This window comes from Nelumbo lutea, chromosome 8 (genome assembly GCF_056320005.1).
Source record: "Nelumbo lutea isolate HS-2025 chromosome 8, American lotus-T2T, whole genome shotgun sequence".
Taxonomy (NCBI): domain Eukaryota; kingdom Viridiplantae; phylum Streptophyta; class Magnoliopsida; order Proteales; family Nelumbonaceae; genus Nelumbo; species Nelumbo lutea.
This window is the reverse complement of record NC_142691.1, coordinates 31,067,269-31,185,939: the sequence shown is the minus strand read 5'-3', so window position 1 is coordinate 31,185,939 and position 118,671 is coordinate 31,067,269. Positions and strand designations below refer to the sequence as shown.

The 118,671-nt window shown below is 41.3% G+C and overlaps 3 protein-coding genes across 10 annotated transcripts; all 3 read left to right on the top strand.

The window, feature by feature from the left end:
* The first annotated feature begins 35,249 nt into the window (after positions 1-35,249).
* On the top strand, positions 35,250-62,389 carry LOC148843690 (exosome complex component RRP41 homolog). Of its 4 annotated transcripts, none has more exons than XM_088959287.1 (11): positions 35,297-35,547; positions 37,257-37,294; positions 37,397-37,477; positions 37,576-37,615; positions 37,709-37,755; positions 37,929-37,989; positions 47,775-47,813; positions 47,899-47,966; positions 61,269-61,347; positions 61,789-61,878; positions 62,092-62,389. In XM_088959287.1, the coding sequence occupies exons 1-11, from the start codon at positions 35,497-35,499 to the stop codon at positions 62,137-62,139; spliced, it is 642 nt and encodes a 213-aa protein (XP_088815413.1). In that variant the 5' UTR covers positions 35,297-35,496; the 3' UTR covers positions 62,140-62,389. The 4 variants fall into 4 exon arrangements, with proteins under 4 accessions (XP_088815415.1, XP_088815412.1, XP_088815413.1 ...); XM_088959285.1 differs by lacking the exon at positions 61,269-61,347 and adding an exon at positions 56,417-56,597 and having other exon boundaries at positions 35,362-35,547; XM_088959289.1 differs by lacking the exon at positions 37,257-37,294 and having other exon boundaries at positions 35,250-35,547.
* A 13,048-nt stretch (positions 62,390-75,437) lies between these two features.
* LOC148843689 (glutamate receptor 2.8-like) lies at positions 75,438-83,135 on the top strand. Its single transcript, XM_088959862.1, has 6 exons — positions 75,438-75,532; positions 75,611-76,264; positions 78,268-79,619; positions 80,148-80,460; positions 81,591-81,997; positions 82,505-83,135. The coding sequence occupies exons 2-6, from the start codon at positions 75,991-75,993 to the stop codon at positions 82,925-82,927; spliced, it is 2,769 nt and encodes a 922-aa protein (XP_088815988.1). The 5' UTR covers positions 75,438-75,532; positions 75,611-75,990; the 3' UTR covers positions 82,928-83,135.
* A 10,458-nt stretch (positions 83,136-93,593) lies between these two features.
* On the top strand, positions 93,594-95,865 carry LOC148843688 (protein LEAD-SENSITIVE 1-like). 5 transcript variants are annotated; one of them, XM_088958508.1, is made up of 5 exons: positions 93,594-93,783; positions 94,635-94,734; positions 94,867-94,997; positions 95,090-95,633; positions 95,724-95,865. In XM_088958508.1, the coding sequence occupies exons 3-5, from the start codon at positions 94,910-94,912 to the stop codon at positions 95,746-95,748; spliced, it is 657 nt and encodes a 218-aa protein (XP_088814634.1). In that variant the 5' UTR covers positions 93,594-93,783; positions 94,635-94,734; positions 94,867-94,909; the 3' UTR covers positions 95,749-95,865. The 5 variants fall into 5 exon arrangements, with proteins under 5 accessions (XP_088814634.1, XP_088814635.1, XP_088814633.1 ...); XM_088958509.1 differs by having other exon boundaries at positions 94,849-94,997; XM_088958511.1 differs by having other exon boundaries at positions 93,638-93,783; positions 94,614-94,734.
* The last annotated feature ends 22,806 nt before the right edge of the window (positions 95,866-118,671 follow it).

The window sequence follows — 118,671 nt, the reverse complement described above, 5'->3', positions numbered from 1 at the left end:
TTATGTGATGATAGGTCTCTCGTGGTAGGGGCGGATAGAATTTTGGTGGGTTGTGGTTGTGGGGATTTCCTCTAAGTTGTGATGGTTCTTTGCCTCTTGGATTCTTTGGTAGTGAGTTATGCATCTCATATTTTTCTGAGTTTAAATCTGTGTTATAGGCCCGTGCATAGGATCTCGTCACGGGGCGGTCTACGAGGAAAACTCCTAACCTTCCCTTGTCCTTCCCTTTGCGTGCTGACCCTATTATGGTGAACTAGGGGGTGATTTGTCCAAGAGATCACCCTAACTCTCCTAAGCTCTTCTCTTGATCGAAAATTCAATGCATTTTCTCCAATTCGTGGCTCCTTAAATAGAAAATTATAGAAGGAAATTCCTAATTAAACTCAAACTCCTAATGGTAACACAACTCCTACTTAAGATAATGATAAGATAAGGATAAGGGATGAGGAGTGGTGTAGGTGGCGGCAAATTGGCGAGAAGAGATAAGTGTGGATCCACCTTGATGAGATGTGGGTCCCGCTCTACTGCTGCTGCTGGGCGGCGTGCGCGTCTCACAATGCTGTTGCCGTGAGGCGCGTGCTGCTGTCGTGCGGTGCATGCTACGCGCTATCGAGCGGTGCGTGCTGCGCGCTGCCAGGTGGTGCGTGCTACTATGCGGCGCTGCCAAGTGGTGCATGCTGCTACGCGGCCTGCTATGTGTGCCGCTGCCTATGACTGCGCCACAATGTGCTGCCAGGCAGTGTGTCCATAACATCACACCCCTCTTGGACAACGAGCTTGTCTTCAAGCTTGAGAGCTGGGTAGGCGTTGTGAAGGTCAGTCCAGGGAATCTAGGTGGCCTCCACTAAGGGTATTCCTTCCCATTCTACAAGAACCTCAAAGGTGCCCTGATTGATGTGTGATCGGACAAGAGCTCGAGGGTGGAGGATGGGTCTGCCATCCTTTAGAGGGGGTAGAGAAGGCACATGCTCAGGGGGAGTCCCTGTAAAAGGCTTCAGTAGGGACACATGGAAGATGTCATGAATTCTGTTGTGCTCCGGTAACTCGAGTTGATAGGCAACCTTCCCGACCTACCAGAGAACCTTGAAGGGCCCGTAAAATTTGGGGGTCAGCTTGGGGGGGCCTCGCCGCCTGAGGAAGAGCTGTCGGTATGGCTGGAGCTTCAGCCAAACGAACTGACATGGCTCGAAGGTGACTTCGCGGCGGTGCTGATCGTAGGTTTGCTTCATACGCGCCTGTGCCTGTTACAAGCGTAGGGAGACTTCGACCAGGAGGGCGTCGCGGTCTTGGAGACTGCGATCTACTTCTTCCAACCATGTGGAACCTAGTTCATAAGATAAAAGATGGGGAGGGCCTCGGCTATGCACAACCCGGAAGGGAGTCATACCAAGGGAGGAGTGGTAGGACGTGTTGTAGCAATATTCGACCCAAGGAAGACAATCCACCCAGTGTCATGGTTGGTCCCCTACGAAACAACGGAGGTACATCTCTATGGTCCGGTTGACAACCTCCGTTTGCCCATTCGTTTGTGGATGGTAGGCGGATGAGAAAGCCAGGGTCGTGCCCTATAATTGGAACAACTCCTTCCAAAAGGTGCTGGTGAAGACTGCGTCCCTGTTGCTGATGATGGACTCTAGCAGCCCATTTAGGCAGAAGATGTGCGTGAAGAAGGCGTGGGCCACAAAGACTGCACTGTATGGGTGGGACAATGGAATGAATGGGCATACTTGGAGAAGCGGTCCACCACCACGAATAAGACTGATTTCTCTTCGACTTTAGGCAAGCCTTCAATGAAGTCCATGGAGATATCGGCTCAGATCTGTGTTGGCAGTGAGAGAGGCTGCAGGAGGCCAGCCGGGTGTAAATTCTCCCATTTCTGTATGAAGTCCCTAACTGAGCCACGCATACCATGCCAATGAAAAATGGCGCAGACGTGGTGCAATGTCTTTTGAACCCCTTCGTGGGTGGCGTTATGGATGCTGGCGATGATGGCTGGAATCAATGGGCAATATGTCGGGAGATATACCCTCCCTTTGTACAGCACAAGTCCCTCATGGATGGACCAGTTCGGGTTGGTTGTTCCTGACTGTAATTCTTGCACCCGATCCCTCCAAGTTGGTGATTGGGGCAGTATGTTCCTTAGGTTCTCCAATAGGGTAACGCGGGGCCAGGAGATCGCGCAAAGGTGGATCGTGTCTTCATCACACCTAGATAGTGCATCGGCGGCCCAGTTTGAAACCCCTGGCTTGTGGTTTACGTGGAAGTCAAACCCTAGCAATTTACTTGCCCAGTGCTGTTGGGGTGGGATAGTAAGCCGCTGCTTTAGAAGGTACTTGAGGCTATAATGGTCTGTCTTGACAACGAAAGGTCTGCCCCACAAATAAGGCCTCCAGTGTTAGACGGCCTTGGCAAGCCCAATTAATTCACGGTCATAGGTGTTGGACGGCCCAGTTTAAATAAATAGCTTTGGCTCAATGTACGACATGACTCGTCGGTCAGCCCAAAGCTTGGCCCGCCGGTCAGTCTGGCCCATGACACAACATGGCATGGCACGGGCCCATATAAACCTGGGCCATGGGCTGTGTAGGGCTAACCCCGCAAATTATCTCAGAGGAGGGCGGCACAACCCATTTTACACCTCTTGCCACATACAGAGAGAGAGAAAGAATCGTAGAAAACACGAGTAAAGATGTTTCCAAATAAAAAAGAAAGTAACTTATTGGGTACCCGTTTGATGCCCATGACCAAACCCTCTCAACCCAATCCAATAATTTTGTTAGGTTGACCCACCCGCTAAATACCCATGACTAACAAATACAACCCAACCGGCTAATAAACGGGTTCATCCGTTTGGGTTATAAATTGCCACCCTTAATCATATCTCTTTTTTTTTTTATTTGCTAAAAAACTAAATATGCTTTTATTAAGACGAATTTGGAAGGAGTAAAATGCAAATGACTTGCATCACTACATTGTGGTGTCTTTTCCAGAGTCGAAGGGTTGGCTTTTGGTGAATTCTGGGTCTTAATTCTAATGTCCCTGATGACTGGAAGTAAAGGATCGAAGCTTTGCACTTGCTCTTGGGGATGCTGCATCACCGCTTTTGCATTCGAAATGATGACTGAATTTCAGAACTCAAGTTTGCTCATCTGGCCAGATTGATGGCCCTTAATTCAGCTTCATGAGCCGAACCACAATGTAAAACCTCACCAGAGGCAGATAAGAAAGATCCCGAGCCACAAGCCAGTGATGATCACACAGGCAACGCCCGCTCTCAGAGAAGTTTTACCGAAAGCTGCATCACAAAGAATGTAGTTTTCGAATGTTGTGGAGGGCAAAATGTGCAAGTCATCCTGTGTCAGAGTAGTTGTATGGAACTCTCTAGGCTCTCTAGGCTCAGTTGACCAAACTTCCTTTAGGAGGCGATTGCATCGTTGAGACATGTAACTCTGGGGTCGGGACAGATGCCTTGGTAGACAATTTGGTTTCGTGCTATCTCTTCTGTTGAAAGGGATGCTGCAGGATGAGAGGATAGAAACCAAGAGTTTATCCAGTTGAGTGCTGAATCCTCTGCAATTTCCTCTATCCTAATTCCTAACGGACAGTGGAACCACGTAGCACGGGCCACATCACATCTAAGAAGCGTGTGGTCGATGCTTTCTTCCTCTTTCTCGTAGATCGGACACATAGAGGAGTCGTAAAGATTTTGATGAGTGGCTAGAGCCCCTACCCCAACTCTACACAGAAAATGTTTTATCTTTGTTGGACTTTTGATCTTCCATAACTTGGTTTCCTTCCAAAGCCGACTTGTAGCCAGATATCACTGTGGCGTATGTAACACTGATTAGTCAACAAGTGGAGATGCATGGGTAAGGGAAAAGATCAAACTTGTCTCGCCCGAGGACATCAACTTGGCATGTCGTGACTTTTGGTGGGGCCATACACAAAAAAACAATAAGGTTCGTCTCTTTGCATGGACAGCTATGCTTAGAGAGTGGCGGTTTGTATTTTTGTGCTTCTAAGATGAAAAATCTGGCCTTTCATTGCTAAATTAATAAGGGTGGTTTCTCAATAATAGGTTTTCTCTTTAGGCAAGAATTTTGGAGGCAAAATACTTAAAAGCACATATTTCATTATACATTTTCGGATATATAAATGTAATTTTTTAGTTAGATTCAGATGATAAAAAGCTTACATTTGGGTATAATTTTTTATTGGAATCTTATGTTATTAGTTGGAGAAGTAATAAATAGGGGTCCACAATAGATTCCATGATCAAAGATAAGTACATTGTTTGGTAAATTGACAAGAAAGCGGCTTAGAGGAAGAAATTTGTCCAAGAATTACGAGTTGAACCTTCCAACAAGTCACCAATTCCACTGTTGTGTGATAGTATTAGGGTCATTCTTCAATCTAAGGAGCCAAGGGCCAACTTGAAGTTTAAACACATCAAGAAGAAGTACCATATTCTATCGGTGGAAAATGTGGCAAACCCATTAATTAAAGTGCTAACACAAAAAATGTTTGGAGGACATGTGGATAGTATGAGACTACAAATTTTACCTAATTGGACCTAAGTGCAAGTGAGAATTGTTAATTAGTGTATTCCCTTAGCTCCAATCAGATTGATCTATACTAAATTCTATGAATTAATAAATTTAGATCATTATTATTTCATGTTTGTGTGCTTAGTATGTATCTTGTGTAGTACTCCTTAAAACTAGACATTATAAGGCTTATGATAGTTTAGAAAGTTCTTCACTTGGGGAGTCTACCCTTGCTTGTTGGAAGGGTTAGAAATAAGGTTTGATATGGTCGAATCAAGTTTAGTGGCTGGTCAAATTTATAAAATTTTTTTATCAATCTTACCCAAATTAAAACTAATCATACCTGATATAGAGTCCACAAAATACAACTCCCAAAGTGGTAGTTCATGCCCAATATTAGTCTCAAAATCGGCCACCAACTAAAGATAGAGCAATGTGTATGTGAAGCCAATTTAGTAACACGATTTCAGTAAAAACCGGTCTCCAACTTGCTTGGATCAAAGTGGGTATGTGAACCAATGTACCCTAATGTTTTTCTTGCAAAATGATAATGGAGGAATGATAAAATCAGTCCCTAACAATGCTAGGTTGAATTAAGGTTTCTAGGTGACAAGGGAGAAAATGAGAGAACAAGAGAGCGGAGAGAATAAGCTGAATTGGACTCTCCCCTCTTTCTCCTTTATATAGAGCACTCTCCTAATCTAATTAGGAGTTGATCCAAATCATATTTGGATCAAGACTCTATCTTTAATTGATAAGCATTATCCTCTTGAGAGAATAGGTTCTCCATACCTAGATCTACACTCATTTTTAAGAGTTTAAATCTGCACCCCATCACCTCTTGCCCCACACACTGAGTGTCCGCCACTTGTCCATTTGCATGTGGGAATGCTTCCAGCGTGCAGGGCTAACGGGATGGCAATTAGCTTGTCCCGTTAGCCCCAAAACTAGCCCAAAACCCTCATTTCTACATTCCCGCCCCCTCAACCGATACCTATGCTTGAACTGGTCATCCCCTGACCCCTGTTCTTCTCCCCTCCACCCGAGCTCTCCTTCTCTGGCGCTGGCGGCTGCTCCAGTGAGTTCACCTTGACCAAGTATTCTCCAACACTCATATTTTGTTTTGCTATTTTTTTTATTTCAAATCAGCTAAACTTTTGTTCTTTGATATTTTGTTTTCTGATTTCATATTAGAGAAACCATCAGCAATCGTCCAGCCATTTCACTGTCACAAATACTCTCCATCTCTCATATCATCACTCTTTCACACATTTTTCTTATTTTATTTTTTTTTTCTAATATTTTGTTTCTTTTATTTTAAATCAGAGAAAACACCAGCCATTTCACTGCCACCGGTGATCTTCCAACGAAGTAATAGATAACAGAATCTTCTTCTGATAATTTTAGTCTCAAGAAGATTTTCCACAATATTGCTAGAACTCAAGAGGATGCTTGTTACCAGAAAGGTAGATTACCAGAGGTAATGGCAAATAGGGATGCATGTTACCCAGATAGCCTGTTATAAACTACAAAGGATCTCCATCTTTTTGAAGGATGGTCAAAAAATCCAACCAAAAGCCACGTGCGAATGGACAGGTGGGAATGTAGAAACGAGGGGCGGGAATGTAGTTGGATCGTTTAAGGGGGTGAGAATGTAGAAACGAGGATTTCACACTAGTTTTAGGGCTAATAGGACAAATTAATGGTCGTCCCGTTAGCCCCACACCCGTGTGCGAATGGACAAGTGGCAAACGCTCGATGTTTGGGGCGTCTCTGGGGCGAAAGGCAGTGGGGCACAGATTTGAACTCCATTTTCAAGCCAAGTCATTGTCATGTGATCACTTAACTAATCATATTTGTAATGGACCTTAAGCCCATTTTTTCTATTGGCTCACATCCCAAGGTGTTGCATGGCCACATTAGGCCTCAATATTGTATGGTGTGAGACCCACGGGTCTCACACAAGTCCATAAGGGTTTGGCCCACTTTTAGAAGTGGTTAGGCCAAAATTCACTACTCAAGGTAGTGAACCACTGACACAATCAACTTGGGCTCAATTTGGGCCCAACATATACACCTAAGTAGATCTATTCATGGGTCGTGTAGCCTGGCGGGCCGGCCCAGCCCCCGGATAGGTTGTGCATGGACTTTAGCCTGCGGGCTTGACCTCGGGCCTATAATTCCAAGCTTAACTATTTTATGGGCCGGGCTTGAGATTTGTCACAAAAGCCTGACCCGACTTTTATATCCCCTTTAAACCCTAATAATCCTAAATTGACATACCCTTTTCAATTAACATTGATCTCATTCTCACCCTCAAGTTTCAGCCTCTTATGTCTTAACTCTCAGGAACTGGCGATTGGTGAATCCTCTCAGAAGCGAACTCATCACTGGCGCTACCAGTGAACTGAAGGGATAGGTTATCCATCACATGGACGCCCAAAGATTGCGGAATAAGGGGGCGAATTTCAAAAATTTTTCTCTCCCTTCAACTGGGAATCGAATTCCCTATTTAGAAAATCATATTTTCAATTATCATTCTTGAACAATAAACTAAACCAGATCTGAACCAAAAGGAGTAGGGAGAGATAATACCTGATACAGAGAAGCAGTATCTCCCAATGGCACAGTGCAGGGTGGAGCAGAATCAACAGTGTTCTTCCAAAAGAACTTGACCCTTCGCAAGAATCAACTGGATGGCTTGTGAATACAACTCCAAAAGATTGGTTATCAAAATCAAATCTTGATTTCTCACAAGAACTAGAGATCGAACTGCTGGAGGCGGCTGTAGGAAGGAGGCGGCAAAAAATTATTTGCAGGGTGCAGAATTCTCTCCTCTTGTGATTTCAACTCTGAAGACAAGAATGTGGATTGCATGTCTAAAGGCTGCCGCCCCCTTCTCCTTTTATAGACTTAAAGAGATCAGCTCCTAATCCAATTAGGAATTGCTAATCTAAATCATATTTGGATAAGAAGTCTCTTTAAGTGATAAGGGATAACCCTTATCTTATTTGCAAATCAGATCAGCCATCACCTAATCTAGTTACGAGGATTTCAAACCTAAATCTTATTTAGATCTTGGACTCTCTAAGTGGATAGGGTTTGGGCCCAATCCTATCAGTTGATCCATCTCAGAATTCACCCCTTTAAGTGACTAATCAAATTAGCCTAGTTTGAATGGGTTTAAGGCCCATTAAAGGTTATGTATTCACTTAGCCTTCCAAACTGCTGCCCAGTTGGGCTTCCTTATATGGCGTGGGACCCAAACATTGATCTACACATAAGCCACATGGGATCGGCCCAGCCTTTGTTACAAGGCCTGGCCGAATACACTGTTATGGACAGTGCACCCCCTGAAAACCATCACATGGTCTCTATGGGCCCAACACTTCCCCTAAGTGGTCCCTAAGCCAAGCCACCTTGTAACACCCAAGGACTGTGGGCAGATGCAAGATTAGCCCATCAGGTATTATCCTCAATGGTCTTACACTTAACCTCTCAGCCCATAATGATCATGCACTGCCCGACAAGAGATGACCTCTCCCTCGGCTGCAAAGAACAGTGTTGCACTCTCTGCTTATATGAATCCCGGGAATTAAAACCTTTTGCAAACCTTTTAGAAACCATAATATATATACTTTTATATCTCATATAAAATATATTTTGCAAAACAAATCTCAACGATTGAAATCGGCTGCCGGTAGTCTTAGTTTCCATCAGTGAGAGTGCATCCCCGATCATTACCTTTGTCTGACAAAGGGGTTGATCCTGTCACTATGATCACCCACTCAAATGAATTCTCAGACTTTCCCAACATACCCAGGTTTTGACCCCCGCTAAGGATCTCACTGATTGGTACATCAAAGACAGCCCAATCCGGCACCTAGTGTAGTATCATAATCGAGTCTAGGGGTCGGGTGTAACTTTCCAGTTTTGCCCATCAAATTCCAATCTGGTTCAGTTCAAAGATTCAATTAATCCTACACTGTATGTGCCTAGGGTCTCACCCTGGCAGCTGAGACAGGCCACCCCAACCGACTTGGTGGCACCACAGTGTCAGCCTTGTCAGGATAGGTCTCCCCAAACTGACCCACTGGCTATGAACGTTCTAAACTAACACGAGTCTCATTTAATGTTCAGTTTAAGGGTATTACATAGAAACATACCAATGGAACATCAATCAAATATGCACTTTTATTCATTTACAATAAACTCATAAAGTACATCATTCTGATTGAAGCTAAGGGCATAAAAAATGTCTAACATGAACTGCGGTGGTGAGTTCACTCACTCACTCACTCACTCACTCTCTCTCTCTCTCTCTCTCTCTCTCTCTCTCTCTCTCTCTCTCTCTCTCTCTCTCTCTCTCTCTCTCTCTCTCTCTCTCTCTTTCTCTGTGTGTGTGTGTGTGTTTTCCATCTTCTCACTTCTCAATATTCCCATTCTCGTCAGTGAACACCGGCGCCACTAGTGAACTCCAGCGAACTCATTCTCACTAGTGAACACCCGTGCCACTAGGGAACTCTAGAAAACTTAGGTGAACTCATTCTCACTAGCAAACTCATGATGCAATCTTTAATAAAAGTGAAAAAAAATCATTGTTAGGTCAGGCTTCGGGCTTTTTAAGAGGGTTGGGCTCAAGCCGAAGTTGTTGGCCCGTTGGTCGAACTAGGCTCAGGTCTGAAAAAATTCTATTAATGAGGAGTAAAAGCTCGACCCAGCCCGGCCCATGAATAGGTCTACCCCTAAGTGATTCTTGGATTCAGCCACTCTATGAAAAACCAATGATAATGGACTTATGTAAGATAAAGCTCGAGAGGTAATCAGCCCTTTAATGGTCTTTTACACTTAACCTCTTGTCCCAAAATCATTAAATAATACCCATTGGGAAGGACCTCTTCCCTAAGTGCAAAACACAATGTCACACTCTCTGCTTGAATCGATCCAAGGATTAAAATCTTTTGCAAACATTTTTTTATAAAAGTAATATAACGTATAAATTACATTTTGCAAATCAAATTCTACATATAGTTGAAATTCTCTATTGATAGTTTAGGTTTCCATCAAAGAGAGTGTAAAGCCCGATATTCACTTTATCTAACAAAGGGGTTGATCTTATTACTATGATCACCCACTCACGTACTTTCCAAAACTACCCCAACATGCCCATGTATTTGACCCTTGATGGATCTCACAAGTTGTAATTTATATTACTTTCTTCATTTTCTTTTTTTTTTTTCATAATTATTTTATGATTTTTATTTTTTTTCTTTAGTTTATGTTATTTTCTACATTTTCTATCTTTATTTACATATTATGAATTTTTTTATAGTTATATTTTTCTAGAATTTGTATTATGTAAAAAAAATAATGGGTTAGGCAAGTTGGGTTAGGTTATGGTGGGTTTGGGTTTAACCCAAAATGGGTCATTAGCGGGTTGATGGGTCAGGTGGGTTGGGTTGAAGCTCAACCCAAATAACCAAAACGCTAATGGGTAGAATTAGTATGAAAAATCAAGGTCTTTCAACCACACTAACTGAATCATTCTCATCTTTTATAGGAAATATTCCCGATTAGTGCCATGTACTAGGGTAGCAATCAAAACGAGCCCTTATCAAATAGTCTAGGCTCAAATTCGATTAAGCTCGATTTGAGTTTGATTATAATCAAGCTCGAGTCAAGTTCGAACCTTGAAGTAAGCTCGATTACTTATTCAAGCTCAAGCTCAACCAATAAAAAGTTTGGCTTGAAAGCTCGCAATCTTAGTTCGATTAACACATACATACACACATGCACACACATACATACATACATACATACATACATACATACATACATATTATAAAGGGGAATCTTCAGTCAACTCCCCCTCAAAAATCGAAATCTCGATTGGGGACATATGGAAATCAAAACCCATGCCACCCCCACCCAACAAATTCGAAATTTGTTTCGGCTCCCCCCCCCCCCACGTCAGTGTAACTTTAGTGCTATACCCATTATACCCCTTTATGAAATGTTAAACGTTAATCGTCTTCTTCCCCATTTCAAAGCTACAATGTCTTCTCCATTTTTTCAAAGTCGTTAATCACTAGATCACTGGAGCTAATTTCTCAGAGTCGTTTCATCGCTAGAGCTTCATCTCTCATCACCGGAGCTACAACATCTTCCCCATTTTGAAGCTACAGTGTCTTCCTCGTTTTTTAAGTTGTACCAGAGCTTCATCTCTCATCACCGGAGCTAATTTCTCATAGCCATTTCATCGTTGGATCTTAATCTCTCATCACAAGATCTACAACATTTTCCCCATTTCGAAATTTCTCAGAGTCATTAATCATTGGAGCTTCATCTCTTACTCATCATCGGAGCTTCATTTTTACTTGTGTTCGTCGTTTCATCACTACAACTTCATCTCTTCCTATGTTCTCCGTTTCATCACCAGTCTTCCTTATTTCGAATGTTGAAACATTCTCAGATCCCTTATGTTCACTGGTCATCGGCCGTGGACGACACTCAACATTCACCATTCGGAGGAAGATGGAGCATCAGTTTACTATTCACCGTCCATTGAAGGCACCCTGCGTTGACTGTTGAAAGGATGCTCGAAGCTGGTTTTAGCGGCCGTTGGAAGGTTTCTCAGGCTCCTACATTCAACCACCGTGGAGGTGGTTCCCCCGTGTTTCTGGTTCATTCTAGTGGTTTAGCATTCTGTTGGCCACCCATGCATTTGATGACGCTGCTCAACCACATGCAATTTACTTTGTTACATGTTTTTCCTTGGTTGATTACCATAAGGACATCTATAAATGAAGATTTGAATGTTCCTTAGTTCAGTGCTAATGAAAATGAAGTGTTTAATGTTGATTAAGATATGGATGTCCTTATTGTGTGTTATTGAACGTTTGTAGGTATGAATAGCCAACGAAGTATCGGAAATCAATCTCCGAGTAGTTTGCAGTATGATACTAAGTATTGCTATTGCAAACAGAAATGCATCCTTCGAATTTCAACAACTTAGAATAACCCGTAGAAGTTGTTTTATAGCTATCGATTAAAATCTGAGGTAATATTTTTAGTTGGACAATACTATTCATTAGCATTGATATAAGGCATTATATTGCTAGTGACATGTGTTACACTTGCAGGAGCAAGTGTTGGATAGCCCAACGACTGAAAGTGATTTAGTTGGCGGTTGAAAATTTTTTGAGTGGGCGATTCTTCGGGGTTGGTTGGATGAGGTTACATCTAGAAATAGTCATTGTGATATTCTAGAATGCGTTGGAAATGTGAAGAGAGCATTCGATGTTTGCATAAGACATATTGAGTCCATGAAATCAGTCCATGAGTTAGCTACTGAATGGATGGCTATAGTTAAGAGACTTGTTTTTCTTCTTTTTGTTATTATTCCCCTTATACTAGTCTTGTGGAAATAGTTTATCATTATTGGTGAATATGTAGGCTCAGTATTTTTATGATTGTATTAAAAGACTCCCCCCCCCCCTTTCGTTTTCACGCTGGTGAACATTTTGACATCTTATTGTAGTTATATTTGACTTTTAAATATAAGTATATAAGCATAAATTACTTAGAAGATAATTTTTTTTTGTTGACTAAAAAATATTTGTAAATTCATCAAAGATACCTTCCAACAAGAGGCAAGAAATCCCAGGCTCACGGGGAAGGCCGACGAATCAACCTCCGGGTGATGTTGCCATTTCCAAGAAGCAGCCTCAGAGGGAGGTGTGGGGGTAGACGGGTAGCGGAACCACCTCCACAAGGTGGGGAGAGGTCTCTTGGACATCCCTAGAGGAGGTGGAGATGCCCCGGGCCAACGAAGAAGACTAACGGTGGGAAATGGTGCTTTTGTAGAATCATCATTTCCCACCGTCGGCTCGAGCTGATGAGAGACTAGAAGGTGTCGAGATGCTCAGTGGGTGAGTGGTAGATGGAGGGAGTGTGTTTGGTGGTCATTGAACCCTTTCGCACCCATCAGAGCAACTTTCGAGTGATTCTGCCACTTTCGAGAAAAGGTCTTGAAGGGGGGCACGGGGGTAAACAGGCGGTGGAACCACCTCTACAGGGTGAGGAGAGTCTTTTAGACGTCCTTAGACCAAGCGGAGACACCCTAGGCAAACGAGGAAGGCTGACGGTGGGAAATAGTGGTTTTGCATAACCACCATTTCCCACTGTCAGGACAATGGGCGACCGAAAGGTGTTGGGATGCTCGGTCGGTGAGTGGAAGTTGGAGGGAGTGGGTTTGGTGGCCATAAAACCCCTCTACACCCATCGGATCGGCCTCCAGGTGATTCTTCCATTTCCAAGAAGTGGTCCCGAAGGGCGCGCGGGGTAGACAGGTGGCAAAACCACCTCTACGAGGTGAGGAGAGTCTCCTGGACAACCCTAGAAGAGGCGGAGACACCCCGTTTCCCACTGTCGATCTGGGCCGATGGGCGACTATAAGGTGTCAAGATGGTCCTTGGATCATTTGGTGTAGACTGTCCATTGACTCGTGAACCAATAGATAAATGTATTTAGTGTCATTCGACACCCTTGTCAAACCATCAACCCAAGTGTACATGTAGTTAAGCCATTAGGGCATGATACAGGCTTAACAGAGCTCCATAAAAACCTAAAAAAAGCAATGATTAAGGGAAATTTCCAACACTCTAACCTTTCAACTTTGTTGGACCTACCCCTACTCAATGGATTCCTTGCACGTGCTTCTATAGTGTCCCATGTTACCACATCACCCACAATGAACCTCCCTTCTCTCAATAGGTTGGGATTCAATTCATTTGGTCTAGGGTCAGTCCAGTGGTCATTTGGTCTTCGACGGGTGAAGTATAGCAGATGATGAAGTATTTATGTCCACATTCATAGACGATATCATGGTTGTTGAAGGCAACTCATTGAATGACATAGGGTGTATCAACTGGAGTATATGACCCTCTATTTTTCAGTCAAGTAGTAAGGGTCAACAAATTCATACACATTCCACCCTACATACGATATGGTCGTGCATGCATGTGCACATGGGAGGCCATTCATTTGCTACTCCTTGCACTAGCACATCTGCTGGTCCAATCGGACGGTATTCTGCCTTTCCCCCTTCTTAACCTCAAACTCATGAATAGACGCATGGACAACCTGGAACTAGATGCTATTGCAAATTGTCACATGCAACTTCTCTTTGATCCTTCTCTCGACTGGTGTTCTGCAATTTGGGATTTGCAATGTCACTTCCAAAGGACTTCCATCAATGTCAACCAAAATGTGTTCAGTATGGTCATTATAGGCTGATCACGAATGTCTGACACCCATCCATTGAACGTCTCCACAATATTGGATGACATTTGGTCATACTACATTTTGGGAACTTGGAGTTCGCCCAATGCTCAGGTTTAATGGTCTTTACCCAACTGCCAACGCATTCATTCATTATGAAAAGCCTCCCCATTAGTGACTCATAGTTATTAGTAGATCTCGCATGCATGATTTTAAACATTATAGTCTTTATTGCATCACGCAACTCTTTCGATAAATGAAACCATGTCATGTACGATTTTAGATTTTCCACGAGGTGTCGACAATAGAAGTGTTAGACAATTTTTGTATGCCCTTAGCTTCAATCCATTTTGATGTACTTTTAATATTTAGTGTAAATAAATAAAGTACATGTTTGATTTATGTTGTTTGGTATAATTCTATGTAAAACCCTAAAACTGGACACTTATAGAAACTTGTGTTAGTTTTAAATGTTCACAGCCATTGGATAAGTCTGGGGAGATTTATCCTGCCAAGGCTGATACTGATGTGCCACCAAATGTTGGGATGGCTTGTTTCGGCCATCAAGGTAAGACCCAAGGCACATGCAGTATGGGATTGCTTGAACCCTTGAACCGGACTAGATTTCCAATATTGCCCTAGACCTTGGAGACAAATGGACAAAACTGGAAAGTTACACCTGACCCCTAGACTCGATTATGACACATTACTAGGTGTCGGATCGGACTGTCTTTGATGTGTCAATTAGTGAGATCCTTAGTGGGGGTCAAAACCTAGACATGTTGGGGTAGTCTGAGAATTCATCTGAGTGAGTGATCATAGTGATAGGATCAGCCCCTTTGTCGGACAATGGTAATGATCGGGAATGCATTCTCTCTGATGGAAACCAAACTTCCGGTAGTTGATTTCAATCGTTGGAATTTTGTTTTGCAAAATTAATATATATATATATATATATATATATATATATATGTTATATATATATATGTATGTATATGTACGATTTCAAAAGATCTGCATATAGGATTAAGATTATCCCCTATCCAAATACTGATTTGGATTGGGATAACTCCCAAAAAAAAAACAATTTGGGAGGCTTCTTAATCAAGAAGAAAGAGGAGAAAACCCGAACAGAAATATCAGATTTCGAACTAGGGTTTTGCATGCAAGAGATATCTCCTACGAATTGAGATTTTGATCTCTCACAGACTCTAAAGAGAAGAAACACAGTTCAGCCCTCTTCATCCCTGGATTTCTCCTCCTCCAGTAGCCACCATTCCCTATTGCAAGATTGGTTCTTTGCAGCATTAGGAAGTCAAGAAATTAGTTCTTGACAACAGTCTTGCAAGAAAGACCAAAAGGTTCAGTGTTCAAGGTTTCCAGAGGATTCTTGCGAAGAATCCAGTGTGTAGGACGCACCCTGCTGGTTCTGTTCCATCCACAGCTATGTCATCTTCAGCAAGAGCGGATCTTGGTTTCTTCTTTGGGCGTGAACACCAACTTTGGGAGATATTGTTTCCCTGGATCAGGTATAATCCTTACTGTTTCCTTTTGGTTTAGATCTGGTTTGTTTATGGTTCAAGTAGAATCCTTGAATATTATATTCTAAATTTAGGAAATATGATTCTTAGTTGGAAGAAGGTAGGAAATTTTTGAAATTCGCCCACCCATTCCACACCCTTCATGGCGTCCATTAGATGGATCCTACCATTCTTTCAAGAAGGCATGCAGATATGGTCAAAAAATCCATTGGATAACATCCACCTAGCTATTACCCCTCTCCGAAACAATCACAACATCTCTATCATCACTGATTGTTGTTTTAAGATGCCCCATAAACCAAGTGCAATCCTTAAGGCACTATGCGGGGACAATGGCAAATGCCACGGGGAACATCCCATTATTGGCATCTATCATGGTGTCGGCTAGTAGCTTCCCTTGGTATTTCCCGTTTAAGTGTGCCCCATCTACAAATAGTAGTGGCTGACACCCATAACGAAATCCATGGAGATATGCATGGAATGCTAAGAAGAGCCACTTGAAATGGCCATCTTCATCGATACTATAAGTGATGTACGCACCTAGATTGGACTCGACAATCTTCTCATAGAACCATGGAATACATGAGTAAGAGTCATCATCGCTACCATTAATTAGAACCTTGGTGGCCTCTTTCCCCCAACAAGATACCCGTTGATATGTTAACCGCAAGGTGTAGTTACGTTTGATGTCCTTCACGATATCAATTGCTCTGTACGATGGACTGTCTCATACCTTCTCAACAAGAAGATTTCCTACAAACTTATTTGACATGAGAAGACTTACAGAGGATGATGCACCTGCGGTGTGGGAGTGTTGAGGTTGGTACTTATGCACTCGATCCATATGCCCTCCTCCCAGTGCACTAGCTCGAATTTCTCACCAACAATTGTCCATACTACATTGTGCATGAATGTGTGTATTGTCATTCCAGTTATATGTATAGAAAAATTATGGGCTACGGAGTATTTAGATAGGGCAATTCGAAATGCAACTGTATCTTCGAATACTTGGTTGACTCTGGTTATGAGGCCATGCCACATTGTTGATGTCGTACTACCGCTTTCAGATATACCATTTGAGCCAACACGCATATGCATGCTTTGGTCATCGTCGAAGTCAGGTTCTCCGCAATCATTCAAGCAATCCACATCCCTCGTTGGTCCATTCAATGAGGTTGTGATGTCCGAGGATATGGTGTTTTACTAAATAATTTGTATGTCACTTTGGTGCTGAAGTCTTAGGGTGCGTCTCTCCTCGCATTGGATTGTATAATCTATCTTCACAACGCGTGAGTCGACCACAAAACGCAGATAGATGTTCTACATGAATGAATTTAATTATATACTATGGTTTATAACAATGCCAATTGATTCGCCATTAAAGTTGCAAATGCATAAGATTGACTTATCCACCCTGGGGTCCGTATGTGTTTGTTAATGGAAGGCACACCTACAAAAAAAATATAGATATCATTAGTCATAACTATTGACGCGAAGATTAAATGGGGGAAGAAAAAATTTAGACGAAAGAACACAATATTGTGTTTTAGCCGAATGATATGTGGACCGCCAACAACCTTGGGGGTGGGGATGGTGCTTATGAGGTCGCTTCTCAAAAATGGCAGAATCACCTAGTTCTACAAAGGCATTCTTCCCACTATTGGCCTTCCCCGTTGGAATGGGGCATCTCCACCTCCTCTTGGGACGTGCAGGAAACCTCTCCTCACTCCATGGAGATGGTTCTGCCCCCCCCCCCCATCTACCCCCGGACCCCCTTCAGGACCACTTCTCAACAATTCCAGAATCACCCCGAGGCCACTCTGGCGGGTGCGGAGGGGGTCGATGGCCAGCAAAACCACTCCCTCCTACTACCACTCACCCACCAAGCATCTCGGCACCTTTTTTATTGCCCATCGGCCCGACGGCCCAGGCCAACGATGGGAAAAGGTGGTTCTGCAAAAGCATCATTTCCCACCGTCAAGCTTCCTTTTTGGCCCAAGGCATCTCCACCTCCTCTTGAGACGTCCAGGAGACTTCTCCCCCCCCCCCCCGGTCTAGCCCCGCACCCCCCCTCTGTGACTGCTTCTCGGAAATGGCAGCGTCACCTAGAGGCCACTCGTAATTCTTACTTTATATTGTTTTGTGCCACTACATGTTGAGCAAAAATTTGATTACAAGTCACACCGCACACACAATGGGACAACATCACTATGGAGATAAGGTTTCACCAGGCAATATAAAAAAAGAAATTCTTTTTGCATTAGGTTAAGCCATTCATCTATAAATTTACATAGTTAGAGCTGCTTAATCGTTAGCTCTATACAAAATTTTAAATTGTTAATATATTCTCACACTGGTAAGATGAGAGAAAGCAAAAAATAAAAAGGTTTTCAATCATCCTCATCACATGTGCAATTCATGGGATATGGTTCCGAATGAATTGAGCCCCTATTCGATGATGAGAGATGAAGAACCGATGATGAAACGGCTCTAAGAAATTACCTCTAGTGATTAACAGCTCGAAAAATGGGGAAGACAATGTAGCTTTGAAATGGTGAAGACGTTGTAGCTCCGGTAATGAGAGATGAAGCTCCGAAGCTTTGATGATTAATGGCTTTGAAAAATGGGGAAGACATTGTAGCTTCGGTGATGAGAGACGTTGTAGCTTCGGTGATTAACGACCCTAAGAAATAGAGAAGAGGTTGTAGCTTTGAAATGAGGAAGAATACGATGAGAAGATGTTGTATCTATTCATAAAGGGGTATAATGGGTATAACAATAAAGTTATGCTGATGAGGGGGGAGGAGCCGAAACAAATTTTGAATTTATTGGGTGGGGGTGGCATGGGTTTCAATTTTCGTACATCCCCAATCGAGATTTCAATTTCTGAAGGGGATCTAATTGAAGAAACCCCTATTATAAAATATATTTTTATATTCTATATAATATAAGAATATATTATATATTATAAAAAATATCATTTATAAAATACACAAATATATTTATTTTCAAACTTTCAAGCCGAACTCGAGCTCATTGAATATTTAATGAAATCAAGCTCAAGCTCGAAAATATAGTTTGAGTAGAACTCGAGCTCGAACTCGAACCCAATAGTATTTTAGTTGAATCGAGCCAAGACATGCCAAAGTTCGGCTCAATTGCACCCTTACCCTGTACTTTGGGCCTAGTGCCACTTTGGTCCCCTAAACTTTTAAAACGTGTCAACCCAGTACCTTTCGTTAACCAACCATTAAGTGGTATTTGAAAAAGACACAAATCCCCCTCTAGTGTCTACAGCTTTCTTGAATAGAAGAGGCAAGGATTTGAAACTATTAATTTTTTGTTAACGTTTCGATGGTTGATAAAGAAAATTAGATGACACTAGAAGGGCATTTGTGTCCTTTTCAAAAACCACCTAACGGTTGGTTAACGAAAGGTACTCGATTGACACAATTTAAAAGTTGAGGTACTAATTTGTTGCATTTTAAAGTTTAGGGACCAAAGTGACACTAAGCCCAAAGTATAGGGAATTAATCGGGAATTTTCCCTTTTTATATGTGGTAGTAACTGTAAATTTTTATTTTATTCTACAACTTTTGTTCATTTTTTCTGTAATTTATGTTTTTTCTTGTTTTTTTGTAATTTATGTTTTTTCTTTAATTTTTATGATTTTCAATTTTTTTTGTAAATTTTCTTTGCATTTCTTTGTTTTTTGTAATTTATATTATTTTATTCATTTTATGTGTTTTTCACAATTATTTTGCAATGAAAAATTATACAATGGGAAAAAATAGAAAGTTGAAGGTAAAGTTGGAAAGTAAAATTGGGGTCTTCTAGCCAAACCAATTGCAACATTCTCATTTTTCAATATGGTACAAATTTGTAATTTATGTTATTTTTCTTCAATTTTTATGATTTTCTATATTTTTTTGTAAACTTTTTATGTATTTCTTTGTTTCTTGTAATTTATATTATTTTCTCCGGTTTATGTGTTTTTTCATAATTATTTTGCAATGACATATATATAGTAAGAAAAAATAGAAAGTTGAGGGTAAAGTTGAAAAGTAAAATAAGGTGTTTTGACCATACTAATTGCAACACTCTCATTCTTTTAGTATGGTATATAGAAATTTTTATGATTTTCTATATTTTTTTGTAAATTTTCTTTGTATTTCTTGGTTTTCTTGTAATTTCTATTGTTTTCTTCATTTTGAGGAGAAAGGTGCTAGGATAAGAGAAATGTCATTTTTACTTTCTCCTTCCTACTATGAAGTAGGGGAGAATGGATAAGATATATACCATACAAAGAGGGTGATGAAGGGGAATTTGGCCCGACCTCATAATCAGGAGACACATGGACATGACTCGGCATATGTGACAGCTCAGCATAAATCAACTCGCTACAAAGCGACCTCGAGTATGATAGTACCCCGAACTAAAGTTACTTCGGGCTAAGATCATCCCAGTACCAGTTCGCGACAAGGATAGCAATGCCAAGCCCGCTATAGGTCGAGCTCGGACAGATGAGCCACCTTAGAACAGGCCCACCTTAGTGCAAGATCACCTCGGTACTAAAGCATTTCGGAATTCAGGGCAAATCAAGTCTGTGGAACGCGAGCTCAAGCAACTCGCCACCAAGCAGCCTGGCACTTCACAAGCAACCCGCTGCCTAGACCTCCACATGGCAACCTCAAGGAACACACCTCCGTACTCTACATCTCACGGGACCGTACTTTGTAACGGCTACATTAGTTCACCCACGCCCCGATTCAAATGGGGATGGCCAACCTCACAATGGGAGACGTTACTCACAACTAACACGGTAACGGACCTGACGCAGCGGAAATTCAGGGACCTATTCCACCAAGCCCGTCAGGACCGTAGTATATAAAGATCTCAACCCCCAGGGGCAAAGGTAATGCGTAATCTTGCTCTCTAGCTCTCTAATTCACTGTCATCATCTTCAAGCTCTCTACTACCAAAGTGCTACCTTAGCCATCGGAATGTCCCCGCCAAGTAGGCATCCCCAGGATCTCTGGCTCACCTCTTTCAGGAACCTCAGTCCTCGTCTTTGCTAGCAGCCAGATCGTGTCCAGCAGGGAGCAGTCGGATTATGCCACATCAATTGGCGTTGTCTGTGGGAAACCGTTACTAAAAGCCTCTTATCTTCATTTGAAAAACCTCAAGCTCATCCATGGCTGCCTCCAGCAACGTCGGACAACACAATGAAGTTAACATCTCCGGGGGCAACCCTAGTATCCGTCTGTTTGCATAGGTCAGTTTACCATTCCACTCTCTGCGGGTGGGATCCCAACACTGACTGTGCCCCAGCCAACTGTGCCCATGAACGCCCCACTTCCTTCTATCAAGGGTGCAACTTCCATTGAACCCTCCGTGCTTCCCCCCGAAGTCGGGCAGAACCAACTAAGCGACCTGGTGCACTGTGTGCGGGCTATTCAAGCCCACCACTACAACAGAACCAGCAGCAGCTCAACCACCGCCAAAGCAACCGCCCTCCATGCCGAGGAGAGACTTCCCAGGTATCATCCCGCAGCAGAAGGGGAAAACAAGTAGCCCTTCCCACCTCGCAACAACAGGACAGGTTAAGAGATACTCGGCCCACCAAAGCCAATCCGCCCTAGCGCGCAAAACTGGAAGCTTCACTCACAAGAAACCAGTTCGAAGCCTTGGTCACGGACTCTACGCGAGACCCCTCTGCTCGAGAAAGCCAGTATCAACAGTCTGATTCTCTTCAAGCCAAGACACGGCTTGACAGCACCGAAGCAAGCAGCACCAATGCGGACCCAGTCAAGAAGCAACAAAGACGACGTCCAAAGGTGTGTCGGGCAATAGTTCCAGATCAGCTCGCAGAACCAAGCCAACCCAAGCAGCACAAAGGTAAGGCAGGGGCGAGCTCGGAAGTTGAAAAGTCACCCCGCTCCTCTCTGTGTCGTCTCCTTTGTCCTCCAAGCTCTTGGCCACTCCAATGCTGAAGGACTTCAAAGTGCCCTCGCTGGACAAATATGGTGGGTGTTTCAATCCGAATGATCATGTGGACTCTTTCCAGTCCCAGATGCACCTCACTGGGACTGATGAAGCTTGTATGTGCGTGGCCTTTTCTACAACCTTCAGGGGAGTAGCACACACATGGTACAAAAACCTCCCATCTAGAGTTGTCAAGAGTTGGGCGCAATTTGCGCAAATGTTCACCTCGCATTTCATCACTAGTAAGAAGTGCCCGAGGTCACAAGAAAGCCTCCTTAGCATAGTCCAGAGGGAGGAAGAATCCATTCAAAGCTATATCAAGCGCTTTAATGACCCCTGTTTGCTGATCCCAGACTTAGACCCCGTTGTAAGACTCATGGCAGCGAAGAAAGGAATCACTCACAGAGAGTTCAAGTGGCATGTGGTGGCGAACAAGCCCAAAGACATCACTGCATTCCTCAAGCTCATTGATCAATTCATCGAGACTGAAGAAGAAATGAACCAAAAAACTGAAGCTCTAGCGGAGAAGAGGAGGAGGGAAGATGACAGGTCGCACAATGGTGGCGGCAAAAGAAAGAAAAGCAAGTCCCCAACCAGGGGAGGGAACAGGTCAAATTTTCATCCCCGAGCTCCCCCGGTTGAAAGAACGAACTTCACCCCTCAATGCAAAGTGAAGGGAAATTCTTATGGCAATTAGAGACGCCCCTTTTGTAAAGTGACCACCCCAGTTGAAAGGGAACCCAGCCACTAGAAATAAAAATGTATATTGTCACTTTCATAGAGACCACGGTCATAGCACCGAAAACTGTAAAAACCTCTGCGACGATATTGAAGAGCTCATCCGTCATGGATACCTGAGAAACTTTGTACAAAAGAATAATAAAGGCCAGACAGATCAACGAGGGGAGCAAAAGAGAGATGCTCTCGAGCCTAGCAACAGGCCGAGCGAACAGAGGTAGCTGCATGAAGAAAGACCAGTCCGCAGGGTAATCAATACGATTATCGGCAGGTCAGTTGTCCCAAGTTGTTCCACAGCAGCAGGAAAGACTTCAGTCCATGAACTAGAGTGCAAAGAGCAGAACCCTCCAAAGAGGTCGCGGCCTGAGGACTCTATATTCTTTATCGAGGACAATGCACGCGGGATTCAGTACCCCCATGATGACGCGCTGGTCATAAGAATGAAGATCAACAACTTCGAAGTCAGGCGCATCCTGGTAGATTTGGGGAGTTTGGTCGATATCCTATTCAAAGGCACCTTCGACAAGCTACAGTTCCATGAAAGCGACCTCCAGCCTGCAAGTACTCCTTTAGTGGGCTTCAGCGGAGAAGAAGTCAGGCCCCTCGGGCGAATTTCATTGCCCATAGAGGTCGGAACATGGCCCAACATCGTGAGGTTTGACCATGCCTTCCTAGTAGCCACAACGCCTTCCCTGTACAATGCCATTATAGGACGACCCATCACCCATGCACTTCACGCGGTGGTATCTACCTACTACCTGTCCATGAAGTTCCCCACGGACTTCGGGGTAGGGGTAGCTCGAGGCAACCAACTCGAGTCTTGGAAGTGTTACGTTGTGGCACTCAAGGGGAAAGCCAAGTTGGCGGAAGGCATCAAGCTCGAACGGCCCATAGAATATCCTGAGGAGCAAGCTACACCAATCGAAGGAACAGTCCTCATCCCAACCTCAGAAGAAGATCTAGCCAAGACTCTCCAGATCGGGGCAGCAATCAAAGAACCTCTTTGAGCTCAACTGGTAAGTTTTCTACTCAAAAATTTAGATGTATTTGCATGGTCCACGGTAGAAATGCCCGACATAGACTCAAAGATAATAACTCACAAATTAAATATTGATCCCATAGTCAGGCCTGTTAGACAAAAGAAACGCAACCTCGCCCCAGAACGCTAGAGGATAGTCGATGAGGAGGTCAGGAAACTTCTTGCAGCTAATTTCATCAGGGAGGTCCATTACCCGAGCTGGGTAGCCAACCCTGTTCTAGTAAAGAAGGCCAATGGTAAAATGGTGCATGTGCATCGACTATACCGACCTGAATCGAGCCTTCCCGAAGGATTTTTTCCTGTTCCCCAAGATCGACCATCTAGTGGATGCGACCTTAGGGCACAAATTGCTAAGTTTTCTGGATGCGTACTCGGGCTACAATCAAATCAAGATGGACCCCGCTGACAAAGAAAAAATGGCTTTTATTACCGAACTGGGCCTGTACTGCTACAAGGTCATGCCTTTTGGGCTGAAAAATGCCAGGGTAACCTACCAAAGACTTGTGAACCGAATTTTTAAGTCATTGAGCAGCGACAAGGTTGAATGCTATGTAGACGACATGGCTATCAAAACCCAATTTTCAAACTATTTAATAAGTGACTTGTAATGTGTTTTTGAATCCTAACAAATGTGTCTTTGGTGTCACCTCGGGTAAATTCTTAGGCTACATAGTTAGCCGACGTGGCATCGAAGCAAACCCCGATAAGATAAAGGCTATCCTGGATATGAAGCCACCTCGCAAGTTGAAAGAGGTTCAGAGGCTGAATGGCCACATGGCTGCTCTAAGCCGCTTCACGTCCTAGTCAACAGATCGTTGCCTGCCTTTTTTTCAAGTTAATTAAGAAAAATAAAGACTTTGAATGGACTGAAGAAGGTCAGCTCGCCTTCGATGAGCTGAAGAATTACCTGATAAGCATCCCGATTTTGACATGACCCGAGGAGGGAGATGTTTTAAAGTTGTACCTCTCTGCGAGTGATGAGGTGGTCAGCTCGGTACTAATAAAGAAAGTAGATCGGGTCCAATGACCTATCTACTATGTGAGTAGAGTTTTGCAGGGCACCGAAACCAAGTACTCGGAGATCGAGAAATTGGAGTACGTGCTGGTCATAGCAGTTCAGAAGCTTCGACCATACTTTCAAGCCCACACAATCGTCGTTCTTACCAAGCAACCTCTGAGACAAGTCTTACTCAAGTCTGAGTTATCTGAAAGATTGACGAAGTGGGTTATAGAGTTCAGCGAATACGACATCCGGTACAAGACCCGAACAACAATTAAGGCCCAAGCCTTGGCCGACTTTGTAGCAGAATGCACTTTCAGCACTTCAGTCCCCGAATTGATAGAGACCGAGCACGGGGAGAAAGTTTCAACCAGTGCGGAACCAGTCCCGGTTAGGACGAAGTCAACCTAGGACGAGGAGCCCTGGATCCTTCATGTAGATCAGCAAGGAAGCGAAGCCGGAGTCATTCTGTACAGGCCAAGGGGGGCAAAACTAGAATCCACACTTTGGGAGTTCGCAACATCTAACAATGAAGCGGAATACGAAGCACTGATAGCCGGGCTCATGCCAGTGAACAAAGTACAACCGAAGCACCTCGTCATCTGCAATGACTCCCAGCTCGTGGTCAACCAGGCAATCGGTGATTACGAAGCTCACGACCCCACCACGAATTCTTATCTAGCCAAGGCTAGGGAAGTTCTATGTGGCTTCCAGTCATACTTCATCAAGCAGATTCCAAGGTCCAAGAATGATGAGCCGATGCACTATCCCGATTAGCTAGCACAAGTAGTAACTCCATGAGGACCATGTTTATAGAGAGCCTACTCGGCCTAGCATTCTCGGGGGGGCAGAAGAGGTCACTCTTGTTGCACAAGCAAAGCCGAGCTAGATTGACCCACTTGCGAAATACCTGCTTCATGAAACCCTCCCTGCAGATCCCAACACAGCCAGAAGGGTAGAGTGACAAGCAGCCAAGTACGTCATTATAGACGAACGACTGTACCGAAGATCCTACACGCTCCCCTACTTGCGCTGCTTGCGACCCAACAGAGGCCGAGCTCGTTCTCCGCGACACTCATGAAGGGCTATGTGACGGACACTTAGGGGGCAGGGCTCTCGCCCAGAAAACACTATGGCAAGGATATTACTAGTCCACGATGAAGGCAGATGCACTCGAGCTCGTCAAGAAATGTGATAAATGCCAAAGGCACGCCAACTTCCATCATCGACCCGCTGCCAAACTGAAGTACCTAACCAACCATGGCCCTTCGCACAGTGGGGGATAGACATTCTTGGACCATTCCCGCCAGCAACAGGACAGAGGAAATTCCTGGTGGTAGTAGTGGACTACTTTACAAAATGGGTAGAGGCAGAACCCTTTGCAATAATCACAGCTTGAACTATGCAAAACTTCTTCTGGAAAAGCATAGTATGCCGCTTCAGACTACCTTGAGTACTTATCTCTGACAACGGCAAGTAGTTCAAAGATATCAAGTTTCAAAACTGGTGTGCCGAGATGGGGATACAACAAAATTTCACTTCGGTAGCACACCCTCAAGCAAATGGGCAAGCAGAAGTCACGAACAGAGCTATACTCCATGGATTAAAAGCCTGCTTAGCCCGAGCTAAAGGACTATGGGTGGATGAACTGTCTAGCGTACTATGGGCCTATCAAACTACCAACAAGATCGCCACAGGTGAAACCCCCTTTAACCTCACCTACGGCACGGAAGCGGTAATCCCAACCGAGATCGAGGTACCTACACTACGTCTTGAGGCTTACAATGATGAAGAAAATGGTAACGAGCTCCGTACCAACCTCGACCTGGTGGAAGAAGTACGGGACATCACATACATCCGGACCACAACCTACCAGCAAAGAGTAGCTCGGTACTATAACGCCCAATTCAGGAAGTGGCACTTCCGTGTCAATGACCTGGTCCTTCGAAAAGTTATGGTGCCCGAGCCCGGCGTAGGTAAGCTCGGACCAAACTGGGAAGGTCCTTACCGAGTAAAGCGGGTACTCGGGGAAGGTATGTACGAGCTCAAAACGTTAGAAGGAAAGCAAGTACCTCGAGCTTGGAACATCAACAATTTAAGACGATACTACCTGTAATTGTTAAACTAGGGTAGTGGACTGAGAGTCACTCCTAGAAAATCAAGAAGAGTGGACTTCGAGTGGCTCTCAAAGGCCTATGGGCTAAGTTACTGCTTAAGACCCAGTTGCCTCTTCGGCATGGGCAAAACCCAGGAGTGGACCTTAAGTCGCTCCCAGAGCCTAAGGGCTAAAATACTACAAGACCTAGTCACCTTTTCAGCATGGGAAAACCCAAGGAGATGGACCTTAAGTCGCTCCCAGAGCCTAAGGGCTATAAACACCGAACTGACGAAGACCTCGGCAGGTCAGGCCTGAAAAGGACAAACCAGCATTCAAGCAAGTAGCCCGTGCGCAGAGTGCATTGCGTGATGTTACCCCTACTATTAGCCCTAGCAGGCAGCTCAGGGTGACAAACACTTGGAAAAATTCCACTTTGGTTACCTTTACTTGTTACCAAGCTCGGTAAGTCGACAGTTCGGGGTAACCCACATAGATTGGAGTAACAAATACTTGGGCAAATTTTATTTTGGTTATCCTTACTGGTTATCCTACTCGGTAGCTCGACAATTCAGGTAACCTACACATTAAATTGCCCAGTTCGGGGCTCACTCACACTTAGAATCATTTTGCACTCAGGTTACTCAGAAACGGTATATTTCATTAATAAAAAAGTTCAAGTACAAGAATTTTACTATGACCCGAGCTCAATGGCTTCGGGGTGTACATCCACAATTCAAAAAGAAGAGAAAGAACAATAAGCTATCACGCAGAGGGGTCCACCACTTCAACCTCGTCATCGCTCTCCTCCCCTGATGAGTCGGGCTCCTCGTCCGCTGCTTGGGCCACTACGAAGGCTAAGCCTGACATCGTGATGCCACCAAGGTCGAGATCGGGGAATTTCTGCCGGACCAGGTACCTGCCCAACTTGAACTCGGAGCGGTAGGAGCTCGAGCTATATTCAACCTGTAGGGCCTCGAATTCCGGGGACTCTTTGAAGCTCTCGATGGCCTTTTCCCTTCCTTCTGCGATGGCGGTCTCGAAGATTTTAGTGCGTTCGTTGACCGTGGCCTCGAGGTTTTTGACCTCTCGCTGAAGTTGCGCCTTCTGCCTTGGCATCCCGAGCTTCCTTCAAACGAATCACAATTTGGCAGTCTAGTGCATGAACAGCAGAGTTGGCCCAGCAAAAGAAGACCAAGGTCAGAAAAAAAGAAAGAAAGAAAGAAACACAGAATTGAAGGCGGGATACTTACCACCACACCATGGCTAGTGGGAAGTCCCAAAAGCCGAGTTGTAGGCATTTCCGCCCATTTCGCGACCTCGTCTTGGAAGACGGCATCCCGGCTCTTATGCACCGCAAGCATGTGGTCTAGTATACTTTCTTGCGCACTTGCGGGAGTGCTCCCTAGATCGGTGTCTGCCTCCTCAGGTGCAAACGAGCCTCTCGGCTCCTGGCAACGAGCTCCCCCCTCGCGGTCCTCGCCCACTACCACTTCGGGAGGTGCTGATCGTGCCTTCTCCCTGGGGGGCTGAATGGAGATCGGCTCCACGGCCAAGACTTCAATTGAAGGCACCTCGGTTGAAAGCCTGGCCTCCTGACGGAGTTTCTTTGCAGCCCTCCGCTTCTTCCCCTTCTAGGAACTACTCAAGAGACTTTCTGCATTGATCGGAATCGTAACTGCACAAATAAAAAGGTCAGTCAAAGAACTTAAAATACTTTTTCAAAATAAATACTTGAAAAGAAGCCTACCACTTTTCATCTCAAGGCCAAGGTCCCTCCAAGAGTTAATCACTGCCCTGGTCTTTGCATCCAAGCTCACCCCGGGGTCCTGAGTAGCCACCCTCTAGTGGGTTGGAAAAGACCACCCTTCCGGGTTACGAATGATGAGATACCATCTTTTCCAGGCCGGAACCTTGTTCGGGCAGCCGAACAGGATTTTTAATCCGGGCCCGGGAGAGATGTAGTAGCTCTGTCTTACGTCCCTGTACAGACAGGTGATGAACTTACAATTTATCTATATTTTATGAGGTTTTTGCATGAAATTTTATAATGGTTTAATTAAATTTTTGCCGTATTTTAGCTTGATTGCAAGAAAGATTTCAGGGGAGCCAAATCAACAAAAAGAAGGCAAAAGCAAGAAAAGAAAACCCAAAAATTTATCAAGTTCAGCCCGGCCCAGCCATGAGAGCAAGAGAATTTCATTCGGCCCAAGAAGAGCAAGTGAAACTCTTTGGAAAATCCAAGGGAAGAAGCCTAGCTATGAGGAGAATTCGGCCCAGCAAGGAAGGCCCATTTTTAGCCCAAATAACAGCCTAGAGTGTAGCCCACATGAGCTCAAAAGCAAGCTAAGTTGTAGCCCAAATAGCAGCCCAAAGGGAGCTAGGGGCGGCAACTTCTAGGAGTTTCTTGAAGAGAAGGAGGGAGCACTCTAGAAGGTTCATGAGGGGTGTAATACACCCCATTCTAGAGGCTTCAAGAAGGGGCAAGAGCCCCCTTGAAAAACTATATAAGGAGGCCTCTAGGAGGGGAGAAAGTTGTTCAATTGCTTGAGAGAAAGGCTCTCCCACTCTTAGAGGTTCAAACCACCTTGAGAGAAGAGAAGAGAAGAAGGCTAGGCGCAAGGAAGAAGAAGAAGAAGGGCTGAAGGAAGTTCAAGACAAGCAAGCTAGAAGAAGAAGGTGAGTTCGAATTGAGGGATTGTGATTCAAAGATTTTTTGTAATAAATCATTTGTAGTTTCATTCTCTTTTGATTTGAATTCAGTTTCTTAGTTATATGTTCTTTCTTCTTTCTCCTTGTTTCCATTCTTCCTTGATGTATTTCAGCTTGTAAAATTTCAGTTCAGCAATCTAATTCTTTTTGATTCATTCAAATACAGGCTGAGTTTCGCTTGATCGAGTAGATCGAGCTGAAGATGTTAAGGGTTAGAGGTCGGTTATAGGCGTGGAACAAAAAAATAGTACCAACGATGTTCTGAATAGAGTTCAGATGAAGCTAGTCAATAGTAATGTTGTAGAACCTAACTAGTTCTATCAGAAAGGGGTAAGCACAGCCCCACCACGAGCTGCTCCTCAAGGATGGCGAGCTCATGGTGATCATGAGCCCAAGGGAATTGACCTAAAGGAAGACTAAAAACTAAGTTGCCGGGAAGGCGGTAACGGGACACTAAGTATAACAATCTGTCCGAAGACAGCTTAGAAGGACCGAAGTCATCAAGATCCTGACCTCGGGAAGAAGATGGGGCCTTCGACCTGGAGAACGGACCCTCTTCCTGAGCTTCAGTCTCCCCGAGCCGAGATGGCTCGACTTCAAGGTTAGAGGTTCCCTCTAAAGACCGAAGAGGGGAGGCACTCTACCGGGAGCTGACCTCTTCAGTAGGGATAGCGACACCCTCCACCTCACTAGAGCTATCTAACAGTCTCCCTACGTTAGAGCTAGACATAATTAAAGAACAGAAAAAAGACTAAAGAACGAAGACTCACCAAAGGAAAAGAAGACTCTGGCAACAAAGGGAAGACTGAGCTAAGGATCTGACGCGACCTCGGGAGAGCTCAATCTTAGAGTATACACCCCCTATTTATAGCCATTGTACTAAAGAAGCAAAGGTCAAGATCAGAGCAATGCGACGACTCCTAAGAACACCGGCTACATGACCCTCGAGATTGAAAACCGTTTAGCGCATTTTTTGGCATCCGCGGAATTCATAGATCGTGTGACGTCCGCGCATAAACTGCACACAACCTATCTGACAGGGTGCCCTTGATTTCGATCCAAATCCACTTGTCACATCGTGAACTCCCCATACTAGGTCAAAACCCCTAGCTCGGGGAGTGGGGGCAATTGATGAAGGGGAATTTGGCCCGACCTCATAATCAGGAGACACGTGGACGTGACTCGGCATAAGTGATAGCTCAGCATAAATCAACTCACTATAAAGCAACCTCGGGTACGATAGTACCCTGAACTAAAGTTACTTCGGGCTAAGATCGTCCCAGTACCAGTTCGCGACCAGGACAGCAGTGCCAAGTCCGTTACATGTCGAGGTTGGACAGACGAGCCACCTCGGAGCAGGCCCACCTCAGTGCAAGATCACCTCGCTTCTAAAGCATTTCGGCATTCGGGGCAGGTTTGATCTGTGGAACGCGAGCTCAAGCAGCTCGCCACCAAGCAACCCGACACTTCACAAGCAGCCCGCTGCCTAGACCTCCGCATGGAAACCTCAAGGAACACACCTCCGTACTCTGCATCCCACGGGACCATATTTTGTAATGGCTACATTAGTTCACCCACTCTCCGATTCAAACGGGGATGGCCAACCTCACAGCGGGAGACGTTACTCCCAACTAACATGGTAACGGACTTGACGCAGCGGAAATTCAGGACCTACTCCACCAAACCCATCAGGACCCCAGTATATAAAGATCTCACCCCCCAAGGGCAAAGGTAATGCGTAATCTTGCTCTCTAGCTCTCTAATTCACTATCATCATCTTCAAGCTCTCTACTACCAAAATGCTAACTTAGCCATCGAAGTGTCCCCATCGGGTAAGCCACCCCGGGATCTCTGACTCACCTCTTTCAGGAACCTCAGTCCCCGTCGTTGCTGGCAGACAGATTGTGTCCAGCAAGGAGTAGCCGGATTACGCCACATCAGAGGAGTTTAAAGGAGAGAACTAGGGTTTTAGAATTTGTCTTCGATTCATGTGTGAATGATGACATTTGGCCTTTTTCTTCCTACCGTTCTACTCATCAATGGTGGGGCTGTTATTTGCATATCTAACAGCTAGAATCTAGGTATAGGTTGGTCCTATTTTGTTTATATTTGGATTCTAAACGAACATCCGTTTGATTTACATAGAAGAGTTCGGACTCCAGATCTCCTACCATCAAAATACATTCCATACCCTTATGGTTCTACCAAGTATTAAACCCCTATGGTATTACGTTGGTAGGGTGTTAGACTACTAGACCAGCCCAATGATCGTTGAGAAAAAACACCCTAAAACAAATTAACATAATGAACTAAATGCATTTCTCGATCAAATACAACTTATTACATTAATGGAGACAATTGAAATAGAGGGGAAATGGGAAGAATACCTACCAAAATAGGGAGGAAACAAAGCAAAGCTTCATCTAATCATCTAATTGGTTGTTTGATGATGAAAACAGGGAGGTCGAAAAATCCACTCCTCCCTTCAATTTGAATTCGTGGTTTGGGCAAACAATCTGATACTTGGCGCGTGTTGGCTCTAATTAGTGAAGAGGTTTGTCAAGTAGGTGCTTCGGGAGAAGATCATATAAGGCCTAAGGGGAGGGAGGAGTAGGTTCCACAACGGTTTCATTATTATTTTATTTGCTTTATCCAATTACAAGTGTTAACTGTTAATTAAATAAAATTGTAAAAAATAAAAAAAAAACATAATAAAGGATAAAAATAGAAAGTGAAAATCAGACTTTTTAACGAAACATTGTCACCACCCTCATTTTTACATATATAATATATAAAGAATAAATAATTAAATTGAATCAAGTCCTATTTGAATTCTATCTAATAAATTAATCAGTAAAAATGTCTTATTCATATACGACCATTTATGGTATTTGAATAATTTGAATTGAGTTCGATTACGTCAATTCTCAAATTTGAACTCACAATTTTGAAAAGAATTTACACCCATAGGCGCACACCCATACATTATTCAATTAAATGCTTCTTCTCAAAAAAGAAAACTTACAGAAAAGCACGGACATGCCCAATGTAGATTTCTGATTTCTACTACAGAGCTATAAACATTTAAAATGTTAGAAACCCACACTTATACACCAATGTTAGAAACCCACACTTTATTAAATTTTTTTCATTTTAAACACAATAAAATGGTTGCAGATTAAATGCGAAGATGATCCAAAACCCAACATAATACTCATATGTGAATGTAGATCTAGATTTCATAATTGAATGTAGACACGGATTCAATTGGTTTTGATCTAAATCCAAACCATTTACATGAGTTTGAAATTTTGTTGCTTGAGTTTGAAATTTTGTTGGTTTAACCGAGTTTATGCTAAGTTATAAATGAGCATCCCTAAGTAGTAGTCTTAAGACATTTATAATTAAGTCATTATTAGGTTTAATATTTTAATTAAATTTTATAGTTTACATGGAATGCAAGTGGTTTATATGATGATGATGATGGTGATGATGATTATTATTATTATTATTATTATTATTATTATTATTATTGTTGTTGTTGTTGTTGTTGTTGTTGTTGTTGTTGTTGTTGTTGTTGTTGTTGTTATTATTATTGTTATTGTTGTTGTTGTTGTTGTTGTTGTTGTTGTTGTTGTTGTTGTTATTGTTACTATTATTATTATTATTATTATTGTTGTTGTTGATGATTCAAATATGAATAGGTATGGCAATGTTCCCCATTCCATGAGGTACTCAACTTCCCTAACCCAATGGGGCTGGGGATGAAAATTGACTTGGCAGGGATGGAGATTGATAATGATGCCCAACTAAAGATGGGAACAAGGATTTGTTTCATAGTTAAGACTCTGGATTTCTTGCCCATGTCCACCCACAATACATAAGCATTGGGAACATCTCTCCATGCATAATATTATGTAGGAGGATGAGATGTTCTCCATGTGTGGCTTGAGAGTTATGTGGGTATACATGGGCAAAAGAGTTCTTGTGGGTAGGAGATTTGAACTTATGTCTTAAACCTTAAGCTTGGACTTAGATTAATTTAATTATGACTAAAAATGTTAATCTATAGATTACATTAATTAGAACATTTAATGATTGATAAAATAAAACACTAATTAATAATATGAAAAAATAATTATTTATTACTAAATTTATTAATATAATTATTAGTTTCCATTGGTTTACTTATCCTTGATAAATCCTGTGCAACACATAGGTCCCCGCTAGTTTACAATAAGATCGGATCATCCTGACCTTAGCTATTCATGAACCTAAACAGCTAAACCTAACATATGAGGATAAAATTGGTAATTTTGACCCCAACCCACTTGAATTGGATCTCATGCCAACAAAACACGTTTCAATACCTACTAGCATGATCTAATAGCACACATCTCACCATGAAAAGTGACTCGCATAAAAATGGGACCCATTATATATGAAATGTGTGATGTCACATCAGGCTCTGTTTTTTTGTGGGAAGATTTGAATGGGATGGGATGGGAAAGTGTAAAAATTTAACTTTCCATTGTTTGGTTTTATATATGGTAAAATAATAGGAAAAGCATTATCACAACCTAGTTTTTTGCCGGAAGAAGAAGAAGAAGAAGGTGAGGGAGGAAGACAAGAAGAATATCGTCGTTGCCTGGTTCTCTTGCCACCACCACCTCCTCTGTTGTTGCCTCTTTTGTTCGATGGTAGCAGACCGTCGCTACCTAGTTCTCTTGCCACCGTCACCTCCTCTTTTCGAACGGGGAAGGCAATGAATAGTGGTTCCTTGCCAGTATCTAGAGAATAAAACAGTGGACAATAGATCGGGTCACACTATTCGTTGTCGTTTGCCTTCATCGCTGGAAGGCAATGAATAATGGTTTCTCGAGTTTTTCTACTAGGGTCTCACTGTTTTGGTGCGACCCCGATTCCACGATTTTGGGATCTCACATCCCACCTTTTCTGCATCCTCATTCCACAAACCAAGCGGAGGCTAAGGTGTTGGAATGTGTTTTTTTTGGCAAGATATCCATATTCAATCCACCCACCCACTTGAAAACCCATCCATACCTAGAGGTGTAAATAGGGCCATGCCGGCACGATCCAACACAATCATGTGGGCCGTGCTGGGCCTAGAGTTTTAGGTCCATGGGCCGACACGACACGACACGACCGAGCGGGGCATGCCACCCGTGGCCTAGCACGGCCTAACATGGTCCATATATGTTATATATCTAGTTATACATATTATATATATATATATTTATATAATATTAGATAAAATATAATTATATAATAATATATAGTATATAATATATTAATAAAATAAATATATATTTTTTAATTTTATTATTGTATATATAAGCAATTGTATATACAAAATTAAAATTTAATTTTTTGTCAATTTTTTAAATAAATAGTTGTGGCCCGATGCATGGCCCAACCTAGCCTAATGCTTGGCCCATGGGCTAGCCTGCCCTGCGGCTTGGCACGGGGCCTGCATGGGCCTAGGCCGTGGGTCGTGCCAGGCCAACCCCCAAAAATTTCACCGGGAAGGGCGACACGACCTGTAATGGTCCGCGGGCCAGGCACCACCCACTTTACACCTCTATCCATACCCATCAATTTTAGTGGCATGCCAATATGAATCGAGTGACCCATTTAAGGGTTGGGAAAAGGAGACCGGATATGCTACTCACACAGGGTGTTTCACACCAACCTCACACGCACATCCTACTATGCATTGGGAACATCTCCCGTACTTATAAATTAATATTCACGAGAGATGTTCCCAATGCATGATGGATGTTCCTGTGAAGTGCCCATGTGTGTGAAGTAGATCCCATTCCGGGGAGAAGGGTCAAGGTGGGGTTAGGATGGCCAATTAGGTTGAAGGTTCATTGGTTTGTTTTGCTTTTGAATAGGGGTGGCAACAAGTCAAGCTCTTCACAAGTTGCTTCAACTCGGCTCGGCTCAGCTCAGTTTCAACCAAACTTTTAGATGAACTTGAACCCAATTTAAAGGCTTGATTAATAAAATAAAATTATAGAAAATAATATATATAATAAAAATATTATAATTCTTAATTTTTTAAATATCAAATAAAAAATATTTCTTATATATAATTTTATTTTTATAAAATATTTTTCTTTAAATAGAACTCGACCCGAGCCGAAATCGAGCTTACGAATTTTTGACTCCAGCCGAGCTCGAAGTTAATATTCTACCTCGAACTGAGCTCGAACTCGAGCCTTATACAACCTCGGCGAGTCGAGATCGAGACTCATACTATTCGGCTCGGCTCGAATCCACCCGTAGTTTCGAAAGTCGGAAGTCGGAACTTCGAACTTCGAAGGTTTCCCCGCCATACTCAGTGACAGTAAGTTAGACGTAGGGTTTGAAGGTTTCTCTCCAATCTTTCACCTCCGCCGTTCTTAGCGAAGGTAGCTGCCCAAAGCCGAAGGTTCATTCTCTGCAAACGTTTGGTGTTTCTCTATTAGAAGGTTTCACCCCAGACGTCGCTCCGTCGTGTCAGACATCGCTCCGCCTCTCCGTCGCTTCAGATGTCGTTTGATGTTGCTCTGTTCATTCTCCCTTTTGGATCAACAGAAGAGGTAATCCAGAGTTCTTCTGTCTGGTTCAGATTCTTTAATCTATTCTTTTTAAAAATTAAGAACCTCAGACATTATACTGTAGATTGTTTCTACTGGTGATTCCTTATTTCTTTTCCTTTTCCACTGGAGTTTCATATATTCGTATTCCACTTCAAAAGATGGATTCATGTTCCATAACTTATCAAGATAAGCAAAAATTGTCCCAATTTTGTTGTTAAACTTTTCCAATTTCTTCTGTTCTTTCTGAATTTAATTTTTTGTTATTCACTGTGCTCTGTTTTATATTTATTCAAATATGTTTTCATTTGCATAAAAAATAAGGAAAACAGTATCATTTGGTCTGAACTTTGAGCTCTTCTCTGTAAATAGATGGCAAAGGGATGTAACATCATCCAGGTAAAAGAAAGGTAATTGTTCTTTGCGTAATTACTGTAACTTGTCGATTCCTTCCGAAATATGTAGTGTTAGTCCTAGGGAACCTTTAATTGGTTTTACCAATTGTGATGCACTAGGGCCTTCTAGCATCGGAATTTCTGATTGCCTTATTTAATTTTCTGGTAACCTATTTTGATGTAAATGCAATTTGAATTGAACTTATACATGCATTTTAAATTGTTTATGCATCAAAAGTCAGTTAAAAGACTCAAAGCTTGTTGATGATTTCTTTGTCATCCCCTTATAGGTTTCCACTGAATCTTCCTGATGCTCCTCTGCCATTCTACAATCACCTAGGTGTAACAAAAAACATCTCTTTTTTTTTTGATAAGTAGGTGTTATATCACAGAACACAACCCTAGGATATAATATTATCTACTAATAATGCTTGATTTAAAGTGGTATTGACAGTGCAACGTGGTGAACTACTACCTTGAAACTCTATATTAAGGAAAAGATGAAGGTCATATTTTGTCTAAAATTTTTGCATTTTCTCCAATCTTTCTTTATTTTTGTGTAATTTTCTGCATTTTTGCAGTTTTCTACAAAATTTCTGCATTTTTCAGAAAATTTGCAAATTTTTCTATAAAATTTCTGCATCTTTCTGCAAAATTATTGCATTTTCTACAAGATTTCTGCATTTTCTGCAACTTCTGGGCATATGGTTTGACCTGACCTGTATCTGCCACATGTAGTCATGAAAGAGAATGAATAATTCATTTTTGGGTATATGGGTTGACCTGACCCGGTTGTGGCATTTGATGGAGAAGCATATTAAAAATAAACAAGCATTTATACTCGATGAGGGTGAATACTGGTGGGTGAAGGTGAGGGTGAGGGTGGGTTGTGACCCACTAACATGCATTTATAATGGGTCATGGTAGGTTAGTGGGTCAATATGGGTGCACACCCACACCCAACCCAACCCACCCATTTGCCACCCCTAATTTGACCATTGCTGCATGAAACCCTCATTCGACCATTAGTGGTGCCGCATCACTGCAATCATTAGAGAACCAGAAGAGCACAAGATAGAGGGAGGCATACTAGAACATCCACGTTATCTCCATTCTTTGCTTTACCATCAGCGATCTACTCTATTCTTTAATTTACTGTTGGGAAGGAAGCACACATAGAGGAAAACACCGGTATATCTCCATTCTTGCTCATTCTCACTCAATTCTTGTCTTGGTTTTTGGCAAAGTGATTGGTTTGCAGCAAACTTTGTTCATTCTACCACTTCTTGCTTATTCTATAATTTCATTCTTTTCCAGAGCAAGAGTGAACAAGACCAAATATGCTTGTTGTCAGGGTTTGGTTTTTGCCCAAAATATAATCTCTGTTGAATTGATCTTTATCTTATTTTCTGTTTTCAGGAAACCTGTGTTACTAGTTAGGGTTTTCTTATTGACAGGTGCTCCACTAATTATTTCTGGGTGGCTTGGTGTATTTGCTGCTTGGTCTCTTCTCTGTTTCATGCTAAAACATTGAGCAAGTGAGGAAGCCAGTTTGAAAAAAGGACTTGAATACTTTTGTAAACAACCCCCTCCTGCTTTCTCTCTCTAACACATTTTTGATAATGGAATTCTTAAGCCCTGAAGGTCTTCGCTTAGATGGCCGTCGTCCTATGGAAGTAAGTCTGTGTGTGTGTGTGTGTGTGTTTGTAGATAAATATAGTTTTTCTTGTTTCTCTGTTCAAAATTTAAGTTTCAATTTGAAATTGCAGATGAGGCAGATCCGTGCACAGATTGGTGTTGTGGCTAAGGCAGATGGGTATTTTGTCATTACCTAATTATTCTTTTCTTTGGAAGATACAGATCTTTTCTCTTGAATCTACTGACTATTAAATATAATTTAAGATGTATATTATATATATATTTATTGTTTATCTATTCTGAGAGTTGAGAAACTAAGTAGGTGTGAATAATGCCTGTCTTTTTTTGCAGTTCTGCTTCATTTGAGATGGGGAATACTAAAGTTATAGCTGCAGTATATGGCCCTAGAGAGGTACAACTCTTTATTTTTTCTTTAATTTTCTTTGTAAATGATGTGAGGAACTGTTGAGGATTTATGTTATGTTCTCTTGTTCGAATTTTATCAAGATTTTATGAATTGTCCATGCCCCACGGATGCAAGGGAAGGAATTTGAAAAATGACATTTAATTATCACATGCTAGATGTTATTCATATGGTAGAGCATAGAAGAGAAATATTTAAAAGTAAAATAACTTAATGAAGCTATCATAATTCCCAATACCATATGAAGTAGAAAAATGAGTTTTAATGTTTTGGTTAAGTCATTTCCATGAGCTTTAATTGTTTGCAGTTGGTAGTAAGTAGTAACCTTTATTGAAACTCAGCAGCAACTTGACTAAGGAATATTACTTTTCAATTTTGTTGAGTTTCACATAGTGAAGTGAAGCTTTCCATCTTTGATACAATTCTATTTGCACTGTTACAGTGCTTGATCCATAAACTATGTTTTAACTGTTTGAATTACATATAATTCAACATGATATGCTCAACTTAGTATTTCTGTTGTGTAAAAGAAATGGTATGACTTGTATACCATTTGATGAGCATGAGAATACATTTCATTAGCTGGTGATTAGGGCAAAAAGGAGACCCTTAACCTGGTCCATAAGTCGACAAGGTTTTAAGCGAACTATTTCTCAAAGGCATGCCTTGGTCTTTTAGGCAAATGGTTTTAGGAGTTTGGCACCAAGGGAGTAGCCTGTGGAAGAGAGTCATTCAAGCAAATTATATCATAAGAAATGAGGACTGGGATCTTGGAGAAGCAAATCAATCTTATGGCTGCTTGGTGTGGAAGGGAATTGAAAAAAGCTACAGATTTTTTTAGCAAAGGAGTTAAGATTGAAATGGGAAGGGGAGCCAAAGTCAAGTTCTGGAAAGATATGTGGTGTGGCCATCATTGCCTAATGAGTGATTTCCCAGAGCTTTTTGCAATTGCAGCTGATAAAGATGCAGAAGTAGCCACTATCTGCAGTCCTCAAATGGTGAGTGTGTATGGATTCCTCTTTTTAGAAGAGATTTGAATGATTGGGAGTTAGAACCTTTCAGAGGTCTGCTTCAGAGATTCTAGAGCTTGCAAATTGACACAACATTAGAAGATAGAAGACTGGCTGGAGGAAAAATCTGGGCAATTTACTGTAAAATCCTTATACAACAAATTAACCTAGGAAAAGGAGCAGGATTTTCCTATGGTCATAATCTGGTGCAAATATATTCCCTCAAAGGTGGCTTTCTTTGACTGGTCTTCTTATCTGAATAAGTTCCTGACTAAGGACAACCTGTTAATTATAGGAATGACATTTGATTCAGGCAGAATGTGTCCTATGCACCAGGGTGGAAGGGTCTGTCAATCATTTTCTATAGCATTGTAATTTCACTTCATACACTTGGGTGAGAGTTTTTGAGATCTTTGTTCTTAAGAGATCCTTTCCAGCATCTATTGAAGACTTTTTGAAAGGTTGCAGACCAAAGGTCTGAGTAAGAAAGGAAAAGGAATTTGGCAAATGATTCCAGGAACAGTGTTCTGGGTTGTATGGCCGGAAAGGAACTCAAGGGTTTTTCAGAACGAAGTTTGTCAATCTGAGACAGTGTGGCAGAAAGTATTGAGCAATCTGTTCTCTTGGTCAATGGCTCAATTTCTTTTGGATAGATAAAACTATTACTCTCATTTTTGATTTTGAAAATCCTTTTGTAAACACAAAAGGGATAGTGGTCTGATTTTCTTTTTGTTTTCTCTCCGCTGTACATCCTCTGGTTGTAGTTTTTTTTTCTCTAATGAAATCATACTTTGTCTCTTCTCAAAAATATTTCAAATATGCTGCTTTGATGAACTTTTTCTTGTTACATGCTATGAGCCTATTATATAGTCCAAGTGTGTTCCTGCAACTTCAAGAACTTCTATAAACTGACAAAGAATAATGGAGTCAAATAGTAAAAGTTGGATTTTGTTTTTGAATTTTTATGTATTTTTTTAGATGATAGGGTATTTCTATGATTTTTTATGTTGTAATAGTTCAGTTATATTTAAAATGTCAAAGTCATTGGTTAAGCGCTTTAGTAGTTATTTAGTTTTCTTTGTATTAGAGTATGAGAGGCAAAATCATAATTTTGGGATTTCTTAATATAGGAGGGATTTTGTCTAGTCATGTGTTTTCTCTCTTCTTTCTCATCATCTTCTCCCTGGTTCTGGAAACAGTATTGCAACTATCAACAGCTTATAAAAATTCTTCCTCTAACATTCTACATCATTAAAGGACTGAAGTTGATCCATATTACATTTTTCTTTAATTTACGTTTGAAACTGAAAATTTGCCAAAAGCCCCTAGTAGATCATTATTGCTTTTAATCTTACTAAATTTATTGCCAAAACTCCATTTAAAGCCCTAGTTTCCAGAATTTGGGCATTTTCTGTTATGGGCCCGGGTGTAGGATCTCGTCACGGGTCAGTCCACGGGGAGAACCTCTTGCTTCCCCTTGCACCTTCCCTTGTGTGCAGACCCTATTGTGGAAAAACCGAATGGGTGATTTGTCCAAGAGACCACCCGAACTCTCCTCACTCTTCTCTTAACTGGAAAGTGAATGCTTTATTCCCAATTTACAGCTCCTTAATAGGAGATTACAAGAGGAGACTCCTTATTCCATTCGACTAAGCTAGGACAATCCAACTTTAAATCAAACTCCTAGTTCTAACAAACTTCTAACAGAACTTAGTTCCTATCTCTAATAGATAAGTAAGAACAAAACTGGATAATAGATAAGTAAGAACAGAATTGGATAAAGTAAACTAATGGCAAGCTGGCAAGATGAGCTGACATGGCAAGATAAGCTGCACTGTGGGCCCCCCTCACTGCTGTTGCTGGCGGCGGTATGTCCTTCCCACGAATGCATCCATAACATCACACCCCTCCTGGGCAACGAGCTTGTCCTCAAGCTCGAGATTTGGATAGGCGTTGTGAAGATCAGACCAGGGAATCCAGGTGGCCTCAGTTGATGGTAGTTCGTCCCACTCCACTAGCACTTCTAAGGTCCCCCGATTGACGCGGGACTGGACAAGAGCCCGAGGTTGGAGAATGGGTCTACCGTCCTTTAAGGGTGGCAGGGGAGGTATCTTCTCCGGAGGCGTCCCTGTAAATGGCTTGAGTAAGGAAACGTGGAAGGTGTCATGGAGTCTACTGTGGTCTGGTAGCTCGAGTTGATATGCAACCTTCCCGATCCTCCGTAAAATCTTGAAGGGCCCATAGAATTTGGGGGCCAGTTTAGGGAAAGCTCTGCGCCCGAGGGAGTGCTACCGATAGGGTTGGAGCTTCAACCATATGAACTGTTCGGGTTCAAAGGTTACTTCTCTGTGGTGCTGATCGTAGGTGTTCTTCATGCGTGCCTGGGCCTGTTGTAGGCGTAAGGAGACTTTCGCGAGGAGAGCATCGCGGTCCTGCAGGCCTTGATCCACTTCTTCCAACCGTGTTGAACCCGGTTTGTAAGACAATAGACTGGGAGGGTCCCGACCATAAACAACCCGGAAGGGAGTCATGCCAAGAGAGGAGTAATAAGATGTGTTGTAACAGTATTCAGCCTACGGGAGGTACTCCACCCAACACCGTGGCTGGTCTCCCACAAAACAGCGGAGGTACATCTCTATTGTTCGATTCACCACCTCCGTTTGGCCGTCAGTCTGCGGATGGTAGGCGGAGGAGAAGGCTAGGGCCGTTCCCTGCAGTCGAAATAGCTCCTTCCAGAGGGTGCTGGTAAAAACCGGGTCCCTGTCACTGACGATGGATTCGGGTAACCCATGCAGTCGGAAAATATGGGTGAAGAATGCGTGGGTGACTGAGACTGTGCTATATGGGTGGGATAAGGGAAGTAAATGAGCATACTTGGAAAAGCGGTCCACCACCACCAATAAGACTGATTTCCCACCAACCTTGGGTAGGCCCTCGATGAAATCCATGGAAGTATCGGCCCAGATCTGAGTTGGAAGTGAAAGCGGTTGGAGAAGGCCTGCTGGGTGCAAGTTTTCCCACTTTTGTTGCTGGCACATCGAGCAATTCTGAATGAAGTCCCGCACCAAAGCCCTCATGCCCTGCCAGTGGGAGTTGGCGTGGATGCGGTGTAATGTTTTCTGGACACCTTCATGCGTGGAGTTGTGTATGCTAGAGATGACGGAGGGAATTAAGGGACAATTGGCTGGGAGATATATCCGTCCCTTGTAGAGTGCTAACCCGTCGTGCATGGACCAGTTTGGGTTGGTCATGCCGGACTGTATCTTCTGGACAAGATTATTCCATTCTGGTGATTGAGGCAACGTGTTCCGGATGTCTTCCAGCAGGGTGGCTCGGGGTTGGGAGATCGCATGGAGGAGCATACTGTCTTCTTCTGCTCGGTGAGACAAGGCATCTGCTGCACAGTTCAAGGTTCCTACCTTGCAATCTACCCGTAAATCGAAACCCAATAGTTTGCTGACCCAATGCTGTTGCGGTGAAGTGGTAAGCCGTTGTTCCAACAGATGTTTGAGGCTGTAGTGGTCCGTCTTGACGACGAAGGACCTCCCCCATAAGTATGGCCTCTAGTGCTATACTGCCTTAGCCAGCCCAATCAGTTCCCGTTCGTAGGCGGGCAATTTAAGATGGCGGTCAGCTAGCTTGCGGCTGAAGAAGGCGACCGGATGTCCTAGCTGCTGTAGTATGGCGCCGATGCCGGTGCCGGATGCATCGCATTCGACTGTGAACTCGAGCTCAAAGTTTGGCAACTGTAGAACCGGGGGTGGAGGAGAGGGCTTCTCTTAAACTTGCAAAGGCTGCATCGGCTGTATGATCCCAGTGGAAGGCATTCTTCTTGAGCAGATTGGTTAGTGGTGCTGCCAAAAGTCCGTAATTTTGTACGAACTTGCGGTAGTAACCCATCAACCCTAGGAATCTGCGAAGAGCTTTGGCGGATTGTGGCCTGGGCCATTCTTTGATCGCCTGAATCTTGGACTCATCCATAATGACCCCTTGCCCGCTGATCACATGTCCTAAGTAAAGGACCCGGTGTTCCCCAAAGGAGCATTTGGATCGCTTAAGGAAGAGTTGGTGTTGTCGCAGGAGTTCAAAAACGATCTGTAGATGCTGCACATGTTTCACCCACGACTTGCTATAGACTAGGATGTCGTTGAAGAATACCAAGACAAATCTGCGGAGGTGGGCGTGGAACACCTCGTTCATCAGGGATTGGAATGTGGAAGGAGCGTTGCTGAGGTCGAATGGCATAACTAGGAATTTGAAATGGCCATGGTGTGTTCTGAAGGCCGTTTTCTCTATATCTTCTAGAGTCATCCGGACCTGGAAGTAACCTGACCAGAGGTTTAGTTTTGAGAAGTATTGGGCACCATTGGAGTTCGTACAACAGCTCATTTACGATGGGGATCGGAAATTTATCCTTGACCGTCTTGCTGTTAAGTTCTCTATAGTCCACACAAAACCTCCAAGTCACATCCTGCTTGGGTACCCACAGAACCAGAGAGGAAAAAAGGGAGCGGCTGGGACGGATGTGAGGGATATGATATCCATCACATGGACGCCCAAAGATTGCGGAATAAGGGGGTGAATTTCAAAAAATTTTCTCTCCCTTCAATTGGGAATCGCATTCCCTATTTAGAAAATCATATTTTCAATGATCATTCTTGAACCATAAACTGAACCAGATCTGAACCAAAAGGAGTAGGAAGGGATTATACCTGATACGGAGAAACCGTATCTCCCAATGGAGGTGTTCACGCCCAAGAAAGGATCCAAAATCTGCTCCCACTGAAGATGGCGCAGTGCAGGATGGAGCAGAATCAACAGTGTTCTTCCAAAAGAACTTGACCCTTCGCAAGAATCAACAGGATGGCTTGTGAATACAGCTCCAATCAATCTTTTCTCCAAAAGATTGATATCAAGATCAAATCTTGATTACTCCTGTAGAGAGTAGGAGATCGAACTGCTGGAGGCGGCGGCTGCAGGAAGGAGGCGGCAAGAGAGTATTCACAGGGTGCAAAATTCTCTTTTCTTGTGATTTCAGCTCTGAAGACAAGAATGTGTTGGTTGCATATCTAAAGGCTGCCGCCCCCTCCTCCTTTTGTAATCTTAAAGGTATCAGCTCCTAATCCCATTAGGAGTTGCTAATCCAAATCATATTTGGATTAGAAGTTCCTTTAAGTGATAGGGGATAACTCTTATCTTATCTGCAGATTAGATCAGCCATCTCCTAATCTAATTAGGAGGCTTCCAGATCTAAATCTTATTTAGATCAGCCCAGTTCGAAATGGGCTTAAGGCCCATTTAAGGTTACGTATTCACTTAGCCTTCCAAACTGCTGCCCAGTTGGGCTTCCTTGTATGGCGTGGAACCCAAACGTTGATCTACACATCAGCCACATGGGTTCAGCCTAGCATTTATTACAAGGCCTGGCCGAATACACTGTTTATGGACAGTGCACCCCCTGAAACCCATCTTATGGGCTTGGTATATCAAAGACAACCCAATCCGACACCTAGTGCAGTATCATAATCGAGTCTAGGGGTCAGGTGTAACTTTCCAGTTTTGCCCATCAATCTCCAAGGTCTAGGGCATTACTAGAAATCTGGTTTAGTTCAAAGATTCAATTAATCCTACACTGTATGTGCTTAGGGTCTCACCCTGGCAGCTGAGACAGGCCACCCCAACCGACTTGGTGGCACCTCAGTGTCAGCCTAGTTAGGATAGGTCTCTCCAGACCGACCCACTGGCTGTGAACGTTCTAAACTAACACGAGTCTCATTAAGTGTCCAGTTTAAGGGTATTACACAGAAACATACCAAGGGAACATGAATCAAATATGCACTTTATTCATTTACAATAAACTCATAAAGTACATCATCTTGATTGAAGCTAAGGGCATACAAAACTATCTAACAGGATGATCCCTTGCTGTAACATATCCGCACACTGCCTCTCTATTTCATCCTTTTGTCGGTGTGGGTAGCGGTTGGGTCAGACGACGAAGGGATCCGATCCGACAATCAGAGGGATCCGATGATCGCAGGCTCTGGAAGGTGGAAGCCCCTTGGGTTCTTCGAATACTGTAGAAAAATCCGTGAGGAGCCTCTCCATATCTGTGGTGCGCAAGTTCTCACCTTGAAGTGTATTCAACTGTCTTTGCTCTTATCCTGGTTCCCTTCCATGTAATTGGTTTTTCGTCCAGCTGGAATGTCATTGTCAGGGCGCTGAAATCCCATAGGATGGGCCCAAGAGTGATCAACCATTTGACTCCCAAGACGATGTCGAATTCATTCAAGGAGAGCACGAATAAATCAGCAAGGAAAGATTCTGATCCGACCTGAATCTTGGTGTCCTTGTAGATTCCGTGGCTGTGAACTCTTTCTCCATTTGCCACGGCTACCTGTAACTGCGGCCTGATTTCCATCGGTAGTTCTAACTGGTGGGCAGCCTGTTCACTGAAAAAGTTGTGAGTGCTGCCGGAGTCTACAAGAATGCGTACTGGTTTCCCTGCTACCAATGCTCTTAGTTGCATGGTTTGTGAGGTTTTGATCCTCGTGATTGCATGGAGGGAGATCTCTGGGTTTGATGCTGCAGGTTCCTCCTCGTCCTCTTCGGGTTTGTCTACTAGAAGACATAATAGCTTCTTGCACATGTGCCTGGAGGAGTACAGATCATCGCAGTTGAAACACTGCCCTCTTGCGCGCCGTTCTGCCATCTTGGCTCGGGATAGTCGTCTAATAGGGGGTGCTGTCCTGCTACTCCCTATACTTAATGCCGATCTGGAAGGATTACCGGTGGGAAGCCTCGGTTCCTTGCTGGCAGTTGAAGAAGGGGGCACTCCTGCTGCCTTCGAAGGAGTCCAAGTCGTTGTTGGCGGACCTGCACTGAGGGTTCCATGGGTGAGCTATAGCTTCCGTTCGAAGGCGTGTGCGAGGTTCATTGCTGTGACCGGGTTGGGAGGGTGTTGCATCTCCACATCCACCCTTAGGGGTTCTGCTAGCCCCGCGGTGAACATATCGACTTGCTGATCTGCGTGAACCGAGGTTGCTCTGGCGAGAAGGGTTTGGAACTGGCGTTGGTATTCTGCTACGTTCCAGTTTGCTTGAGGTTGATTAACTCGCCCAATGGGTTGCTTGTCAACGGGGGTCCAAACCTGAGGAGGCAATATGATTTAAATTGCCCCCAACTGAGCCCGGGTTCTTCTTGCTCCAGTCGATAGAACCAGAGCTGTGCCTCTTCCGATAGGTGGAAGACGGCCAGACTGACCTTATCTTTGTCATCAGTGCGCTGATTACGGAAGAACTGTTCGCAGCGATACAACCATCCTAACGGGTCTCCGGTGCCGTTGTAAGACGGGAATTCCAGCCGGCTATACTTGGGAATAACTGCGGCTGTCGGGGCAGCGATCTGCTGTTCGTTGGACGTCTCTGCCCAGTTCGGACGGCGACTATTGGTGGTGGTGGTTCCCTTAGAACTTCTTTCTTTGTTGGAGAGGAATGCTTCCAGTAGGCGTCACAACTCCCGGACATCATCCTTGACTTCACGAACCTGCATGTTGGTTTCTGTGAGCCTATGCTCCAGTTCGTGGACCCTAGAAGACAGCGGCTCCTGTTCCCCCATGACGGTAGGCTCTGATACCAGAATGTTATGGGCCCGAGCGTAGGATCTCGTCACGGGTCGGTCCACGGGGAGAACCTCTTGCTTCCCCTTGCGCCTTCCCTGCGTGCAGACCCTATTGTGGAAAAACCGAATGGGTGATTTGTCCAAGAGACCACCCGAACTCTCCTCACTCTTCTCTTAACTGGAAAGTGAATGCTTTATTCCCAATTTACAGCTCCTTAAATAGGAGATTACAAGAGGAGACTCCTTATTCCATTCGACTAAGCTAGGACAATCCAACTTTAAATCAAACTCCTAGTTCTAACAGACTTCTAACAGAACTTAGTTCCTATCTCTAATAGATAAGTAAGAACAAAACTGGATAATAGATAAGTAAGAACAGAATTGGATAAAGTAAACTAATGGTGAGCTGGCAAGATGAGCTGATGTGGCAAGATAAGCTGCTGTGTGGGCCCCCCTCACTGCTGCTGCCGGTGGCGGTATTCCCTTCCCACGAATGCATCCATAACATTTTCCTTATTAGGGATATTTTTATTCATTTATGACAAATGTCCCCAATGCTGATAGTTGGGGAGATTCTTTTCTTATGCTTAATTTTCAAATTTTTGCAGTCCCTGATAATTTAGCTTAGAACCTTTTTAACTATAACAGTTCCCTATATATTTTTCTTGAAGTCATCCATAAATCCTATGCTAACCAATCAATACCTTCTTGGAATAATGCTTGGGTTATACTCAATCCTGCATCAGAATTATTGAGAATAATCATGAAGGTTAGATTATAGATCACTTCAGGTACAGGAAGAGTGTCAATTAAGAACTAAGGTATGTGAATGAAAGGTATATGAGGGTTTTTTAGGAACAAGTCATCTAATAAGTTGACAAATAAGTCAAAGTTAGAATTAATGACTTGCTACTTTTATAGAATGTGGTATAGATAATTATATATGTATTTGTTGGGGTGGGGGTGAAGGTTGTAGACTATAGTATCTTTACAGAATACATGTTTATACAATGATACATTCTTTTTTCCACTTGTTTTTCAACAGCCATAAAATATTTTGGGTCTTTCTTTTCCTAATTGTATCATATCTATGTATTAAAAAACTTGTACCATATTAAATCAAACACCTATTCTGCTCACCAGGTTCAAAACAGGAGCCAACAAATTAGTGATCAAGCACTGGTAATATTTTTTCCCTTGCCTTTTATCATTTCATTTGTTCAGTATTCATGCCTTGGAACTTATTAGGCGTGCTAATTTTGTACAGGTTTGCTGTGAATATAGCATGGCTAACTTTAGCACTGGAGATCGCATGAGGAAACCAAAGGGTGACAGGTCAACCCCTCTCTTTGTATAGTTAGAGTATTCAATATGTCCTCCATTCCTTGTTAGAAGAATATTTGTTTGTATGTTCCAACAACTCTTTTAATTGACTTAAGATGCTTCGGAGGGTCAAGATTAATGATATGGAGTCTAGCAAGCAGGCCCAAGTCCATACTTCTCAGTCTGCATAGACTAGAGATTTTCCCCACCCATCAAATACATTTATATTCAGAAGACATGTAGGCCAAGTTAGTTTGGCCTCATGCTTGTATTGTGTGTTTCATGATGAAAACCATATATAAGCAAGTTCAAATGAAGAAAAGGAGAAATCTCTTCTTCCCTCACAATTTCTTTCCCCTCTCTTCTCTCTTCTTCAATCTTCTAGAGGTAGGGTTCCCTCAAAAATCTTAACCGGTGAGAGATGTAGGTCTGACGAGAATGTAGGTTTTGCTACAACTGTGACAAGTTCTCCCTTGGTCATAGATGTAAGAAGCATCAACTGTTCTTGTTGGAAATTGAGGATGATGTCAAGGGAGTGACTCCAAAAGAGTGCCATGAATTGGAGCGACAAGAGGAGGTGCCAGAGATCTCATTATAGGTCTTCACTGGTCTGCCCACCCTTCAAACAATGAGAATCGAAGGTATACAAAAAGTCACCCAGTTTCTATTTTGGTAGATAGTGGGAGTACTTTAAATTTCATTGCCAAGTTGATGGTTCAAACAGCTAGAGTTGAGGGTTTTACTACTTGACCCATTTTCAGTCCTTGTGGTAAATGGTAGTTAGTTGGGGTTGAGGGTTTAACTATTGACACTATTGTGGAATCAACCTCTCTCTGCTGCCCTAGGCACTGCCATGTAAAAAATTGAGAAGCAGGACATAATCGAGCAGGCAAAGTAGGTGGAACAAGTCGGTTAGACACTTGAGTAGGCAATGGAGTTGGAACAAGAAGTGGTATGGATTGCTCTTTTCCTCCTCCAAAACACTACCCTTGAGAAAGACTCCCTGAAAAGAAAGGTGTGGGCTCAAAGAAAGTGACTGTAGTTATGGTTCCTGCCCCAAAAGAGTCACTAGCACCTACTCCACCTAGTCCCATTTCACCTGTGGACTTGTATTCAACTCCACTGCCCTCCATAATTCCCAGAATGGCTTAGGAAATCAACTGTAGATGAGGGAAAATAGATTTACCCCATTTAGAGGTTCAACCATCCTTCTGGTACCCAAAAACTTCACCTACAAAGATTCCTTTCTCTGTGGAGTAGGTAGAAAAAGGAGAAAAGGCTTCTGCTCCCTCCAAAGACCTCAGAAAACTCTAGAATTTGAACTGTCCTCTTCAGAAGTCACCAAGAAATCCAAAAAATCTAGAGCACCCCTTCCTAGGTCAAAATTGAAGAGTCCTACTGCAATCAATACTCTTCCTCTAGTTCCTAATTTTGATGATCAACCCAAGATCTGACATAAAGGGTTCTGGATCCACCAAAAAATTCAAGAACTGGGCACTTTTGGAGTCTTTGATCAGTTCTCTAACTCACCATGTAGTTGGCTGGTTTAGGGCTGCATGATGGAAGACTCAAAAAATCCCAAAAAAACTGCTCCGATATGAAGTAGAAAAGAAAAAAAAACTAGTCTGATTTGATAACAATGAGAAAGAAGAGAGAAAGAGAGAGTTCTTAGTGAGAAGAGAAGAATAGAAAGAAAAGAAGAGATAGATAGATATGGATAATAAAATCCGAAGAAGAGAAAGCAATTTAATTTTTTTTTGTATTTTAAAAAATTAAAGCAAGGTTGGATAAAATCCAGATCTTTTTTTTTTTTTAAAGTAAGAATTAAAGCAGGGTTGGATTAAATCCGAATCTGATCCTAGTCTGTTAGAATCCGAATTTGAAACCAATAATCGGATTGGATTTGGATTTACTGAACATAGATATGGATATAAGGAATACACAACTTTTTCATCATGATTCACATGGCGAGTTCATGGACACATCTGAAATTCTGATGACTTTGTTTTTGGGAAATTCCGAGGCACTCGGGATTTGCTACCCACACCGATGCATATGGCTCCAGTCTCCCAAATTTTGGTAAAAAAACTGGGGCCCGCATGATTCAATAGATCGACAGCAGTCAAATCACCAGTTTCAAATACAGGTTTGCTCAATCTGCATTTATCGGTTCTGTCCACCTCTAACTCATGCACCAGAAAAGTCGACTGGTTCACCTAGAGGAGTCTGGAGTCATGGTGTCATTTAACTGGTTCAACCACCCGATCTATCTAATTTTTTTTTGATAAATGACCACCCGATCCATCTAATTTGATAGAAAACCAATCAAACATCTCTTTGTATGAGAGGTGATCCTCACTTTTCATGGTGTTCGTACATAGAGCTGTTGTATCCACTGATTTTGATACATTCATCATCCATAATTATAAACTAATCAAACATCTTTGGGCATGTACATAGAAATTTACAGTTCTTTTGTATTTCACTCTACGGATCTCTGAATCCAAATAAAATACTAATAGAAAGTTTTTTTTTGGTAAATAAATAAATAATTGGAGATGAAAACACCGAGATTGATACATGGCAGTTCCCTATTTAATGCACATCGTTTCATTTCTTCTCTGGTGCATTTTGAAATTTAAATGATTTATTTGGGAGAACTGTCATTATACCATTAATAGGGGTAAAGAATGGAAAAGAAAAAATCGATTATGGACGAAAAGCCTAAGAGTGTGAAACTGTTATTTTTATTATAGGTATATGGATAAGCAATAAACAAGTAAAATAGTGAAGAAACATGAGAATTTCCAATTACTTGATTAAAACATGTTAAACACATAAACTATCAATTATCCTTCACATAAAATTTGAAATATTATTACATTGAACACCTAATACATAAGTGCCTTCCAATAATATGCAGGTTGGGGAGGGTCAGGTTTAGCCTAATACCATACCCTACTCGTACTTGTACGGGTTGTGAAATCCTAAAACCCATCCACACCCCAAAATCCATTTCCAATGGAAAAAACCCTCTCTCCATTGCGGCAGTTACCCATCGGCTAGGGTAGAAATTGCCATTCCTAATAGGAAGACATGTAGGCCAAGTAGTTATGACCTCCTGCTTGTATTGTGTGTTCCATGATGTAAACCATATATAATCAAGTTCAAATGAGCAAAAGGAGAGATTTGTTTTTCCCTCCCAATTTCTCTCCACTCTCTTGCCCTCTCTTCTTCCATCTTTAGGAGGTTGGTTTTCCTCAAAGTAACCCTAGGTAAGTAGGTTCTCACCATAGACCTTCTATAACCAGAGAGGAGGAAAATCAATAGGCAAGTAGGAGAGATCCATTATTAGTTAATATTTGTTTGTTAACCTAGGAAATGGATGTTTCTATTTTGGTTTTCTCAATTACAGTGAAGCTTCTATGGCTGTAAATGGATGTTTCTATTTTGGTTACCACTGTGTATGGGCCCACTGAGTCCTCTCTGAAACCTTTGTTGTGGGAGGAGTTAAATGAGCTAAGAAGCAGATGGTCTGGACCTTGGCCAATTAGGGGAGACTCTAATGTAACTTCAAAACCTGAAGACAGACAGGGGGAATGCAGGTATGATAGATGATGGAGATCGGTTCAGGCATTATAAGACCTGTTCCTATAAGAAGGCGATGAACAAACAGGTTCTGATTTGGCATGGGGAAGACTCTTGGGACTTGGACTGATCTGATCAGGGGTATTTTTGTTATTTTGACCAATCCCATGTGGGCTTGGGCTATAGCACCTCGTTCCTCTAGTTTAGTAGTGCTTCTCTTTCAATTTTTTAGTTTATTTGCATTACTAGGTAGACAATTATTATGCTGCTTGATGCACAAGACAAAGAATGGTTTTTTTGTAATCATGGTGAACAGTATTCTGGGCCACACAAGTCACTCTATAAATAGATATATTCTCTTCCTTTTGAAGGTAATAAAGTTTTCTTTAGATCTCTTTGGAACTTTTCTGTATGGAGTGATTCCTTTAAACCCTAGAGTGATTCTAGGACCCTCGTAGTGGTTCCTTGGGATTTCTCTCTTTTCTCTTCCTCTATCCTTTCTCCGCCTCCTCCGCCTCCTCCTCCTCCTCCTCCTCCTCCTCTCTCTCTCTCTCTCTCTCTCTCTCTTTCTCTCTCTCTTCCTCTCTCTCTCTTCCTCTCTCTTTCTATGTTGTGATGGTTTGTTCTGGCCCTACTACATCAGTTTTGGTATTAGAGCATCAGGTTTCAAATGGCTCATTACCATAATAGAAACATGAGAGGAAGATTAGGTGAACAAGCTAAAGAAGAGTTGTTGCTTGCACTTATTAATGGAGTAGACATCCTAGAAGTTCAAGTTAAATTGTTGATGGAAGACCAATCGAAGAAAAACAGCACTGGTGTTCCACATGGAGGAGCTGAAGTAGAGTGTTCTAACACCAATATACTTGCTTGTCCACAAGTGAACCACCAAGGACTGCCATCAAGCCCCTAAGGGCTCGAACTCTACAAACTCAAGGTACTTTAAATGATTTATATGACAAATTGGTGGAGCCTTCTAAGACTAATATAGATGACTATTGGGATGATATTACTAGTAAAGTGAAGATAGAAATTCCTAGTTTTAAAGGTGATATCAATCCATGAGCTTTCTCTAATTGGTTGGTAGAATTAAAGGAATACTTTGATTGGTTCGACATGTTAGATGAGAGACAAGTTAGATTTGCTAAACTTAAAATGTAGAAAATGCAAAAGTATGGTGGAGTGTAGAGAAAAAGATTACAGAATATGGGTAAGCATCCTATCACTCGTTAGGAAGGTATGAAGCATTAATTAGAGGAGAAATATTTGCCTAATGACTTCCAAGATGCTCTTCATGATGAGATGATTCCATTGAGGCATGACAACTTATCTGTGTCTGAGTACATTTAAAAGTTTGACATGCTTACTATTAGATGTCAGTCTATAGAAAGTGAAGCAAAAAATTAACCCAATTTTGGAATGGTTTAGAGGCTGATATTCAAAGGGAAATGATGATTACACGAGTTTATGATGTAGATGATGCTTTTCAGATGGCTCTTAAAATAGAGAAGAGCTTGAAGCAAGTTAATAGTAGGAGGTTTGGCATTCAAGCTGGGGAGGCAGCAGCACATAAGAGTTTAGATGAGGATAAAGCCACTAGGCCTACATCTCATAATTTTGTTCCAATATGGTCTAATGGTTTCAAGTACCAGGGAACTAACAATAAGGGGAAGAATATCATGATTGATGCTAATAAAAGGGGAATGACAAAAAATATTTGTTTCAAGTGTTGTGGAAAGGGCCACTATGCATTTCAATACCCTAATAAAAATCTACACAGGGTGTGAGGAGGGATAAGTGGAAGATGATGAAGGCGGCCTGGTGAAGAAGAGTGCATTGGATTTGAACATGAAGAAGATGACAACAATCTTGTTGGAGTTGTTAGACATATTTTAGCATCCTCTAAAGAAGAAAAGAACGAAGATTGTCTTCGTATAGTGATTTTCCTCACCTTTGTTAAGAGTGGAGACAAACTTTGCAAGCTACTAATTGATGGTGGTAGTAGCATGAATGTGGTTTTTTTACAGCAATTGTTGAAAGGCTCAATCTAGTTGTGCAACCTCATCCTCATCCATACAAGATTGCCTAGTAAAACAAGATGACTCTTCAGGTAGAAGAAAGAGCTCTTGTTTCTATTTTCTATGGGTCTTATGTTGATGATATTTGGTGTAATGTTGTTCCTATGAATGTTACACATATTCTGTTAGGCTGACCATGGCTTTATGATAGTAAACCATTGTGGGAAAGAAAATACATATTACATTCTATTTAATGGAAAGAGAGTTGTTATGAAACCTATGTCACCTGATGAGATCAAGAAGTGTGCTAAGACCCCTCAACAGGCAGCTCTACCCCAAAAACAAGTAGTTGAACAAAAGAAGCAACCTCTCTTTTTTCCAAGAAGCAATGTGAGGAGAGAAAAGAGTCGGGCCTTGTTTATTCCCTAATAGTGAAAGAAGTAAATAAACCAACACATGCCCCTATTCCAGAGGTGCCTAAGAAAGTTGGAGACTTGCTGGCTGATTTTTCAGATTTGATCTCAAAAGAGTTGCTTGTCGAATTACCACCTTTACGTGATGTCCAACATTCAATAGACTTGATTCTCGGGTCCCAACTACCTAATTTGCCTTCATATCGAATGAATCCCATAGAACATGCTGAGTTGAAGAGGCAAGTGGATGATCTATTTAAGAAGGCTTCATTAGAGAAAGTCTCAACTCATGTGCTGTACCGGTTCTACTCACTCCCAAGAAGGATGACTCATGGAGGATGTGTGTTGATAGCTGAGCAGTCGACAAGATTACCGTCAAGTACCAATTCCCTATTCCCTATTCCACACTTAATTAGATGACATGTTGGATATGATGATTGGAGCTACTATTTTCTCTAAGATTGATCTTAGAAGTGGATATCACCAAATTAGGATTTGACTTAGAGATGAATGGAAAACTACTTTTAAGAGAAGGGTGGCCTCTGTCAGTGGCTGGTTATGACTTTTCGCTTAACTAATTCATGAGAGTTATGACTCTGGTACTTCGTCCTTTTATTGGTCATTTCTTGGTTGTTTATTTTAATGACATTATTATATATAACCATATGCCTGATGATTATCCTAACCATTTACGTCAAGTAATGAGTTTTACGCCAAGAAAATCTCTACATCAACTTAATGATGCGAAGCGTTCCACTACCTAGAGGCGTGAGGCATAGTTCAGAGCATAAGGAGCGTAAGCCTCCTGAACACAAGGAGGTGTAAGCCTTTTTAAGAGGAGGGGGATGAGGAGGAAGGAGGAGGAAGAAAAGGAGCATCTCATTTTTCTTTATGTAAGGTTGATGTGGGAGGTAGAGGTCCAACAGTCCAACTCCTTTCAGATTTGAGAATATGTGGTTAAGTTCTAATGGATTTATTGAGAAAGTCAAGGAATGGTGGGAGGGAAGTAATGTTAGACGATGTATGCCCCTAGTTCCAATCAGATTGATGTACACAAACATTTATGAATAATATAAGTACATTTTTGTTTCATGTTCACATTTGGTATGTTTCCATGATTTTCTCCTTAAACTGGGCAATTATGAGACTCGTGTTAGTTAGAATGTTCTCATCCATTGGATAAACTTGGGGGGCTTATGCTAACAAGGCTGGTATTGTTGTGTTGCCGAATTGGTGGAGCGGCTTGTCTCAACTGACAAGGTTAGACCCTAAGCACAATTAATGGGTGTTTCGAAAAAACACTGAACCCAGACCAATTTCTAGTTATGCCTCAGACCTTAGAGATGGATGGGAAAAACTGGAAAGTTGTACTTAACCCCAAACTTGATTATGATACTGCACTAGGTTTTGGACTGAACTATCTTTGATGTGCCAATCAGTGAGATCTATTAAGGGTTAAATATCTGAGCATGTAGAGACAGTTTAGGAATTACATAAATGGGTGATCATAGTGATAGGATTGACCCCTTTGCTAGACAGAGTGAATATCAAGGTTTACACTCTCTCTGATGGAAACCTAAATTGCCAAATGTGGATTTCCACTATATTTGAAAAATGATATGCAAAATGTATTTATATGTTATATTTCTATTTTATGAAAAAGGTTTGCAAAAGGTTTCAATCCGAGATCTATGTAATTAGAGATTGTGACGCTGCATTTTGTTGTAAGGGAAGAGGTTCTTCCCTCTGAGCAGTGTTTTGATGATTATGGGTCGATAGGTTAGGTGTAAGAGACCATTACAAGGCTGATTACTTAATGGGCTTCATCTTATATAAGTTCATTGTCCTTTGGTCTTCATAGGGTGGTTGAATCCAAGGATCATTTAAATGTAAATGTCGGGATTAATTGAACCCAAGTTGATTGGCTAGGGGTTCATTGCCCTTGGGTAGTGAATTCGGCCTAACCTCTTCCAGAGGTGGGGCTGAATCCTTATGAACTTGTGTGAGACATTTGTGGGTCCCACACAATACAATGTTCAGGACATCGCCTTGCAAATTGCAACACATAACAAAGTAAGCCATTAAACAAAATTGGCCTAAGGCTCATTACTATATGATTAGTTAAGTATGCAAATGCCAACTTAAGTTATCATGTGACATGGGGTGAATTTGGGTTATGGGTATGGGTATGGAGCATTCATTCTTCTAATAAGAATAAGATAGAGTTTATCTATAAGGATGAACCCTAATCCAAATTTGATTTGAATTTAATGTTCCTAGTAGACTATGAGAGTGCTTTATATAAGGGAAGAGAGGGATGGGAAAAGCATTCTATCCTAAGCTCTCTCTCTCACCTCCCTTGCTCCCATAAAATCCCTAGTTCAGCCCTAGTAGGGACATTTTTCCTTCAATTACTAACTATGTGTTTTGGGAAAAACATCAGTCCTAAGAAGGCTCACATTATTGCATCGATCCCAAGAATATCGGAGGTTCGAAGTGCAGAAACTGCGTTGTTGAATTGGCTTCACTTCACTATTGCACCATCTTCAGCAGGATGCCAGTTCGGGTTTGACATTGGGCATGGACTACCATTTTGGGAGCTGCATTTATGGACTCTGTATCAGGTACGATCAGAAATTAACTTGGGTTTCAAATCTGGTCTGGTTTAGTACGAGATTGATCTCGACATTTAAGATTTCAAAATCACCGGAAAACTGGTTATTGGGATGTGTTAGAAAATTTTTACAATTTGGCCAGCCACTAGATCTGGTTCGTCCATGTCTTTAAAGAGTGGAATGTCCAACATTTTGGAAGACTAGAAGAAAATAATTAAGAATTAATCAATAAAATTGAGGACTTGGATGCAAAAGAAGGTATAGATTCTTTTGAGGAAGGAGATAAGGTTGAGAGGTGGGCTTTGAGGAAGCAACTAGAGGATATATTCCTCAAGGAAGAGATTAGCTGGAGAGAGAAATCTAGGAGCAAATGGTTACAAGAGGCGGATAGGAACACTAAATTCTTTCATGCACTGAAAAATGGGAGAAGGAAAAACTTTATATCAAAATTGGCGGTAAATGGTAACATAATCACTCAACATTCTAATATTGCTAGAGCTTTTGTGAACCATTTCAAATTAATCTTTAGAAATCCATTAGAAGGGAGAATCTGGCTTGATGGTTTAGAATGGCTTACCCTCTTTGAAGAACATAAAAACTGGTTGGGAAGAAGCTTTGATTTGGAGGAGATAAAGGATGCAATATTCTCTATGGATAAATCTAAAGTTCTTGGTCTTGATGGTTTTGCAATGGCTTTTTTACCAAGATTGTTGGGAGATTTTGAAAGCTGATATTCAAAATGCGTTCTTTGAATTTTTTGATAGGGGAGTGATCAATTTGAGGCTTAATTCTACATTCGTTGTGTTGGCACCAAAAAAGAATGATGTGCACCCGAAAGAGTTTAGACCAATCAACTTGATTAATAGTCTATACAAGATCATTGTTAAGGTGCTTTCTTTAAGTGTGAGGGAGGTCCTTCCAACTATAAATTCTCATGAACGAGGGGCCTTTGTTCAAATCAGGCAAATCATTAATCAAATTTTAATTGCAAATGAGAGTGTCTAGGAGCTGAAGAGGGTTGGAAGGAAAGGGTTTGTTTATAAATTGGATCTGGAAAAGAACTATGCTTTGGTTGATTGGGGATTCCATAGTTTTCAAGGTGCCAAGGTGAGGCTAGGCGACCATGGGGTGCCCAGGCAGCTAGGCAGCTAGGCACCTAGGCGGGCGCTTAGCCCTTACCTAGGCAATGGAGTTTAAAAATAAGAAGCCGATGAATTTCTACCTCTTATGAACTAGTTTTTTTGGTTTTATGTATTATGCACTTGCTTTTGTGCTTGTATTTCTTGCAGTGTTGCTTGATGAGAACAAGTGCTAAAATAAAAGAAGGAAATGAAGAAGAAAAGAAGGGGTGGAGCCCCTATTCTAGACCTAGAAAAGATGGTGAAAAAAATACTAAAATAAAAGAAGAATATGAAGAATAAAAGAGGGCGGAGCTCCTGTTTTAGTCCCTGTTTAAGAACAAAAGAAGGGGGTGGAGCCTCTGTTTTAGTCCAATAAAATGATTAAAAAAACTTGGGAAGAAAATACAAAAAGGAAGAGAAAAATGGGGCGTAACCATTATTTTAAACTGGGAAACAGAGATTTGAATGAAGAGGGGCTGAGTTAATCAGGAAACTGATTAACTCACCTTGACTTAGAGGACTGTCTGGGAATGATGGTGTGATGTTGTTCTCTCATCTTCCTCGGTTCGATTCTTTTGTCAAAGTTAAACCCTCGAAGATTATTTTGCTTTTACTTTCCTCACAACAAAAACATGATAACATGCAACGAATTCTATTATAAAAACTAAAACGAACCAATAAAATTTTATATATTTTATATCTATTTTCATTTAATAAATATTATATATTATGTATGTGTTTCAGTCCCCTAAGCATGCGCCTAACATATATTTTCTTGGTATTTGGGTGAGGTGCTCTTTGAAAAGCACCTAGTCACCTAGGGCGTCGCCCCCTATTGGAGGTTATGAAGAATTGTGGATTCGAGGTTAGATGGTGTAAATGGATCGTAGGGTTTGTTAGGACCTTCCATTATTCAATTTTGGTGAATGGAGCATTTATGGACCACTTTCCTGCATTAAGAGGGCTTAGATAAGTAGATCCACTATCTCCCTTTCTCTTCACTATTATAGTAGATGTTCTGGGTAGATTGATTGCTGGAGCAGATGGCAGATCTTTGACTAGGGGTTCGAGGATAGGAAGAAATGAGATACCACTTACTCGCCTATAATTTGTTGATGATACAATCCTTTTTGCGAAGGGGGTGACATTAGATGGGTGAGAAATATAAAATGGATTGTGAAATTTTTGGGTTTAAATATGGAGGAGAGGGTGATTTTAGAGAGAGATCAGAAATTCTGGGTTGTTCGGTCACACGATTGCCAATGAACTACTTGGGTTTACCCTTGGGGTGGGAGCCTTAGAGGGAGTAATTTTTGGAGGCCTGTGATTGAAAGACTTGCGAAAATATTGGCTTCCTTGGAAGAAGTGCTATTTGTCTTTGGTGGAGAATTACTTTAGTTAGATCCACATTAGCTAATTTGCCTGTGTACTTTCTATCTATGTTCTGGATTCCTGTGGTAGTAACTAAAAGGGTTGAGAAACTGGTGAGGGATTTCTTGTGGGAGCCAGGGGAGGAGAGGGACTATAGAGTTAAATGGGAAGTATTGTGTAGAAGCAAGAAACATATTGGCTTAGATCTTGGGAGCATTCAAGAAAGAAACACTGCCTTGTTAGGGAAATGGCTTTGCAGTTTGCCTTTGGAAAGAGATAAATTGTGAGCAAAAGTAAGTTGTTAGTATCCATGGGCTTGCGGAAAATGGGTGGGAATATGGAATCTTGGCTAGAGCTACAAGAGCCTCTTTGTGGAAATCCATTCATGCCATCCTTGCCCTTTCTACTTGGAGGGGGTAGTCCATCTCATCTTATTTGATTCCTTCTAGCTCTACTGTTACATTTGGCTGGGATTTAGGTTTTAGAGGTTTTCGGGAGAATGAATTTTGCAGTGTCTCAAACTTGTTTTTCAAAATCTTGAGAAAGTAGTGTCAAATCATTCAAAAAGTGACTGCAGAATTTGGACCCTTTCTCCCTATGGTTCCTTTACCTGTGCCTTCTTTTTCTTGAATTTGATACAATCTAGGGTTAGTTTGGGGAGCCCTTTCCTGTTAAAGCGGTATGGATCACACCTATTCCACCTAGGATTGGTGGTTTTTGCCGGAAGTGTATTTGGAAAGAATTAACACAATTGACTTGCTTCAAAGAAAAAGACTTGGCTGGTGTCTTTCACCCTCCTGGTGCCCCTCTTTGTAAGGCTAACAGTGAGTCCTGCTATTATTTATTAATCTCCTGCCCTTTTTATTCTTCAATCTGGGAATGGTTTCTCTTTGATTGGGTGCAGATGGAATCCCCCACCTACTGTTCAAAGTCTATTCTCCTCTACCTTTGTTAGATGGCTGAAGAAGAGAGGTAGAATTCTATGGCAATGCACAAGGGTGGCAGTTTGTTGGACTTTTTGGGAAGAAAGGAATCAAAGAATAATGATGGAAAAAGAAAGGAGTAGGGAAGCGATGATAGAAGCCATATCCATCAGAGTGGTTCATTGGGTGAAAACCTTGAAGCTGTTTGAGGACATTCCAGCAGGTGAGTTGATAATGAAGTGGAAGGAAATTGCTGTTTCTTCTCTTAAGGTGACTTATAGGCTTCAATTGTCCCCACCTTTAAGAGGTCTCATTAAGTCGAACTTTGATGGTAGCAGTGAAGGCAACCCAGGACCATCTGGTATTGGAGGTGTGTTCAGAACTGAGGAAGGAAAAATTATTGCTCTATTCTCCGGTCCAATATGGATAGGTGATTTTCTAAGAGCTGAAATACTTACTATCATGGAAGGAATACAGAAAGCAAAGGACTTGAATATCCACAAGCTTTCAATTGAGGGTGATTCAAAGTTGGTGATTAGATGGCTGCAAAAGGAAGAGGATGAGGGATGGTGGGAATATATTCACGAGAGGAAGAGGATTAGAAGGCTGCTCCAAGGGCTAGAGGTCACTTTGCATTGTGTGAAAAGAGATGCTAATTCTTTGGCAAAACAAGGGGTGGGAAGAAATCAATTACTTTAGGCTTGTTCGTAACCTGCTCATCTTTTGGGAGAGATACGAGAGTTGACCATCCATCTTTCTTAATGCTTTCAATGAATACAATTTCTGTTATTGATCAAAGTAAAAGAAATCTGGAGATGCCATTATTTTTTCTAGACCCCTTTTCAAATCTATGTCCTGGGGTAGAAGCAATATGCTAATGATCTTCACAAAGTAATAAGAGTATATACACAACCTGAAAAATATCTTTATTCTATAATTTTCTATAATCACCAAAATCCCTTGGATGTTTTGTCTAGAAACTATCATGATAAAATATTCTTGCTCTGGCTGGAGGCTTAACCACTTTCTTTTGGAACAGGTATCTTTGGCACTAGTTTTGAAATTTAGTATACTATTTTGCACTATTTGTACTATATGATGTTTCTTACAAGATGAAATTTGTCATATTGTTAGAAAGCCAATGTTGCAATAGTTTACCAGATCAAAGGTGGATCTATTGCTTGTTATCTTGTAAATAGATTTACTCCATAAACAAAAGGCTCTTTTTCTTGTTGTTTCACAAATGATTCTTTTATCATGTATAGGCGATCAATGGAGATATCCCTTGTCATTTTCCAAACCATGGGAGCATGCATATTGACACACCTAATGCCTCGTTCTCAGGTTTTTTTACATCTCTGTATGCCTAGCTGTCTGTTCTGCATGGGGACATTCTCCACATTTATTTGGGGTCTCAATCTTCTGTCCTTAATTTTCAAACATGATATTTGACTACGGTATAATTCCTTTTGAAAATGACATAGTATGTGTACTGTCATTTTGGTTACTGGTAAGAGATGGTTATACTTTTTATTCTGAAATTTTCAGTTAAAAGGACCCCAGATTTGTATGCAGGTTTACTTATTAGATTTAATTCACTGTGGTCTTATTTTGACTTAACCAACACATCAGATCTGGAATGTTTTGGATGCGTCAACATTTTGAAGTTGCCAACTTTTATCATGCACTCTGTCCTTGATTAAATCAAGATTTTCTGTTTTGAATTTGACTATTGCTTTTTTGAATTTTGCATAGAATTTTAACTTCTAGAACAATCTATTACAGATGGATGCTAAACTACCCATGGACATCTTTGAAAATGTCATGCAACTTGCAATAGAAGGGTGCAAAGCAGTTGCAAACTACATACGAAAGGTGAGGTTTTTGCTAGGTTGACCATGTGCAAGATTTACATACATGCTCTTTGCTATTTGAATGTATTTGCTTCCATAAACTTTATATTTCATTGCAGTTAAATTACATTTTCTTTTAATATGTTTAATAAAACTGCGATTCTTGAGGAAATATAAATTGATACATTCCACAAGCCCAGTGGGTGCTATTGATATTTACCTTTGTTCTTGACAGATACTGCTGGAGAATACCAAGCAACTGAAATACCGCCGGGGCGGATAATCTTTCATCATCTAAGGAGCTTGAGTCCGTCCTGCAAATGTAATGATTTGATATTACTTTCATAATTAAAATTGATTTAATTATTGCAACATGTACTTGTAATGCCAGATCGATGGATCTTTAGTCCAAATGTGGCACAAATTGCCAGTTAGGTTTTTCTTATTTGTATTCCATAGACCAGCATAGACTCAATCTATGAAATGGTGTTCTATTCCTTGTTCAGTAAAATATGGTGGATGGGACCCAGAAATTTATTTGGCTTGACATTTTTGAATTCTTTTTGAAACAACAATTTCTTGAGCCCAAGGTGATTTCTGACAAGGCAGCTGTAAACTTCATCATCATGCTACTCTAACTGGTTTTTAAATTCCCAGCGCATAGGATTCTCCATCAATTTACCCCAATTTGATGTCAAATTGGGGTATAATAATTTATCAGTGGTGTAACATGTCCTGCCGAAAATGTAATATGTATTGACAATATTTTATCAATATTTTAACCCTCTCAGGAATGAAAACAGTTCGGATCAAATTTTGTCAATGGCACAAGAGCAGCAAGTATTGCTTCGCTGGTAATAATCCTATTTTCTTACAATACCCCCAAACCCAACATAATGGTGTCAAGTGTGTATGGATTTTGATGGAACATTAACAATGCTAACGGTAGGGGTACAACTAGTCAATTGTCAGAAATAGTAGGAATGGTTTAAGACAATAGTTAAACAGTAAAGATATGATTTATCAATTAGCTAAACAGTAGGGATAATTTAAGAAATTGTCCCTTGATATTATATTCATATCCAAATAAGCGTGAGAAGCATAATTGTTGGATACAGAGGAAAAAGCCTGTACAAACATTTCCTTCTTTTCCCTATCCTTTCATCTAAACCAAACATAGCCTTTGGATAAAGTGGAAAAATTAAGATTTACATGCATACACTATGAAAACTTAAATGAATGCCAAAAATACATCATTAAAAATAATTAGGGCTGTCAACCAATTGGGTCTGGGCCGGGACTAGCTAGAACCGGAAACGATCCGATAGGAAATATTGAGGACCTGAAACTGAACTGGACCTTATAGAGTTTGTAATTTTCAGACCTAGAACTGAACCGATCGATTCTTGGGATAATCGGGTCTGACCCAATGGACTTGACTATAATAAATAGGGTAAAATATAAAAACCTCTCCTAAAGTTTCTAACAATCATAAAAACCTCCCCTATAGTTTCATTTTAACATATTCCTCCTCTGAACTTTTGAGAAACTCAACAAAAACCTCCCTTTTGTCATCTTCCCAGATGGAAAACATTAAATTGGTGCACCAGTTATTTCTAAATACCCATTGTAGTATTATACCCTTTTATAAATTATTTTTCATACAAATTTACTGAAATAACCTTGTTTTAACTCGACAAAAACATTAAAAGATGACTGTTAAAGGAGGTTTCTACCAAGTTAAAACATGGTCATTTCAGTAATTTTGTATGTAAAATAATTTATAAAAGGGTAAAATGGGTATTTAAAAAAATTGGTGCATTAGTGTAATGTTTTCTGTCTGGAAAGGTGATGGAAGGGAGACTTTTGTTGAATTTCTCAAAAGTTCAAGGGAGGTATTTATTAAAACGAAGCTATAAGGGAGGTTTTTATTATTGTCAAAAACTTGAAGGGGAGGTTTTTGTATTTTACCCTAATAAATAAATAAATAAATATGCTTAATATAAAAAACTTAGCATTAAACAAAACTTCAAGATGATGCTTGAAGCAAAGAAAAAATATCAAAAACATATGATTTGTGGGCCACGAAAAAAATTCAGGAAAACTTAAAATAATCATCAATAAATAGGACATAATAACTATATCCTTTGTTTGACTTAAAAAGAGAAGTTCCCCAAACATCGGAAAAGACTAATTCAATGACTTAACAAGAGAAGTTCCCCAAGCATCGGAAAAGACTAATTCAAATGGATTCTTTAACTGAAAACTAGAAGACTGCAAAGTCAACTTACGAATCTTGTCCATCTGACATGCTTCACAAATACTAGAATTAAATGACCCACTCCTATATGGTAAACCAAATCTAGAAATTACTTGCTGAAACATACAATTAATTGCATGACCTAATCGTTGATGACATGCTTCAATTGTTCTTTCTCCAACATGTGCAGGACTACAAGAAGATGCTTGCATCACTTTAGCTGTTGAAGTGAAACAATATAGCCCTCAATCATACTGATCCCTCGTAGTAGTATTCTTCATAAAACCATTGTTATAATGAAATTCCAGGAATAGATTATTATCCTTAGGCTCAGTTTGGAAGAATATAAATGCAAATATGTATAACGTAAATGTTAGGGAAGATGGGGTCACTGTAACTTTGGAGGAGAAGCTCTGAGGTACGTCTGAAGACACTGTCTTTAGAATCTATTTGCCCCCACTCAGTTTTACTGAGTTTGCTGTTGGGTTACAAGCAAATTCATTCCCAGGATACAACAGAGCCTTGGGCGAGAATCTGCAACCAACAAAGTTGAAGAATCTCCAAAGAAACCTTCTGTGAGACTGTAGCAGACCGGACTGAGAAAGAGAGAGATAGTGAATTTCGAAATTGTGTGTTTTGGAGTCTGATTCATGCTCCTTAAATAATTTGTGAAGAGGTATGAGGAAAAGGTAGGTACTGGTTTAAAGAAGGCACCTTGAACAGTCCCAATGAAATTGTGACTGTTTAAAAAGTTGTTAACAGTTGGTGACTGTTAACGAGTGCGAGCAAAGTGCGCCTCTAAAGCGCCTTATTGCGCCACACACACGCATGCACACGCGTGCGTGTGCGTTGCGCGGTATCGAATCCCCATACTCTCCTCTACTAATTGTAAGGAGTGCAAATTAGCTCCTATTGAAATACTGAAAACAAACCTTGTAATTATCCAATGTGGGACAAGTTCAAAACTGGTTTTTTTTTTTTTTTGTAAGAGAAAAACTGGTTTTTCAACCAAATGTGCAGGTGCAATTTCTCATGTAATTGACCAATCAAACCATTGGATTTAATATCTTATGAGATTAAAATCCAACAATCCCCCACATTGATTAATCAATTACATAGTTCTCTCTCAATCCAAACTACTATGACACAGTTATGCATACAAAATATGTTTATCAACTTAAACTTCTTGTTAGTATAGTTATCTCAGAGCCTTGTCAAAGTTATTGGTGGTAAGACCTTAAACCAACTACTCTCAAGACAGACCGGAGACACCTATACACATAAAAATGTTCAATCTCTGCAAGAGTTTCAAATTTTTCTCATCACTGTTATGGCCATGTGCTTCTTTCCTGATTTCATGAACAATACCGAGAGCAAGCCCAAACCCTCATGAGAAGCGGCACCACTTCTATGTTCACATAGGTGAACTTCCACTATGTGCTCCATTATTTGACACATTTCAGAACTTCATTAAGAGTTTATCTCAACCTCTCATCATAACGGACATCACTATTTATGTTGTGATGGGAAATTTCTCAATGTCAGTGCTAACAGTCACAATGTTGTAACTTGTTGTTACCCATTAAACCCAATACCGATGGCTTTTTAGTTTAGGTTGGGTTACCATTACAGGTAACTAAGTAAAGGGTTTTAATCCCATCTCTTTGGTTGTCATTCTTACCAATTCTCTGGCTAAACCCTTGGTAAGAGGATCAACCAAGTTTTTACTTGACCTCACATACGTTATAGTGATGACTCCATCTTGAATCAGTTGCCTAACAAATTCATGTCTCAGACTTATATGTCTAGACTTACCATTGTAGGTACCACTGTAGGCCCTTGACAGAGTTGCCTCACTATCACAGTAAATGGAAATTGGAGGCATAGGACTAGGCCAAAGTTTTATATCCAATAATAAATTCCTAATCCATTCAGCCTCTTTTTCAGTAGCTACTAAGGCTATGAATTCGGATTCCATGGTCGAGTGAGATATATAAGTTTGTCTCTTGGATGCCCAAGAGATCACACCCCCACCAAAGACAAAAATCCATCCAGATGTGGACTTGTTATCTCCATTTTCGATAATCCAACTTGCATCAGTATACCCTTCTAGTACAACTGGATAATCACAATAAAAGAAGCCAAGTTCCAAGGTTCTCTTGAGATACCCAAGAACTCTCCCAATTGCCTTCCAGTGCTCTGCACCGAGATTGCTTGTACACCGACTGAGTTTACTTACTGCAAATGCAATATCAGGTCTGGTACAAAGCATAACATACATCAAGCCCCCTACTGCACTAACATACTCAAGTTGTGCAATTGTTCTACCAGTATTTTCTACTAGCTTTATACTAGAATCATATGGCGTGCTATATTCTTTAAATCCTAAATGCTTAGATTTCTCAAGTACTTTCTCAATACAATGTGATTGGCTTAATGCATAGCCCCTACTATGCTTTTTAACTTTTATTCCCAAGATGGTATATACTTCTCTTAAATCTTTCATATTGAAAATAAAGGATAAGTAGTTTTTAGTTTCATTTATGCCAATCATATTTGTACCCATAATAAGCATATCATCCACATAAAGACACACAATTACTGCATAATTTTCAGTGAATTTTGAGTAGATGCATCTATCAGCACAATTATGTTTAAAACCAAAATCTAGAATGCAAGAATCAAATTTCCCATGCCATTGTTTAGGTGCTTGTTTTAATCCATATAGTGATTTAACCAGTTTACAGACTTTCTTCTCGTTTCCAAGAAGAAAAAATCCTTCTGGTTGTTCCATGTAAATCTCTTCATTTAAATCACCATTTAAGAAAGCAGTTTTAACATCCATTTGGTGAACAAATAAGTGATAAATGGATGCTAATGATATAAGTGTTTTAATAGAAGTTTATTTAGCCACTGGTGCATAGGTGTCAAAGTAATCAATCATTTCCTTTTGACTATATCCTTTGGCTACCAATCTAGCCTTAAAAGTTTGCACAATTTCATCAGTGTTGTATTTTCTTCTAAACACTCATTTACGTTTTATTGGTTTTGATCATGGAGGCAGATCTATTAGTACCCATGTGTTATTTGACATTATTGAATCAATTTAATCATTTATAGCTTCATTCCAAAATGCATCATCTCTAGAGGTCATGGCTTTACTATAGGTTTTTGGATCATTTTCAATGTTTAGGACAATGGGTATTTTATTTAAAATCTTCTCTCTATCAGCCTCAACCAAAAATACAATTGATTGAGTAGAGATAAAATCTGAACCTAAGTGTTTCTCTGTTCTTTGTCTTTGACTTCTTCTAAGTCCTATTGTAGGTGTTATAGTTGTCATTTTTTTTTTCAGTCTCATTATTATCAACAGGTATTGAGATTTGAGTTTCTCTGTCATTTTCTGTGGATTCATTTTCTGTAGGTTCAGAACACAATTTATTTTCAAAGAATTCAACATCTCTAGTTTCAATTATTATGTTGGACTCTAAGTCTAGAAGCCTATAGGCCTTGCTATGTTCTGCATATCCAACAAACATACATTTCTTAGCTCTGAGTCATAATTTGGTTTTTTTAGGATCTGGAACTCTATAATATGCTAAGCACCCCCACACATTTAGATATGCTAAATTAGATTTTCTTCCTGTCCATAATTCATATGGGCATTTGTTATTAACTCTAGAAACAATTTTGTTATGTAAATGGTAGGTTGTTAGGAGTGCTTCCCCCCATAGGTTTAAGGGTGCATTAGCTTTTAATAATATGTAGTTTATCATTTCTGTAAGTGTTCTATTTTTCATTTCAGTTAGGCCATTCTGCTGAGGGGTATAGGGAGCAGAACACTGATGTATTATTCCAAATTCTTCACAGAAAGAATTAAACTCATTTTTAAAGTATTCAACATCTCTATCACTTCTAAGGATTTTAATTTTCTTTTCTAGTTGATTTTCAACTTCAGTCTTATATAGTTTAAACATGTCAAATGCTTCATGCTTAGTTCTCAAAAAGTAGACATAGGTGTACATAGAAAAGTCATCTATAAATGTTATGAAGTATCTCTTGCCTCCTCTAGTTAATACACCATTGAGTTCACAAATGTCAGAATGGATTAGTTCTAGAAGTTGAGAATTTCTCTCAACACTAGGGAAAGGTTTCTTAGCCATTTTAGATTTTACACATATTTCACAGTTTTTAGTTCATTCATTACTATAAGCAATTATACCTAGTTTGCTCATGTTCTTTATGGATTTAAAATTCAAGTGTGTTAATCTACCATGCCATAAAGAGAAAGAATCAACAATATAAGCAGAAACTTTTCATTCATCAATACTTAATTTGAACATACCATTACAATCATATCCCTTTCCAACAAACATCTCATTCTTGGATATGATTAGTTTGTCGGAATCAAAGACAACTTTGAATCCCCTCTTACAAACAAGATTTATTGAGACCAAGTTCTTTCTAATGTCAGGAACATGGAGAACATTCAGGAGAGTCAGTGTCTTTCCGGAGGTGAAGTTCAACTCTACGCTGCCTCTTCCAATAACTTTGGCACATGTTTGATTTCCCATCTGTACCTCCTGGCCATCAGTCACTTCTTCATATGTCTTGAATAAGGACTTGTCCTTACAAATATGGACTGTGGCGCCTGAATCAAACCACCATCCAGAAGATGATTTTGCCATGTTGACTTCAGTAATCATGTCCACAGACTTGGGCATAATGCCCCTTCTTTCCACAAACATAGCATGATCCTTTCTTATTGTTGCTCTTTTTGAAGTTCCCATCATTCTTCTTTACTTGTAATACAGGGGTTAGTCTTCTTCGATCCATTTTCCACAAAATTTACCTTAGAGTTCAGCATACCGGTCAAGGTCTTATCCCTACTGTCTCTTATTTGAGACTCTTCTTCAATACGAAGGTGCTGCTGAATTTGCTCCAAGGCAAGTTCTTCAGCCTTGTGCAGAAGCTTCTTCTTGTAATCCTTCCAAGAGGGTGGAAGTTTGGCAATAATTGTTCCCACTTGGAAAGATTTAGGAAGGATGATGTTAAGGGATTGAATTTTATTGACTATCACCCGTACTTCATGAACTTGCTCCAGTATAGGTTTATGGTCGTTCATGGTGAAGTCAAAGTATTCTGCAATAAGATATTTATTCGTACCTGCTTCTTGCACATTGTATTTGAATTCCAGGGCCTTCTGGATTTCTTTTGTAGAGCCGGTCTGATAAGGCATTCAGTATGTGTCCTCGGCATAGAAGTGAGTCCTCTTCCTGTTTTGTTTTTTCCTTTTTTAGTTTCTCAGAGTCTTTGTCAATGGGTTTAGGAAGTGATTGCAGATTCGGGTCCAACAGATAGTATAGCTTTAGTGTGGTCAGAAATAAGATTATCTTGTCTTGCCATCGGCTGAAATTTGCTCCATCGAACTGGTCTAGTCGAACAAGATCTTGGTTCATCATCTTGATCGAAGTCATGCTTGCTTCCGCCTCCATTGCAGAATAACATTCTAAAGTTGTTGGGGAAGATGGGGTCACTGTAACATTGGAGGAGAAGCTCTGAGGAGCGTCTGAAGACATTGTCTTTAGAACGTTATTTGCCCCCACTCAGTTTTACTGAGTTTGTTGTTGGGTTACAGGAAAATTCGTTCCCAGGATACAACAGAGCCTTGGGCGAGAATCTGCAACCTGCAAAGTTGAAGAGTCTTGAAAGAAACCTTCTGTGAGACTGTAGCAGACCGGATTGAGAAAGAGAGAGATAATGAATTTCGAAATTGTGTGTTTTGGAGTCTGATTCATGCTCCTTAAATAATTTGTGAAGAGTATGAGGAAAAGGTAGGTGTTGGTTTAGAAAAGGCACATTGAACAGTCACAATTCCAAATATTGTGACTGTTTAAAAAGTTGTTAATAGTTGGTGACTGTTAACAAGTGCGAGCAAAGTGCGCCTCTAAAGCGTCTCATTGCGCCACACACACGTGCGCACACGTGTGTGCGCGCGTTGCATGGTATCGAATCCCCATACTCTCCTCTACTAATTCTAAGGAGTGTAAATCAGCTCCTATTGAAATACTAAAAACAAACCTTGTAGTTATCCAATGTGGGACAAGTTCAAAATTGGGTTTTTTTTTTTGTAAGAGAAAAACTGATTTTTCAACCAATTGTGCAGGTGCAATTTCTCATGTAATTGACCAATCAAACCCATTGAATTTAATCTCTTATGAGATTAAAATCCAAGAGTAAATACATACAAAATATAAGATTTTGCACTCTGGAAGAAATACTGAGGGTTGCAACATCAAGATTGAGCAAAGCTCTCAAAGAGATTGCAATTTGATGGCGCTCTTCTTGAACAACTAGAGCATAGATCCTATTGAAACTTAGAAGAGGATCAGTTCTTTCAAGAATGTTGGAACGGATCATCTTGAAAGAATCTCCTAGTCCCATGAGGAACCGGTGGATTTTTTCTTTCTCTCGTTCAACCAAAAAGTGTTTCATCGCACCGCCACAATTGCAGTTAGGTAAATCGGTGTCAGAGGCAAGCTCATCCCAAAGGCTTTTCAGTCGTGTGAAATACACTGCTATAGATAGGTTTCCTTGTTGAAGCAAGGCGAGATCACGCTTGATTTGGTATATACATGGAATATCGCCTTGTCCAAACCTTTCTTGGAGCTCATACCAAATCTCGGAGGCATATTCAGTGAAAGAAATACTGTGATGAAGCTCCTTTGCCAAAAAATTAAAAATCCAAGCAACCACCGTTGAACTACATTTGATCCAGATGCTCGTTGCCAAGTGATGAAGCTATCACCATTGAGAAGGCAAGAAACGAGAACCAGCCCTGGATTGTCTAAAGGATGAAGGTAAAATGACGAATCCGTTGGATCAGAGCTGATATCCATAGTGGAGTTTGCACGTAGCGAACTAGAAATCTGTTCTTCCGTCATTGATACAGACCAAAACAGAACAACTGTTTGAATAGAAAATAGAAGAAAGAAAGAGATGACGAAGGAAGAAGAAAGAGACAGGTCAGAGTCTGTCAGGCTCTGATACCATGAAAATTGACATTGAAGAATGGGAAAAAACTGATAAATTATTCTATTCTCCTGAGAGTATTTATAGATTTACAAGTGGACAACTGCCTTTGCCAAGTGTGGCGACGTGGCCTAAGTTATTACAACAAATTCTGTTTTGTATAACCAAGAGATTGTTTTTGTTACGAGTTCTTTACTTCTTGACAAACTCTGGAATGGAAAATCCCATGACCACCCCATATGGAGAAATCCCATTTCTATAGAAATAGTAGGAATCGGAATGGGCCAGTTCAATTCCGATTGGAAGCTATTAGGAAAGTGAATAATATCCTCTGATTTAGGAAGGTGTATAATTAGGAAAGTGTATAATATCCTCTGAATTAGGGAGGTGTACAATATCTTGTTAGACTTTCCTTTTCCTTTACTTACTATTGTTAGACTTTCTTTTTTCTTTTACTTACTATTTTTCTGCCCCAAACTTGTATATATATTGTAACCTTTGGCCCCTCTCGTATATGTTTTTTATGAGAAAGAATTTCTCCCACTAAAAGTTCTTCTCCTTCTCTGAGTTTTGCTGTTTTCAGTTATCCCTTTCTTATGGTTTTTATAATTTTGTCTTAACTATTATTCTCTTCGTAGTTTTCTCATTGGACTGGGCGATCTCAAGGATGACCTGTACTATTTGCGAAACACACATAGTGTTCATGCAATGGCCGCCAAGAAGAATACAGAGGAATTGTGGCACAAGCGTCTAGGACATCTTTCTGAGAAAAACTTATCGTACTTATCTGGAGTATGTGGTTTTGACCGTAATAGTAATTATGTTGAGTACTGTGATATATGTCATCGTGCGAAATAGACACGATTTCCACTTCCTTTAAGCGACAATAAAACTTCACGTGCATTTGAATTAGTACATTGTGACTTATGGGGATGGTATCATACTCCATCTCTCTCAGGAGCCCATTATTTCTTAACCATTGTGGACGATTTTACACGTACTACATGGGTATATCTTTTGCATGATAAATCGGAAACTCAAAAGGTCTTCATGTTCTTTTGTATTATGGTTAGGAAACAATTTGGGGTCGATATTAAGATGGTTCGTAGTGACAATGAAACATAATTCTTAGGGACTCTCAACGAATTTTTCCTCAGCCAAGGAATCATTCATCAAACCTCCTATGTTGGGACACCGCAACAAAACGGGAGAGTGGAAAGGAAGCACCAACACATCCTCAATGTGGCAAGAGCTTTACACTTTCAAGCCAATTTACCTTTGAAGTTTTGGGGGGAGTGTGTTATGGCAGCAGTTCATCTAATTAACTACACTCCAAGCAGTGTACTAGGAGGCCGCACACCATTTGAAGTATTGTTTGGAAAAACACCCAATTACTCTCACATTAAAGTTTTTGGGTGCCTTGCGTATGCCAAAAGGCAAGGCATTGGAAAGGATAAGTTTGGAGAACGTGCCGAGAAGTGTGTTTTCGTTGGTTTCCCATATAGAAAGAAAGGATGGAAAATGTGTAATTTGGAGAAGGGAGATATCTTTACATCCCGAGATGTACATTTTTATGAGGAAGTCTTTCCTTTCAACAACAATGAGGCACTTAGAGGAGAACGACTTCCAAGTGAGGGGGAGCACGTGATTGTGGAAGATGAAAACGAGCCATTTAGGGATAATGATGACCAGCATATAGGTACAAATGAGGAAGGCATCCACACAACTGATGAGATAACAAATTTGGAAGAACATCAAGGAACAAGTGTGCCTGACCAAGCTGCCGTGAGCACACCACAAAGAAACGAAAATGAGCAATCTGTTCGGTGACAGGAGCGACCTCAACGAGAAAGAAAACGCCCTAGATATTTAAGAGACTGTGTGACGCATTGCTACCACCATCCAACGTGAACTCAGTCCGAAAGGCGGCCGCAGGTAAGGCCCATTCTCTAACACACTACATTTGCTATAGTAAATTTAGTCCAACTCATAAAGCTTTCTTAGCGGCCATCGATTCTCCTGATGAGCCAACCAGTTATACACAGGCAGTCAAAGATGAACGATGGATTGAGGCAATGGACAAAGAAGTTAAGGCCCTGGAAGAAAACAAAACATGGGAAATTGTGAGTTTACCTCCAGGGAAGAAAGTGGTTGGATGCAAATGGGTCTACAAAATTAAGTACAAATTGGATGGAAGCGTTGAACGTTTCAAGGCAAGGTTGGTTGTACAAGGTTTCACTCAAAGATGGGGAGAGGATTATACAGAGACTTTCGCTCCAATAACAAAGCATGTATCTGTTCATGTCTTTTTAGCAATGGCAGTAGCAAAGGGATGGGAACTTCATCAAATGGATGTAAACAATGCGTTTCTGCATGGTGACCTCAAAGAAGAAATTTACATGAAGCTCCCACCAGGCTTTAGCTCCAAAAAGCCAAATGCAGTATGCAGGTTACAAAAGTCTCTATACGGCCTAAAACAACCTCTAGAAACTGGTTCGCAAAGTTGACAGATTCCTTGCGTGAGTATGGTTTCAAGCAATCCACTGCGGAAAGCACTCTCTTCATATACAGAAAGGGAAACATCTTTCTTGGTCTCTTGGTGTATGTTGATGACATTATACTAGCTGGAAACAGTTCAGAAATGTGTGCAGAGTTCAAGGCGTATTTCAACAGTTGTTTCAAGATAAAGGACTTAGGAAATTTGAAATATTTCCTTGGAATAGAAGTAGCTCGGTCCACTACTGGGTTGTTTCTGAATCAACGCAAGTTTGTTCTGGACATTTTGAAAGAAACAGGACTAACTGGATGCAATCCCATAGACACCCCAATTGAGCAAAATCATCATTTGTGGTACGACAATGGGGATTTTCATTCTGATCCAAATCAGTACCAAAGATTGGTGGGATGACTATTGTACCTGACAATCACGAGGCCCGACATTACTTATGCTGTGCATGTGCTTAGCCAATTCGTCCAACAACCCCGAGTTGAACATTGGAACGACCTGATGCGCGTTTTGAGATATCTCAAGGAATGCCTAGGGCAAGGTATATTGCTAAATAGTGAGAAGGATATGGTATTGCGAGGATACTGCGGTGCAGATTGGGCAAGTTGCCCTTTGACTAGAAAATCAGTAACGGGTTTGTACTTCCAACTTGGTTTTTCTCCTATTCTTTGGAGGAGGAAGAAATAGCCCACAATGTCTAGATCCTCGGCAGAAGCAGAATATAGAGCCATGGCCATGGCTACTAGTGAAGTAGTCTGGTTGCGGAGACTATTGAGTGAATTATTAACATCGCAATCAAGAGCCACTAGTCTTTTCTGTGACAACAATGCAGCTTTACACATTGCAAGCAATCCCGTTTTCCATGAGAGGACTAAACATATCGAAGTAGATTGCCATTTTGTACGTGAGAAGCTGCTTTCTGGCAAAATTTTACCACGCTACCTTCCATCACATTTACAGTTAGCGGATTTGTTCACTAAAGGTCTTGGCAAGCGACAATTTCAATTTCTCCTATGCAAGTTGGGCATTTCAGACCTTCATGCTCCAACTTGAGGGGGAGTATTAGGAAAGTGAATAATATCCTCTGATTTAGGAAGGTGTATAATTAGGAAAGTGTATAATATCCTCTGAATTATGGAGGTGTACAATATCTTGTTAGACTTTCCTTTTCCTTTACTTACTATTGTTAGACTTTCTTTTTTCTTTTACTTACTATTTTTCTGTCCCAAACTTGTATATATATTGTAACCTTTGGCCCCTCTCGTATATGTTTTTTATGAGAAAGAATTTCTCCCACTAAAAGTTCTTCTCCTTCTCTGAGTTCTGCTGTTTTCATTTATCCCTTTCTTATGGTTTTTATAATTTTGTCTTAATTATTATTCTCTTCGTAGTTTTCTCAGAAGCACATATTCCTTAAAACCAAACAGACTCTAAATTCTATAATGGTTTAAAATGCCGTTAAGGGCAAATTATTAACCATTCAGGGGTCCGGTTTTCAGGTCGACCACCTTAGTCAGCAAACGGTTTTTGGCCAAAAAGTGGTTTTGGAGTAAAACGGACCGTTTGGTCCAATCCCGTTTTAAAAACAATGGATAGATCTATAAGAAGATGAACACAGTTTTTGGAATCCTACGTATATAACAACTTTCAACTTTTTAACCTTAGATCATCATGTAATAAGTTTTCAAGAGCAAACAAAAGGTAAACTAGCTAGACAAGTTACAGTATTAAGATGTAGAAAAGAAAACAAGAATCAGTCCAACCAAATAGATCCCGCGTATATCTAGAATTCATCGGTAAAAGTCAGATCACCCTCCACGGTCTATGGGAGAAATGGAAAACCCACCAAATACTGCTCACTCTCCTACGGTTTACCAGGTAAATGAACAAAGAAAAATATAGCATCAGTATTAAAAAAAGTGTTGTCTAATATCTATATGTCTTCTTCTATTGTAGTTTCTGCAGGCTAATAAGCACCGACAATTCCACATCTTCTGAATTCAATCTTCATTGACAGAGGAATTGTCTTACGTGTGGGCACACAGACCCCCGACTCCAGCTCTGGTTCTCCATAAATCATCAGAATTAATTCGTAGAGAAAGGTCAAGATTTGACATGTATCCAATGGTTGTGGAAAATGGAGTTCCCCATTTCACGAAAGACGGTGCCTGTTCAAAGTTTGAATCAACATTCATGTTCGATCGGTCTCCTTGGCGTATTAGACGGTGTTTAATTTACTCTGCCGTATATATAAAAGACAAGGATTAATATGAAGCTTTGAGCTAGCTTGACCTCTTTAACATCAACCCAATTGATAATGGTCTCAGAGCTCCAGAATGGAGAAGGAAAACACAATCTTCCTCCATCTTCTACTCCTCTTCATTCTCTCTCTGAAGCTGTGTGCAGAAGAGTTTGTCGTTCCAAATAATACAATGGAAACCATCGATGTAGGGGTTATTCTAGATTTGGATACATGGACTGGGAAGGTGGGCTTAAGCTGCATCGAGATGGCGATATCTGATTTCTATGCCACTTATCATAATCATAAGACAAGGCTAAAGCTTCATGTAAGGGATTCAAAAAATGACATAGTGGAAGCTGCATCTGAAGGTTCTTCTTCTTCTTCTTCTTCTTCTTCTTCTTCTTGTATTAGTATTGTTGTGTGAAAGCCCATTTACGTCTTCTTGTTGTATTAGTCTTTTGATCCTTTCCTTGTCTCACAAAAGGATCTCTACAATCAAGAACCTATAGACATGATATAAATCTCTGTACAACCTCAAACTAGATCTTAATATAAATTGAGAAAACCTAGTATATTGACGACCTACAATATATTTCAGTCCAAAGTCCAAAAGTCTTTCAGTACTAAGTACTAACAAGTGTAGTACAATATTATTTCAATTTATGTAGTTTATATAAGAGAACAGTGAATATAGTTCATCAAACTAAGAAGCTATAACCAAGGTATTACATTAATGGGTAAATGAACTTATGACTAACTTAAAGTATTACATTAATGCTTTTGATGCTTATAAATCCTTTCCTGTTAAGTATGCCCATCAGTACTAAGAGGGTTCGACTGATATGGAAAAGATATAAAATCTGAAAAAACAATTGACAAATAAACAATAATCCGTCTAACTTTTCCCTTCAATTTTCCAAGCCCATCCTGTCCCAAACCCGTTAAATCCACCCTTTGACCAGATGTTTTCTACTAAAAAAGAGTTTCTTAATGCTTATAATGTGACTTGAACCCATATTAATTAATGATAGCGGCAAATCTCTTAACACTAGTCATCTTTTGTGTTATTTAATGAAATAAAATAAAATTTATTAACTTTTGTATTCATCAAAACAGTCAATACATGTATATGATTAACAATTCCAACTATAAATTAAAAGGAATAATATTTAAAATTAGAATTTTATAACTAAATGAAATAAACAATCTATCAAATTCAAATTTACATCAAATGATGATATTAGTCACAAAAAATTTATACAAATAAAATATTAATAATAGAATAATTATCTTAGTACTTAGAATTTATAAATTTGTGCATGTTATATAATATAGTAGGTTCATATTTATTCATCCTGGGTATCGGGTATTGGATACCCTAAAATCAAAGCCCAAATCCTACAAGGTTTTGATAAACGGATTCTATTAAGGTCGGAACGGGTCAGATACCAAAAAATTCCCACAAAATTCCCATCCCTATATGTCTTTTATACGAAGACTACAACAAAAAACTAGATCATAAAACCCCTAAATCGACCCCTTAAACCAAAAAGTTGTAGTAGTAACTAGATATAGGGCCCACATGAACAGATTTAGGAGGTCAAAAAACCACCCGATGCCAAATTTCATCAAAAAACGAGCATTATAGACCCCACCAGTCAACTCGGCATACTTTGACCTTAAATACTAATCCAAAAATTGCAGAAAAATTAAAGCATCCTCAGTAAACTCTTTCTTTTAAGTATGTGGATTTGTACTACAAATATATATTTTTTTCATTCTTGAGCAAGTCTTGTTCAACAACACCATTTTCATAAAATACAGAAAACAAAAACACGCAAACTTAGGACATCAGATCCTCTTCAAGAGTAGAAAACACTTTATAAGTTTTCAAACTCGAGTTCAAAAACCAGCTAGGCTTAATCGGATCATGATAAAGCCCAACCCCATCTCACTTGACATACTCATGGTCTAGATCAGGCTAGCTTGTCATCCATGTCAATTATTATATTTCCACAAGGCCAAGTTCATTTGAAGTTTTATGGCCTCCATGAGGAAAGCTGCTTTAACTTCTTGATCAATATCCAATGGTTGAAAATTTATCTAGGTAGAAACTTTTTGCTTATGAAATTAACTATAATAAGATGATGCATAATGAAAGTGCTTAGAATTCTATAAATGATTGATGTTGAAGATAAATTGATTAAGGTTTATTACAAACAAATTATGGCATTATTGTCTCTTTCAGATTGTTACAGATTTAGAAAGCAAATTTCATGATACACGCTTAGAAAGCAAACTTCAATTCCCTGATCATGATACACGCTTAGAAAGCAAACTTCATTTTCATTCTCTTTCTATTCCTTTGCAGCTATAGAATTGTTGAAAACTGTTCGAGTGCAAGCTATATTAGGGCCACAGACATCTGCACAGGCTGATTTTGTAGCAGATATTGGAAACAAAACTCATGTGCCAGTAATCTCATTCTCTGCCACAAGCCCTTTCCTTTCCTCCACCCAAACTCCTTATTTTGTTAGAACAGCCCCAAGTGACTCTTCTCAAGTTCAACCCATCTTAGCAATTATCCGACACTTCGGATGGAGAGAAGTGGTGCCCATTTATGAAGACACAGATTATGGAAGGGGGATTGTGCCATTTCTGACTGATGCCCTACAAGATATCAATGTAAAGGTCCCATACCAATCTGTGATCTCTCCTTTGGCCTCGGATGATCAAATTCTGAGAGAACTTCATAATCTAATGACCAAACAAACCAGAGTATATGTGGTGCATATGAGCCTCTCTCTTGCCTCTCGTGTATTTTTGAAGGCAAGAGAAGTGGGAATGATGAGCAAAGGGAATAGTTGGATTACCACATCTGGGCTTACAAATTTCTTGTTTTCCCTTGATTCTTCTGTCATTGACTCAATGCAAGGAGTTTTGGGTGTGAAGCCTTATGTTCCAAGATCCAGGGATCTCAAGAACTTCAGAAAAAGATGGAGAAGGAAATTCCACAAGGAAAATCCTGAAATTCATTTAGATAGAGTTCAGTTAGATGCTTTTGGCTTATGGGCATATGATAGCTTTGGGGCACTGGCAATGGCAGTGGAGCAAGTTAGTCTTCATTCAGAAGGATTCAAAAAGTTTGACACAAGGAAGAATTCAAGTGGTTTGACAGCTATTGGGGTCTCCCAAGTAGGCCACAAACTAATTAAAGAACTTGAGAGGACTAGATTTAAGGGTTTAAGTGGAGAATTTCACCTAATTGATGGAGAGAAACCATCTCCAGGCTTTGAAATAGTAAATGTGGTAGAAAAAGGGGAGAGAAGAATAGGATTCTGGACTCCAAGGAATGGGCTCTCTAAGGAATTAAATCCAAATGATCAGAAGAAGAATTTCTCAACTTGTAAGAAGAATATTCTTGGAGATATCACATGGCCAGGAGAAGGAAAAGAGGTGCCAAAGGGTTGGGAAATACCAACAAATGGAAATAAAATGAGAATTGGGGTTCCCATCAAAGAAGGTTTCCTTGAATTTGTAAAAGTGAAGCAAAATCTTTCTAGCAATACTCCACCAAATGTCACTGGCTTCTGCATAAGTGTATTTGAGGCTGTAATGAAGCAGTTGCCATATTCCATTGACTATGAGTATTTTCCCTTCGAGTTGACTTGTGGTCCGGGCTCACTGAGTTACAACGACCTAGTCTATAAAGTACATCTCAAGGTTAGTGAGTGCTTAGAATTAAAAACAGGCATTTTTTTTTTCTGTTTTCTTCTTCTTCTTCAGCCCCGTTTGCTTTTGGGAAGTTATTTATCCAGGTAAGTATTTCCCAGAAAATACTTGCGCACAAGTATTTCCTAGGAAACACTTACTCGGGTAAGTTCATTTACCCATGTTCTTTTATTTTTCACGTAAATAAGATGATGACCATTTTAGCTATAAAATCTGTTATTAAAAAGGACAAATTTTCCCATCTAAGTGTTGGTAATTTCCCCCAGGTGGGAAAATTACTTACCCACATGGGAGATGAGTTACATGACTATCACTTACTTGGGATAAGCGATACATAGGGAAAATAAATTTTTCATGGACGCCACATATATCTGAAAAAAGAACATGGATATCTTAATCAATGGGAACCAAAATCCCATTGACCAACTTCCCCCCTCTCAAAATCCAGAAAAACAAACGGGGCCTTCTACTTCTCATAATATCTGTATTACTAATAGTAATTAAGTTGTTGAAACACAGGAAATTGATGCTGTAGTTGGAGATCTAACAATTCTAGGAAACCGATCATTATACGTGGACTTCACCTTGCCTTATACAGAATCTGTGGTGTCAATGGTTGTGCCAATCAAAGGTGATGAGAGGAAGAACGCGTGGATTTTCTTGAAGCCTCTGAAAATGGACCTTTGGCTTACAATTGGAGCTCTTCTCATCTTCACGGGCTTCGTTGTGTGGGTTCTTGAGCACCGTATTAATGCAGATTTCAGGGGTCCACCTCAGAGACAAGTTGGGATGATCTTCTGGTTCTCTTTCTCAACGCTTGTGTTTGCTCACAGTAATACATTCTTCTCCACTTCTTTATACAAAACATGCCATATAGGAATATAAGGTCTTCCTATAAGTTGCCTGATTTGCTAGGTTGTGGGCCAAGTCAAACTTTGCTTGGGCAGAAGATGGGCTTAAGGAAGGTTATAGCCCAATCTATTCCCAAAATGCATTGGGCCCAACTCAGGAGTCATCCCAGGTCAAGTCATTCAAGTTTTGAATATGAGTCATTTTAATGGAAGGACTACTTAGTGCTTATTAGTATTAATTTGACCATCTCATAGCTATTAAAAAGGGTAAATTACCTCCCAGGACTTCCTGATGTTTGGTAAAACATCCCATGAAGTTTGGTAATTGTATTGTAATCACCTCCCTTGAACTTTTGGACACATTTGGAAAAAGACCTTTGACCATCTCATAGCTATTAAAAAGGGTAAATTACCTCCCTGGACTTTCTGATGTTTGCTAAAACATCCCCTGAAGTTTGGTAATTGTAATCGTCTCTCTTGAACTTTTGGACACATTTGGAAGAGACCCCTTCTCTTAGAATCCACTAACAAGAAGCACAAAAAGTGTCCAAAATACCCATGCAATTATTTTTGACCAAAATGTTTATTTTCCACACTTTCTCTTCACATCAATCTTTGCTACTCCAAACCTTTTAATCTCTTTTTCCCAAAATCGATTTATTTTCCAAATTTGCCCTTCATTTTTTTTATTATTGAGAAGGTAGAGTAAAGTATTATATTTTCCAAATTTTCCTTTCATATCAATCATCAAAAGGTAAATGCTACAACTTTAAATTCTCTTTTTTTTTGTTGTTTATAAAGTTTGATTTGTTTCTTCTTTAGAAATCAACCTCAATAGTAACTGCACGGGTATTTTGGATATTTTCATGTCTCTTGTTAGAGGATTCTAACAGAGGGGGTCTACTTGCAACTGTGTCAAAAGTTCAGGGGAGATTATTGCAATCACCATACTTCAGGGGAGGGTCAGCAGTTTGCCCTAAATAAAAAAAAAAAGAACATTTAGAGTAATGGGGTAGAAGTTGAACTAGTTTAACTATGCATTTATACGAAGGAACCAATTTAGTACACTGGATTTAGATAGATGGTAATTAACCTGGTTTATTATTTGCAGAAGAGAAGATTCTGAGCAATCTATCAAGGTTTGTGATGATCATATGGGTATTTGTTGTTCTTGTTCTGACATCTAGTTACACAGCCAGTTTGACATCAATGTTGACTGTGGAACAACTGCAACCTACCATCACAGACATCAAAGATATAATAAAGAATGGAGAATATATTGGCTTCCAGGAGGGGTCTTTTGTTGCAGGGCTTATGGAGAGCTTGAATGTTGATAAATCCAAGCTAAGGGCCTATGGCTCTATTGAAGAGTACCATGAGGCCCTCAGCAAAGGGAGCAGGTGTGGAGGTGTTTCTGCAATTGTGGATGAGATGCCTTATATTAAGCTCTTCCTTGCCAAATATTGCAATAAGTACACCATGGCAGGACGGACTTATAAGATTGCTGGCTTTGGATTTGTAAGTCTCTCCCTCTCTGATTTTTTTCTTTCTTTCTTTCTTTTGGTTAAAGAGTTAAATGGGTACCCTTCAAATTAGTTTTACGGTACTCGTTTGTTGAAAATTGACACTTCTCACAACTAGCAATAGCATATCTGAAAAGCTTTTAGGTAGAAGATTCTTGGGTCATTATTGATATGTTAACAGGTGATCTAGATCACTTTTATTTCTAGTCAGACTTACCCAGTTGGGAGTTGGGATGTTTAATGGTGATTTGGTGGCATAGCTAATCTAAAGCACTTGATAAGATGTAGTAGAGGGACTCTTGTGAAAGGTCTAAAATCAGTGCTCCTGCTCTTGGAATTGCTGGAAGAAGGATTCTATTACAGTTCTGCTTTAGAGAATATTTTTCCCATCTACATCAAAACAAAATCTTTTCAGAGACTAGTAACTAACAAATTTCAAAGGCTTCTGTTAATGCAATTCTGTACATAAATTTTAATCTCTTTCCCTCACTACCTCTTGTAGGCCTTTCCTAAGGGATCTCCACTAGTTGCTGATATGTCACAGGCGATCTTAAACATAACTGAGGGGGCTAAAATATCAGAGATTGAGCATGAATCGTTTGGGCAGCAAGTAGATTGTCTAGAGCAAAGAGAAAGCACTGTAAGTTCTGATAGTCTCACTATGGAAAGCTTCAGGGGGCTCTTTCTCATTGCTGGAGTCTCTTCCAGTTTCGCCCTCTTCATATTCTTCTTTATATTCCTTCATGAGCAAAGAGACATTATAAAATCCGAAGGATCAGTGAGGCAAAAAGTGGCATCCATGATCAAACAATTTGATCAAAAGAAAGACATCTCGGCTCATGCATCCCACAAGAAGAAATCTCCAGATGAAGGGCATGTAAGAGATGTAAGGAATGGTGAAGTTACATCTAATATGAGTAATTAAATAAGTCCTAGAACAATTTTCTCAGAATATGAGTTTGGGATCAATGCTGAACAAGGTTTCTCATCTGCAGAACCCAGTACGCCTAGTCACGATGTTTTTGCTCATAAAGAAGATGAGTTTAGGTGTTGAGATATAGTTACAAAAGGAAATGCTGTGTATAGATGTTTTCTTGAGTTTTTGTTAATACACTTGCAATTTATGGGATTAAACCCACAAAACTGCAAAGTTCTCCATGGTATGACCAATGCGCCTCACATAAAAAAAGATAGCACATGGCAGATCATCATGTAATAGCATCAAGAAGAGCACAAAGGATATGTACTAACATGTGGATGTAGGCATGGTCTAATAATTTGGACATCATTTGGCCACATGGCAGATCGAAACCATTGCCTTGAAACTTGAAAGTCCAGGTGGCAAATATATATTTTCCTATTATTTAGAAAAATTCGCCCTTTTAGCTTACCATGTGCCACTTAATAATTTTCGTCCTTCAAAATTCCCAAAAAGTCACATATGAAGTTTGCAATGTACCAAGCTCCAAAAGCCCAAATTTTGCAGTTGGCCTATTCAATTCGCACAAATATACAATGTGCTTCAATATGAATGCATGGTTTTGATTTGCCATCTGGCAATAAATTTTGCCATGTCAGACCAGGGGTGACTCACTTGCAGGTCATCCAAAAGTATTCGATTTTAATCATGCTTGCAAAGAAACACACATCGAAGGTGCCAGCTAGCTTGTTGACAAAGTCTCGGAGACTTGAGCTATTATTTTCCTACAAAAAGGATCAGAATGAAGTTTGGCCACCACACTTCTTCTGTTTGTTTTGCAACTCAACTAAGGTGATCCACCTCTCTCTCTCTCTCTCTCTCTCTCTCTTTCTCTTTCTCTCTCTATTTATCTATCTATCTATCTATCTATCTCTTCTAACCCCAACCACATCACAAGAAGTGTTATGGGGGTTTCAATTGCAAAATAATCTTATGTAATCACTATAAAAATCAATAATGGAAGAAGAAAAAACACAAGAAAGAAGAAAATAATTGAATTACCAAAGAATAATGGTGAGTATAGCTTTGGAACAATCAATGGTGACTCTTTTGCGCAATAAACTCTAGACAGGGTTTTGATGATGAGAGTAAGAACTAATCACAGATTAGGGTGCTTTAATATATTAGTAAACATGTACGTGCATTTGCACATGGCACACTAACTCTTAAACAAAATTATTTATAATTGGTTGACAGTTATAAGTGGGTAGTTTCTAAAATGAGAGTAAATGACATATATGCCCTGTTTATGCCCATTGTATATTTGGACAAGAAGGATAAAAAGCATTCAATGAAAATTCTAAAAAGAAGAGGCATTCACTCTTTTATAAATAATGTTGCAAAATATCATTTCCACCCCAATTTTTATATGTGCCCATTAACAAACATGTTCATTTTATTTAGAATGATAATGTGAGAATTAATGTGTAAGGCAGTGGATTTATATAAATACATCAACCCAACTGACCCGGCACAAACCCGAGTCAGATTAGACTGTTCTAGACCAATTATTCCTTTAATCAAAGCTACTCTGTTATAGTATAATAAGAAAAGGAAAATTTGAAGAAAATCCTAGAAATCAAGAAGACGAAAATCATTATAAATAGGGTCTTAGACCCTATGGAGACCCATGAAGAAGATATTTATAGAAACCATTAACAACATAACTATGAAACTCTTATTCTCTATGGGCTCCCTAAACAACTGACATGCATTTGATTCAATTGGTTGAATCGATGACACATGAAATTAAGAGGTGAACAATACCATCTTTCTTTTATCAAATTTAATAGTCTCAACAACATTATATTATGTTTCTAGAACTGAAGTTCATTAAATAGTTACGTTGTTGACTTACCACCTTTCACCAAATCCCTTGCCTGTGTTTATCAAAAAACGGAATCGTTCGGGCCATTGGTTTTCGGGTTAATGATTTGATTATCTGATTTAAATGATGGTCCGTTTTGATGAAAAATTAAAGAACAATTAAAATAAAAAACAGTTGAATAGATTGAACGGTTCAACAGTTCAGATCAATGGATCATTGACCAGTTCAAAGATTTTTTATCAAAAATTGGATTTGGAGTAAAACGGAACTAATTGCCTGAATGATTTCTGGGTTAAACAGGTCCAACTGTCCAGATCAACGCCGATTCAACTGTCTAGATCACTCCCAAATTTCTTCTTGCAAATGCCTTGCGTGTGAGCATGTCTACCTAAACCACATGAATCATTAATAGTTGTCATCATCATGTTTGTTTGTTTAAGTCTTGTAGTCCCCCAAAATCAACCTTGCAGATCTTCTTGTTATTTTGTAGTATTCATAATTGTGAAGGTGGACAATGCCGACCGTAGAAATCCACTTGAGTAGTTTTTCTGAAGTCATGATTGGACCGTTTGTCCTAAAAATCATCAAGACTTTAATTAGTAGGTTCTGTTTTACTCTTAACCTGTTCTTTGGCCAAAAGCAGTTGACTTTAATTAATAATCCACTATTCAAGCAATCAAATACTCGACTTGTTTGACCCCAAACAACAGCTTTTGACTATTTTTATTTTTTATTTCTTTTTAAATTAAAACGAGTTATTCATTCAAATCAGACGGTCGAACCACTGACCCATTTTTTATTACTAGACGTTTATTCTTATTAGGGGGTCAGTTGCAATCCCGTATAAAAGTCCATAGTTCTTCAATCTTGGTCCCACAGTGCCTTTGCGATCCCACATAACTTCTTCATGATTCTTAAATATCGGTCTTTCAATCTCGCGATCCCACGACCTCGTAGCCCGCCTGTTAAGCAACCCTGTGATCTAGCAAATCCTATAAATTAAAGCATGTAATTTACTTGCAATCCCCAACCCAACTTATGAGGCCCAATTTGACTACTATCCCAATGTGTGAGATCCTAGATGGAAAAATATAAATAAGTAGAAAGATTTCGGAGCCGAGGCCTTCAATCCATTGGAAATCTTTCATTTCCTCGTTTCCTGTAACCAAAGATGCTCTGGAAATCTTTGGTAATGAAGAAATGAACAACGAGGATCTATGACCGAGCTCGATTTATTGGAAGAAGTTTGAGATTGAACACACATCAGGATGGAAGTACATCAGCAAAAGATGACCAAGTATTACGATGCTACGGCCCATCGAAGAGAGTTCAAAATAGGAGACCTTGTTCTTCACAAGGTCATTGTAACCCGATGAAGACAAGCTTGAACCCAACTAAGAGTGGCTAAATAAGGTAACTAGAGTACTTAGTCTGAGCTCATATAAGTTGGAAGACCTCGATGGTAGGTTGATACTGAGGAGACGGAACACCAAGAACTTAAGAATGTACATGTACATTATTAATCGTCGTCGAATTCTAATGGCGGATGAACCTCCTTTGTACTATGCAATATGAATTGAGAGAAATAAAGGATCTCTTCCTCCTAAACCAATTGGGCAGATACCATTACCACATACCACACAGACTTAATCGATCTCTAATGGTTGAGGCCCAAGGACCACGACACACATAAAGGCATGGCCGAGTCAACCGACCCTTAACAACCAAGGTCTAGCGATAACAATACTAACAATGACCGCTAACGACCAACCACCAACAATGACCTAGCCCTAGCCGAGCATAGCGGGCACGACACCCCTACCATTTATGAATATAAAGCATCTATCAAACTCTGTGCTCGGAGTCAACTTCGCCGAAGGCTCCTAGACACCTATCCGACTTGAGGTTGGAACAGAGCCAACTGAAGTTCATGGCTGGCTCGGCTGAAGAGCATGAGCTCTATGAGACCAGGTGCCACTGAGCTCTTCAAGACCTCTGAGAGCTTAGAAGCACCTCAGTTAGCATGACCCAAAGTGGTCTAATAGGGACTTTTGCTAAACGATCATGACTAAGGGTCGAGGTCGGTCAAAAACAAGGAAAATGCACAACAGAATATTAGCTTAAAATAGATACCTAAAAAATTTGGTAACATTTGAATAAGAGAGTGAATACAATTCAACCAAGATACCTAAAAAATAACATGAAGATTAATATTCCAGGAAGCTTCGAATAAAACCGATTGGTCCAGGGGGCAATAAAATAATAGATGGTTAATAGAATCAATTGTGTGATTACACAACAACACACATTGGGTGTCAAAATGAGTTTCAAAAAGTTTTTATTTAATAGGTATAAACTCATTCATTAATCCCCACACAAATAATTGAAATCTTTTTTTATATCTTCTGAAGGGCTACATAATCGGGATAGCATCTTCTGAAGGATTATACAATGGGGATAGTCCATCCTCCAACCCAGGTGCAGGCAGAATTTGATTTCAAATTTCCGTTACAACCAGCAAGTGACCTTACCAACCAGCTGGTTACTACATTGCATAAACAACTGATATCGTGGAGAAAGAGGTAACTTCCCAATCCATTTAAAACAAAATTTTTTGGTAGGAGAAAGACCCTAAAAACGTATGATGTTGAGATCCATATAAACATGTTTAGATAAAATATTCTAGTAGAATGCTTTAGGAGTTTGACAAATATTTGATATCTCATGGGGGCTAAAATCATCTTACACTAAGACTTCATTCTGGCTTTGTGCAATGAAATAGGATATCAGGGGGTGTACCGAATGTGATGGGAAATGGGTTGGGGAACCTTAGCAAAACTATTAGAGGTCTGAATCCATATGGCCTTCATATGATGAGTTACTAGAGCGCAGTTTGGATGGAATACAAATACAAATATGTAGAGTGTAAATCCTCTTTATATTTTATATTATTTTATATACATTTGAACTGTACCCAAACTGAGCCTAGAAAACCAACTTCTTGAAGCAGTTTTCACATCGATAGTAGGGGCAATAGACTTCCAAAACAAAGAGCCACTGAATTTGATATGATAGGGGAAAGGAGCTTTGTTCTTCAAATATTTAGACTTTCAAACTTGAGCCCAAAGTTTATGTTGCTCATTAATGAAATGTCAAGTTAATTTCTTAAATAGGACTAAGTTAATCGTTTTAGTGACTCAAAGGCCAAATTCATCAAAAGCTTTGGGTGATTTTGTTTGAAGAACAAATTGAATTAGGCCAAGCTCACCAAAAGCTTTTCATTGATTTAATTTGACATTGATATTTCCTAATAAAAAGCTATGGCTGTGTTTGGAAACAATGCAAATAAGTGTAAATACAAATATGTAGAATGTAAAACAGTTCATATAAGGCTGAGTTTGGAAGGAGTACAAATGCAAATATGTAGAGTGCAGAGTGCAAAACCTTATATTTTATATTATTTTGTATGCATTTATGCTATACATATTTGCATTCGTACTGCCTCCAAATTGAGTCTAAATTGCAAAATTGGGTTAGTTTTGCACTAACAAATTTACACTCTTAACAAACAGACTTTTATCTGTAATGGATGCAAACATGAATTCCAATAAAACATATGTTTTTTTTTTATAATCAAAAACCCACTTGAATGCAAATTTACTTCTTTTTTATTGATGTACTTTTACATCTTATTATCAATGTAAATATGCATTGGTCTGTCATTTGTCAATGCATAAATGTAATGTTGCCAAACATAGGCAAAAGTGAACTAGAGTGTTCAAAATTTACACTCCGTTTGTATCCTCTTCAAAAGCAACCTAAAGGAATTGTGTTTGTTCCTTTCCCAAACAAGAGGGACCCTAAGGGTCTGTTTGATTGTTGAGAAAATTGGACTGAGAAAGGATGGGATGAAAAATGCTGGGATGAGAAGAGGAAAATTTATTTTCTCAGTTAGTTATAATGTGTTTGTTTGCTGAGAAAAATTTTGTGAGAAAATCCACTTTCTAGTGTTTGTTTTGCAATAAAATTTATAGGAGAAAAATCATGCTAAACTATAAAAATGCATATAATTTACTTTTATAACAACCTGCACCCCCCAAATGTTGGGATGACAAAATATAAGGTTTTGCACTCTACATATTTACATTTGTACTCCTTCCAAATTAAGCCTTGGGCTCAGTTTGTTTGCAGTGGTGTAAATGCAAACGAGTGTAAATGGTGAATGCAAATTCTGGTTTATTTTGCTTTTATTTTATTTGTTTGTGGGAAATAAAATAGGAAATGGAGGTCAGGAGGATGACATCAAATAAAAAAAGAAAGAATGGAGGTAAGAGGGCTATTTGTTTGAGAATTAGGTAAGTAGCAGGATGATATGCCCCCACTACATGAGAGTGGGGACAAATTTTGCATTAATTCTTGAGATACAAAATTTGTATTACCAATGAATTTAAATAAAACAAATTTTGTATTCATTATATGGTAATATGGTATAGACCGCTAAAATGGACCGAACCATATATGATACTTTATTTGGGCTTACACGGCCCATCTGGACCGGACCGGAACAAAAACACCCTATTAGGTATTAGCATCTACACCAAACAAAGAATGATAGGCGGCAAATTTGGGCCCAGAAGCCCAAACCCATCTCTCCTCATTATGCATTAGACCCAGATTTACTTGAAATTCATAATCAATCGAAGCCGTCCAATCAATTGAATTTCTGTGGTTGACCAAAACCTAATAGTCCAGATTGATGACAAGTAAAACGTAACCCCTGTGAAGGCACCGCTTAGGTGTTTATCGCCTATAAATACGGAAGGCATCCGTTCAAGGAGAGAGACAGAGGGCGAAAGCGAAAGCGAAAGCGAAACCTGGAGAGAAGAAAAAAAAGTTGAGTGTAAAAGGATAGAAAGAATAATTCGAGAATATTCTATTTTCTCGTTCCTTTTCCGGCAATCAACCATACCTATCTAGTGCTTAGAATGAAGTTTCATATTCTTGACACGTAATTGACGGAATCATTCCCCAAACAAGTAAGATATAGATGACTCTTATCAAGGTATTTTAGTTAGTGTGAAACCACATATTTTGATCTTGACATTTAAAAATATTGAGATGATAGACATAAGAAATTTTGATTAACATTCTAAGGATGAGTTTATTGGGTTTTAATCATAAGAGATTAAATCTAATGGGTTTGATTGGTCAATTATATGAGAAATTGCACTTGTACATTTGGTTGAAAAATCAGTTTTTCTCTTACAAAAAAAAAAAAAAACTCAGTTTTGAACTTGTCTCACATTGGATAATTACAAGGTTTGTTTCTAGTATTTCAAGATGGGCGGAGCAATGAGGCGCTTTAGAGGCGCACTTTCACGATGGGCGGTTCTGATTTTGGTGCGTTGATGACCATTGATTACCATTGGTGAGATCAACGGTCACAATTCGATCAGGTGTGATCAACAGACACAATGGTTGAAATTGTGACTGTTCAAGGTGCATTCTCTAAACCAACACCTACCTTTTCCTTATACCTCTTCACAAATTATTTAAGGAGCATGAATCAGACTCCAAAACACACAATTTCGAAATTCACTATCTCTCTCTCTCTGTCCGATTTGCTACAGTCTCACAGAATGTTTCTTTGGAGAGACTTCAACTTTGCTAGTTGTAGATTCTCGCCCAAGGCTCTGTTGTATCCTAGAAACAAATTTGCCTATAACCCAATAGCAAACTCAGTAAAACTGAGTGGGGGCAAATAACGTTCTAAAGACAGTGTCTTCAGACGCGCCTCAGAGCTTCTCCTCCAAAGTTACACCGCTTAAGTGGTGATTTAAATGAAGAGGTTTACATGGAACAACTAGAAGGATTTGTTCTTCTTGGAAACGAGAAGAAAGTCTATAAACTGGTTAAATCATTATATGGATTAAAACAAGCACCTAAACAATGGCATGTGAAATTTGATTATTGCATTCTAGATTTTGGTTTTAAACATAATTGTGCTGATAGATGCATCTACTCAAAATTCGCTGAAAATTATGGAGTAATTGTGTGTCTTTATGTGGATGATATGCTTATTGTGGATACAAATATTGTTGGCATAAATGAAACTAAAAACTACTTATCCTCTATTTTCAAGATGAAAGATTTAGGAGAAGTAGATGCCATCTTGGGAATAAAAGTTAAAAAGCATAGTAGGGGCTATGCATTAAGCCAATCACATTGTATTGAGAAAGTACTTGAGAAATCTAAGCATTTAGGATTTAAAGAATATAGCACGCCATATGATTCTAGTATAAAGCTAGTAGAAAATACTGGTAGAGCAATTGCACAACTTGAGTATGTTAGTGCAGTAGGGAGCTTGATGTATGTTATGCTTTGTACCTGACCTGATATTGCATTTGCAGTAAGTAAACTCAGTCGGTGTACAAGCAATTTCGGTGCAGAGCACTGGAAGGCAATTGGGAGAGTTCTTGGGTATCTCAAGAGAACCTTGGAACTTGGCTTCTTTTATTGTGATTATCCAGTTGTACTAGAAGGGTATACTGATGCAAGTTGGATTATCAAAAATGGAGATAACAAGTCTACATCTGGATGGATTTTTGTCTTTGGTGGGGGTGTGATCTCTTGGGCATCCAAGAGACAAACTTGTATATCTCACTCGACCATGGAATCCGAATTCATAGCCTTAGCAGCTGCTGAAAAAGAGGCTGAATGGATTAGGAATTTATTATTGGATATAAAACTTTGGCCTAGTCCTATGCCTCCAATTTCCATTTACTGTGATAGTGAGGCAACTCTGTCAAGGGCCTACAGTTGTACCTACAATGGTAAGTCCAGACATATAAGTCTGAGACATGAATTTGTTAGGCAACTGATTCAAGATGGAGTCATCACTATAACCTATGTGAGGTCAAGTAAAAACTTGGTTGATCCTCTTACCAAGGGTTTAGCCAGAGAATTGGTAAGAATGACAACCAAAGAGATGAGATTAAAACCCTTTACTTAGTTACCTGTAATGGTAACCCAACCTAAACTAAAAAGCCATCGGTATTGGGTTTAATGGGTAACAACAAGTTACAACATTGTGACTGTTAGCACTGACATTGAGAAATTTCCCATCACAACATAAACAGTGATGTCCGTTATGATGAGAGGTTGAGATAAACTCTTAATGAAGTTCTGAAATGTGTCAAATAACGGAACACATAGTGGAACTTCACCTATGTGAACATAAAAATGGTGCCGCTTCTCATGAGGGTTTGGGTTTGCTCTCGGTATTGTTCATGAAATCATGAAAGAAGCACATGGCCATAACAGTGCTGAGCAAAATTTGAAACTCTTGCAGAGACTGAACATTTTTATGTGTATAGGTGTCTTCGGTTTGTCTTGAGAGTAGTTGGTTTAAGGTCTTACCACCATAACTGTGTCATAATAGTTTGGATTGAGAGAGAACTATGTAATTGATCAATCAATGTGGGGGATTGTTGGGTTTTAATCTCATAAGAGATTAAATCCAATGGGTTTGATTGGTCAATTACATGAGAAATTGCACTTGCACACTTGGTTGGAAAATCAATTTTTCTTTTACAAAATAAAAAAAAAATCCCAGTTTTGAACTTGTCCCACATTGGATAATTATAAGGTTTGTTTTCAGTATTTCAATAGGAGCTGATTTGCACTTCTTAGAATTAGTAGAGGAGAGTATGGGGATTCGATACCGCGCAACGTGTGCGCATGTGTGTGCGTGCGTGTGTGTGGTGCAATGAGGCGCTTTAGAGGTGCATTTTCGCAATGGGCGGCTTTGGTTTTGGTGCGTTGATGACCATTGATCACTGTTGGTGAGATCAACGGTCATGATTCGATCGGGTGCTATCAAGAGGCACAATTCAAAGTTAACAGTCACCAACTGTTAATAACTTTTTAAATAGTCACAATGGTTGAAATTGTGACTATTCAAGGTGCCTTTTTCTAAACCAGCACCTACCTTTTCCTTATACCTCTTCACAAATTATTTAAGGAGCATGAATCAGACTCCCAAATACACAATTTCGAAATTCACTCTCTCTCTCTCTTAGTCCGGTCTGCTATAGTCTCACAGAAGGTTTCTTTGGAGAGACTTCAACTTTGTTGGTTGCAGATTCTCGCCCAAGGTTCTGTTGTATCCTGTGAACAAATTTGCGTGTAACCCAATAGCAAAGTCAGTAAAACTGAGTGGAGGCAAATAACGTTCTAAAGACAATGTCTTCAGACGCGCCTCAGAGTTTCTCCTCCAAAGTTATAGTGACCCCATCTTCCCCAACAGAGTTAATGGAGGGGGTATAAAGTTTAGGGGAGAAAGTGCTATTATAATAAACGGAACCACAACTGTCACAACGTAAAAATCTCTCCATAAGTTTCATTTTAACAAAAATCGCCATTGTAATTCGGAAAAAAACCTATAGTTATCTCCCTTTAATCAAATCTCCAAATTTATAAAATTACCCTTATTATTCCTTAGGACATTTAAAATGTCAAATATGCCCTTCTAGACTAAGTTAAAAGTTTTTCGGAGGTAATTTAGTAAATGTTCATATGAATTGCATTTTAAAAAAATTAATGCATTAAGATAATGTTTTTCATGTGGGACAATGATAAAAGAGAGGTAATCCAATTTTAGGTTTTTTTGAAAGCTACGGGGGAGGTTTTTGTTAAAATAAAACCCAACGAGACTTTAGGGGATATTTTAATATTTTACCCAAAAAGGTACAAAGAAATAGATTTTTCTCCTTCAACCTTTTCTTTTTCTCTTTCAATTGTCCTTTGAAATTTCGCGAGCCCATTTCGTAGTGATTTTTTACTTTACTTCGGCGATCTGCTGGTAAACAGAGTTTGTATTTGCAGAGAAAAATATATACTGTTTTTCCCTTCTCTCTCCGGTCTCCACTCAAACTCCATTGGCCTGATACGGTCAGAGCGGAACGAGTTTCTGGTATGGTTTCCTCGTATCCCTCTCTTTGTTATTGTTTTCTTATTTTGTTGCGTTCTTACTGTAATTTTAAGTATTTGATTTTCTTGTATTCATGAATGCCCTCCGGTTCCCCAATCTATTCTCCAATCAATGGCTATTGAACAGTTTAACCTTAGATCTAGTTCTCTGTTTTTCTTGTTCTGAAGTTTTTCCATTTAACTTGTTGGATCACTTGCTGATCTACGTTTTGATACATGTATTTTTCTCAATCTCTTCTTTGCCTTAAATCCAATGGTGCATTTATAGATAAAACGTATTGCCGGTGTCATTGCAATCCTTTGTTTTAAATCTGAAGCTGTCACACCTTAGTTTCTCCGGTTTCATCACTTCTCTACTACCTGTTTTCCCCCGCTCTTCGGATTTTGCGTCCTTTTCACTGATTTCGTCGTTATCGGACTCTCTCCCTTTCTCTTTCTCCTCTTGATTTGATCTCCTCTTAGGATTTAGCATTTACAGATCATCGTTCGATCTTGTTCTGAAGTTTTTCCATTTAACTTGTTGGATCACCTGCTGACCTACGTTTTGATACATGTATTTTTCTCAATCTCTTCTTTGCCTTAAATCCAATGGTGCATTTATAGATAAAACGTATAGCCGGTGTCATTGCAATCCTTTGTTTTAAATCTGAAGCTGTCACACCTTAGTTTCTCCGGTTTCATCACTTCTCTACTACCTGTTTTCCCCCGCTCTTCGGATTTTGCGTCCTTTTCACTGATTTCGTCGTTATCGGACTCTCTTCCGCTCTCTTTCTCCTCTTGATTTGATCTCCTCTTAGGATTTAGCATTTACAGATCATCGTTCGATGATGTTAGATCGAAGAAACGCGGAAGACCGAACATGATCAATCGCTCATGGACCCCGCACGCTGAAGGGACACCTGTTGATTTTTTATTGGGAATCCAGCAATAATCCGCACGTCACTCTATCTAGACTCTCGAGCTTTTACTTCTATTTTTTTTTCGCATCATGCGTTTACTTCCCACTTAAGTAATAAAGATGAAGAACCTCTTCAATTGAGGTGTTCAGTGTTCTCTCCCTTTGCAGAGAGAAGAGAAGAGGGGAGAGAAAGAGAGATCAGAGTTCAGAGATGTCTTCCAACACCATCAACAGGAGCGAGCTCAAGCCGGGCGATCACATCTATTCCTACAGACAAGCATACACCTACTCTCACCATGGTATCCATTGATTGCTTCAATTTCTTTACTCTCTTCATATCTTCCTGCGCATTAATTTACCGTAATTGCTAGTTTCTGGTCTGGTATAACAGGGATCTACGTGGGTAACGAATATGTCATTCACTTCACTTCAAACAAAGCTCTGCTTTTCTCCTCCTCCGGCTCCGGCACTCCCTGCCCAAACTGCGGCTACGATGGGAAGGCGCATTTCGGAGTGATCAAGAGCTGCCTCGACTGTTTCGTCGACGGCGGCAAGCTTTACCGCTACCAGTATGGAGTCAATGTGGTCAAGTTCATGACCCAAATCCGAGGGGGGACGTGCAGCAGCCATGCTTCGGACGAGGCTTCAAAAGTCATCAGACGTGCAAATACGCTGTACGAGGGGAACAGTTTTGGGGACTATAATCTGTTCAATAACAACTGCGAGGACTTCGCCGTCTACTGCAAGACAGAGAGGTTGATCAGTGGGCAGGCAGTTGGGTTTACGGCTTTTACCACTGCTTTGGTAGTTGGAGGATTTGTTTATAATTTGGGTAGGTATGTATACGACAAAACTAGAGATCGTAAGAAAGCTCTCAAGGAGAGAGCAGGCACTGGATCAGTTTGTTCGGATGATGATGCAGATGGACACCAGAAGTGAGCCCCTGTATCCTTGTTGAAATGTTTCTCTGTTATCTGGTGTGAAACTGTTTCAAAATTGACTAATTGGGGTTCTAGCTGTTGTAGGGGTGATCAAGGTTGGGGCCTGTGACAAGGGACATAGCGTGGGACACGCCTTGATGCTAGGAGTGAGGTGTAGTTTGGGGCGTAAGTTTTAAGTATTAACAGTGACTTGGTGATTTAATGAAAAAAATATATATTTTATGCATCTTTAATAATTCAAAATATATGGAAGAATCATTTCAATAGTTATGGGTCAAATGAATAAGAAGATTAAAAATGAAAAATTAATAGGTGAAATCAAGTTCTATTAGTTTTTCCTTCTCTTGTAGGAGAGTTCAATGGAAAAAAGGACTAGTGAGATTTTTTTTTTTTAATTAACTAAGCTGTTTTCTTTCTTCTAAATTGAGTGATTTTTCATATGTTTCTTTTCTTCTAAATTGATCATTTTAATTATTTGAGAACTTTGCATTTTGAAACATGAAGTGTAAAATATTTATAATTGTTAATTGATTAGTTATTATTTTATTTATTGTTTAAATACTGAAATTTATTGGTTATAAACTTTTATTTTACATTTTTTGTATATTATATGTTATTTTTTAGCAATATATAAGCATTGACTAATTTTATTCTTAAGCTTTGAGACTTATGTCTCGCAACACTTTGAGGCTTAAGATTCACCTTTTAGGACTATTAGGCTTCTCCTATGCTTTTAGCCTTTTAAAACCTTGGCCTACGCCCAAAGCCTCAAGGGCCTAAAATCGGATACATGCTATATGCACATAATATAAATACATATAATATGTGTATAAAATTTATGTCATACATTATATAATAGGGTTCATGCTATTTGCACATGTTGCGGTAAAGATGAAAGAGTAAAAGGAAACCTCTTATTTTCTCTTATAAAATAAGATCTTTTCAAAAAATTAATCAAGTTTTATCAAATGATAAATTCAAATATATTTTAAAAATAATAACCAAAACAATGAGCGGGAGATTTTTGGTTTTTTCTAGACCAAAATACCTTTAAGGGGGTGATCTTTTTCTGGACTTTGAGAGGGGGGAAAGTTGGTCAATGGGATTTTGATTCCCATTGATCAAGAATCTCATATTCTTTTTTTCAAATTTATGTGGGGAGTTGAGAAAGTTTATTTTCCTGGGTATCATTTACCTTAGGTAAATAACTTTCCCACTTGGGGGAAAGTTGCCAATATTTGAATGGGACAAAAATACCCCTTTTAATAATGAATATTTATGAATGGTCATTTTTTTATTTATATGGGAAATAAAAGAACATGGGTAAATACAGTTACTCGGGTAAGTCTTTCCTACGAAACAGTTACCCGGGTAAATAACTTGCCAAAAAACAAACAAGACCTAAATTATAAACCTTTGTTATTTTGGATTTACCATCTCTCATTATCCCAAGTTCGTTAGCCCCCTTCTCTCTCTCTCTCTCTCTAATATTCTATTTGGCATATATGAAAAAGCTTAATTCAATGCCACCAAATAAACTAAGTACAACAAACAAGGTTTCCCAATTGCTCCAAATGGCCAATAATGTTTATGACCAAGACTATAGGATTGTGGCATCAACATCAACAAACATGGTCGCCCGATACGCCAGGTAGGGCGTATTGGCCTGCATCAGTGTTTTCTTGTGTTTTGTATTTTTTCAAAATTGGTTCAGAGGTATTAGTTTAAGTCCCAACTATTCTCTCTGAACCATGACCTGACTTGATGGGCATATTGGGAAGGCCCTAATACGATATGTATCGACTGATACAGGCCAATATGGACTGATACGGTCAGTGATAAATCATGGTTGAATGGGATTATCCAACTACAAGATACAATATCCAAATTGAGAGACCATTGATTTATCATTGGCCATTTAGTAAGTCATGATTAACATCGTTTGTCTTTCAGGGATAGATGGACAAAAAGATTTATAACCAAAATCAATGGAAGATGAACTTGAATTAACATTTGATAGTATTTAGCCTATCGTAGTTCCCAAATCAAATGTGTTAATCTGCAAAACCATTATCGAAGACCTTTATTCTACATTGTCCTTACTATTCAAAGATAGACTTTGCTTTTATATTCCAAGGGAAAAATAATTCAGACAATCGTTGCCGTAGAAGTCTACAAAATTTCATATCCATGTAGGATCTCTTTGGAATCCAATACAACTTTAAAGAAATAATAAAAGATTTGGTTAAGACGTTTGTTGGTGAAATGATGGCAATTCTCAATGGCATCAAACTCTTCTCTGATCCGAGTGGATCATCTCTTCCGTTATTGCGGAATGGTGCCCGGTAGCACCACCACATAGAGATTGAAGAAGATATTAGGGTTTCTTAGCTGAAATTCTCGATACCTTTATTTCATATATGATGATATTAATAGAAGTGAGCCATAATGGCCATTACAGTGTTAGAAATGATAGCTGATGATCGGTAATGATTAGATGAATCGGTTACACTAATGCGACAGGCTGCAGCAACTACAGCTTGGCTAACCTACAATGGGTCGGGTCCCATATTAAATTTGGTCCCATATTAAATTTGGTCCCTTGCAATTGGTAAAGCTCCCTCCAGAAGACACTTCTTGCGTCGTGGTGAGCTGTTTTAGGGGCCCGTTACTTAGCTGTACTGGGCCACAATGTTGAGCTGTCACTTACGTCGGGTCAGTGTCCACGTGTCGTTTCATAGATCGGGTCAAATCACCCTTCATCAATTGCCCCCCACTCCTCGGGCTAAGGGTATCGCCTTAGCATGGGGAGTTTATGAAGCGCGATGGGCTGATTTGACCGAAATTCAAACTTGATTGACTATCCTCATTAAATGCGTTCGCGAGAATCAAGAGATCTTCTGTCTTCCCCGACTTTTCGGATTCTGAACACGTGCTAAGGTGGCCTTTAATTCCGAACGTCGTGCGGCTGTGACTACCTCAATCGTGGAAGACGTGTCGCCAATCGCCTTCGGTTTTCAGAAGGTGTGCGGTCAGGAAATTTACAGACCGTTGGATCTGTTTTGATCCGGGCCGTCAGTTTGAAAGGGCGGGTAGGGGCCCCCCTCAAGCCCTACCTTCCTCCACGCCATCCTTTGGATTCTGAGGCCGCATACTTCGCCTAGCTTACTCGAGTTCCTCAGTCTGCTTCTTTCCGTCTTACTCTGGTGAGTCCCAATCGCCGTCAGCCATGTCTGGGTACCCACGTCATGCCTATCACAGGGGCGATAGTTAGGATGATGATGCTCCCTCGAGCTTAGGGGGAGCCTGGGAGCGTATCCCGGAGGCTCGGGAAGCCTCTGGCGATACGACATCTACTTCTAGGGGAAAGGAGCCTGATACCTTTGACCCTTCCTTAATGATAGTGGAGAGACTCAGGTGTCTGATCTGCTACTTTCGTTTCCCTGGGGACCTGGTTTACAGCCTCCCTACTGGCAACTTCCCTTGGGAGAATGGTCCCAATGACATAGTAATCTTTCAGGAACAGCTCGAGGCTGGCTTGCGTCTCCCCCTGCACCCCTTGATAGTGGAGGTGCTAAATCATTTTAACGTCACCATTGACCAACTTCATCCCAACGCCATTCGAAACATGGTTGGGACTATATCTTTGTGTTACGAGTATTGTCTCCCTTTAGATCTTGATATTTTTGTTTCTATCCTTTGTATAAAGAATGCTGCTCCTAGGGTTCCTCCGGAGAGGTGCTTTTATTACCTCTCCCCCCGTTGCGGCTATAAGCTCTTATACGAGCTGCCGAATAAGATTCCCGCATGGAAGCAGGACTACTTTGTGGTCCGTAACCTCGAGGGGTGGCCCTTTCCAACTGCTTGGAGGGGTGCTATCCAGGACCCCAGGGCCGAGCTAGACCTTGAGACTCAGAAAACGATGCTGTCCTAGACGTCAGTAGGCTTCCATTGCTCAGACTACTTAGCCGAGGAGAAGCTCGTGCAAGCAGGCTTGAGCCCGGGTAGGTCGGTCTTTTAGGTCACGTAGTGCCTTGCGATTTGTGTACACATGCATTTTGTTTATTATCGGACTAATACCTTGTGGTCTTGTGGCAGCCATCATGTCTAGTGCTGATTCGCACCGCCTTCTCTCGGGCAGCCAGAGACGCCAAGCGAAGAGGATGCGCCCCGACTGAACCCCGCCTTTGGGAAGCATTGAGTTCAGGTCTGCTGAGTCGGTCCTTCCCTCTCCTTCGCCCGAGGTTCCGATGCCCCCCCCCCCCCTAAGGGGACTAGTGGGACTAACCCTGGGGGAAGCGAACTTCCCCAGTCAGGGGAGGAATCCTTCAACCCCCTTTAGCCCCGTCCTTACCCCCGATTCCCAGTGGGAAACTAGGAAGGGGTAAACGATTATCTGGTAGCCCGCCGGAGGAGCAGGAAAGCAGTTACCAATGATGAAATCGCTTCGTGGGGAAACATGGAGCCTGGGGATTTATCCACGTTCGCCTCTGCTCACTATATGGTGGTAAGTGACATTTTTCCCTCTTCTCTTGTTTTGCCCTTTCCCGCTATCTTCTGATCTTTCTTTTTGGCCAATAGGTAAATTCTTCCATTCATGCCATGGCTCTCCAGACGCACATCCATCGCGTCAACGCTCTCGACCAGTGTGCTACCAACCAGAAGCTCCAGGTCAAGCTCGACCGGATCCGGGGCGAGCTCCATCACACCCACAAGGGGAGCGAGTCTCAGGAGTTGCTCGTCCATGACCAGGAAGCTCAAATCGCTCGGCTTACTGAAGAGAGCGCACACTACAGGGAGGAGTCGTCGATGATGGCGGGGGAGAGGGAGCTTCTCAGGCAGCAGGTGCGGGACTTGGAGTCCACTCTTCTGAACCGGACCTAAAACTTCGATCAGATGGTGGAGGCTGAGTGAGAAAAAGCGGTCTGGGATTTTAAAGACTCCTAGGAATTTCATGACCTCCAAGCAGAGTATGGTTCGGGGTCATACCGCTCAGGGTTTAAGCTCTGCTGGTGGCTGGTTCAGAAGTTCTCCGGGCTCAACCTCGACGGCATTACTATGAAGGGTCTATCTCCTGAGATAGCGGACCGGGCGGATGAAGAGGAGTCTGATTCTCCGGAGGATGAGGAGGCGAATTCTTGAGGTGGCGTTTCTCTAGGCTTTTGTGGCTTCCGGGTGCCGTAAAACCGGTCTTTCACAAGTTTTCAATTGGGCGATTGTGCCCTATGATGATGGAACCTTTCCTGAGCTGTTTAGCGCAGTTATTGCGCTTATCATTCAAATTTTTTTTTTGAATGAAAGTTTCTCCCTTCTTCTCAGTATGATGGACTTCCTTTATTTTTAATAAAGCAATCTCATCACTTGAGTTGTTAAAGTTACATACTTGAAGTAGGGCTCTTTGGTAGGCGTTATCCCGATTTGTCACGTTTAAGGCCTCTGTGTATATCACAGAGTGATTATAACGTATGCCCGAGCTAAGCATTAGTTGGCTATTTCTCAGTTCGACCAACGTATCGGGATGAACTATGCTTCGCGGGGTTTAAACCCGAGCTACTTATGCTTTTAATATTTCATACCTTGCCTTTGCCACTAAAGTTTCTTTTCTTCACACTGAGGTCTTTGTTAGCTCGGTGTTTTGGCCCTTAGGCTTTGGGAGGGACCCATAGTCCACTCTTGGATTTCTCCCAGGCCGAAGTGGCTACTGGGGTCTTCTTGTGCCGAGGTCATGTTAGCTCGGTATTCTGGCCCTTAGGCTTTGGAAGGGACTTGTAGTTCGCTTGATTTTTAGAGGTAATATTGCCTCAGGTTGACAATATTCCATGCTCGAGGTACTTGTTTCCCTTCGAGGGTCTCAATCTCATATGTTCCTTCCCCAAGCACTCGTTTCACTCGGTAAGGACCTTTCTAGTTGGACCCGAGCTTGACAGCACCGGGCTCAGGCACCATAACTTTACGAAGGGCCAGGTCGCCAACACGGAGGTTTCGCCTCTTGACCCTGGCGTTATAGTACCGAGCTACCCTCTGCTGGTAGGCTGCGGTACTAATGTACGCGAGGTCCCTCACTTTGTCGAGTAAGTTGAGGTTGGTATGTAGCTCATTTTCGTTTGTTTGATCGCTGTATGCTTCCAGGCGCAACGTAGGTACTTCGATCTCTGTGGGAATCACTACTTCCGTGCCGTAGGTGAGATTGAAGGGTGTTTCTCCCGTGGCGGTCTTCTCCGAGGTTCGGTAGACCCATAAGACACTGGGTAGTTCATCTGCCCACAATCCTTTAGCTCAGTCCAGCCCGTGGCCCTTTGCGCAGTGGGGCATCGATCTACTCGGGCCATTCCCGCCAGCATCAGGTGGAAGAAAGTTCTTAGTGGTGATGGTGGACTATTTTACCAAGTGGGTAGAAGCCGAGCCCCTCGTGATGCGCCAAATGATGTAGAGCGATCCGAGCACTCCTAGATGACCGCTGACTGGCTCCTTGTTGGCAACGAGCGGGACCTGAGAAGATGAAAGGAAGAACGAAGGCTAAGAGTGGAGGTCGCGCAGTTTTCCTGTACTCAAGAGATATTTTTGGTCCTCTTTTCCAGAAGAAGTTTCTCCTCTGCCCTGAGGGCTTTTATAGGGGCACTCCTTGGGAGATTGGACATAACTGCCACTGGGCCCCCTGCTACAGTTGTTACTTGCCAGGGCTGCACAAGTGGCCATTATGAAGTACTCCTTACCCGGGCGAGTGACACGTCTCCAAAGTGATAGGCATGCCTCCACCTTCTGAGAGACGTGGGTGCAGACTGCCAAAAGGACAGGGACTGTGCCGTCAGTAGGGGATATGGCGCAGTCTGATTGGTACGGCCTGCCAAATAGAAGCTTCCTACGGAATGCTCGTGCGACTCATTCACGAGCTACTTTGTAGCGAGCTAGGAATACTTCAGGAGTACCCTTAGTAGAATTAGTCTTTAGGATGACTTGTCTGCTTGGGAGTTCGGGCGAGCTGGTTTTCTTATCTTGCGAGCTGAAGTTGCCTCGGAATATCCCTTTGGGGGTAGCTTGGGGAACCCAGAGCTTGCATCGTGGTGAGCTGCTTTAGGGGCCCATTACTTAGTTGTATCGGGTCACAATGCTGAGCTATCGCTTACATCGGGTCAGTGTCCACGTGTTGCTGTTTCATAGATCGGGTCAAATTACCCATCATCAGTTTCTATCTATATAATTTGGTTCACAGTTCAGAACAGTTGTAAACAATAGTGTGGTGTGGACTGGTCCCTAGCATAGAGTGTGGTGTGGACTGGTCCCTACCATAGAGTGTGGTGTGGACTAGTCCACACTCACCAATTTCTCATCCACGTTACAGAACACCCCCCTTGAAAACTCCTTCTAACAATACTTGTGCTACTTCCTTGGCTATGTATGGATGGCTCATAGCCCAAAAATGGTTATATTATCACCATTATGACATATTTCTTATTGGATACTGATAATCCTTCTATGAAGTCCATAGATATTTCTATCCACACCTTCTTTGGAATCTGCAAGTGTTACAACAGTCCTAGAATTGGAAAATTCTTAGTTATATTTCTCTAACATGTATCACCTGTTGGAGTGTTAGAGAATAAAACCTATTTAAGGACCTCATTTAACAGTTTAAGCTTTTAGGTTGAATGGTTCTCTGAGATGGTATCATAGCCACTTTGACCAAGTGGCCTAGTTCATGCTTCAAGCCCAATGAACTTTTGTGTGAGAGGGCATCTTAGAGAATAAAAACTATTTAAGGACATCCTTCCCATATGGACTTAATAACCTACTGTAGCTCCGGGTCTTGGGCTATTTCTTTCCGAAGATCCTCAATCAAGCAAGGTATGGGCCTTGAGATAGCTTGTAACTAGACCTGTTCATGGGCCGGGTTGGGCTTTGACTCTTTAATAACAGAAAACTATTAGGCCCGAGCCTGAGCCTGGCCCGACCAACGGGCCTATAACTTGGGCCCGAGCCCGGCCCTGATAAAAAGCCCGATGCCTGACCTAATAAAAGAAATTCAAAATTTTCCCTATTCAAATGGATATTTTTTATTTTAATTTAGATGTTTTTCCACTATTTAAATGAACAATGAGCCTACAAGTGAATCAATGACCTTCTCAAATCAAAAAATTTATTCAAATAGACATCACATAGAGTTTTTACTTAGGTTTAACTATAGGTCGGGCCGGGCCGGGCTCGGACCGGGCTATTTTGGCAAAGCCCGAGCCTGGTTCGAATTTTATGCGGGCCGGGCTTTTTTGCCCGAGGTTAAGCCCACGAGCCAAAAAGCCTATTCAAGCTCGTCCGAGGGTCGGGCTGGGCCGGCCCATCGGGCCACCTGGCCCATGAACAGGTCTACTTGTAACTCCCCCCCACCCTCCCACCTAGTTCTTCTGTAGATAGTTGGCCGATTATCCTTCCCTTTCCTGTATTTGACTTCAAACTCATAACCCTGCAGTTTGCAAATCATTTTTTGTTGGAATGGAGTGTGAAACTTTTGTTCCAACTAATACCCTAGGCTTCTATGATTCGTGATTATGGTAGATCTTCTACCCAAAATGTAGGGTCTCCACTTCTGGACCACAAGCACAACAGCTAATAATTCCTTGCCGTAGGTTGAAAGCTGATGGAGCGCGATCCGGCTGGTCTTAGCTGTCCGCTGCCTTGCTTCCGAACGGGGTAGCAGGGAACCTGAAATGGAGGAGATGGGAAAGCTCCGGGGGGAACCCGGTGTAGAGGCTCCAAAGCTCAAGTTAGAATCCTTCAAAAGCAAGGTAATACCAGATATCGCAAAGTTTGCATACCTCCGTTGTCGGGGGGCAGGGGGTTCTTATAGTCACTTCGTGTACTCGTCCCGAGGCCCTTGTCAGATCGGGTATGATTACCCTTGTGCTTGTCAATTCGGCCGTCGTCCTTTTTGCCGAGACAGAATCGTCACTGCCTAACCGTCTAACTGGAGATGGCGGCGTCAGTGGCGGTGGCAGGTGGCCGTTTAGAGTGCTGCTGCCAAACGTTAGATCCCAAGTCAGTCAGGCGTGGCGCCCTCGGGCACGGACTTCCCTAGTATCAGGCATGGTATGACTTGTTCGGCTTTGGTGCCCAGAAGGTGATGCGAAGTGCTGAGCGAGGCAGTCTTGAGCTCGGAGGTATCTATAGGGCAGGTCAGTTTCGGCGAGGTGTATCCCAAACTGTTACAAGGTGGGTCAGTTTGGCGAAGTGTATCCCGAGCTGTTACAAGGCAGTTTGGCGAAGTCTATCCCGAGCTGTTACAAGGTGGCAGTTAGGCGAAGTCTATCTCGAGCTGTTACAAGGTGGCAGTTAGGCGAAGTCTATCCCGAGCTGTTACAAGGGTCAGTTCGGCGAAGTGTGTCCCCTTGTTCCCGCCTAGGCTTGGCCCCTTTTGCCGAGCTGTTGTTTCTGCCACGTGTCACATAATAGAGAGGTCGGGCCAAATCTTCCTTCATCAATTGCCCCCCACTCCTTGCGCCGGGGGTCTTGCCATGGTGCGGGGAGTTTTCGCGAGGTAGCTGGTGGATTTGTCCCGTCCTTCGAACCTTCACTGTTCGAGTCGCTTTTGCTAGGGTTCTTTCGGTTTCCGAGAAGGCTGGAAACGTGCTTACTCAAGAACGCTGGTGGTTGTGACCGCGCGTTTTAAATTTCAAACCAATTCGCGCCGCTGGGACGTGACAACGGGTCATTTCAAAAAGGCACGCCACTGCTGTACGTGCGCGGTCGACTGTCAGGGAAACGTGCGGCACGTCAGTTTCGAAAAGACGCGTGTCGAAGTAACGTCGGTTTCAAAAAGACGCGCTGACATTTCGCTTTTTTCGCAAAGACGTGTGCAAATCACGTCTCGACCTTAAGGGTTGTGCGGTCGGTAAGAATGTGGGCCGTCGGATCGTCTTCGGTCTGCACGGTCGATTCTTGGTTACTGTAGCTATAAATAGTGGGGGACCCCGGTTGTTGTCACTTCTGCGGTTTGTCTACTGAGTTCGTTTCCAACCTTTTCAGCTCGCGTCCAAGTCTTTTCCAGCTCGCGTCAAGGCTGGTTATACAGTTCACGGTTCTTTGGTTTTTCTTCAAACTTTTCGGTGAGTACTTTCTTGAATTCGTCTTTTCCCCAATGTCTAGTTTTGATAGCTCAGACGATTCTTCGAGTAGGGCCGATGTAGGTTCTACCAACCGAGCCGTGTCCCCAGACTGCCTCAGTGATCCTGAGGTGGAGTTTGAGGACTACGAACCAGTAGGTCGAGTCGCTTCGGGCGTCTAACTCCCGCCGAGGTCGGATGCTAGACCGGTTTGGCCCTTCGACCATGACGCCTGAGGGGCTTCAATCCATACTTCTGTCTTATAATCTTCCTGGGGGGTACACATATTTTATTCCTTCGGGTAGCTTTCCTTGGGAACACGGTCCCGACGAGATCGTGATTTTTCGAGAGCAGCTTGCTGCAGGGTTGCGACTTCCTTTCCATCCCCTTCTCGTCGAAGTCATAAACCACTTCGGTGTCACCATTGGCCAGCTTCATCCAAACTCTATTCGGAACCTGGTGGGGACAATTTCCCTTTTTTGCGAGCAAAACTTTCCCTTAGACTTAGAGATATTCTCCTCTATCTTGATGCTCAAGAGACAGGCGGGTTCTCTTCCTGGGGGGAGATGGGTGTATTACCTTTCTCCTCACCAGGGTTTCAAGCTTCTGCACGATCTTCCTAATAAGGTCCCGGATTGAAAGCGAGACTACTTCGGCGTGCTAAGTGCACAAGGATGGCCCTTTCAGACCGGGTGGGGTGAGGCCGCTCCCGATTTGGGCGTAACTCTTGATAAGGAGACGGTGAAGGGTCTCCGGCAATGGGCACGGCAAGGCTTAAAGTGCCACCACTACTTAACGGAGGCCAAGCATTTTGCAGCCGGCCTGAGTTCGGGTAGGTTTCTGGCTATGCGGCTTTTTTTTTTATGTCGAACTCATTTCTGTAGGTGTGATGGATGCGAAGAGAACTCGTGGGGGGCGTTTGTTCCAAGGTATGAAGAGGAGGAAGCGGGTCGCCAAGTGAACTCGTAACGAGCTGCCCCTGGATGAGGAACCCCAAGCCCTAGACCATACGCCAGAGGATCTGCCCAGGGAGCCCGAAGTGACTCCACCGATGCACGAGACTGTCAGGGTGCCTTACGCTGAAACCACTCATACGGGCGCTCCTGCGTACTCAAGTGCTCCTGCTCACTCTGGGTCTGCTCATACGCGGGCTGGGCCCTCAGGCTCGGGAGCTCAAGGGGAGTTTAGGAGCGTGTTGACGCCGAACTATGCTCTTCAGAAGAGTAGGGACGCTACTTTCCCCGAGGAGGTCGCGACGTGGACCGATCTTCCCTTGAATCAGGTCGCTTGCCGCGCCGTAACACATGCCATGGTGGTAAGTTAGATTCTGTCTTCCTTTTTTACTGTTGCTTCTGCTGTCATTTTTGCTCACTTCTTTCTTTTGGTAGGTGAATTCTTCGATTCATGCCTTAGCGGCCCAAGTGGAGAGGAGCTCGCGATAGGCGCGAGCTGCTAGGCTGCCGCTCATGCTGTTGAAGAAGCCTTCCGTGCTGCAGAGGCAAATACCCGATCTGCTGAGGCGGCTGCTTATGCTGCTGAAGAGGCTGCTCGTGTCGCGGTGGCCAGACAAGCGAGGTCTCATCGTGACGCCGAGGCCATGGGGGTAGTTGTTAAGCATATGGCGGACTTGAAGTTGGATTTGCAGCATCAAGTCGAGTATCTTCAGGAGGACATTAGGGAGAGAACACAGATTTTTTCCCAAGGTATTGAAGACGCCAAGAAGAAGGCAGTTGAGGACTACATTGCCTCCCCGCATTTTGACGATCTGATGGTGGACTCTTACAAGAGGGGGTTCAAGTTGAGCCGGTGGATGATCCGGAATACATACCCCGACCTCGATGTAAGTGCCATAACCACTTCGTGTATAACTCAGGAGATGGCCAATGCTGCCGATGGCGAGCCGGACTCTGAAGGAGAGGCAGGGCCTTCGGGTGTTGTTGAAGTGCCTTCCGATGGCGAAGAAGTGGCTCCGGGCATGTAAATTTTTTTTTTTTGCCAATGTACTGTTTCTTGCAATGGAGTGTCTTTTTTCCCCTTGCTCATCTTCCCCGAGCTGTTTCTTTGTCGGGTTTTTAAATTTCCGTGGTCTTTTATGCCGCGAACAGATTTTTTGCCGATCTGATAATGTGCTGTCTACGCTGAAGTTCCTCGGCTTGCCTTGTGGCACATAGGGGCTGATTTCGTCCACTTTTCTAGGTGGTTTATAGGTAGTATCGCCTCAAGTTCATGATGTTCCACGTTCGGGGTACTCGTTTGCCTTCCAAGGTTTCGAGTTCGTATGCGCCCCCGAGCGCTGTTTTTACTTTATAGGGCCCTTCCCAATTAGGTCCAAGCTTTCCGATGCCGGGTTCGGGCACCATAATCTTACGGAGGACTAGGTCGCCGACTCGGAAGCTTTGTTGCTTTACTCTGCTATTGTAGTAGCGAGCTACCTGCTGCTGGTATGCCGCTGTTTGAATGTGCGCGAGGTCCCTTACCTCATCCAGTAGGTCGAGGTTGGTGCGTAACTCGTCTTCATTCATCCGATCGTCATATGTTTCTAATCGCAACGTTGGTATTTCAATTTCCGCTGGGATCACTGCTTCAGTGCCGTAGGTGAGGTTGAAGGGGGTTTCTCCCGTGACTGCTTTTTTGGTCGTTCGGTGAGCCCATAAGACACTTGGTAGCTCTTCGGCCCACAATCCCTTAGCTCGATCCAGATGTGCTTTCAGTCCGCGCAGGATGGCTCTGTTCATTACTTCCGTCAGACCGTTTGCCTGTGGGTGCGCGACTGACGTGAAATTTTGCCGAATCCCCATGTTCTGGCACCACTCTTGGAACTTGATATCTTCGAACTGTTTGCTGTTGTCGGAGATTAGAACCCGAGGTAACCCGAACCGACATACTATGTTCTTCCAAAAGAAGTCCTGTATGTTTCGAGCCGTGACGGTTGCCAGAGGTTCGGCTTCTATCCACTTCGTAAAATAATCTACCGCAACAACTAAGAATTTTCTTCCGCTTGTTGCTGGTGGGAATGGCCCTAGGAGGTCGATGCCCCATTGTGCAAAGGGCCACGAGCTGGCGAGGTATTTGAGGTCGGAGGCAGGTTGATGGTGGATGTTAGCGTGCTTCTGAGACTTGTCTCATTTTCTGATGAGCTCGACAGCTTCTGCCTTCATCGTTGGCCAGTAGTATCCTTGTCGAAGTGCCTTTTGGGCAAGTGCTTTGCCCCCCAAGTGTCCGCCGCACAGGCCTTCATGAGTGTCGCGGAGTACGAACTCGGCTTCGGTAGGTCGCAGGCACCGCAAATAGGGAGCGTGTACGACCGTCGGTATAACCGTTCGTCTATTATGACGTATTTGGCCGCCTGGCACTGCACCCTCTTGGCCGCATTGCGTTCTGCAGGGAGGGTTCCGTCTATCAGGAAGCTCGTGAGTGGATTGATCCTGCTCGACTCTGCTTCTATGACGGGAGCGACCTCCTCTGTCCCCCCGAGAATACTAGGCCGAGGTAAGTCCTCTATGTACACAGTTCTCATATTGTTGTGACTCGTACTGGCTAACCGGGACAGGGCGTCGGCCTTAGTGTTTTCTGACCTCGGGATTTGCCTGATGATGTGTGACCGGAAGTTGAGCAGGGCTTCTTTTACTTTGGCCAAATATGCGATCATGGAGAGATCGCGTGCTTTGTATTCGCCGGTAACTTGGTTTACCACGAGTTGAGAATCGCTGCAGATGACCAAGTGTTTTGCCTTAACCTTTCGCGCTAGGTCCAGCCTGGCGATCGGTGCTTCGTACTCTGCCTCGTTGTTGGATGCCGCGAACTCAAATCGTAGCGCGTATTCTACTTTTGTGCCGCTTGGGCCGCACAAGACTATTCCAGCTCCGTTGCCTTGCCGGTTCGAGGAACCATCCACGTGAAGGATCCAGGGCTCCTCATCCCAATTCGCTCTCCGCCTGACCAGGAGAGATGCCACACTGGCTGCTACTTCACGGGGTTTGGACTCTATGGGCTCAGGAGCTCTGGGTTCGCCGCAACTGGGGACCTCGGGCTCGACCTGTGGGGCTTCGTGGCTGAAAGTGCACTCGGCAATAAAATCTGCCAAAGCTTGGGCCTTGATAGAGGTTTTCGATTTGTACTAGAGTTCGTACTCGCTAAGTTTGATGGCCCATTTCGTCAGTCGACCGGAGACTTCGAGTTTGAGTAAAACTTGTCTAAGAGGTTTGTCAGTTAGGACGATGACGGTGTGAGCCTGGAAGTACGGGCGGAGTTTATGAGCTGCTATTACTAGGGCGTATGCTAGTTTATCTATCTTCGGGTACCTTGCCTCTGCTCCCTGTAAAATTTTACTAACATAATATATGGGTCGTTGGACCCGGTCTGTTTCCTTTATTAGTACCGAACTGACCGCCTCGTCGCTCGCCGAGAGGTACAGTTCTAAGACCTCGCCCACCTCGGGCCGGGCTAAGGTTGGCACACTAGCGAGGTAACCTTTTAGTTCGTCGAACGCGAACTGGCAGTCTTGGGTCCACTCGAACCCTTTGCCTTTGACTGCCTTGAAGAAGGGTAGGCAGCGGTCTACTGACTTGGACAAGAAGCGGCTTAGAGTGGCTATGCGGCCGTTTAGCCTCTGAACCTCTTTTACTTTCCGAGGTGGTTTCATATCTAGAATGGCTTTTATTTTGTCTGGGTTGGCCTCAATACCGCGTCGATTGACAATGTAGCCTAGAAACTTGCCCGAGGTGACGCCGAAGACACACTTGTTGGGATTCAACTTCATGCTAAACTGACGCAGGATTTGGAAAACAGAATCTAAGTCTTGTTTTAACTCTTGTGAAAACTGAGTCTTGACGACCATGTCGTCTACATAGCAGTCTATCTTCGTACCAATCAGGGGCCGAAATAGCTTATTTACAAGTCTTTGGAAAGTTGCCTCGGCATTTTTTAGTCCGAAGGGCATGACTTTGTAACAATACAGGCCGAACTTGGTTATGAAGCTGGTTTTTTCCTCATCGGATGGGTCCATCCTAACTTGGTTGTAGCCCGAGTAGGCGTCCAGGAAGCTTAGCAACTCGTTTCCCGAGGTCGCGTCCACTAGGCGGTCAATTCTGGGGAGGGGGAAGCAATCTTTCGGGCAAGCTCGGTTCAGGTCGGTATAGTCGACGCACATGCGCCACTTGCCGCTTGCCTTTTTTACCAACACCGGGTTGGCCACCCAGCTCGGGTAGTGGACTTCCCTTATGAAGTTTGCTGCGAGGAGCTTCTCAACCTCCTCGTCGACCGCTCTCCAGCGTTCTGGGGCTAAGTTGCATTTTTTCTGTCTAACGGGTCTGACTACAGGGTCAGTATTAAGTTTGTGAGTTATCAGTCTGGGGCTAATGCCGGGCATGTCAGCCGCGGACCTGGCAAAAATATCTAAATTTTGAAGTAAAAAACTCACCAGTTCGGCTCGTAGGGGGTCTTCGATGGAAGCTCCGATGCTTAGTGTGTGAGCTGGGTCTGTAGCTGAAGTCGGGATTGCGACTGTTTCCTCCGTGGGCGAAGCTCGCTCCTCACCTTGCTCCGTCGGCCGTTCCAGTTTGAGGTCATCGGCCGCCTTGGTTTTTCCCTTCAGGGCGGCAATGTAGCACTTGCGGGACTCGAGCTGGTCGCCTCGCGCTACCCCTATACCGAAGTCCGTAGGGAACTTCATGGCCAAATAGTAGGTGGAGACCGCCGCCCGTAGGATATGCGTGATCGGCCGCCCTATTATGGCATTGTATGGGGAGGGGTTCGCGACTACTAGGAAATCATAGTTGAGTTTGACCGCCAGGGCCATGTGCCGACTTCCACAGGGACAGTTACTTTTCCGAGGGGCCTAACTTCCTCTCCACTGAAACCTACCAGGGGAGTGTTCGTGGGCTTCAGCTCGCTCCTCTTTAACTGCAGCTGCTCAAACACTGATTTGAAGAGGATGTCCGCTGAGCTGCCCGAATCTACGAGTACGCACCTGACAAGCGCGTCATCATGGGGGTAGTGGACTCCTCGCGCGTCGTCCTCCGTGAAAAAGATTGGTTCTTCGGTCTTTGGTCTCTTTGGGGGGTTCCTTTCTTCGAGGGCCGCTTCGTGAACTGAAGTCTGGGCTGCTGCCGAGGTACACCCCGCTACCACCGAACCTCCCACTATTACATGGATGGTTCCCCGAACTGGCCTCTCTTCCGGAGGCTGCTTTTGCAATGCTTCGGCAAGTCTGTTGCTAGACTCAGGGGCATCTTTTTCGTGCTCCCTTTGCCGACATGCTTTATTGTTATTGCTATGCTGTACAAAGTTTCTCAAGTATCCGCAACGGATGAGTCCCTCTATCTCGTCCCAGAGTTTATTACATTGCTCGGTGCTATGACAATGGTCTCTATGGAAACTACAATACAAATTCTTGTTTCTCTCGTTCGGATTTCCTTTTAGGCGAGGTGGCCACTTAACGTACAGAGCGTCTTTGATCGTCATTAAGATCTCTGTCCGCCTCGTGTTTAACGGCGTGTAGTCCGTCTGAACTGCTAGGGAGGCCCGGAAGGACAGGTTCGGCTTCGGCTCCCGGGTCGGGTTCTTTCTATTCACCGGGTTGGAGAGCTCGCCTTCTCTCTTTCTTTTCTCGTTCCCGCCTTCGGTTCGTTGGTTGATTTCTTCCTGTCCTCATGAACTTATCCGCGAGTTTGAGGAATTCGGCCACGGTCGCGGGCTGGTTGGCCACCATGTGCCATTTGAACTCTTTGTGCGTCACCCCTCTTTTGGCCGCCGCGAGCTGCACTGCGGGGTCCAACCGTGGTATTTGCAAGCAACGTCCGGTGTTGCTGGAGGAGGCCATGAGTGTTGGGTTTTTTGAAGAAAAAAGGGGGTATCAAAGTTTGGAGGGAGGCTTTTTGAAGCGTATTCCCACAGACGGCGCCAATTGATGGTTCACGATCCGGCTGGTCTTAGCTGTCCGCTGCCTTGCTTCTGAACGGGGTAGCAGGGAACCTGAAACGGAGGAGATGGGAAAGCTCCGGTGGGAACCCGGTGTAGAGGCTCCGAAGCTCAAGTTAGAATCCTTCAAAAGCAAGGTAATACCAGATAGCGCAAAGTTTGCATACCTTCGTGTACTCGTCCCGAGGCCCTTGTCAGATCGGGTATGATTACCCTTGTGCTTGTCAATTCGGCCGTCGTCCTTTCTACCGAGACAGAACCGTCACTGCCTAACCGTCTAACTGGAGATGGCGACATCAGTGGCGGTGGCAGGTGGCCGTTTAGAGTGCTGCTGCCAAACGTCAGGTCCCAAGTCAGTCAGGCGTGGCGCCCTCGGGCACGGACTTCCCTAGTGTCAGGCATGGTACGACTTGTTCGGCTTTGGTGCCCAGAAGGTGATGCGAAGTGCTGAGCGAGGCGGTCTTGAGCTCAGAGGTATCTATAGGGCAGGTTAGTTTCGGCGAGGTGTATCCCGAACTGTTACAAGGTGGGTCAGTTCGGCGAAGTGTATCCCGAGCTGTTACAAGGTGGGTCAGTTCGGCGAAGTGTATCCCGAGCTGTTACAAGGTGGGTCAGTTCGGCGAAGTGTATACCGAACTGTTACAAGGTGGGTCAGTTCGGCGAAGTGTATCCCGAGCTGTTACGAGGCAGTTCGGCGAAGTCTATCCCGAGCTGTTACAAGATGGCAGTTAGGCGAAGTCTATCCCGAGCTATTACAAGGGTCAGTTCGGCGAAGTGTGTCCCCTTGTTCCCGCCTAGGCTTGGCCCCTTTTGCCGAGCTGTTGTTTCTGCCACGTGTCACATAATAGAGAGGTCGGGCCAAATCTTCCTTCATCAAAAGCTACAAATTCCTACAATGTAAAACCTTGCTATAGTGGGCTGGGCTAGCCTCTTTGCGATAATATTACACCCACGCCCTGTCCACTAGTATCACATTCTATTGTGAATGGGGTGTTGAAGTAAATCAGGCCCAGTACTGGTATCATAGTTCTTGTAGTAACTTGTGAGACTTAAGAATCCCTGTACTTTCTTCTGTAATTTGGGTTTGGTCCATTCTAACATGCTGAGAAGCTTTCATGGGTCCACATTCACCCGATCTTTGGAAATCACAATGCCTAAGTAATCAATGGTTGCAACTACAAGGTCTTGCTATTGACCAAAATATATCATAAATAAAAAACAATAAGGATGGACTTTATTAAATAGTCTCTCAAAATTTCATTCATGCATGAGAGCCTGAAAGGAAGAAGGTGCATTACAAAGCCCAAACGGCATTACCAAGTACTTATAGTGTCCCTCATCTGTTCTAAGAGCTGATTTGTATTCATCACCCTCCTTGAGTTTGATCTGATGGTACCCAGATTTGTAGGGGGTGCTCACCGTTTTGTAATCGAACCGTGTGTTTTTTTCTTTTTTTTTAATTAAATCGGTACTACGAGTTTTTGGAAAAAGTCAATCGATTAACTGGTTGATAAGACCTGAAAGGAAGAAAGTGCACTACAAAGCCCAAACGGCATTACAAAGTATTTATAATGTCCTTCATGAGTTCTAAGAGCTGATTTGTATTCATCACCCTCCTTGAGTTTGATTTGATGGTACCCAGATTTGTAGGGGTGCTCACGGTTCAGTAACCGAATCGTGGGTTTTTTTTAACTAAACTGATACTATTAGTTTTTGGAAAAATGGTAACTGAAACTAAACCAAAGTCAATCAGTTAACCGGTTTTAACCATTGGTCTGATTCATTGGGTTTTGTTTAATTTTTACAATATATATTATAAAAATATGTATAAACATATAACAAAAAATATAAATATATTTATTTATATACATAATACATATTTATTAATTTATAATATATAAAAATATAATATATATAGAAATATATGTATACTGGTTGGTTCGGTTAATCGCCGATTTTCTATATTTGTTAACCAAAACCAAACCGGTACCTTCAATTCTTTTAAAATCACCAAATCAAAACCGAACTGATTGATTCAATTAACCAATTTTTTTGGTCCGGTTTTGGCCAATTCAGTTTTCCAATTTTTTTTGCTCACCCCTACAAATTTGAGGTCCATTTTTGAAAAGATGCATGCTCCATATACAAGTGGTGTATTGTAGAGAAGTTCCAAATCATAGACCCTAAGGTTCTCAACCATTGGACCCCAAGAACTACCTCGTATTCAGTTAGGGGCACAAAATAGAAATCAGCCATGAGTATAGTGCCATGGGATTTGATAGGAACATTCATACACCTTCTAGCCCCTTGGAGCTTCTCCATTGGCTATCACAACACCAAATGGATTTCCTAGGATGGACATCTGTTTTATGACTTCTTCTCCTTGTCTATCTAGTATAACTTTAACCATCAAAGTATTGAATCCCACACACACAGATAGTATTCAAAATCTCAAAGCTCTTGAAAAGCTATGCAGTTTGGACGATGTTCAGTCCACTTTGGCGGATGATGAATGAGGGAGATTTTCCATTCGGTGTGCTAGCTCCAATGGTTCTCTACTGTATTAGGTGAGGGAGAGGAAAAGAACCAAGGTGTTTTAACTTCAATTATTGTTGAAGTCTCTTCATTTCCCCTCCAACAAGCTTTACAAACCCAAAATCTTCGTTATGGGAAGCAAGAAAGAGAGAGTGACAGAATAGAAAAAAGAGTTTATAATATATGATGCTTAATAAATATGTGATTTAACTTTTGTATTTTGCATGGGAACCAATGCAACTATCTGTTTAATATGGTATAGATAAAATATTATTTATATTATTTGTTATAGGTGTTATAGTATAATATTTAGATAATAAAATAATCATAATCTATATATATATATATATATATATATATAAATTATTATAAAATCGCATAACTTTGTGGGCTGGGCTGAAAATGCCGACCCGGCTTATACTTATCAAGTAATTAAATATTCCACATTAAGGGCCAGTTTGATAATAGCTAATATCTTGGAATTAAATGGCTTGTTACTTTGTTTTTTTTTTGAATATCATTCAAGAGCTGGAGTTGGATTGGTTACCATATCCTCTAATGTTTTATTATTAGCCGGGAGTTGTGTGATGCACGAGATTTGTTAGGGAAAGTTAAACAATAAAAACAAGTAATTATTATAAGAAAGGATTGCATTGTTGTTTAAACTAATTAATCTTTATTTTAGTAATTTGTTACAAAAATAATTTAGTAATTTGGATTAATTATATTAGTAATTGTTAATAAAGAAAATAAATTAACATTATCTATATCTACAAGTAACATCTCAGAGCTTTCTTCTTTACTATAAACAAGAAAAATTACAGTAATATGATGACCACTTACAAACCCTGCCTACAGTTTACTCATGTTGTATTGCCCAACACACTACATACAAAGAAAATGAAGTGAACATAAATGGATATAATGAGCATTTTTATAGGTTGTAGAATGTAGGATAAACTGCTTATCTATCGCCTACTAATCTATGTCAAGGATTAACGGTATGTGTTGGGCAGTGAATTTGTTTTGCCACTCCACGTTTATGTCGCCAGGTTTGTTTGATGGTTTTAATACGTAGCGATGATGGAAATGGTTTTTCTTGCATGCTTTTAAACTGGTGGGCCATTAAGTGGATTGGCTCAGTTGATGGCACCTACACCACCTCAACACTATGGGTGATTTCCCACCCAACCCGCTGAACCACCCAATTCATGGCGAGTTGGAAATGGGTTGATAAATCATTGGGTCAATTTAAATGGGTTGGGTTGTAGATAATCATTGGGTTAACTACTAAAGTTATAAATACGAATTTCTTAGCATTTTTTTTAATTTTCTTCGTTTGAGTGAAATAATTTATAATTAAATCCAAATCAACCTGACTCAAGCTTGAACTAGTCTGGATCAGTTTAGCCCAATCTGAATATAAACAGACCCAATCACCTCAATTAGATTTGTTTGGGCCGGTTGGCCCAGTTCGAACCCAGCCCGATCTAGATCAGGGTGATCCAATCCAACCCGAATCCGGAGTGGTTCCAGACAGACTGGTTTGACCTAGATCCAACACGACTGAACCTAAAGCAACATGTATGCTTGCTTCGATGCATTTCAGATTGGTTGAGCCAACCCAAATTTGGATCGACTTGGTCTACTTCTCTTGACCCACTTCGGACTAGTCAATTTGGCCCAAACCCATGTACAACCTGATATGGGCCGATCTAAGTCAATTTTCCATTGACTGAATTGGTCTGACCGGACCAATCCAAATCCAAATGATTAAACCACTCTTGATGTGATTAGCTCAAAGACAAGTCTAATATAGTTCAAGTTGGTTTGACCAATTTGAAACTAAGTGGTTTGGTCAAACCTAAAACCCCAACATAGTCAAGTGGTTTAACCACTTGCATAAAATAATATCCATATAATATGATTTGAACCTTCACAACTTGTGTAAATAATAACTACTATTACCACCAATTTATGACCAACTTATTTGTTTAGCGGGAGTTAGTATTATAAGACTAATGGGTTTGGACGGATTGGATTGGGTTGAACTTAACCCATTTAATTTTATATAATTGGGTCATTAATAGATTGACGGATTAGATGAATTAAATTGAAGCTCAATCCAAACCAAACTCAACCAACACAACCCGCCCAATTGCCACTACTACTCAACACTGCCCTTGGTGACGGCAAAAAGAGAGATATAAAGGGATCATGTTTTCTCTATTCATCTCACTTTTAAATCTCTCTCGCAAATTTGAAAGCTTCATTAATGTTAGCGAGATCCAAAACATTCACTAGAGAAACGCACAAATTTTCATCTGCTGAGAGAAGCAAAGAGTCTCTAGGCTTTACATCTGTGATATGGCACAGAGGTAAGTTGTTTGATTAGAATACTAAGCCCTAGACCTTATTGCAGTTTGCTGAATTGAAATCGAATTCGAATATTCGATTGTTAATACGAAATCGAATTCGGTTTGCCATTTTGAAGTAAATTCAAATAACTAACTTTGAATATTGAACAATTTATTGTTAAATTTCTGCTAATATTATAATTTTACTCTTACTTAATTGAATTATTTACTGTTAATAATTGTTGTCAAATTACTGTTAATTAAATTTAATAAACCAGTTAGGGTGGACCGTTAATGGGTCTACTATATATTTAGTTTTTGACAATGTTAGTATCATTATTTTACTGTTAATTTAATTAATTAATTAATTAATATTAATAGTTGTTGTCAAATTACTATTAGTTACAGTTAATAATTGATGGTAATTTACAATTGAAGTGGTTAGGGTAGACCGTTATTGTGTTGGTCTATTAAACTGGTTATGGAGGGCCATTAAAGGATTATATTAGATGCTAACAATATGAATCGGGTGACAATTTTCATCCTATTCAATAGCTAGGTATCCACCTCAACGGGATCATCTTTTAGTTTCAAGAATAGATTTTGATTTTGGGGCGGGAATAGGTTTTGGAATTTTACAATCCTTGTAATTACAGGTAGGGTACAGTAGTAGCCTATAAGGTTAAACCCGACCCTCCTTAACTCGTTGGATGTTGACTTTATTGTGCTATAAGGCTTATGGACTTATTATTATGTGTTGAATTGTATATGAAGAATAATTGATCGTTTATGTTTTCCAATTAAGTGATTGAACATTTTGATATTTGTTCATATTAAATTAAATATGAGTTATGGACCCAATCCATTTCACCTCAAATGCAAGGAGAATAATGTTGAGAAGGGTTTTGCCTTTTCATGTGTAAGGAGGGTTTGGATTCTGAAAATCCAATTTGTTGCAAATTTTTGGGACGGTACGACTATAGATTTAGAGAGGCAGGGAAGGTGTAGAATTTACAAAACATCCCCAAGCTTGTCTCAATTACCTCCTCTAATTCACACCAAAATACATTAAAAACTATAAACCTTTATTAATTATAAGCACCAAAGAGAAAAGGTTGTAGAATAATGTGA

What these genes read in the sequence shown, in the direction of transcription:
- LOC148843690 (XM_088959285.1), top strand. Translation starts at nt 35,497, where the DNA reads ATGTCGTTTGATGTTGCTCTGTTCATTCTCCCTTTTGGATCAACAGAA. An exon ending in CAGTATATGGCCCTAGAGAG is followed by an intron (nt 37,990 to 47,774) that starts GTACAACTCTTT and finishes TCTGCTCACCAG; the next exon opens with GTTCAAAACAGGAGCCAACA. An exon ending in AGGAAACCAAAGGGTGACAG is followed by an intron (nt 47,967 to 56,416) that starts GTCAACCCCTCT and finishes GAAAAACATCAG; the next exon opens with TCCTAAGAAGGCTCACATTA.
- LOC148843689 (XM_088959862.1), top strand. Translation starts at nt 75,991, where the DNA reads ATGGAGAAGGAAAACACAATCTTCCTCCATCTTCTACTCCTCTTCATT. An exon ending in AACGCTTGTGTTTGCTCACA is followed by an intron (nt 80,461 to 81,590) that starts GTAATACATTCT and finishes TATTATTTGCAG; the next exon opens with AAGAGAAGATTCTGAGCAAT. An exon ending in AGATTGCTGGCTTTGGATTT is followed by an intron (nt 81,998 to 82,504) that starts GTAAGTCTCTCC and finishes TACCTCTTGTAG; the next exon opens with GCCTTTCCTAAGGGATCTCC.
- LOC148843688 (XM_088958508.1), top strand. Translation starts at nt 94,910, where the DNA reads ATGTCTTCCAACACCATCAACAGGAGCGAGCTCAAGCCGGGCGATCAC. An exon ending in ATACACCTACTCTCACCATG is followed by an intron (nt 94,998 to 95,089) that starts GTATCCATTGAT and finishes CTGGTATAACAG; the next exon opens with GGATCTACGTGGGTAACGAA. An exon ending in GATGCAGATGGACACCAGAA is followed by an intron (nt 95,634 to 95,723) that starts GTGAGCCCCTGT and finishes TAGCTGTTGTAG; the next exon opens with GGGTGATCAAGGTTGGGGCC.